Genomic DNA, 144,179 nt, shown 5'->3' with positions numbered 1-144,179 from the left:
CCTTGTCCATTGCTAATGAACAGGGTAGTGAATATTTGGAAAGTTCTTAAAACCACTGACCCTTGGGCAAGAACAGAACTCTGTAACCTGTAAGTACGCAGTAAATACTTGTTGACTAAATTTTAAAAAGGAAGTTCTTATATAAATTAGTGATCAATTAGTGATTAATGATCAATGAATGGATTTATTTAGTTGCTTCTGGGGAAAACTCCACTTGAGGCAGAGGGAAGGTAATGAATGCTTAGGTTTCTCTGCAATATTCTCCTGTCTCCTCCTTCCTAAACTCCTTCCTTACTTTCAGTCAACCTCAGATATGGGCACATAGGTAGATGATGATTAATAACGGATGAGCAAAGTGTGACTGAATGGTCCCTTTGTCCCAAGTTTCTAGAGCTTAAGTCTTAGCATCCCCATCAACAATTATTTCTTCTTATATTAATATAGAAACTATAAATCCCAGGAATGTAACATCTACTCCTTATCATATTGAGATGAGAAAGTGGCAAAAGGAAAGATACAAAAGTACCACATCAGGCTGTCAAATTGAAGTTTAGGAGGCCTCTGATGGTTTCTAATCATGGGATTCGTTTAGGGAAGCTTTTTTAAAAATCTCATGATTCTGGGGGCTGTCCTCGCCCCAAAATCTAATTAAGTGATCAGAGACCTGAGGATCTAAATTTTTTTTTTTAACAATTTCCTTTCTTGGTGTCAGCCATGTCTACAAACGATTTCTTCACATCACAACAATACAGTCCCTAAGAAGTATTCAAGCACATGTAGTATTTAGATGACAAACAAGAATACAGGAGATATGGGTATATTATAAAGCATGTATTTGGTTTCCTGTGAAGCAGAGACTTAGCCGACTAACATATTAATATTAGATTTTAGAATATATTCACTTTACGTTGATTGCTCTACAATGTCCTGAAAAACAACTGAGTTGTTTTGAAATAAGCACCTTTCTACTCTATCAAGGTCAAACCTTCTACTTGATGTACTTAACTAACCATGTAAAATATTACATCAGCAAGCCTACAAGGCACTTAGAGATATATTCACATTTGCATAATGTCCTCTGTAAGTTAGTCTTTGGTCCTTAAGGGTGTTTAGAATAACTGCATGCAAGAATATACTTAATCCAATCTCATTTTAGCTTTTGCTCTTTTAAGATTTCAAAATTAATAAATCCTCCTGATACTCCAAATTACCATGAGCTTTTATAAGCATAACTTTGTAACTTTAACCCATTTATGAACATACCCCACAGGCAAATGTACTAATGAATAAGAAATAACATTAGAAGTTTAAAAGATGGTCTCTTTATGAAGTAATGTAAGAAAATCCTGTTAGCTGGATCAAGTACAAAAGTGTGATTTCTTAAAAAATAGAAAATCCGTCACAAAATTACATGTAATTACAATAACCAAAGGATAGAAAGTAAGAATAGTTGAAGTACCATGCATTATTTAACTTAGTACATGTTATCACTTGCTTGCATATGGATGAAAGCAGGAAGAAAGGAGCCGACAAACTCTCTGCCTGTGGCTAAAGAAATTGTGGTATTTTGTACCTGACTTCCTGGTATGTGAATTCTTGACCCAAGCTATCAACACACCTGACAGGTAGGCTGCGCTTCAAGTTCCTTGTCATTACCTGCCCGTCCCCTGGCTTCTTTCACGCCCTCTTCACTGCCTACCTCATTACATGGTTACACCGCAGAGTAAAGGCAGTACCAGCAGTCTCCTTCGGAGCCCTAAGAAATGCTAAAATCAGCTTCATTAACACATCGGACCCCTCCTTTGAAAGGGCAACAAAATTACAAGCTATATATTGTCATTACAGGCATGCATGCATGTGAATTTCTACCTTCCTAACCATTTTGTAGTAATCTCATTCACTACCAAAAAATGCCATAAACACCATATTGCAAAAAGACATATTATACACACCTCCAGTTGACTGATTAGGACACTGAGACACAGAGGGGATAAAGCACTTCCCAATGTCACACAACTAGTCCCTGCCCAAGCAGAAAATATAATTTAGATTTGCTGAGATTCTAATCTTCTATGGTTCACTGAAGTGATATCCAAAAAAAGGATGAAGTGTTCCATAAAGAATTTGAAAGGAAGATTATGAAGAGCAAGAAGTGATGTTAGATAAGCCCTGAATACAGAGCAAGAGTCCAGCACAAGGACCATCAGAGCCTTAATGACAAAACAGCATACCTAGTGTATTCTGTGGCTGAGATGGCCAGGCTCGGCCTGGCCCTAGAGGAGGTGAACCAGTGGATGCGTCCAGACTGGAAAAGTGGAGGCTGACTTCTGAAGGCCATTCCTGGAACAGGCACTCTCTGATGTTGCCCAGAACCTTCCTGGAAAGCACCTTGGCAATTAAAAGTTTGTACACTTCATGTTTTAAGTAAAACTGAAATGTGGGCAAAAACTTACCTTCAAAAGTTAAGTATAGACTTATATTGTGAAAAATTAATATTAAGGAATAACTTAAATATCCAACAAATGGAGGACAGTTAGGTAAATGATGGTATAGTTATGAGACAAAATATTATGTCATGAGCAAGTGATTTTCTATAATGTGTATTGAGCCAAAACAAAATACATACACTTATCTGATAAAATGATTCCCAATGAAAGGGCATTAAAATGTTAGTGATTTTAACTCTGATTGGAAGGGTTTTGACATTTTTGATGGTTTCCAGATTCTCCTAAAAGATGATGCTGTTAAAGTGTTGCACTCAATATGCCAGCAAATTTGGAAAACTCAGCAGTGGCCACAGGACTGGAAAGGGTCAGTATTCATTCCAATACCAAAGAAGGGCAATGCCAAAGAATGTTCAAACTACTGCACAATTGCACTTATTTCACATGCTAGTAAGGTCATGCTCAAAATCCTTCAAGCTAGGTTTCAAAAGTATGTGACTGAGAACTTTCAGATGTACAAGCTGGATTTAGAAGAGGCAGAGGAACCAGAGATCAAATTGCCAACATCCATTGTATCATAGAAAAAAAGCAAGAGAATTCCAGAAAAACACCTACTTCTGCTTCATTGACTGCTAAAGCCTTTGACTGTGTGGATCACAACAAACTGTGGAAAATTCTTAAGAGATGGGAATACCAGACCACCTTACCTGTCTCCTGAGAAATTTGTATGTAGATCAAGAAGCAACAGTTAGAACCAGACATGAAACAATGGACTGATTCAAAACTGGGAAAAGAGTGTGTCAAAATTGGGAGAGTTCAAAATTTGGAAAATTGGGAAAGGCTGTATATTGTCATCCTGCTTATTTAACTTATATGCCAAGTACATCATGAGAAATGCCAGGCTGGATGAAGTACAAGCTGGAATCAAGATTGCTGGGGGAAATATCAATAACCACAGATACCCAGATGACACCACCCTTATGGCAGAAAGCAAAGAGGAACTGAAGAGCCCCTTGATGAACGTGAAAGAGGAGAGTAAAAAAGTTGGCTTAAAACTCAACATTCAAAAAACTGAGATCATGGCATCCAGTCCCATCACTTCTGGCATATAGATGGGGAAACAAGGGAAACAGTGTCAGACTTTATTTTTTTGGGCTCCAAAATCACTGCAGATGGTGACTGCAGCCATGAAATTACAAGACGCTTGCTCCTTGGAAGAAAAGCTATGACAAACCGATACAGCATGTTGAAAAGCAGAGACATTACTTTGCCTACAAAGGTCTGTCTAGTCAAAGCTATGGCTTTTTCAGTAGTCATGTATGGATGTGAGAGCTGGATCATAAAGAAGGCTGAGCACCAAAAGACTGATGCTTTTGAACTGTGGTATTGGAGAAGACTCTTGAGAGTCCCTTGGACTGCAAGGAGATTAAACCGGTCAATCCTGAAGGAAATCAGTCCTGAATATTCATTGGAAGGACTGGTGCTGAAGCTGAAGCCCAATACTTTGGCCCCTTGATGCAAAGAGCTGACTCATTGGAAAAGACGCTGATGCTGGGAAAGATAGAAGGTGCAGGAGGCAAAGGAGATGACAAAAGATGAGATGGTTGGATGGCATCACCGACTCAATGGACATGAGTTTGAGCAAGCTCTGGGAGACCGTGAAGGACAGAGAAGCCTGGCAAGCTGCAGCCCATGGGGTCGCAGAGTTGAACACGACTGAATGACTGAACAACAACAACAAAATTCTCTGCAAGGAGCATGTGTTACCTTTATAATCAAAAATACAACAAACATTTAAAAATTGCCTTACTGGATTCTTATCTTCTATTGATGAAAAGATGAATTAGCAGTGTTTAGTGTGCAGGGGTGTATGTAAGGATGTTCATTGAGAAATTATTTGCAAGAGTAAAAAATCAGAAGAAACGAAAGTCTATCAGCAGAAAATGGGCAAATAAATTAATAATAATATTAAATCACTTTTATTATTAAACAGGTAATATGTATTTATCCTTATCATGTGCTAGACACAGTTCAAAGCACTTCAAATGTCTTAACATTTTTAATCCCCACCACAACTCTTTGAAAGACATACTACTCTTATCTTCATTACAGTTGGGATTTTATATTCATATAATATTCATTATATGCAGCTTTTAAAGAATGAGATAGTTTGATGTTCTGGCATGGAAAGTTATCCATGATACAATGTTATGCAAATAAAGACATCATAGAAGAATATTTACGATGATTGGGGCTTCCCTGGTGGCTCAGATGGTACAGAATCTGCCTGCAATGCAGGAGACCTAGGTTTGATCCCTGGGGCAGGAGGATCCCCTGGAGGAGGGAATGGCAACCCACTCCCATATTCTTGTCTGGAGAATTTCATGCACAAAGGAACCTGGTGGATTACGGTCCATGGGGTCACAACAACTGAGTGACTAATACACACACATACCTTCTTTGCTTTTAAAAAAGTGAAAATGAAAGTGAAGTTGCTGAGTCGTGTCCAACTCTTTGCGACCCCATGGACTGTAGCCTACCAGGCTCCTCTGTCCATGGGATTTTCCAGGCAAGAGTACTGGAGTGGGTTGCCATTTCCTTCTCCAGGGGATCTTCCCAACTCAGGGATTGAACCCAGGTCTCCCACATTTTAGGCAGACACTTTACCATCTGAGCCACCAGGGAAGTCCGCTTTTTAAAAATGTATACATAAAAATGCATGTAAGCATTTGTACATGAAGCAGTCTGCAACAACAAACTAAACTATTGATAGGGCTTTCTCCTGGGGAATGAGAGTGGAATGATGAAGAGAGTGACATTTTCCTTCACATACTCCTAAATTTGTATTTAAAACATAAATATTTACTCTTGAAATTGAAATATGATTATAGTCTTAAAGAACAAAAAATAAAATAAAATTACTCTACTTTCATACAACTAATACTAAGGAAGACAAAATATAATAAAGCTGGAAAAAATCCACAAGTCACCTAACTAACAGAAGCTGATGGATATAAGCCAAAAGATAGTTACTATTATCTTAGCCAAGAGGGAATGCTTATGAGCAAATTACTTAACAAAGAATGATAACTACAAGTTTAGTGTGAGTCAGGAGAGCAAAGGGTTAAGCAAAGGGTATTTATCAGTAAACAGAGAAAATTAATTGATGAGGTGAGATAGTCTTATTATTTAGCATTGAATCCAGTGGGCATCAGGGTTTCCCTGGTGGCTCAGATAGCATCCAGTAACTACTTAAGTTCTACGGCAAGAAATGACGTGGTAGGCCACAGAATTTAAGAAAAATTCATCTTATAGATGATTCAGATGACTTGGCAGAAGAAAAATGCACAGGTGGCTAGAGCTATTTCAGTATCAATATACAAGACAACCCGAAGCAGGACTAAGAAATGGAGAAGACGAGACATATCAGGACAGTACCATCCTGACAGCCAGGCAAGAGAGTTGGGATCCCAAGCTTTAGAGGGCTCTATGTACCACAAAATTCAAAAAAATTAAAGTTAGTAAAAAGCACATGAATGGGTTTCCCTGGTGGTCCAGTGGTTAAGAGTCTGCCCTGTAAGGCAGGGGACACGGGTTTGATCACTGGTCCAAGAAGATCCCACATGCCTAAGGGCAACTAAGTCCGAGTGTCACAACCACCGAGCCCATTGGCCCACCTCTACTGAAGCCCAAAGGTCATAAAGCCCATGCTGCACAATAAGATAAGCCATTGCAATGAGAAGTCCACACATCACAACAAAGAGTAGCCCCCACTTGTCTCAACCAGAGGAAGCCCTTGCACAGCAACAAAGACCCAGCACATCAAAAACAACTAGATAAATAAATAAAAATTTTTTAAAAGCACATGGACAAGTCTTTCTGGACCCAATGTTCTGCAGCAGCATGGCACAACCAATAGCTCTGAACATTCACTCTGCCAGCTAACCCCTCTCAGGCCTGAGGGAGATGCTTTTCCACCTTCCTTGCCTACACCCTTAAAACAGAATGCAGTGGTGTTCAGGCACTGTGTCCAGCACCACGAAGGTGTGGGCTCCGTCGCTGCTTGCATTGGAGGCAGACACTGCGTTGGAATACACGAGGGCTTCAGCAGCAGGAGTGCTTAGATTCAAGAAAAGGTATTAATTTATAAAGCCTTCCTCCAGGCATGAATGCAATAGATTCTTGCATAAAAAATATCATTTCCTACTAGAGTTGAGCATCCACTTTCTTGCTTCTCTTTGTGTCCCAGTTAGTGGTTTCAGAGTCCTCATAAATAAGGGAATATTTAAAACAATGCACATGGAAGCTCAAGAACATTTTACTATATTAAACAATTCATTTACTGTTAAATTTGAGTATCTAAATACAACATGTACATTAAAAAAATCTTTCACTGTTGCTAATAGTTCCACTTTTGATAACAATAGTTAATGAAATTGAATTCATTTTTAAAAATTAAACTAAAAAGATTAGCTTTATCTAAATAATTCTGCTTTAAAACTTTGAAATTCATTATTATTTGTATTTTACCTTTTAAACTTTCATATGTAAACTTAAATATTTTAGAAGAAAATAACTTTTTGGAAAGCCTATTAAAATAATTTTTCATATTAATGTTTCAACACTTATTTTTACTTTATATTTTTGGTAAAAATATATTCAGAATTTGTATACTTGAATTGTTTTGTTTTTCAAGCCTTTACATCATCCCAATTAATAGAAGACAAATTATGTGAAAATCTTCATTATAAAAACATAATTGGTGATTTTGCTGAAAAGAAGACAAAAATTTTAATAATACATCCACAGTAACTTATGAAATATGTATACCTTTATTTTATCACTCATTTAAACATTGTCAGATCATCAACAATACAGCCAGACATGTGCAATTATATTTAAATTCAGTTGTTTTTGACATTTTGCCAAATTTCAGTCACATATAAACCACAGCTTCACTCACACTTTTCTATTATGTCATTATGAAGGTATTATTTGTCCAGACAAAAGAGAACATTTGGTCGGTAGTTGTGAGCTTGATTTTTTATAACTTTCAAGTATCTAGGCAGAGGGCATATAGGCCACTATTATCTCACTCTTGCTCTGGGTCCCTCAAATAACACAAGCAGTCCTGGATTCCAGAGACATCAAAAAGAAAGACACAGGTAACTTGTAGGATATAGGTTATGGGGAGCAAAGGAAATAAAGACGTTAAAGATGAAACAGATTATGAATCTGGTGGTCCCACTGACAAGAAAAGGGAAGCTGAAGAGGGTAATTTGTATCCATCTGTCCTTTCATGAAGCCTGGTGAGAATGAGTAATTGCGATCAGTCATAAATGTGCAGTTGTAAACTGAGGCACTACAAATTCAGAATCAGTAGCATCAGTCAGGATAACAGGAGCATACCCTCAGGGCATCAGCCCCATCAGGACACCTCTTGTACAGAAGCCCCTGATGGGCAATGACTAAATGAACAGTCTGTTGGGTGAAATTAGATTTAGGTATTTCTATTATGGATAATTTCAGACTAACTCTTTAATTAAAGTTCCAGAAACGTAGGCATTATGTCAGAATTTCTGAATCATACCATGGGGTTTTTAGAAGCAAATTTTACTAAATAAAACATAGATCTTTCTTGTTACTGTACTCTGAGTACAGTATAGTACTTTTTCTCTTAAGTAGCCTATGCCTTTAAGCATTGACTGACATTATGTGGGCTCCACTGCTCTCATCTTCATGTTTCTCCATCTTACACCAATCTCTTAGATTGTTTAACACTTTAGAAAAAGGAACTAACCACCCTCTACTTGGCCTCAGGTCTAGGACTGGACTGGTCATTTTTTTTTTTTCTCATAACACTCACCACCCAGGTGGTCACAGCCAATGGCTGTTCCACTCAGATTTCAGTGGAGAAAAAAAAAGGATCTCTGCAAAGAGCCACGAGGAAGACTATCCCAACCCAAACATAGAACGTAGCCTTTTCCTTCCTTTCTCCCCATCCCACCCCTAACTACCATCTCCCAGGTCTTCAGGAATCTCCCAGGATCAAAGAAGTGCTTTTGGCAGCTCTGACTCACAGAAGGCAGTCTTTCAACACTTTTAACGCTTTAATAGATTGTCCTACTCATTTATTGAGGTTAAGATGTAGCATCCCTAACCTCTACCCACATTCAATTTATGTTGTTTTATTTTTTTTAAAAATCAGTTCAAGTCAATTAATCATTTCCGGGATAAGACTTATTAATGTGAGTATTCTCAGTTTGTACCCCACTCTCCCACCCACTCACACACGTACATTCTCCCCTTACCAAATTAAAGAATGTTGTCCACACTGCATACTCCCTCATACTCTAAGCATATTAGGCATCTGCCAAACCAGTCTGGGCTCTTCTTGAGACAGAATTTGAGGAATGAGTAGACAGAAAAAGGACCCAAAAGAAAGGAAAATGGGGGGAGAATCTTGCTGGTAGGGCCACTTTAATTGCTCTCCTTTGTTGTAAAAAATCTAGGGGATGGGAAAAACAGAAAGGATTTCAGAAAAAGAATGTAAACAGTTTAATTGGTCTACACAATTAAGACCAGAGCAAAAAAGGAGGTACAGAGAAAGAAAATACTACAGGATGGGGTGTCTAGAAAATACTACAGGATGGGATGTTATTTCTGGGGTAGGGTTTATAAGAAACTGCCACAGGATATGGGAGAAGGGGAGAGTGGATTTTTTGTCACTATGAGATATGAAATATGCCTCCTAAAATGTTTTTAAGTGATTTAGGTAAGAATTAGACTTCTTTTAGTTTCTTGTGGTTGCCAGGCTTCTCAGAATATAAGCCTCACGGAGGCTAGGTCACCTGTGCCTAAGTTAACATTTAAGTTACATAATTATAAGCCTCTGGTTAGAAAGGTATTATCGACTCCTTTTTACAATCCACGGGGTGAAGGCTCTCCACACAGCAGGCAGAGAAGGGGCAAAGGCACAGAAATATGAGAAATGTTCAAGCAACAAGGAAAGTTCTAGCTGGCATGGAGATGAACTCAGCATTTCCCATTGACATACTTTCCTTTGTTTCCCCCCTTAGGAATCTTTCAAAAACCAGCCTCAAACATTTCTTTAATTATTTTCTTAGGAAGAAGAAACAGTTTAAAAATGATGGCCTTTTTCTACCTGAGAAAATTTGCTATACTCTATTCTTTGGCCTGGTGGTGGATCCACAAACGTTAATTGTGATAGGTCACTGGGCTACACATTATTTACTTTTGCAACTTTCTTACGTGTGTGTGCATTTAACAACGCAAAGGCTAAAAATTATCAAAAGTATTTCTTACTACTGTGTTGGTCACTAATAATTGCGATAACTCAAAATGCTGGGAGGAAAATGAAAGAGCACTTTGATAATCTGAGAGTTGAGGGAATTACTCCTCAATTGGGAAACACTTAGATTTTCACTTTCACTGTTCTTCTCTCACCCAGCTGAAAGCATCAGAAAAAGATGGATTCATTTTAAAACTTCTCTTCACAGGCTTCCCTGGTGGCTCAGTGGTGAAGAAGCTGCCTGCCAATGCACAGGATGTGGGTTCGATCCCTGATCCAGGAAGATACCACATGCCAGGGAGCAACTAAGCCTGTGCACCACAGCTGTTTGAGCCCGTACTCTAGAAGCCCACACATCGTAACCAGAGAGTAGCCGCCATTTGCTGCAACTGAAGAAAAGCCTGCAGCAACGAAGACAGCATAGCCAAAAACAAATAAATCAATAAAATCACACACAAAAAATCCTACTTTTTACATATTTAAAATAGAAGAAAATCCTGGAAATCCTTTACCAAAATACTACACAGTCCCATTATTGTCACTTCACTACTGGAATGCATAGATTTTTTTTTAACTTAACAAGGAGATCTAGATTTTTGCTCATAACTCTGCCATGTGTATGACTTCAAGAAGTGTGGATTTTCACCTGTCAGAGTTTGATATCGGATTCCAAAACAGGCCCAATTTCTGAACAAGAACCCATAGAAATTAAGACCCATTTCCATGAGGACATAATCCAGCTCTAGAAGCAGCCACAGTTTAAGTATGCCAGATTTGAGGATAAAATCCCTTTTGGTCTGTGAAGAGGGTTGAAATTTTAATCAACTGTTTTCTAGCTCACAGGATCCCATATGGCGTTGGGTCATTTTGAACACGGGGAGCACTTTGACACTGCACGGCACTTTGGTTCCCCCCTGCAGGAAAGCTGCAGCACCCTCCTCTATGTGAGGGGCTGCACTGGGGGGAAGCTCCTCCCAAGAGCCGGTTGCTGTGTGCTGGCAAAGCCACCAGAGCAAGTCACGCGTCAGTGGCTTCCTTGCTGATGTTTTGGCTTGCCATACTCAGGCACTGCTAAGTCTTTGTCAGGAACGGACCTGTTGTTATTAACTTTCTTTCTTGCCCTCCCCTACAGCAATCACACTCCCTTGTAAATGGGAAGAACCAATAAGGAAGCTGAAGGTTGCTGTCCTTCCTCTGGCTTGCAAGAGCAAAAGGAGAAGAGATATATAGCAAGAGAGAGGAGAGAGGAGTGTATCAAACAACCTCAAGAATGGAAGTTCACTGGTATGAATTCCTATGTCTAAAGCAGTTGTACTCTACTTTGGCTGCATATTGTAATCACTGAGGGAGACTTGAAAAAATGTCTGCACCCCTTCCCCATGATTTAATGTGTCTGGGGATAGACCTAAGTACTAGCAGTTTATTTATTTTTTTTAAGTTCATGAGATGATGTTGATGTGAAGTCAAGATTGAGATCCACTCTTCTAGACTCAGTGAGTCATCACAATGATGATTATTCTTGAACCCCTTCTATCTTCTACTCAGACTCATTGACTTGTACCTTCTCCGTCATCATGGGACCATTATGATAGAGCCATTATGTCAGAGCCACCCAGGACCTGCAAGATCAGCTAGGCATGCCCTCTTTTGAGGAAGTTATGATGTAACAGAAGAGCACTGGATCTAGGTTCAGGTGTCAGACTCTTCTGTTCATAGTTTAACTACAGAAATCTTGAAGAATAAGTCATGACATCTCTCTGCGTTTCCCTTTCCTAAGATACTGGACTCTGGGAAATCCAGTGACCATTATGAATATGCCTGACTCAGTTTCAGGCATATGGTAATGGACAGCTTGGAGAAGGAACTGGCAACCCATTCTAGTATTGCTGCCTGGGAAACCCCATGGAAGAGGAACCTGGTAAGCTGCAGTCCGTGGAGTCGCAGAGCAGTTGGACATGACTTAGCGACTGAACAACAACGATGTACAACTGCCCAGTAAATATTTTGTCTTTGTTTCTGTTTTTATACAGGAGGGCAAACTGAAGCCCAAATAGATGAAATAACTGCTCAGAGATCTTTCTATTATATCTAAGGCCATCAACAGTTTTCTTGTTTGAGTGTATTTTTTTTTTTTAATAATCAAACCAAATGAAAACGTGTCATTTAACTCAATGCACGGGTCACCCCTTACCCACTTCCTCTATCAACATACAAACACATATACTCGCAAATATGGTTCAAGAGGATCTACAGTCCAGGAGCAAACAGATATTTAAAGCTATCTCAGGATTTCTAGGGCTTGGACTGCTAACCAAATCCCAGCTCTGAAAACATTCCGCTTTGAAGTCCCAGACAATCTATCTATATCTCCTCTGCTATCTCCTCCATCTACAAAATGGAAAAATTCCACCAGAGATTAATTCTTGCCTGCATAGCACTTTAAAGATTAAAATGCACTTCATAAAAAAAGCAAAGCATTAACCATAGGGTGGAATAGGAAAATCACCAAGGGAAGAGGTAATGGCAAGTGAATCAACCAGAAGGAAAGCTATTGCTGATAGTGAGCTATGCAATTGATTTGAACTTTAATTTCCTGTCTTGATCTTTGGAGTATCTGAGGTATTCCTGTTTGAGACATAACTAAAATCACATTTCCAGGCAAAGCTTCTGTGTTTATACAAAGGGCAAGCCCATTTTTTAAATTAGAAAAAATCCAAGGTAAGTTAATTCTTAGATGAGATTTGGACACTTTTTCTCTTTTTCTCCATCTCTCTTTCTACCATGTGTTATCTTTACATTCAAACCTGTCACAGATGATGGTGTTTAAACCAACGCATTGGCACAGCTAAATATCTATCTGTAAAAAAGTCCTTTTCTCTAGTGCCAAAAGTGCTTAGAGGTCATCAAATATTTTGAAAACAGCAAGCACCATCAGGTACCAGTACAGACTCTTGTCCCTTACTATTACCTCAAAAGATCCCAAAGTTCCCCCAATATATCTCATTTGGTCAAATACATGCTAAATCAGGTACATTTTCCCCAGAAAACTGCAAACTAAGCTTAGGAGAATATTCTCTATTTGATATTGTAAAGCTTGTCTTTTCTGACATACTATATTTTACATTTCAAGAAATCTTTGCTGCTACAATATACATTGGAATAACTACTCTCCAGGTTTGTAAAATAAAAGAATAACAAAAGATTTTTAAAGACAGTAAAAGGTAAATTTGAATATGACAAAATTAATGACTGGCTGCCATTGCCTGCCAGCCCTATTCTCAAAGATGCTGGTGGATGGCAAGATAAGCAACTTGGAAGGGAAAGAGGAACCTATGCAGGTAACCCCATCAGGAAGCAGGGAAGCCAAGGGTGGTCTCCATGTCTCCAGTTTCCCTGGATTGAGCTAATGACATGGGTGCCAACTTTCCGGGAGATTCCTGGAATCGCTGCCTCTTGCCTGGAAGTCCTGTCAACCACAGGGCCCAGAATCTTTCCAGGTACATTGAAGCTGGAGTGGACCACCGCCACCAGGTGGCACCAAACTGAGGCCAGGACCGGGGCAGATTCAGATGGCAAAGACCCCTGGAACCCCCAGAAGGCTTGTTGGACAACCTCACTCTGGTCATTTCATTAATCTTGCAATATGATGCCAGGTTTTAAGCAAATGAATTTGTTGGAGCATGCTTCTCTTGTCATGAAGAGAGTTCTACTCAACTTATTATTGTACTCAATTTTATTATCCAGTTATCTTCCAGTTTGTGTATTTGAACCCCCAGGCACATCGCAAGCTCATTGAGAAAAAGAACCAAGTTTTCTATCACTCTTAAACACACCACAACATCTAGCATGGTATGGATGAGGGGTAGACACTCAACAACTGACAATTTTATTACATTGCGGAAGCTTTAGTACAGCATGAACGGCCTCCATATAGATTTCTTTCACTGCCTGGATTTAAACTTATCTACCATAGATACTCTTCCTGAAAATACGTCTCCTCACACACAAGAGCCCTGGCACTTGACTCTATCATTAGCCAGACTTTCAGGATACAAGCAGTTTATTCCTTTGTCAGGGAAGTTAACAAAGGAATGAAACATCTTTACTCAAAATATCTTTGGCTTCCATTGCTCATTTAAAAGCACAACTTTCTATTTTTTTGGCTTTGCACAGAGCTACTTATCAGATGGCTATTTATTTTTTCCTATCTATACTTAGTGATCAAGGAAAATAGAAAATATACACACACAGACACACAGAGTATCCTTCTCGGAAGGAGTCACCAGCACAAAAGTCTGGAATGTGCTTGGCTTTGCACCCATCACAGCAAGGCATTAAAAAGATTGGATTTAGTGTTGTGTGTCCACAGATATAAAATTAGGCCGACAGAAGTCTGGATCTGGGCCTCACTCCACACCACTAACTTGTAGAGCACTGGTCGCCAAAAGGGTTTGGAACGGTTGTCTCTCTACAGATGCTGCCACTCATTTCTGTGGGAACAGACCACTTACATCTAATTACAGTTTCTGCTTAAATTAACAGGACAGATATGACAGCAAAAACTTCTTCAGACTAACTGGTGGGGAGACCTTTAGCTGACACAGCTTATGAAGTAGTTGGCTTGCAGCAAAGTAATGTCAATTTTAAAAAGTAATTTAGAATTCATATGATTCCATCCAGCAATTTGCGGCAGCCCGAGAAAAATATGTGGGGTGGGGGTGGAGGGGACGGGGCAGCAGAGGAGGCAGGCAGGAGCTCACATCATTTCAGAAAGAAAAATAGATTATCTTACAGAGTCAACAATTTTAGACAGATTAGGTTATTTTACACAGCACCATTACCAACTAAATAAGTGGTGAAGCTGATGTTTGAAACCTGACCGTTGAACTTCAGAGCCCTTGTTTTTAACCTTGACTGCCTCTGATGATATCTAAAGCTCTAACTCATGTTGAAAATGCCACTAACAAACAATGAAAGGGGATTCTGTGCCTAACGCTATCTGATGACAGTTTTACTGGTCTTCTTTCTGACTAGTCAACTTTATGCTGTGGGAGTCAAGGTGAACTGACCCTTCAGGACTCTACAAATCCCTTAGAATGGGTCACTAAGTAGCCTACAGAGTTCATTCACTGTTAAAATTGGCTTCCAGCCAGCAAAAGGTACCAGGCTGCCCTTGAGAAGGGACATCTCTGTCGCAGGGTTCAGAGAATTTGCCTCCAAACTGCTTTCTTGCTTATTTGACACCATCTCTTTCATGCTCTAAATCTATGCTATCTACCTAACCTGTCAATTTCTGCCTTTGAGACCTGGGATATGATTACCATCCTCCTTTACCTTAATCAAAAACGCTGACCAACAAGTGGCTTTGGCACAGGGCAGCCTGAGAGCCACAGATTCCCACATGCTGCCCCTTGGGCAGCTCTCACCTAGAATAGAACAACCCTGGAACTACTGACAAACATATGACCGATCGGGATGCTTATTTCCCTTGGAGTCTAGAGAAGGGCCAGAAGGAACCCAAATCTTGTTCTTTGTGAAAGCAACCACTAAAAAAAAAGTTCGAAAAAGATATTGCAGAGTTTCACAGCATGCTAGATATATGTATAGATATACTGAACATGCAGTACAATATATGAATGTATATGCAAACATGCACATTTATATTTTCTCTTTTTATATTTAATTTTATGTATTTATTTATTTGGCTGTACCAGGTCTTATTAGTGGTACATGGTATCTTTAGTTATGGCATGTGGTATTTAGTTCTCTGACCAAGGATTGAACCCAAGCCCCCTGATTTGGGAGTGTGAAGTCTTAGCCACTGGACCACCAGGGAAGTCCTGCACATACATATTTTCATGGGGAATATGTCTTATTTAAAAGTTGTATTTTAAAAGGAAGCACTTAAATTCTCTTAATTGCTCACCTTAACTCCTGATAAGAGGACTGGAAATCCCTCACTTAAAGGTACAGTTCTGGAGTGTAAATCATAGGAGTCAGAATCATAAAGATTCTTGTCTACTACTAACTGATCTTTTTATTTTTTATCTGGTTTAACTGTCTACAGTTTAAAATAGCAAATTTATTCCAGGAAGCCCCCAGATCAGAGGTTAGCAAACCACAGTCCATGGGCCAAATTCTGGCCCACTACCTATTTTTGTAAATAAAGTTTTATTGGAACACAGCCACACACATTTGCTTACAAATTGTCCACATCAACTCCCACTCTGCAATGACTGAGTTAAGTGCTTGAGACAGAAATCATATGACTAAAGGAAAAACTGTTTCCCTTTTCTATTCATAACACTCTGACACTGAATGATGTATGGGTATTCCCCCCAACACCAACCAATTCTCCAACTCTCCAAACACCAACTGGGTGTCCCACAATTGAGTTCTATCCCTCACTACCCAGAGTTAGTACAGACCCCCAGATTAAGGGCACAGTCTCATGAGACTTCCCCCACTTCAGAAGCCAATCGCAAGTCTCAGGTTGCTACCTGTGCTTCTGACCAACAGGTTATAAATTAGGGGTTCCTGCAAACCCTTCCTCAAGCTCAACAACTTACTTTAATTGCTCATATGAACTCAGAGAAACACTTAGATCTACTAGTTTATATATAATAAAGATACAGATAACAGCCAGATGAAGAGGTACACAGGGTGAGGTCTGAAGGGTCTAAAGCATAGGAGCTTCTGTCCTCATGAAGTTGAGGTACACCATCCTCCCAGCATGTGGGTGTGCTTACCAACACAGAAACTCTCCAAACACTGTAGTTTAGAGATCTTTATGGAGTTTTCATCGTGTAGGCATGACTAATTCCATTTCCAGCCCCAGAGGATGGAAGGTGTGGCTGAAGTTCCAAGCTTCTAATCGGGGCTTGATCTTTCTGGTGATAACTCCCAACCTGAAGCTATCAAGAGGCCCCCAGTCACTGGCCCTCTCATTTAACATACAAAAAGACACTCACTCCCAGGAATCCACGGTTCTTGGAAGCACTGGTATCAGGAACTTGAACCAAAGACCAAATATTAGAACAAAGGCTGCTTCTAGCACCCCTATCATTCAGGAAATTAGAAAGATTTTAGGAGCTCTCTAGAAGAGAGCTGGTACAAAGATCAAATATATTTCTTATTATACCGCACCGCAAGACCTGAGATATTTACTATCTGACCCTTCACAGAAAGTTTGATGACCCCCTGACCTAGAAGAATAACTCAGGACAGCTTTTATTAATAGCTTTTGCAACAACTAAAATGAAGCCTCTTGATAGGTCTACTCTAAGACTAACAATAATATCATATCTGACGTCTGAATTCAGAACAGACTGCTCCAAAGAGCTGATTTTTAAATTCATATGCATCACACTCAAATTGCTAAAAACCCAAAAGTGAACTTAAATACCAAGACATTTTTGCCAGCTACTTTCTCCAGGGGATACTCAAGTTATAAAAATCAAATCATCATTCTTTATTCACATCATCTCAGACTAGTAAGAGTACATATTTCCCTGGTCGATTTAAATAATGAAGAATAAGTGGGGAAAAAAAAAAAGCAGTTTACAGGGTTAATACAAGATCTCCATTTCTTTGGAGGTAAAGAAAAAAGAGTTGGGGCAACAGTGATAAAACTTTATTTTTTGTTTGGGGGGGTGGGGTGGGGAATACTGCTTCCAAGTAATTTAAATAATTATTTAAGCAGCATTTGACTGCATAATGGGCTTCCCTGATAGCTCAGTTGGTAAAGAATCCTCCTGCAATGCAGGAGACCCTGGTTGGATTCCAGGGTCAGGAAGATCCCTGGAGAAGGGATAGTCTACCCACTCCAGTATTCTGACCTGGAGAATTCCATGGACTGTATAGTCTATGGGATCGCAAGAGTCGGAGGCAACTTTCACTTTGATTGCATAATAATGAGATTGATCTATATAAGTTTGTGGTTTCTGACCTTCTAAAATCTCTCCTAAACACAGAAAATAATTCTAAAACATGCACAATGAGCCAAATAAACACACTTTTACCTGTGAACTTCAGAAGGATGTGAAGGGAGCTTCCCAAGTTCACACTGCACCAGAGTCAAAGGAACAGAGCATGGGAAGTTAGGAAAGCATGCCCTGGGTTCAGGACTATGAATGAAACCATCTCTGAAAACTTGGGCATGTGTATTAAAACTGTCCTCTTTTGAGGAAAAAAAAAATTTGTCCTATTTTGAGTCTGATTCTCATTTTGTTCATTTTAGTCTCTTTTCAAAAGATGTTTCTGTTTAATTGATGCTAAACTATTGTGTGCATTGCTCTATTGGTTGAGGGGAAGGAGAACAAAGTTTGCAGTATCTTAGGTATGTAATTGCCACACTAACACATATTGCTTCAAGGGAGGCAGAAAAGGGTTTAGGCTGAATATCCAATCACTGATTTGGGTCTCAAAGCCCATTTCTGTTCAGCTGTGTGATTTTAGATCATTTTCTTTGCAATGGATTCCTATCTTCTCCTAGCTGTCATTCTCAGTTGGGGCTGGTTAAAATTCTAACCTTTTGAGGGGAGAGGGTGAGGCTTCAGGGAAAAACACTGGAAAGCTGGGAAGCAGAGACTTCACAATGCTATATCCTCCCACCCCATGTCCCACTACTGGGTAGATGCAAAGAAAGGCAATCATCTGGGAGATTTTTGGAATTGTCATTATAGTCTGTCAGTTTCAGAGAGCTATAAGACCTGGAATGATCTCCACTGATATGTAAGCCAGAGTGAAATATCGCCACACATGGTGCCAACAAAAGTTGAGAAAGGGATGGATTTGGATGGTTCGTTTTTACCCAGAACCTGGCAGCTAGTTGAGCAGGCTTGTCCTGGCCACTTTCTGGTAATATTGTGATTCACATTTCAGCCAGTTGATTTTTTTCAGCCCTCACTTGTCACCTTAGGATGAGTAATGATAACAAAAATTAGCTTACTCAAACAGGAGGGAAAGTCAAAGATCACTAGTCCTCCCGTGAAGTATTTGGTGGTAAGAATATGAGAGAATCTAGCATACTGGTTTTCATGGTAAAGTTTTGGTGAAGGGCTCATTGCCACACAGTAGAATCTTGAATGTGTGATCAACTGAAGAGGAGAGTGAGAGTGTTAATCGCTCAGTAGTGTCCAACTCTTCGCGATCCTGTGGAATGTAGCCCACAAGGCTCTTCTGTCCGTGAAATTCTTCAGGCAAGAATATTGGAGTGGATTACCATTCCCTTCTCCATGGGATCTTCCGGACCCAGGGATTGAACCTGCGTCTCCTGCATTGAGATTCTTTACCATCTGAATTATAAGAAAGCCAACTGAAGAGGGGATCTTATTTAATATGGAACCTATCTCAGTGAATCCTAGAGTTGAATAACAGTCATAAACTACCATTAAATTTGTAGGTCCTGAATAGGCCTTTTCAACTAGAACAAACTTTTAGGGCTCAAGACCCCAAAGAAGGCCAAAAAAATATTTTTTCTTTATATTTTCCTAATATTACTATTCAGATATTAATATCATAGGGGTGATCATACACAAAACAAGAACATATACAATATTGGCTATTGGTTAAAAATTTACTCAGATCTCCAGCACATTTTGAAAGTGAAAATTGACACAGAACCCTACTTAGAGAGTGAGTATGACCAACAGTCCCTCAGATAGCCACTCCAGTGGGTAAAGAAAAAGTGATAGAAATGGAAATTTTAGCCTTTAGCACACTGGTACTATCCTCCTTCAGGCCACCAATATGTGTTATGATCAAAGGAAAGGCAATTTAAATTTGTTGGGCAGAATTTTTTTTCCCCCAGCCTATGGGCAAGCCTGTTTTATTTGCTTGACCCTCTCTAGTCCTAAAACTATTTATGGTCAGATATTACCAAATGTGTGAAGAGCCACAGAACAAAATTACATTTCTTTTAACCAAGGGTAGGGGAAATAAGTTAATTTCATGCTATTTCTTGAGGTCAGATAACAAAATGCACATTTACCCAGGAAGAGAAATCATATGCTTTTCTTCCCCAAATTGTTAAGCCTAAAAGTAAAGGCAGCTGAATTCAGGAAGTTGATGAAGCAAAGCTCTGAGAGAGCAGTTAGCTGGATGGAGAACCCAATGCCAGCCAGCCAGGCTGCTTTCAGAGCACAGGCCCACTGATAATGGCTTCTTCATTGGGTGACTACAATAGAGTACCTAAGAGAAGCACCCAAGGATTGTCATTTCTACTTTCAATGAACCCAGGAGAGAACACAGGTGGTCACAGCTTCCTAAATCAGTAGTTCTCACACTTTAATAGATCAAAATCATCTGGAGGGCTTTTAATAACAGATTGTGGGGCCCCACTCCCAGAGTTTCTAATTCAGAAGCTCTGGGGTGGAGCTGATGCATTATTTACATTTTTAACAAGTTCCCTTGGTGATGCTGCTTCTGGGGAATCACACTTTGAGAACCACTGTCCTAAATCAAGACAAAGCTAGCGTAATACAGAAATGGACAAACAAGCCCCAGTGTTTCCTATTGAATCATATTTGCATAGAAGATTCTACCATACAACACTGATGAAGAATCACAAGTCCTATCAATAAAGCTCTTACTCAGAGAGTGTCTTGGGTTGATATTACGGGAAACTCACATCCCCGAGGAATTGCAGACCACAAAGGGGCCCTTTAAGGGCTTAGAGATTGGTGGACCCAAAGCTAAGATGGTGATCTTGAGAGGAAACTGTTTCTGTATCTTCAAAGTCACATGGCTCCCTCTGAGTATCACAAACTGAAGAGCCCTGGCTAAAGTCAGATCTGCCAACCCTCCCAGTCCATACAAATCTCTCTCATGTCAGATTCTGGGGCAGAGTACCCAATGAGAGATATGCTCAGAGGCTGGTAATTGTGACTCTTGAGCTATGGCTACAGGAAGGCCAGAGAATGATCAGCAGATTTGTTCTGAAATGATCCATAGACCAAGAGCAAATATATTTAAAATATCCCCAAATAATCCAGTCCCTTTCATCCTATCCTGCTGGGCCTTCCTAGTGGTTCAGATGGTACAGAATCTGGCTGCAATGCAGGAGATCCGGGTTTGATCCCCAGGTTGGGAAGATCACCTGGAGAAGGGAATTGCAACCCACTCCAGTATTCTTGCCTGGAGAATGCCATGGACAGAGGAACCTAGCGGACTATAGTCCATGGGGTCGCAAAAAGTTGGACATGACTGAGCGACTAACGCTTTCACTTTCAACACTTTCACTTTCATCCTATCCTGAAGAGCTTTAGCAGGCTTTCCCTGTGGGAAAGCCACAGAAGGGGGAAAAATCCTTTGCACAGCTTGTTACACAGTTTAGAAAGCAATTCTCACATATATTGTCATTCAATTCTCATAATTTGGCAGTGTATTAGCATCATTCCCATTTTGCAGATGAGGAAACAGAAATCAATCAGGTTTGTCCAAGGACAAAGACTTTGAGACTGAAATCCAGGAAGCACAAGCTCAGTGCATGATGCCACACTGCCTCTCAGAGGCTGTGAATCAGATGTACCACAGAAGCCCTGGAAAGTGCTCTAATCAAAAGTCAGGACAACCAACAAAACCAATTAATATTCTTCAAGCCAAGTAAAGTGATAAGTGAACAGGGCGAGGGGCAAGCTGTTTAGGCTAGCAAATGATGAAGAAGCTAACTAAAGCAAGATAAAATTGGATTGGTAGGTTGTTTTTTTTTTTAAGATATTTACACAGTGAATTCACAATAAAAATATGACTTATTTCTCTAAGGGTTCTTCAAGGTTCTTTTTTTTTTTCCATTTATTTTTATTAGTTGGAGGCTAATTACTTTACAATATTGTAGTGGTCACTTCAAGGTTCTTACAGAAACTGTCCTAAGGGATCCTTAAGCAAACCCCTCACTTACCACTACTCCTATAGACATTTTAATACTAAATTTTGCACTAATTTTTATTTTATGATTTTCCAGGAAGAATCAGTACTACAGGAATTAAAAGTGCTTTGTTAGAGGTGGTCAATTTCCAAAGCCCAGTGATGTTGAGAATGCTTGTTGAGACAGTTTTTAAATATGTATTCATGAAGATGCACTTCTCTCATAAGCTCATTCTCCTCCTCGCCTCTTATCTCTCTTATGTCCTGGGTCAGAGCCAGCCCTAGGCAAAACTGACAAATAGAAGTTTATTTTCAGCACTACCTCCTCATTCCTAATCTCCACTCTGCCCATCTTCCTTTAAAAACCCCAGGTACTTCTTCCTATCGCCCTCTGCCCAAGGATTCAGTTTTCTTTCCTTTCCAATCAAAATCTGCCCTCCAGAAAGGATATGATCAAATTTTTCACACTCTAGACCAGTGAGTCCCAACTTTGGCTGCACATTAAAATCACCTTTCATTTTTTAAAATATATACCAATGCCAAGACCCTACCCTTGACCAACTGAATCAGAATCTCCAACAATGAAGCCCTGGCTTCAGTATTTTAAAAACAAAAATCCCTCCAAGTGATTCTAACATGTAGCCAGGGCTGAGAATCACTGTAAAGACATTAATGGGAAGGCTTGTTACCCTCTATGGAAATAGTAGTTGTATTTTATATCAAATAACAAAACTGAAGTGATGAGATTTGCAGGCAGACCACAAGATTGATGCAGAGTAGAGGGAGAATCGGAAAGAGATCTCTGTGTTGAAATTGCCCCCCAGTATCCTATGGTTCCCATCTCCACTAGTGAACTTCATGGAACTGGACATTGGAGGGTCCTTTAAACACGTGCATTTGGCCTAGGATTGTTCTATCTCATGCTCTACTTCTCAGAGACACTGCCCTTTGAGTGGTGTTCATGCCTGCACTGAGACCCTCCAGTTATCTTTATTTTGTCAGATATTTTCCTTCTTAGGTCTAAGTCAAATACCTGCCCATGATTTCCAGCACTCAGCTAAGGGAGCAAGAAGCTCCAATTTATTTAACATGGTAAATCCTGTCAGATGGTCTCTGGGTCTTCCTATAAAGAGACGGATTTAAAATGAAAGAGATGTTTCTTTCCGCACAAGTCTCATGGGGTGGCAGTTTGTTACGATCATCAAAAAAGCTGGGTCTGGGTCTCGGCTTGGTGAGCTCTGCACCAATTCTATCATTGTACCTGACAGTGATCAGGCCTTCATGAGGTGGCTCGTTCACAAGCCGTAATACCAACATATTTATTTTTATTGGGATCTTTGGTTGCCAAAAGGACTATTCCTGTTGGCTGGCATACACCTTAACTTAGGAAGTTTAATTAAAGTCAAGAGCTTTCTCAGGGAGAATAAAGGTAGAACAAAATACATAACAAAAAAGTGCCTCTACAAAATGCTTCCTGAGATCCTGAAATTCTAGAAAACCACAGATTCCTGTTTTAGCCATCCTCACGGCCCCTCCTTCTCCTTGCCTTTGAAACAGAGGCCTGCTTTCTGAGATTTAGGCTTTGGGAGTGGCAGAAGGATCAAACCATGTGAATACCTTATTTTAGACATATTGTAAAGAGTCAATTATCCAATATCCGATGCAGTCTCCTCAACTAGACCAGTGATTCCCAAGCTCCTCTGCATACTAGAATTACCTGCTAGCTTTAAAAAATCCTGATACCTACATCAACCCCCAGACCAATTAGATCAGGGCCCCTACGGGGAGCGGGGGGAGTCCATGGCATCAGTATATTAGGAGTTCAAAAAATACCACAGAAATGTGTTGCCAGTGAACTCAGGTTATTTTTTGAAACTACCCCGGGGTGAGTCCAAAGAAAAGAAAACTTTGTGAACCAATGAACTATATCTGTTAATCCAATTAGCATATCCGCAGTCAGAGTCGCTTGTCCTCAGACAGGGCTGGAAATTCCTTACTCCCTTTTGTCTGCCATCCTGCTTAGGAGGGTTCAGGGTAAGGAAAGTTTATATTTTTATGACAAAGTCTTTCTGTATTTTGTTCCATCAGTTCTGGACATGGGTTGCACATCCCAATCCACAGAGCTGAGCTTCCTCAAATCACATATGCCAACCACAACTCTCCCTGGGTCTCCTTAAACAGGAACTCTGAGACTGGGTGCTAGGAAACTGAAGATTTTTAAAACTCCCCAAATGAGTTGATTCAAAAGTAGGGTTGAGAATTGTTGAGCCATGGAGATCACCTGGAACTTGTGATATCTGTTGGCACTTTTCACAATGATATCCCTCTTTATGCAGAGCCAGATTAGACAGTGGACCCAACCAGACCAATTGGTAGTACTAATATATCAGAAGTGCTAAAAATAACACAAAGTGTGTTGCAGTACATGCCTCCTAACATAAAGGGCAAAATGGAACATGGTCCCATTTCTATCGAAGTACATACACTTTTGAAGAAGGAAATGGCAACCCACTCCAGTGTTCTTGCCTGGAGAATCCCAGGGATGGGGGAGCCTGGTGGGCTGCCATCTATGGGGTCGCACAGAATCGGACACGACTGAAGCGACTTAGCAGCAGCAGCAGCACATTCACTTTTAGAAGAAAGTGAAAGGGAGAAAAGGAAGCATTCTTGCCAGTGTTGACCCCTTCCCACTAAACAAATGTTGAACAAGTATTTTTGACATTCAGGGTGTTCACACATATCAGTCTCACCCTAATTTCAAGTCAGGCTTTCATTGATGCTATTTGTGTTGTTCGCTTCCAAATAGAACAGATGATTAAATAAAGCCAGTCGCACTGCCATTGCTTACGCCTTACTATATGACTGATGATGCTAAGTCTTACTTCAGCTTCTTACTTGCTTCTTTTTTTTCCTTTTTTTTTTTCTTACTTGCTTCTTACCAAAAGTTCTCACATATAGGGAGAGTACACATTCACTTATTCATTGATTCATTCAACAAGTATTGACTACCTTCTGCAGGAAAAGGTAGTATTTGATATTTGTAAGTACACAGGCTTTGGAAAGAGACAGCATGAATTTGAGACCCCTTCCTCTGAGCTATTTGTTGTATGCCTTTCAATAAGCGATTTATTCCTTCTAAGACTCAGAGTTTCCTTCTGTGTGTATGTGTGTTAGTCACTCAGTTGTATCTGACTCTTTGCAACCCCATGGACTGTAGCCCGCCAAACTCTCTGTCCATGGAATTCTCTAGGCAAGAATACTGGACTGGGTTGCCATTCCCTTCTCCAGGGGATCTTCCCAACCCAGATATCAAACCCGGTCTCCTGCACTGCACACTGATTCTTTAGCATCTGCACCACCAGGGAAGCCCTTCAGTCTCTGTAGGATATGGTTAATAATATTACCATAAAAAAGTAATTCATTAAAGCACTGGACACAGTATCTAGTAACTATTCAGTAAGAGTCATAGCATCAGAAACCATTATCACCACGATGCATGCTAACTAACTGTGCTGCTAGGCTGGGTGCTAGACACCTTTATCATAAGAGTAAATTCACTCATCTGTTTGTTTATTCAACTATTTAGTAAGTCAGTCAGTCAACAAATCATTTTTTAATGCTGTGCTAGGCTGTGGAAGCTCACAAGTAAGGAGACAGACAGTAAATAAATGGTGGAAATGGGAGTTGATGAGAGCCGCAGAGGAGATGTGTGTGTGTGTGTGTGTGTGTGTGCAAAGAACCCTGGCGTTGTGGAGGGGGTGTGTGTGTGTGTGTGCAAAGAACCCTGGCGTTGTGGAGGGAGGTGTCAGAAACCTTGCCAGGGGCAGGAGGCAAAGGTTTCATGGCACAGGAGACAAACGAGCAGCATCTCCAAGGAAGAGTGTAGCCCGTGACGTGAGGGTGTGAGGGAGGGAGGCAAAGAGCACCCCAGGGAGAGGGAAAACCATGTGACAGGAATAGGTTTCTGGGATGATGGCCATCACTGACTGGAGAGGAAGGTCCTTGACTTTTTCTGGATTTGGCATTCTGAGGGCCTGGGATTTAATTTTTGAGCCTGTAGACTTAGGTCTACGTTCTCAGAAAATTCTCATAAAGATTTGATGAGTTAACCTATGCAATTCTTACAAATAAATTGAGCAAAGCTGTAGGCAAGTAGTGTTTTCATTTTTTGCAATCACTCAATCACTTACTGGCAAGAAACTGAAGGTCCAAAGGCAAAAAGGAAATTTGGGTTTAATAACTGTTTGCAATGGATATTCCTAATATGATTTTCATACTATTTTTCTATCACTTGGATTTATTTTATTAGCCTTTAAATATCAAACACATGATTCTGCTGCAAAAATGTGCTTTTGAAATGTTAACAGAAAGTAGTATCAACATTCACTTATTAGGTTAGAATATATTCTAAACACAAAGGTTCCCATCACTGGGGTTTCTATGAGAAGAAAGCTCTGCTACTGCAGTACAAAACACAGATCAAACCTATAGCACTTTGTGTCACTTACCCTGGCTCCAGACTGCCCGGGACCCTTTCTGAACACTTCTGCACACCCCCAGCAGCCAGAATGTGTCCTGGGAGGTATACTTTAGCCCTTAAATTTGGATTAAGGCAAGATAAGGGGAAAAAAATTGGGATTGAGGGTAATATTTATTTTGTTTATACTTTTCTGTATTTTCCAAATTTTTCTATAATGAATGTGTTTTACTTCTTACAAATTTCCCCCAAATTACATAATTAAAAACATCATAATAATGGGAATACAAGTTAAACACTAAATGATCTGGTTTCATAATAGCTTTCTTTCCCTTCTCATAAGCCCATCTTGCTTTGTTTAATGCATTGTGACAGAGACGTTAACGGTACTGATTAAACCTCAATGAAAACCACATTTGTTCTTACTATTGTCAAATTCATCTGTTAAATTTCATGTCTGTGAATTTTCTTTTCTCAGCTATACCATGTTTGAGAATTTATAACTTAATTCTATTTTAATGCTGCGTTTTAAAATCAATTTATTGTCACAAATAATAAAACAATAGGAATACAATGGCTGAACATTGATCTTTTCTTACAAAAACTTCCCTAGAAACCCTGTAATAGGAGCAGAATTGGAGGTAATTCTCTAAATTTTTCCCAAGGACTTAATAACAAATCACACGAAGCCAGTAATGAAAACATTTTAATCATCTGGAAATACCAATGGCTAATATTATATTTTAAGAATCAAATCAGGATTATAATATAACCTTATAGACTGCTTCTTTTCTCAAGAAATTAAATCATAGGGAAAAAACGTCATCTCCTGGTCATAGTCTAACACAGCAAGACACATTTTAATTGTAAATGTGTCTTTTAGAGCCTTTAAATTTCAAAAAGATGATGAGGAGGACGGATCCTGTGTACTTACTAATCTGTAAATAGAGTACCAGGCCAGGAATCAATTCTGAAATGCGGCATCAATTGCACAGGCTTCCACTTAGTTTTAGTTGAATAAAAGCCCTACTAGATACGCAAATAACATCAAACTTGCCAGATTAAAGAGAGGCCCCTCATACTCTAAATCATGATTGTCAATCATCACCCAGGATTAAGGGATATATTTTAAAAACCTAAAAGCAAGCGCTTCCTTTTAACTTCTGCCTACTGCGCATTTTGGATTATCGCCCAGAAATAGTATTACTTGAAACAAGACTGCCTCCCTCCTACCATCTATGAGAAGTGCATTGTTACCATCTGCTGTTGTCTATTTGGAATAAAACTCAGCAAGGCATGCAGCTTAATGTTCAGAGCCCTTCAGCAGACTCTGCTTGTGTTTAGAACGCAGCTTCACATTTAAATGGAGCTGATTTTTGGTTTAGTCAGTGTTTTCTCAACATTGCTATCCTCCCCACCAGAAAGAAGCAAATTAGTCTAAGGACTAAGACGACCACAACATATTCATGTTGTAAAGTGGAAACTTCCTTTAAACCCTGCAGTGGCCAGTGAAGCTTTACTTGTAAACTCTCCAGGTTTTTTCAAGTGAATAATTTTTCCCATTTTGTATTTTCTCATTAGCATTACCCTCTCCAGACATCCATATTACTTTCACTATTACAAAATATTTTCTTGTAAAAGGCATGTGTTCTTAATAAATAATACCCCAAAGATGTGATTATCAAAGGGCCTTGAATATAAATAGGGAACTTATAAAAAGAGTTACAATTGATCTAACAAAAAACAGATTTTGTGAATTTGTATGAAAGAGATGTGCAAATAATATCTCTAAAGTATACACAGGAAACTAATGACAGGTTTCTTTAGTTAGGGGTGGAGGGAGACAGAATATAAAGTAGGAAAGATTTACTTGTCTATATTATTTTATGCTTTTTATTTATAACATATAAATATATTAAATATTTTTTATAAATAACCAATAATTTTAAATTGTGAAAAATAAAGAAATACATACTGATTCTTTAAATTTAAAACAAAATCATATTTTAGAACTAACCTTATCAAGAAACAACCTCTTAATAAGGTTATTAAAACAAAGTGTTAATTTATGAAAAGTTCAGCATTCTATTAAATTGCTAACAAAACACTGAATTACAACCCAACAGGTTGCTTCATTGAATTCATTCATCCACTCCTGGCAAAGACATTCCAAATTTGAACTTAATTAATATTCCTTCTTCTGGTTTCCATAGTTTCTTTTTAAACATGAGTACCAGTAGAAACTGGCAGTAACCTCACCCATATTCTCAATAATAACCCCCTCTGGCTGTCAATATGTATGAAAAGGATATTTTTTTCCATACTCAGAAGAGCTGGCATTTTCACCTCTATTGTTTAAAAATATGCTGGTAACATTTCTGTCTCCCTCTTTTTAACTTTGTGTATGCAGTTTGACATACTTAACTCTTTCCCTGCCTGTGGTTCTCACAATGCTCAGTTGAAAAGGGAATGCTCCAGAGTAGTGTTGCCATGGAAGAAATATCAGCCTTGCATTCTACCTTCCCAGAACCTCAAAACAGCAGTGGTTGATGAACTGGGGCCTCACAAGTGTTCCGATAGAAACCAATATCATGGCTTAAAATTTACATGGGTGCAAGATTCTTTTGTTTCTCTTCTAACACCTGAATGAAGATCTCTCTTGGCCACTGTAAATTACGAGTTGGCTCCTCACCAATTCCTTTTTTTTTTTTTTGGCAGCAACTCAAAGTAGGCGGAACTTCCCCGACCTGGGATGGAACCTGCACAACCCCTGAACCACCAGGGAAATCCCTGTCCCTGATTCCTTATTGGTAAGAAAATACATCCATATGAGTAAATGACATGGGGGTCTACTAAAATGGTTCATTTGGGTACAACTAATTTGTTACATTCCACACACGGCATTTTCCTATGGCCCAGAGCAGAGAGAAGCTGTCTCAGACTGGTGGTACCTCTTCTCTCTGCCTCATTTCCTCTTGGATCTGTGTTTGTCTTGTGGGGTTGGTTGATGCCCTCTGGGAGTCAGTGTCTCCAGAAGTATGCTCCTGGGTTATAGCTGCCTACTAAAACATCTCTGTGTCCACTCAATTTTAGTCTAGAACGTTCACCTGTTTCTGCCATGATGCTGTTGCTACTTTTCAGATTTTGCTCTTCTTTTTCATCCATCTGTTTCCACCTCTGTGCATTTGCACATCCAACACTACTAGTGAAAGTATTTCTGCCGACTAAATGTGTCTGTTGACGTTTATGATAACATTTACAGACTTCTTGATCTGGAATGAGCTCCACTTTCCTTGGTTTGCACAAATCAGGCCTGGGCCACACATTCCATTGGCCCCTGTGGTCTCTGCTTGTGCGGCTCTTCACGTTCAGTCCTCAGTGGCCACTGGTGTGAGAGGTACATATGTAGACCCCACCCAAAGGCCTGCGGTCAGTCACCTCTCTGGCTACTTCTCTTTGGCCTTGCTGATAGCCACGGTTATCCCAACAAGTAACCACAGAGCAGCCTGCTTTCATGGCCAGCATGGGCTTTGTCCTATCCACTTCTACTCTGAGATTCACCGATCCCTGTGTTTTTTCCCTGAAAGGGATTATTTGTCCCATTCCAATTGGTCTGAATGAGAAGAATAAACTTGTAAGCAAAGGAAGGCCAAAAATACAACATGCCAGGGAACAAAAGACTATTTTGTTCCTAGTTGTGTGTTTTTCCAGAACTTTCTCCCTTCTCCTATGATTTTAAGTCAAAAGACAAAATGCTAATTTTTAATATGAAAAAGATGTCCCTTGCATTGAAACTGCTGTTTCCCCAGAAAACTCCTAGGCATAAATTATAATAGAATTTAAATTTAAATAAATTAGAAATGTGCTGACCCTACGTAGAAAATATCTATATAATATCACCAGAGGACATTAAAACAGATAGAAAAGCACACCATTTTCTTTAATGGGAAGAACTTAATAATCTAAAAATGCCAATTTTCCCCAAATTAATATACCAATGTAATGCAGTCTCAATTGGAATCTCAACAGACATGGCAGACATGCACATTTTGCATACAATATCTCCTCTGCTTATACACATATTCCATTGTCCCATCAAACTTCACTTAAAAAAATTAAGTGCAAAGATAAAATTATTAAGAATTTCAAGATGATGTGAACAGAACCTCAAACCTTCTGAGCCTGGGCCTTGTGTAACTGCACAGATGTCACACATACAAACCTGACCCTGCCATATTTGAAAGAGAAACTCTTCCCTACCAACTCTTCTTTCTCTTTAACTCTATTTTTTCCCCCAAAGCACTTATTACCCTCTAATGTACAGTAGAATTTACTTATTAATTGTATTGATTGGTTTCTGCTGCTAGAAGCTCAACAACATTTGGGACTTTGTTCACTGATAAATCCCATGTACCTAGACCAATGCCTAGCACATAGGTGTTCAGAAAATATTGAACTTAGTGAATGAAAAATAAACCGTTGAGTGCGGATAGAGCCTTTACCCTAGGCTAGTAAGACTCTATGAGGTAGAGCTGTGTGGTGATTCATTACTGGAAATATGTCACGTTGACTTCTGAACATTGGACATCCTTCCATGAAGACCAAAGAAGACACTGAGGCCTCTCCACTCACATCTCATATTGCTGCTCTTTTGCAGGTTTGTCAATTGGGTCAGAACCTTAAAATTAGTTCAAGTCATCTTTATCGACCATCTTTGAACCTGGAGCAGGCTTTGGGTCTGGCCTAGCCAAACACTGGATATGAACTTGGGCAAACTCCGGGAGATAGGGAGGGACAGGGAGGCCTGGCATGCTGCAGTCCATGGGATCGCAGAGTCAGACATGACTAAGTGACTGAACAACAATGACCAAAAAATATTGTAGCCTATGAATTCTTACCCACTGGCTCTAAATAACATAGGAAAGGCTCACTCCTTAAACTCTTCAGGGTTCAGGTATATTCATCCTCTGCTCATGCTCTGCTCAGGGTCACATCAATGCTTAACTTGCATATTTAAGTGTGAAAAGTATAGATTTCTTTAAGAGGAAGAACAAGTGTGAGAAGCTACCCCAGTCAAAATTCATGACATGACTACTAACAGAGTTGAGCACTGAGCAGGATTCTTAGAATTTTTCACTTTGTCAATGTTTTTTTTTGTTGTTGTCAAGATCTTGTGACATGACATGGGCTTTGGGGGTTGCTGGATAGTTTGAGTTTCTGATAGTAGATAAATCTGTTATATTCTGAGATATACCCTATGTTTGGGGAAAATTATCCAGGGTAGTCTCTCATTACAAGAAAGTTATAGTTTTTCAGATGATCTTGGAGAAACATGTGAAGTCATCAGAAGTCCAAATCCAGATGATATTATCTGAGCAGCTTATTTTCTAAGAAACGAAACACAGTGGTTAGGAGTACATGTACCAATGGCTGATGACCCATGTTCAATCCTGGTTCTACCTTCCCCTACCTGAGTGAATTTGCTTTGGGTTTCTCCACATCTCAACTCTTTTAATCCATAAGATAATAATGACAATATTAGTACCTACTTCATGGACCTTTTGTGTAGACTTAAACTCACTAAAACAACATCTGGCATAAAGTAAATGTTCCATGAGCATTAACTATTATGAGGAGTTCTGTTTAGCAACCGATGCGGTGTTGCTTGTGCTGGGCACTTGAAGCACTGGAGAGATGCTTTCCTATATGTGTATTTAGATAAGACTCTCAGTGTTCCTCTGTGGTGTTATTAAAATGAACCTACTTTGGCTTTGAGAAATCCACTCTACTGTGACTGACCATCTAGTTCCTCTGTCAATCACTTTAAAGCAGAAAAATGAACGGTCCTCGGACCAAGAGTGTGGGGATGGGGCAGAAAGAGATATCTTTGAGTCTGGATTTGGAACCTGAAAGCTCTTGGAGTTTTGTTGATGGGCGTTAAATTAGCCTCAACATCTGGGAGCCAGAGAGAAACTCCACAGGGTCCCTGATACTGAATTACAGGCACATGAACCTGAGAAAAATCACTGCCAATGGCAGAGTAAATCACTTTTGGAGCTGTTCTTTGGGTACCCCCCAAGCATGCAGTGAAGCTTTATTAACCACTACAGCCTTAGGTTTGAAGGAATTCAAGGTGTTGGATTTACATCTTCAAATTTTAGCATTTTTTAAAAATTGACCTTTTGCAATCCAAGTCAATAAAGCAAGGGTACACCACCTATATATTTCTGGTTATATTACACTGTGTATTTATGTAATGTCTGGGGTATTTGTAGTGTGTATATATTACTTTATAAAAGAGGAAAGAAAAAATATTGTATATATATGCATGTGTTTTAATCCACCTACACAGGTGGATTAAATCCATCTACTACTAGTAGTAGATTAATCTACTACTAGATGTAGCAGATTAATCCACCTACTACTCTAGTAAGTCTTATCCTGAGGTCATATAAATTATTCAACAAACAGCACAAGCAAGGAGCTGTATTATATCCAGAAAGTTCTAGAAAATGTGCCTCTAGATTTTATATTATTTTAATAGCACCATTAATGGCTGTTAATACAAAACCAGAGTAGTTCTGTTTAAATTATTTAAGTAACCTCTTAAATAGAATATAACTTAAATTCAGAAAAGTGTACACTCTGTAAATGTACTTCTCTGTGAATTATTACAAAGGGAACACACTCATGTAACTGTGCCCTGGATCCAGAAATAAAACAACCCTCTAGAACTTAAGCTCTTGAACTACCTCCTCAGATACTACCTATCCTTCCCCTCAAAGGAAACAGTGGGATTGCTGGGTATGTACATTCAGTAGAACAGAGCAAATAGCCACCCAAACAGCAATACATCTGTTCCTGCCAGAAACAAATACTAACCCCTCTTGCTTCACATTTGCCAATACTTGGAATTCTCAAGGCCTCTTAATTCGTGCTAATCTGGGGAATGCGTTAATAGTACTTCAATGTGGTTTTAATTTGCAATTTCCTGATAACCAATGAGGCTGAGTATCTTTTTATCTATCTGTTGGGCACTGAATATCTGCTTTTGTAGACTGTGATTCAAAATACTTTGCCAATTTTTCTACTGAAATATCCTTAATGATTTATAGAAGTTTATTCATGTTTTGGATACTAATCTTTTTTCAATTATGCACACTGCAAATATTTTCCTTACTCTGAGAGTTCCTAATTTAAATGCAATTAATTTAAATGTAATTTAAATGTAACATAGAGGTAATTCTTTTTGTTACCTGCAAAGATTTTTTTTTTCCTATACCACCACACAGATATTTGCCTGGTATCTTCTAGAAGATTTATTGTTTTATCTTTCACACTTGGGTGCATAAACCACCAAGAATTCCTTTTTGTGTATGGTATTAAGCAGGGAAGGATCAAAATTCATAAATATACTACTCCTCAGCACCAACTTCATCATAAATGGAAGTATCCATGTATGTATCAGTCCAATCTATTTCTGTGCCCTTTATTCTGCTCTGCTGCTCCATTTTTCAATATCACACTGTCTTAACTCCTCTAACACTTTAATGTGCTGAAAGTTTTCTGACTTTTTCTTCTCTTAGAAATTATGGCTATTGTTGGACCTTTGCACTTTCGTATGAATTTTGTTGTTCAGACGCTAGGTTGTGTGCCCAACTCTTTGTGACTCCATGAACTGCAGCACACCAGGCTTCCCTGTCCTTCATTATCTCCCAGAATTTGCTCAAACCTATGTCCATTGAATGGGTGATGTCATCGAACCATCTTATCCTCTGCCGCCCCCTTCTCCTCATGCCCTCAGTCTTTCCCAGCATCAGAGTCTTTTCCAACGAGTTGGCTGCTTGCATCAGATGGCCAAAATATTGGAGCTTCAGCTTCAGCCTCAGTTCTTCCAATGAATGTTCAGGGTTGATTTCCTTTAGGATTTATTGGTTTGATCTCCATGCTGTCCAAGGAAATCTCAAGAGTCTTTTCCAGCACCACAATTCGAAAGCATCAGTTCTTCAGTGCTTAGACTTCTTTATGGTCTAACTCTCACATCCATACATGAGCACTGGAAAAATCATAGTTTTGACTATATTGACCTTTAGCAGCAAAGTAGTCTCTGCTTTTTTTTAAGGTGGTCCCATCTCTTCAAGAATTTTCGTTTGTTGTGATTAGAGTCAGTCAATTTTTACAACAAATGAGCTGAAATTCTGATTAGGATTAAGTCTACAGATCACTTTGTGGAGGACAGATTTATAATGCTGAGTCTCCTGAGCTACAAATATGGCCTTTCACCCCCTTTAAGTTCTGTTTTACAATGTTATGCATAGAGGTCTTACGTGTCTTTCACTAGTTTCATTCTTAAATATTTGATGTTTTTGTAATTTTATCTTAAAATTGTTTATTGGTATAAAGAATAATTTCTAATTTGTAGTATAGAGTTTGTAACCTTGTTAATTTCACTTATAACTTGTTTGTAGACCTTCTATGTATGTAATCACAATACCTGCAAATAATGAGTTTTATTTCTTCCTTTTTTTTTTTTTTTTGCATTATTGTATTGGCTAGGATCTCCATTACGATATTAAACGTAAGCTGTGGTAGCAAGCATTTACTGATCTCAGGAAGAGTTTCCACTCTTACCAATACTAGCCAAGGAAGTCATCGGAGCCTAAGTTTCCTTCACAGCAAAGTCTTTAACGAAGTAACTATTTTTAATAGATACAGAATTGTTAATATTTTCTAGTTTGTATCAGCATAAAGTTTTTAAAAGTTTCTGAAGCATAACCTTTATCTATTTTTTAAAGTTTATTGGCAAAGAGTTGGCAATATTAATCTTTTGTTTACTTTTTATTGTCTGCAGAATATGTACAGAACTTCATTCTTTCCTCAGATAAATTTGTGCATTTTCACTTGATCAATCTTGCAGAGGTTTATCAGTTTCATTAGTCTTTACAAAACACCAAATTTTGTTTTTACTGATCCTTTCTTCTGTATGTTTTAATATTTTGTTATTTTCTTTCCTTCTTTCCTATGTTTAATCTGATGCTTTATTCTAACTTTTTGAAATAGATTTAAATGTTTTCTTCTTCTCTAATACATTCACACTAAAGGCTTCAAATGTTTCTCTATGCACTGCTTTAGCTGCATCCCACAAGTTTTGGTAAGCTGTATTTTTTACCACTCAGTTCAAATATTTTTTAATTTCCAGTGTAATTTTTCTGATTCCTGAATTATTCAGAAATTTTTTTTTCCAAATTGATTCTTTTATTTCTAACTTTATCCCACCATAGTCACAGAACATACTCTGAATGTCAAATTTTTGAAATTGTTAGGATATTATAGCCCTAGCAGTCAATTCTGTAAATTTCCATGTGCACTTAAAATGAATATGTATTCTGTAGTCATATGTGACTATCATTCACTTTATAATCTCCTTTACAGAAAAATCAAAATATTAAAATCTACTTTAAAAACACCTTTCTCTTTATTGTGCTTGCTTTGGCAGCACATATACTAAAAACACATTTCTCTTTACTGATGAAGTTAAATATGTATATCAAAATATTTTCTAAATTACAAAATTTTAAAGTGTATCCATAATTTTCTTAGGTAATAAAAGTACTCAATATTCTGTATATCTCTTCTGATCAAAGCCATTAATAAGCACAATAAAAATAATTTTATTTCATTGTGTTAATAAAATTGCTAAAGCAGACATAAAGGTACCTGAAGGGACTTCCCAGGCAGTCCAGTGGTTAAGACTTCACCTTGAAATGCTGAGGGGTGCAGGTTTGGTCCCTGGACAGGGAGCTAAGATCTTACATGTCTCATGGCCAAAAAACCAAAATATTAAACAGAAACAATATTGTAACAAATTCAGTCAAGACTTTAAAAATGATCATCAAAAAAAAAAAAAAAAAACACTTTAAAAAAGAAAGGCATCTGTAGTATAAGAATGACAATGTGTGGGTTTTTTTTTCTTTAAATCAAATTCAGAAATGAATTACTTCTAGAAGATTTTGCTAATCCTTTGGTTAACTAGTAGCCTGCTTCAGACAACTCAGTTATGTAAAACTTCCAAAAGATCCAAAAATATACCTTCAAAATGTGTCTGAAATCCATCAAGTACAATTAATTTGTGCTATATCCATAATTTGTATTCACGCTTTCCACATACTGTTTCTAAGGAGTATTGTTTACCTTATTGAGATAAACATGCAGTCTTTGGGATTACAGTTAATATGATGGCTGAGAACTGTTACAGATCTGAAGGGTCTTCCCAGAAGACACTTGATATCCCCCAGGTTAAAGATTAAAATTCTGGTTCAGAATTGGGAAGTTGGTCCTGAATATTCATTGGAAGGACTGATGCTAAAGCTGAAACTCCAATACTTTGGCCACCTGATGTGAAGAACCGACTCATTGGAAAAGACCCTGATGCTGGGAAAGATTGAAGGCAGGAGGAGAAGGGGATGACAGAGGATGAGATGGTTGGATGGCATCACCGACTCGATGGACATGAGTTTGAATAGGCTCCAGGGGTTGGTTATGGACAGGGAAGCCTGGGGTGCTGCAGTTCATGGGGTCACAAGTCAGACACGACAGAGTGACTGAACTGAACTTGCAGTCCAACTATAGGAAGTCATACTTCCCAACTTAAATTTTCGAGGACTGGTATCATTTGAGTCTACCAATTATATCCATATACTAAAATGCTGTGAAGTTTTTATTTTTAAAAGAACAAAAATTCAACAGCTATACATTTATCAAATATTATTCAAATTTAAAAATCATTCCTGTGTTTCAAAGCCATAAAAAAATAGATGTTTTCTTTTGCCACAATAATTTCTAGTATTTTTGAAAAAAATGATTAAAAATGCATCCTTTTCTAATGTATATAATGTAAGTCAGTAACGTTAGTCTTCAAGATTTAAGAATCTTGGGATCATTTTGATTCCTTCTTCCTTGCCCTCCATATTCAATAATCAACAATATATGTCCCATTGGTTTAATCTTCCAAGTGTTTCCTGAATCCATTGCTTCCTCTGCATTCCTGTGCTACTCCCCTAGTTCAGGCCTTCACCATCCAGATTAATGCAGTAGCCTAGCTTTAGCTCTCTTCTGCCCCCTCAGTCATGTCACATACTCCTATCAGCCATCTTTTCAGTGTTCATGTTCTTCACCTACTTAATTACTACTGGTTGGTTCTTTGTTATTTTTATGTAAAGCCCAAACAATTTGCATAGCACTTAAGATTCTTAAGAAACTAACCTTGATCCAAATATTCCAGCTTTACTTGCTTTTTTGATAGACCACACACCCTAAGATCTGCTCATAGTGAACACACCAGGGACTCATGTACCACACTTTTGCAAGTGCGAGTCACCTCTACATGCAATGCCCTCTACCTGTTCCATTTTCTTAAATACTCTGCCTTTTAAAAGCCTAGCTGAAATCTAACCTCCTTTTGTGAAATCTTTTTGGAGGTAGAGGTAATAGAACAAAGTGGTTAAAGCACTGGCTCTGGCAACCCATGGTTATAGTTTGAATTCTGACTCTGTTACTTTCTAGAAATGTAACCTCAGTCAAGTTAGCTATCTTCGCTGTGCCTCCTTTACTTCATTTGTAAAATGGGGGTAACAACAGTACTTAGCCTCCATTATATTAAGTGCAATAACAAATGAATTATTCGTAAGGTGTCTGATATGTAACAGTGAGTCACTCAGTCGTGTCCGACTCTGACTCCGTGGACTGTAGACCGCCAGATCCTCTGTCCATGGAATTCTCCAGACCAGAATATTGGAGTGGGTAGCCGTTTCCTTCTGCAGGGAATCTTCCCAACCCAGAGATCAAACCCAGGTCTCCTGGATTACAGGCAGATTCCTTACCATCTGAGCCACCAGGGAAGTCTGGCTGACACACAATAGGTGTTTAATAAAAGGCATTCTGTTAAGAGCCTATAGTGACATCAGAAATAGATTAGCTTAAGACATCATGTCTGAACCCAAATAAGGATATCTGAGAGCTAGATCCTCTTACAATACTACCAGCTTGAAGTGACCATATACCACTTTAAGAGCTAAGGCTTTTAAATCAGCCCAAGGACAGATGTGCATTGTGACTTTGTCACTATGTGACCTTTTCCAAGTGTTACAAAGTGCAGAGAAAAGATACTTGTGATTGTTTTTCATCATCTCTTCTGTCAGTTTTTTAAAGGTATTTCTAGTCTTATGTGGGATCATCTCATTCACTTATTTTTCATGTAACAAACATTTATTGAAATGCTGTCCTTTGTTCAGTACAGTGTTAGAAGTTAGGGATATTAAGTAAAAAGATCCTGCCCTCAAAAGTCTAGCCTACTGAGAAAGTTAAAGTATGCAGCCAATAATAGGCCAGTTTTAAGTGTTATAATGGCAGCATGAAACTAAGTGCTGTAGAAGTCCACAGCAAGCTGTTATTACATTTGTTAGCTGGTGGGGATGGTATGTAATTAAAACTATTAAAGTTACCTTTTATTAAATGCCTGAAATAGGTCACAAGTGTCTTTTCTCCACACTTTATAACATGTGCACAAGATCACATAATTAGTAAGTGCAAGGTCACGATGCACATCTCCCATTGGGCTGATTTAAAAGCCTTAGCTCTTAATCAAAGTGGTATATGGTCACTGCAAGCAGTAGTATTGTAGGAGGATCTAGTTCTCAGATATCCTCATTTGGTTCAGACATGACTTCTTCAGCTAATCTATTTCTGATATCACTATAGGCTCTTAACAGTATGCCTGCATTTGGAATTATAGAATTTTAGCTTGCTATAGCAGTGATCACAGAGCACTAACAAGGAAGCTCAGGGTTGAACAATTTGCCCAGATATAGACTCCTATTTCAAATGAAATTTAACATGTAGCAAATCCAGTCTAGATACAGACTTTCTCATATAAAACTGATCTTACTTAAATGTATTTTTATTTATCAGCTTCCACAATAATTTTATGATCATTTTCTTTTGAATTTTTTAGTAAAAATATCCTATTGGTAATTAGTCCTTAATGGTCAGATTTCTATTCTCAGAATTGGTTTCTCTGATGTACTTTATCATTAATTAACAACTACTCACAATAACAAGGACATGTATTACAGAAAAACATATGACATGATTTCAAGTTCAATTCCTTCAAAATAAATACAAGTCTCATGTTTTTGGCATAAACACTTTACCCTTCTCAATTCAGTGTTTCTAATTTGATCACTACAATAAAAGAAAATACACCAAAAATTTGTTGTTTCTGAATAAAGCAATTATGAGTAATTTTTATTTAGAATTTTTAAATCTTTACATGTTTTCTGTAATGACTGTTTTCATTCCCCCTACCTTGTTCTATGGCCAAAGCCTCAGAGGCTGAGTGAAGTGAGGAAGGCCCCCTTCTTGCATGGGGGAGGAAACACAGTATGGGTACTGGAGCTCAAATGAGGTAAAAAGGGTATCACATAGGAGAGTGTATGTGTATGTAAATTTAAAACATGCGTGTATACACACACACAGCCCCACAGCACCATCCATTGAGGAGTGATGGCACAGACATCTCAATTATAAGCACATCTCATGTACAAATTGTAGTTTCTAAATACCAATTTCCACTAAAAAGATGAAGAAACAGCTGGTTCAAACTATGGGGCTGGCAAATACAAGATGAGTTTGGAGAAAGCTGTGTGCCCAATCTAAGAAAGTACTTAAAAATGATGACAACATGTCAAAAGGACACAGGAGCCAACTTGATGGGGATGCCATTGACCAAATGTGAGACAATTTGAGATTCAAAATAAGCAACAGGTTATAATCCTTTGACCAGAAAACCATTAATTCAAACTGAAATTTTGATTAGGAGCAGGATATATACATAGTTTCGAACTACCTTCTCACAAAATTATTACAAAGGGAAAAAGTAACTTTACAGTAGAGAACCCTGATAGGTAGGTAGCAATGTAAGCAAGTGATTAAAATGAGTATTATCAAAAATGGTGCACTGAGATGGTGTACTACCTCACAGGCTGCAATGAGAACAGAGACTTGCTTTTGTAATATCTCTGCCAAAAAAGCACAACTGGAATCTGTTCACGAGGAAATAAATTCAAATTTAGGAACATTTTACATAACTGGCTTATAATCTACAAACGTGTCAACAGTAGCAAAAGTCAAGGAAAGACTAAGAAACCATTCCAGGGTAGAAGAAAGTAGAGACATTACAACCTAAAACACCACATGATTTTAAAGTGGATCCTTATAAATCATTATTGGGACAATCAGTGAAACTTGAAAGGGGTCTTAGGATTAGATGGGAGTAATATATCAATGTTAATTTCCTGATTTTGATAATTGTATTATGACTATATAGGAGAATTTCTTCTTGTTGTAAATACAAAAGTATTACAGGGTAACGGGGCATCATGACAGCAACTTATTCTCAAAGTGGAAAAATTTTATTTGTACAGTATTTAAAACCTTTCTGTAAGTTAGAGATTGTTTCAAAATTTTTTCCTTAAAAACCAAAAAACTAACCAATAGATTCCTATTAAAGAGTTGATAAAGGAATTCTATGAGATATGTAACCCTAAAAAACAATTTTAATTATGATGAACTCTTCTGTCCGGCTCCTGGGTCCACTGTGAACATACATGTTCTTCAAAACTGTTTTAGTTTTATGTCATTAATTCACCCAGATAATTCTTTTCACATAGGATTTTCAGAATCTTGAAGACACACACATATTCACACCCTCTTCCTGTTAGGATAGTGACATGTTCATAGGTGCTGTGAGAGAGAGAAGCTATGTGGGTTCTATTTTTTAATGGAACAAAATGTTTGTATTACTAGAAAAATAACTCCTCCCCCTTGTGGCAAAAACTGAAAATACATTCTACTGAAGAATCCTAATATAGAGGCACTTAGTATTATTCCTTATAAAGTATTTTCACATATTTTTATGTGAATCCTCTAAATAGCACACAGCATTTGCAAACAATATACTTAAGAGGTAGTGTCACAGTTTTCTTTAGTTCAGCACTGTCCAGATTCTATTTGGATAATTACTCTATAGCAAAAAGCTGAAGGTTTGATAGATTGCCACACAAAATGCCCGCGTTCAAAGAAACCAAATTTTTGTCCACAGTATAAAGGTTAAAATGACACGTAGGTCAAAGGGGTGGCCCCATTCCAAGACACCTGTCTATTTAAGACTACAGGGGAATCAAGAACGCTTCCTACCTCTCAAAATTTAATCTAAAAAATCTGAAAGTCTACTCATGAAGATTAATTCCTTGGGGTTGGTTCCATCCAATCTTCAGACTTAGTTTATTAATGTGAAGATACTCTGGGAAAAAGACATTTTCCTTCATTTAAGATTGCCAATGGTGAAAACAAAAGGAGGTAACTCATCTGAGCTATAAATAAAATTTAACTTATTTCAGATTCTTATCCCTACTCTTAATTATCTATATTTCTTCCTATTAAGTGACCAGTCACTGATAATTCTATGTTTTATTGACCTTCCAGTAATTATAAAGCAATTTAAGTGGTTTTTGAAAGTAAACTTAATTCCAGTTTCAGACTTTTAAATTAAAAGTGGCTCAGTTGGATACTGTCTCTTCAACACAGTAATATAAATATTAGTATCTCGGCTAAAATGAATTATTGACAATTTTAATACATGTTGCACAGTACATATTAATATAGAAAAATACATGTTATCAGCAGCATAATGTTGACCATGTTCTAATCCATTCCACCTGCTCAAATATTAGTGAAAATAATTATATATTTGTAATGCATCACTGCTGTCTAGCACAAATCTATGCCTTCTGAATAAATGACTTTCCTCTGAGCCTGTTTGCTGTTTGGAGTATGACTGTGATATATTCATATTTCAATTGGCTTTGTACGTACAGTGAGGCAGATAGCAACCTTCTAAACCACTTAGGAAATGAGCAAGCATGGTTAATTACTTGTCTCTCCCCTACAAAAGTGCTATTAATTATAAGAACTGAAGTTTAGCATTACCTCCCAGGTAACAATGTTCAAGTATACAGAGAAAAAAGTGTTCATTGCTTAGTCGTGTCCGACTCTTTGAGACCCCATCGACTACAACCTGTCAGGGCCCTCTGTCCATGGGATTCTCTAGGCAAGAATACTGGAGTGGGTTACCGTTTCCTTCTCCAGGGGATTTTCCCAAACCAGGGATCAAACCCAGATCTTCTACATTACAGGCAGTTTCTTCACTGTCTGAGCCACCAGGGTAAGTCCAAAAGTATACAGTGAAAGTGAAAGTTGCTCAGTCAAGTCCAACTCTTTGCAACACCACGGACTACACAGTCCATGGAATTCTCCAGGCCAGAATACTGGAGTGGGTAGTCTTTCCCTTCTCCAGGGGATATTCCCAACCCAGGGATCGAACCCAGGTCTCCCGCATTGCAGGCAGATTCTTTACCAGATGAGCCACAAAGGAAGCCCCGAAAGTATACAGGGCCTCGTTTAAAAATGTCAGTCTTGTTAAGCCCAGGGTTATCAACCTAGCTGCTTCAAATCACCAGTTAAAATTCTTATTTTCTAATGTGTCAGATTTCTCTTCTACATACACTTGAGGGTTGTTTATCCCCTTAAATTAGGAAAGAGTAAGACTGATCAGTAGTGAAAATAAAAGTTAAGAGTTAAGGCAATTTTAAAAAGATTAAATATGCAATATTTGATTGCATGAAAAAGCCTATTGCTAATACACTGAGTACAATTTTCTCTTATGTTTTCACTCCAGTATTAGCTATTCTAAAACTATCAATGCACTAAATGATCAACAGAACTGGCAAACTTATGACATTAAAATAGTTTGTTTCTGAAGGCAGAAATATTGATTTCTTCATATCTTTATAAAGGTGGAATTGCCATTCACTCCTATGTTACAAAATACAGCACAAAATATCTGAATTCTTTCTATTGCAAAACTTATAACTCAAGTAGCACTATGATTACACAAAATAATACTAAAGAACTTTCTGAAAGATTTCTAGTAGGCACAAACTTAATATTCAATTAAATTGCATGACCACTTATAAAATTTTAAAACCAAATTTAAAAAGTATGACCACACACTGGACACATTAAAAAAAAGTCTAACAATAAATTAGTTATCAGCTCTGTATCTCAACTTCATAATCTAAACACTACAATGAGAACCAAATATTGGATGAAAGGAAAGATTAAGCAAAACTATTAAGCCCATCAAACTAAAGGACCTATTTAATGTTACATAAGGATAAAAGTATATAAAGCACAAAGAGAGAGAATGACTCGGGTTTCAATCTGAGCCTTTTACTTAGCTGCAGACCTTGAGCAGATCTACTTAAAACTTTTTGGGCAATGGGTATCTTCAAATGGAGATAACAGTACTCTGCTCTTAGGGCTGCTCTGAAACTAAATGAAATAACGTATACAAAGGGCTTAGCACAGAGCACAGGACTTAAGTCAATAAATGTAGCTATAATTATCTTTATTATGCATCAAAAATATTTAAAGGCTGTTTTTACTTTATGTTGAATTACTTAAAGTAACAATATGGACTGGTTCTTTTCCTCCAAAGTACACAATGTATTTCAGGACAGACTTGCTCAAGCAAAGAGAAGTACCAGAGAACTGAATACAGCTAAACTAATCAGATGAAAGCACACAATGCTTTGTATGTCAAATTCTCCACTAGAAATTATGCTTCTAGAAAATATCTCACACTTCTGAATCAATGGGCAAATAAGGGTAATACACAGAATATCTCTGCATTAAAAAAAAAAAAAAAAAAGCTAAACTCCAAAATGTGAGTTTTTGAAGTCACTAACAAATTACACACCCAGGGAACCTGACTCTCACATGCAGTTCAAGTATGCCTTAGGCAATATATAAACATGACCATCTTAACAGGTTTTCTGGCACTTCAGGAACAAAAATCTGTTTATCTAACTAGATGTATTAAATATTCATCATCATATATGACCAAAAGGCATTTTTAAGGAAGCAGCAAATTCTCCACTTTGAATCTATCTACTAGGTGATAATTATTTTATGATGTGAAATATTTCAAGTGAAAGAGAAAAGAGATAGTCTAAACTATACCATAAATTAACTTACTTAGAAGCTCTCTTTAAAACAAGAAAGATGCTAGGGATTTGCAACAATGGTGGTACTCAAAATGAGGCTACTAATAATTGTCTTAAAATAGTCAGATAGCCAACTGTCTAAGGATGCAGCATAAGAAGTATTCATCTACTTTGGTTAGCTGTCATTTTCAATATCACCTGCATTCTGTATTTCACTTTCTGTATCATTTTATGAAAACATAATACACTCAAGCTTTTTCTTGAGTATTTCTGCATATTCTAAAAATGCAGTGTTTAAGAGCATATTTTTAACTTCAAAATATTATCTAAACATTGCATGTTAGCTCATGCGAAACTGGAAAAATTATGAAGATTCTCCTCATTCAAATGTTGGCTAAAGTTACAAACCTCCATTATCACTACCTAAAATTTTACCATATGCATATGAAGACATTTTACTTATCTATCATCTCTTTTGAGTCATATACATTTTGGGCAAAATTTCATATTGTCCACTAATATGAAAACTACTTTAAAAATAAAATATAACGAATCCAAAGAATGCACACTGTTTTATACAATAAATTTTTTTCTTAGAGAAATTTTTTGTTCCTAATTTTGATTATATAGTCAAGTATTTTTCTGCTTAAAAAGGAAGTGAGAAGACATATGCCATGAGAAATAAGGAACATCTTAAAAATTTAATAAAAATAATTTATAAAATTCAGTATGATGTCTTCAAAATGTAAAAATGGAGTGAAATAAAAAAACAACTGCAGGGAATTTGTTTATTGAGCAATAATGTTAACACTTCTAAATTAAGAATTCACTTATGAGTTTTCTTTGTTAGTGTCCTGTAAATGATCATAATGGAAAATATTGCACAGAACTCAAATATAAAAATAAAAATTAACAAAACAGCTAAGCAACAAATATATGCTTTATATTTTAAAAATTAATCCAAACAAAATAATTTGAAACACTTCTCTGATGTAGAAGTCTTATAATGTTCTCTCATGTTTTATTTGATATTGTTTCCCTTTTTTTTTTAAAAAACAAATTGACACTGTGTACAAAGAGCTCAAATGGCCAGTAAAACTACTGCTTTAAAATTGTTGGCTTTAAGTAACAGAGGTATAATTTGAATTCACATCAGAGCTTTCTAAAATGGCAATAGTACAAGCAAGCATATGACTTTCTCTAATACCCAAAACTTGTTCTGGCTTTCCTTTGGCTAAGGAATAGAAAACTAGACAGCCTTCCAAAGCTGCCACAATTTCCTAAAATGCTTTGATAAATGTTGGCATACTTTATTTCTCTTGCTTACCTTGATAACACTGGGCTAAACAGAAAATGAAGAAAATTCAGTTAAAAGTAACTTCAACAGTAGCTAGCTCACTCTGGACCTGGAAGTTTTGGTAAAGTTGAACATTCAGAAACATATTCTTAAATGTAGTTTTCCAAAATTAGGCCAAAAAGCCTACATTAGAGGAAAAAGAAAAGCCAAAAATGAGTTAAACATTGAAGTTTATCTGTTCCTGGAAGACTAAGAACAATATAAGAGAAGTCGAACCACTACATACAGCTAAGAATGTATTCTTGCAGAGAAAATTTATAGCTAATAATTTTTTAATATTTCCACTTGATAATTAAAATTTTATAAGTGATTTATTATGTCACCATATTAAGCCAATTCAATTAACTACACTCAGTAGGAATCACGTCAGAAATGCCTTGAAAAAGATAATGACAGACACTATATATTTAAAAACTACTAGTCCTTACAAAGTTCATCTCTGGACTAGAATATAATGCTGACTATCAATTCCCAATTCCTCTTAAAATAGAAGACTACCTGCATGTTTAGCCATTCCATCTTATTCCAGTTTAGCGTTAAGGATAAAAATCTTAAAGGATTGCATTGCTACTAAACACTGGCAATAATTCTCATATGCACCATTTAGACTATACCTCACTTTCTTACTCCCCTTATAATATTAAAATAACGAATAAATATGGTTCTTTAGTTAAGATCCTCTATTTTATCTTAAGTGAAATATAAAATAAGGTAGCTTTATTAATTTCTTGCTAGGATTGGCTTAAAATCTGTTTACCAAATAAGAAATTGTAAACTTTTTTTTCCTTTTACCCAGAAAGCAGATGTATTTTGATCCACTGCTAATACCTACGTAAAATGTATTTCATTTTAGTTTTCTTTATAACATTTTTTTTGGAATAGCATTACTGCTGTACCTCAGGAAAAAATTCAATCAACCAACTACAGAAATTATGCCCAATTTTTAACCTTTGAAATAGGCAAAAAATTCTCCAGGAAAACTTAAAAATAATCTAATTAACAATTACCAGTGCTAAAAGGTCACTGAAAATTGATAAATAATAAATGAATCTTGCTGTATTTTACCCATCATTAGTGCAAAACAGGATGCTGAAATTTCCCGATGGACTATGTTAAAGAACATGAACTGGAATACTTGTAACAATCTCATTTACCTTCTGACACCAACATTTTCCAGGATGAAAACAATGACATATAGCTTCACAGAGTTTGAAATTTATCTAAGTTCAGAAATGGAATTAAAATTCAACTTAAGGAAAAAAGCAAAATATTCTTGGTATTGTCCAAATTTCAAATAAATCCTCAAGGGTAAGTATGGCTGCTGTTTTTCCAAACAGTCATTTTTCAATAAAATGTTGGCTGTGTCATAAGAAACCTTCTGTGCTTTCTATCAACCAAGGCTTGCTGGAGTACAACACATTTCCCTTGTAAATTCAACCTCAGCTGAAATGTCGAGCAAGGCGGGCAGATCTATAGTCAGCACGAAGTTGTACGAAGGAGTGAAGAATGTTCTTGTCCAGATTAGCAAGTTGTTCTCCTGAGCAGACTTGCTTTAAATTATCTGGGTTTACTACCAGAAGATTGCAAAGTGCATGCAGAGTATCAAAAAGCTGTAATACCAGAGGAATCTGAGTTGAGATAAGAGAAGGAAAAAAATATTTTTAGTTTTATAATCAGTTTGTAAATTGTTCTCACTTATGTACTGTCAGGACTTAACCAGTGTTAAAGAGTTCAATGTTAGCATTTTTAAAAGCTACCAAAGTGTTAAAAACTAAAATCTTTTTGAAAAGATTCATATTGTGCCAATTTATTCAAACAGTAATAATCATTTATACTTTTGTGAAGTAGAACTAGTTATCAATAATTTACAGCTTTTTAAAATAATTTAAACATTGGATGGAAACTGATTTCCAAGAGATATACATGAAGAAAGAACATATTTTCTTGATATATGATATACAGCATTAGTTATGGGCATTAATAAGGTCATCTGGACTATGGAACTAAAATATGGCATTTTCTAAAAGCTCAAAGCAAAAATGTGTTAATACTGGAATTATGATTGGAATAACACTTTTTCATTTAGGAAATGTCAGATCTGTCTCATTACAGTATCAACTAAAGTTATAAACTTCCCACTAATGATTATGCCAGTACACATTTTTATGATCTGACTGATGTTCCTGAACTTGTTTACCAGGTTACTACTTGTGAACACATACCTTGAAGTCTTTGGCACACTTCCTGTACTCAGCTACATCACAGATTGCTAACATGCCGCCCATACAGCTGTAGGAATATTGCTGAAGATGTTCATAAATAAGTCGATGAAAACGTACTCCAAGTTCCATCAAAACTGTATCCACATTCTTCCCATCCATGGAATTTTTAATCTTCTCCACTTGTTTCCTTACGTAAGCACAGACTTTAACACAGGCCTGTAAAATTTTTTCTACACTTATTACACAGTAATATGTATCAGCTTAGCTAAGAAGAAAATACATATAATTTCTCACTAATCTCTAAGTATTAAAAAAAAAAAACTTGGAACATAATAAGATACATCAATGAAATGTTAATAAGAGTACGAATAAAGCAGATATTCTTACTAACATATTAAATCATTTTACTCACATTAGTATACTGAATCAAAACATTGTTTTCATCTTCTGGCTTAAAATCTGTTTTCTTTTGTTCTGCAGCCAAGATATGCTTCATTTGTCCAATCATACAATTTAACGTCCTAGAGAATTGAGAATACCATGTATTTGATCCATTTAATTTACTTTAATTTATATTATTTATACTAAATTAAAGTTATTTAATTTCATGTCACCATAAAACTATTTTACTATTGGTATACTTCAGATTTTAAAACAAGTAAATTCTAGATCTTGATAGCAAAGAGGTCTTAGTTTTACTAGCTTCCTGCTCAAAACACAGGGCAAAGACTCATTTGTCTATTACTTGATTTAAGAAAATCTTAAAGATCTTAGAAGACTGTCACTAATTCATTTCCTTCACCAAGTATACTTGGAGAATGCTTAGGAAGGGAGTAAGATAGAAGAACTTATAAGGAATAGCCAAAGTTTGGAAGAACAGGTAAAAAGAACCTGAATTTCATAGTCTAAGGATAAGCAGGAGGCTGAATAAGTGGTACTGAAGGCCCAGTTGAGAAATGAAGTATGAGTTTGTAACAGCATGAACAATGTCTGAGTTTTGTGACATTCTCCAACAGCAATGAGCCATCCAGTTATCAGAATAACAGAATCTGCATTAATCCAGAGTTTAGGATCTGTAAGATAGTTATGATCAAAGGAAATAAATTTTAGGGTAATTACGAGGGAGTAATTAAAGATATGGAACAAGCAATCTAAGCGTTAACAGTGAATAAAACAAAGATGGGAAAGGACAGATTGGTAAAAGGCAAAGATATTTAGAGCCAGAGTTCCTATAAGTAACTTATATTCATATATGTCTTCTTGAACGGAAGAGAAAGGAGAATTAAAGTAAAAATATGCCCAAACCTGGTAGCATGGGCTCTAGAATTTTAGTTCCAGTTCTACCAGCATTAACTGTATGATCTCTAGAAAACTACTTCATTTCTTTAAGCTTTCACTTCCTCATCTGTAAAATGGAAATGGTATTTCTTACTTAAATGAAATTATACAGGTAAAGATCCTTGTACTGTGCCAGTGAAAGAAAGTGAAAGTGATAATCACCAGTCATGTCCAACTCTGCGAACCATGGACTGCAGCTCTCCAGGCTCCTCTGTCCATGGGATTTCTCAGGCAAGAATACTGGAGTGGTTTGCCATTTCCTTCTCCAGGGGATCTTCCTAACCCAGGGATCAAACCTGGGTTTCCTGCATTGCAGGTGAATGAAATTATACAGGTAAAGATCCTTGTATTGTGCCAAGCATACAGCAAACGCCTGATAAAAGCTTGATAAATAGATGATTATCATCATCAACACATGCTCACTATCATCTCAAAAGACAGAATCCACCACTCCATACTATGAACAGGTAACTAACTAAAATAAACATCAAAAAATTTTTCAAATGTAGTTTTCACTCACTTAAAGTTACTTTTAGAAAATTGGTATATTAATTTAATGCATTTCAGATATAAGCCTGAAATCTTCCAGGTTACATACCATTTTTAAGGAGTCCAGAGAGAGGAAGAGGAAGAGGGAAAGGGAAGGGAGGAAGGCAGGGAGAGAGGGGAGAGAGAGGGAGGAGTGGGGACAGAGAGAGACAGAGTATCTATAGGAGGCAGCATTTACCAAAAAAAAAGAAAGATTTTCAAACAGAATTGGTCTAAAGTTAATCTAAACCTGCTGACTTCCATAAATAATTAATCTGGAATCCAAGAAAATAAATTATTAGGATGAAATAAATATGTAAAAATAAAATCGAACATTATAGCAGGATAGTGGAATTCAAGTAGACTTTTTTCTTGTCTGAAAATAGTTTTCATGTTGTTATAATGGTGTTTTACAAATAAAAAAATGCAAGAGAAATAGTTAAAACTAAAAACTTGCCTATCAATGCCGGTATCCAATTTCATCTCCATCTGTTCAATTATTTCTTTTTTTTTCTGAAGGCATTCAGATAACTTAGGAGAAGAGCTATTGAATGTTTAAAGGGGGAATAAAAATCATATTAGTAACCTTAGAATTCTAAAAGATTTCGTAATTCCTGCTTATTGTTACATACCTAGATACACATACACACACATACATTATTTTAATTTGCTTCCAAATCCAAGAAGCATTATAAACAGTAATTATTTAGTATTCACTACGCTCAATTCATTACAACAGTCATGCTAGGAAAAATTTATCAGTTAAAAGAGGAGGATTTAGATTTATTATTTTCATCTCTGAGGAGATATCCCTTTAGAATATAAACATGATTTTGGAATTATTTGGTTTCCTTTTTAATTAAATTTCTGGTGTAATAGTAAGAAAAATAACAGCATCTTGAAACTATAGTAAATTCTATTAATGAAAATTTGTAGACTAACACTCAATCCAGTTGTATTTAGCTTTCCTATCTTAAAAAACAAAAACCAACAACTTGGTAGTCTTATTGCCTTCTGAATATTACTTAAATGTCAAATAACATCCAAAATACTAAAGAATATGCAACCTTAATAGTTATATGTGAATTCTTCACTATGTGGCATTCGGTTCAGTTCAGTCGCTCAGGCGTGTCCGACTCTGGCGCAGCACACTAGGCCTCCCTGTCCATCACCAACTCCTGGAGTTTACTCAAACTCATGCCCATCGAGTTTTTTTCATGGGGTTCTCAAGGCAAGAATACTGAAGTGGTTTGTCATTCCCTTCTCCAGTGGACCACATTCTGTCAGACCTCTCCACCATGACCCGACCGTCTTGGGAGGCCCCACACAGCATGGCTTAGTTACAGCTCATTAAAAAGTAAATTTCCTCTCAAAATGTGATTCAGAGATCACAAGTAATCTATATCTTTGAGGTCATTTCTAGACTAATAATTTCTTGGTATGTCAATGTTTATCAAAAATGTCTAGAATTTTATCTTTTATATGAATTTTTTTCCTCTTTAATGATAGTACTACACATACAGTTTTATAAAGCATGTTCACATACACACTACTTTACTTAATTCTCATAGGCTTCAAAAGTTCACATAAATTGACAGGAAGATATAAACCAAATCTTATTTAATATCTCATCAAAACTTGTCCTGCTGCTGCTGCTGCTAAGTCACTTCAGCCATGTCCGACTCCGTGTGATCCCACAGACGGCAGCCCACCAGGCTCCCCCGTCCCTGGGATTCCCCAGGCAAGAACACTGGAGTGGGTTGCCATTTCCTTCTCTGATGTGTGAAAGTGAAGTTGCTCAGTCGTGTCCGACTCTTAGCGACCCCATGGACCGCAGCCTACCAGGCTCCTCCATCCATGGGATTTTTCCAGGCAAGAGTACTGGAGTGGGGTGCCATTGCCTTCTCCAAAAATTTGTCCTACTGATGGCATAAAATTTTACTGTACATCTTTTCACTATAACAAGTGGGAACAAGCTAGAAGTCACCTTTCATACAGATTTAGGATCATGACACAGTGTTTTCAAATAAAACAAAATTAATACCACAGAAGGAAGAGAATACAGGAAGGCAAGGAAGAAGAGTTTATGTTACTTTTTAAAAATTTTCTTTAAACTTCACATCTTTGAGATAGATACTATTATTTCAATACCAGTTACCACACTACATTATTTGCAAATGGTAAATGCTAAATACTTGATGTCAAATTTCTGCTGTGAGACAGGAAGGGGAGGGAAGAAGCAGGTTACAAATGCTTATACACATCCTGAGAGCAACTAGGTGGCTTCTTATTTCACACCCTCCTGTCCTGTTAGATGTTTCAATGAACAGCTATTACTTTTAAAATTTAACATAAAGTAGAATATTATAATATTCTTTGAAATACCAATGAAAATCAGACAACTTGACTAACCTTATTAGTGGCATAAGGTGATCATTAAACTGCTTGTCAAAAAGATGAAAAATAGTATTGGCTTGGTGCACAACATCCAAAAAATAGAGATTTGCATTCTTAGAATCTGAAGAAGGAATTCCTAAAGTTGGAAGGCATGCATATGTTAGAATCATATTAAAGAAACTCATCTAGGCAACAGAAAAAAGAATGTGTTTTATATATATATATATAAAACATGCATAAAAAGAACTGCTGTTTCAATAAGTCAGCAATAATTTTTGTGGACAAAAAGAGTAAAATTAAGCTCGTTAATAACAAAGTTTTAATGCCAAAATTTTCACCATATACTCAAGTCTTCATTGTTTGCTGAGATAAATCAAAAACTAAGCTTGTAAGCGAATCATCTTGAACTATACCTTCTCCTTCCCCACCCTTCTGTGCCTAAAGATTCACATGAACTATGAACACACTTCTATTAATACCATTTTTCTTATAACCAGGCCTCAGTAACTCTGATAACAGTTAAAATAACTTTCTTATTAGTTCAAATCTCCTTATTTTTTTATGCTATATCTTGTTGCCAGAGTAAGGTACTTAACATATTTCACCATGTTCTCTATCTACCATTTCCTAGAAAATATTCAAAGACTCCTCACTGTCAACAAAATAAATTCCTGATTTTCAGCATCGTATTCAAGCCACTTCACATTCTGACCACAAAACAGACAGCTAACCTCTTCAGATTTCAGTTTCCTCTTTAGCAAAAGAGGAATTCCATGATGCCTACTAACCACAGACATTTATGTTTCTAGCTAAAATTAAAAGGCATAAAGGGCCAGGAGAAATACTCAGAGAAAATGAGAAATTAAAAGTTTAATACCTAGAGTTCATTACAGAAGGATGATTTTTTTCCCCAAAGTTTTAAAACAAGGTGTTTTATTTTCCCACAAATGACAAAATCACCAACTGGCAAGAAAACTAAAGCCTCCAACACAAACTTACAAGAGAAAAAAGTAGTCAATACACCTGTACATATGAAATACTAATCCCGGCTACTGATGAAAGACATGAAAGACAATAGTTATGTATGTCTTTAAATTACTAAATTATTAAAGTTCTTAGAGAAAACTCAGTAAGTGTAGAAAAATGGGTATAAGCACACATGCCAGTAGCAGTATAGATTAGTGGGGAAAAAAATCCTTAGGAAAAGTTTATATGCACAGAAATTTTAAAAATTTGCAACACACTGATCTGGTAATTTTAGTTCCAGAATTTTATCCAGAGTAAATAATTCAGAAGAAGGAAAACACTTTGTAAGTTCTACAAAGTTCACTACAGCCGCATAGAAAATGCGTAGGAATAGAAGGCACATTCTCATCCTACCAGAAAATTTCCTAAGCCCTTCCAAATTATCAACACTGCTATTAAAATGAAGATGCTAGACTTCCATACTAAAGAACAAATCCTTACTACCATATGGAATCAAATTTGTTACTTTTTTATTATCTTCATATCTTTGAGGTAGATATTATCTCAATATAAATGACCAAATTAGGTTATTTGCAAATTGTTAATGTTAAATACTTGATGTCAAGTTTCTGCTATAAGGGGAAGGGTAGGCAAGCAGGCTACAAATGTTCATGCACATCCTGAGAGCAACTAGGTTAAAATAATAATAATAAAAAAAGCAGGGGAGGGGGAGAATAAACCACAAGGTTATTGAATTATGGGTAATTTCGCTTCAACCTTAGAAACTTTAAAGAAAGACGCTATACACAAACATTTTCCAGCATGTGCTATGTGCTTTCTAGTAGCTTCAGTTCAATTCAGTTCAGTTGCCCAGTCATGTCCAACTCTTTGTGACCCCGTGGACTGCAGCCCACCAGGCTTCCCTGTCCATCACCAACTCCCGGAGCTTGCTCAAACTCATGTCCATCAAGTCAGTGTTGCCATCCAACCATCTCATCCTCTGTCATCCCCTTCTCCTCCTGGCTTCAATCTTTCCCACCATCACGGACATTTTCGATGAGTCAGTTCTTTGCATCTTGTGGCCAAGTATTGGAGTTTCAGCTTCAACATCAGTCCCTCCAATGAATATTCAGAGCTGATTTCTTTTAGGATTGACTGGTTGGATCTCCTTGCAGTCCAAGGGACTCTCAAGAGTCTTCTCCAACACCACGGTTCAAAAGCATCAATTCTTCAGTGCTCAGCTTTCTTTATAGTCCAACTCTCACACTGATATATGACTACTGAAAAAACCATGGTTTTGACTAGATGGATCTTTGTCGGTAAAGCAATATCTCTGCTTTTTAATATGATGTCTAGGTTGGTCATAGCTTTTCTTCCAAGGAACAAGTGTCCTTTAATTTCATGACTGCAGTCACCATCTGCAATGATTTTGGAGCCCAAGAAAATAAAGTCTGTCACTGTTTCCATTGTTCCCCCATGTATGTGCCATGAAGTGATGGGACCAGATGCCATGATCTTAGTTTTTTGAATGTTGAGTTTTAAGCCAGCTTTTTCACTTTCATCATGAGGCTCTTTAGTTTCTCTTCGTTTTCTGCCATAAGGATGGTGTCATTTGTATATCTGAGTTTATTGAGTTTTCTCTTTGCAATCCTGATTTCAGCTTCTGTTTCATCCAGCCCATCATTTCACATAATGTACTCTATATGTAAGTTGAACCAGCAAGGTGACAATATACAGCGTTGACACACTCCTTTCCCAATTTTGAACCAGTCCATTGTTTCATGTCCAGTTCTAACTGTTGCTTCTTAACCTGCATACAGATTCCTCAGGAGGCAGGTAAGGTGGTCTGGTATTCTGATCTCTTTAAGAATTTTCCAGTTTGTTGTGATCCATACAGTCAAAGGCTTTAGTGTAGTCAATGAAGCAGATGTTTTTCTGGAATTCTCTTGCTTTTTCTATGATCCAACAGATGTTGGCAATTTGATCTCTGGTTCCTCTGCCTTTTCTAAATCCAGCTTGTACATCTGGAAGTTCTCAGTTCACGTACTGTTAACGCCTTGCTTGGAGAATTTTGAGCATTACTTTGCTAGCATGTGAGATGAGTGCAACTGTGTAGTAGTTTACATTCTTTGGCATTGCCTTTCTTCGGGATTGGGATGAAAATTGACCTTTTCCAGTCCTGTGGCCTGAATTTTCCAAATTTGCTGGCATATTGAGTACAGCACTTTAACAGCATCATCTTTTAGGATCTGAACTAGCTCAGCTGGAAATCCATCATCTCCACTAGCTTTCTAGGTGCTAGACTATAATGCAATTAAGACAAATAAGATTCCTATCTACATGAACTCATATGCTATTCTCTCTGCCTAAAATACTTTCTCCAAATATTCAATTTATTCCTTCACTTCATTCAGCTGATTCATGTCTCCTCAGGGAGGCCTTCTCTGACCATCCTTTCTAAAAAAGTCCTCTTCGCCCTGAATTCCCCATTCTACCTCCCATTACTATTCTCTATTTCTTACTCAATTTTATTTTTATCCACTGTACTTACTAGTCATTTGTCAATCTTTTCCATAAGAATGTAAGTTCCTAAGAGTAAGCACTTAAGTATATGTTCAATGAGTGAGGCAAATACAAATGGATGAAAATTTTATTGTAACAAGTGCTATGAAAAAAGTTAATTCAATGATGAAATAATGAGTAAGCAGGCTGGGAGAAGTGGGTCACTTTAGCTAGGTTCATCAGCAAAAGACTCTCTAAAAATGTGGCACCTTAGTGAAGATCAGAAGGCTGAAAAGCCAGGCATAAGAAGAGCTGAAGAAAAAAAAATGGGGGTCAGGAGGCGGGGGACACCAAGTGCAAAGAACCTGAGTGAGAAAAAAGAATAAAGGCCAGAGTGGCTAGGGTAGTGAAGGGAAATGCAGATGAGATGAGGATGAATATATAAGAGGAGAGCAGATCAAAACTATGCTTTTGTAAAGAGTTTGTTGCTGTTTTCTGCCTACGTGTAATAGAAAACCACTAAAAGGTCTTAAACAAAAAAAATTTAAGACTCTTAAATTTATAACATGACTGCTACATGGAGTCAGTTATTTGGAAAGGTAAGAGACCAGTTAGGAGCAGATGGAGATCATGATGTTTAAGTCAGGTTGGCATCGATGGAGATGGAGAAAAGTAGGCGAATTTGAGTTATGTTGGACAGTATACAGACAGGATTTGCTGACAGACTGGTGTTCAGGCTTGATGAAAAGAAGAATTATGGCAACTCCTGGGTTTGGGGCTTGAGCAAATAGTAAACAGCAATGCCTTTTAGAGACATGAGAAATAATGGGAAAGGAAGAAGTGTAGATGGAAGACAGAGAGTTTCATTTTGGATACATTAAATTTGAGATGCACACAGAACAGATGAGAGAAGTCAAGGAGGCAACTGAACTAATGGGACTAGAATTTAGGGAAGAGGTCATTATTATCTTATTAATATCAGTAAATCCAAAAGGCCAAAAACAAAAGAAAAAATATCATATGAATATATTCCTTTCCAGGCTTATTGATAAGACTCATTTTCCTTTCCAAACTTTACATTACTCAACTGTCTCAAGAAGAATTGCTGTCATTTCCATTTCTGCCCCCTTGGCATTTAGTAACTTACAGCATTGTATTACACTCTGCCATACACTGCTGTGACTTCTGTAGCTTATCCTGCCCTGCTCAATGTAAGCAACATGAGAACTGTGTCTTTGTATAGCTTTTAGCATCTGACAAATCCTTGCACTACAGGAAGTTCAAAAAGCATTTTGCTGCATTGACTGAGATGAATATATATAAAACAACAGTATGCATACAGTTTAACCAAACAGGGTCAAAGGAATTTAAGATGAAGTATAACACAAATATATATACTTACCAGCAAGTCCTGTTTCCAAGGCATAATCAATATGTTCAATACATAAAAATTCCACAAGAATGGTAAAAATTCTAAAGGCATTCCTTGGTAAATCAGAAGGATCAGAGAGCTTTAAAAAGAAAAACCAAATACATCACTCCTCAGGTTTACCTGTAAAAAAAGGCAACTTTTTTTTTTCTTTAAAGCAATCTACTTTGTATAAGACATATTGTTCTGTTTTCAAATCGTGACTTAAATCTCTTCCGCCCACCCAAAATGCATTTCTCATATACATATAGTTGCAGTGCTCCATATTTGTCTACAATTCTCCCGGCTGAAATAAGATTACTGTTTTCTGACCTGGATTGCAATCCATGTTAAACGTGACAGGAAAGAAAGAAGAGGAGAGAGATCAAATAGAAAATAAAATCTAAAGTACACATTAAAGCCAAGTATGTTTTAAAGAAATACACACAAACATAACATACATATAAGTACATATAATAAATGTACTCAACTGCCATGTAAAATGCCTTTCTTAATGTCATAGTAAAAGAAGTCTGAGAGTCACCTACTGAATAAAAGCTATTCTAGTAAAACTCAGAACCAGAAAGGATTCTTCATTTTATTGGAGGGTGGGGACAGGGAAATCAATAATAGACACTATAAAATAGGTCAGGCTCAACCTCATCTTCATCACTCCCCATTGAGTGAACCCTTGAGATGTTATTTAACCCCACCAAATCTCAATTTCTTCATCTGTAAGGTAGGAATAGTAGTAATGGTAGTAATGGTACTCATATCCTAGCGCTGAGATGAAAATACATGTAAAGTGTTTTTAGCTTAGCGTCTGGCACATAAGTTCACAATAAATGTTCATTTTGATGTTGATGTTGCTGCTGCTGATTAACTACTTAGTAAATGAATCATTAGTAGTTATGCTGAGAAAATTAAATCCCTCTTAAAATGTTGGAAAATAACCTCTCAACTTTTTGTAACTGCTGCCTACATTATTAATCAATTGATTGTTGCCTATTTGTCATCTCTATTCATGCTCCCTCTGACAGTAATGCTTGTTATCTGATATATACAGCTGGGTGTTAAAAAGCGCATAACCCACTTTAAATTCTCTAAATCTCTACTGCTTATAATAATTAATTTGGTATTACTTGATTCCCTTGCTGGTCTTAATACCACCCCGACCTTTCCCCTTTTCTACCACAACTCTCACCTCCCTTCTTTGCTCAATGATGCTTTACAAATGCCATTAGCAAGCCATTTTCCACATTCCTCCTCTCTACATCCATATATTCATGTATAACTGAAAGAAGCAGCAGACTGAAAACTTTGTAAGGATATACAAGATAAAAATAACTGTTAACCAATTGGACCTAAATGACATTCATAACAACATTAGGATATATATTTTCTTTAAGTATTCATAAAATATTTACCAAGATGGATCATATTCTGGGCTAAAAAACAAGTCTCAATAAATTTAAAATGGATTCACATCACACAAAATACATCCTAACCACAACAGAATCAAACTGAAATCATTAACAGAAAGATATCTAAAAAATTCTCTAATATCTGGAAATGATATAACATACTTCTAAGCTACTCTTCGGCCAACAGAAATCAAAAGGGAAATTTAAAAATATTTTGAACTGAATGAAAATAAGCACAAGAAATAAAAATCTGTTGTATGAAGCTAAAGCAGTATCTTAAAGGGAAAGTTATAAGATTAAATCCTTATATCAGAAAATAAGAAGGGTCTCTAATCAATGATCTCAACTTTCACCTTAAAAAACTAGATAAAGAAGGTCAAATGAAGCCCAGGTAAGCAGAAGGAAAAGAAATAATAAAGAGTGGACATCCATGAAATACAAACAGGAAAATCAATGATACTGAAGCTGATTCTCCAGGGAAACCAATAAACTGATAAACCTATATCACACACAGAAGACACAAATCATCAGAAATAAATAGGTGACATCATTATAGATTCAACAGGTTTTAAAAAGATAATAAGCTACTATATATGTAATAAATAACAAAGTCATAGTGTAAAGTACAGCAAACTATATTCAATACCTTATAATGACCTATAATGAAAAAGAATATACATATTATATATAATATTATATATATTATATATATAACTGGATCACTTTGCTATACACCAGAAATTTTTTTTTATACACCAGAAATTAACACAAAACTTTAAACAATCTTTTTCAATTAAAACACACACACACACACAAATCAACTGACCATTAAAAAAAAGGATAAGGCAATAACATGAACAACTTAATCCCAATAAATTCAACAATCTGTACGAAATATACAAATCTTAAAGGACACAAACTACCAAAGCTCACTTTAAAAGAAATAGGTAACTAAAACAGTTTCATATCTACTAAAGAAGTTGAATTTGTAGTTAAAAATACTCACAAATTAAAAAAAAAAAAAACCTCACAAATTTTAAAACTACAGGCACAAAAGACTTCACTAAGTTCTTCCAAATATTTAAGGAAGATATAACATTAATTTTACACAAATTCTTCTAGAAAATGAAAGAGGAAGGAATATTTTCCAACTCATTCTATGAGGCTAACATTACCTTGATACCAAAGCTACAAAGACATTAAGAGAAAAAAATGTGTATAAATCAATATCCTTTGTGAACAAAAACACACAAAACTTCTTAACAAAAGTTTAGTAAACCTAATCCAACAATACATAAATAGGATAATACATGATGACCAAGGCGGGGTTTACTAAAACAATGCAAGGTTAACATTTGGAAATCAACGTAATTCACAACATTAACAGAATAACAACAACAAAAAAGCATTTGACAAAGCCTAATATCATCCTTATAAAAATACCCAGAAAATTATGAATAAAAGAATTACCTTAATCTGATAAAGAGCATCTATGAAAAACAAATGGGTCTTAATCAAACAGGGTTTCTCTAGTGGCTAAGTGGTAAAGAATCTGCCTGCAATGCAAAACACGCAGGTTCCATCTCTGGTCAGGAAGACCCCCTGGAGTAGGAAATGGCAACCCACTCCAATATTCTTGCCTGGAAAATTCCATGGACAGAGAAGCCTGGTAGGCTACAGTCCATGGGACTGCAAAGAATTGGACACAACTAAGCACACGCACACACACATACGTATATGAGTGTGTCTATGTGTATATGTATGTGTGTGTACCTAGAGGTTATCATACTAAGTGAAGTAAGTCAGACAAAGACAAATATCATACAATACAGCTTATCTGTAGAATCTAAAAGAAAAAGAAGACACAAATGAACTTATTTTCAAAACAGAAAGAGACTCACAGACACAGAAAACAAACTTATGGTTACCAAAGGGAAAAAGGGGATGGGGGAGGGATAAACTATGAGGCTGGGATTAACATGTACATACAACTATGTATAAAACAGGCAACCAACAATGACCTACTGTATAGCACAGGGGGGAACTATACTCAATATTATGTAACAATCCATAAGGAAAAAATATATATACACACATAAATATATGTGCAGCTGGACTGCTATGCTGTACACCTAAAACCGAGGCTTCTCTGGTGGCTCAGACAGTAAAGCCTACCTGCAATGCAGGGGACCTGGGTTCAATCCCTGGATTGGGAAGATACCCAAGAGAAGGGAATGGCTAGCCACTCCACTATTTGTGCCTGGAAAATCCCATGGACAGAGGAGTCTGGTGGACGACAGTCCATGGGGTTACAAAGAGTCAGACGTGACAGAGCTACTAACACATACACACAGACACACACACATTCTGAAACTTACATATTATAAATCAACTATATGTCAATAAAAAAAATTTTTTGAAAAGGAAAAATCTACAGTTGGAATCATATTAATGATAAAAGGCAACACTTGAACGCAAGTTGCATGCTCTTGCCACTTATATTCAGCATTGTAGCAGAGGTTCTGACCAGTGCAACAAAGCAAGAAAACAAAATATTGAAAGGAATAAGTTAAAATTGACTTTATTGGCAGACAACATGATACTCTACACAGAAAATCCTATGGAATCTACAAGAAACATTATTAGAGTAAGTGAGTTAGGTCAGGTTGAAGGTATAAAATCCACATAATAAAAATCAACTGTATCTGAAAACTCAGTTTTGCTAAAATGTCACTTCTCCAAAATCAGAACTATAGATTCAAAGTAACTTCAGTCAAAATACCAAACTTCTTTCCCCCCAGAAACTGACAAATTGATCATGTGAATTATATGAAAACACCTCCTATGGAAATGTTAGAGGATTTTCACTACCTGATTCAAGATTTATAGTATTAAATTCACAGAAGAAAACAGAGGCAGTATGCTCTTTGACATAAGTCTTAGCAATATTTTTCAGATCTGTCTCCTAAAGCAAAAGAGAAACAAAAGCAAAAATAAAATGGCAACAATCAAAAGTTTAGCATAGCAAACGAAGCCATCAGCAAAACAAAAAGGCAACATACTGAATGGGAGAAGATATTTGCAAATGATACGCAAGGTAAGAGGTTATTAATATCCAGAAATATTAAAAAGTCATATAACTCAAGATTTTTTTAAAAAGATGATTAAAACTTGGGCAGAGAACCTGAACAGACATTTTTCCAAAGGTGACAGATGGCCAACAGGCAGATGAAAAGATCCTCAACATCACTAATCATCAGAGAAATGCAAATCAAAACACACACCTCATACAGAATGGCTATCAAGTCTACAAATAACAAGTGTAGACTAGGATGTAGAGAAAAGGGAACCCTAGCAAAATGTTAGTAGGAATGTAAATTGATGCAGCCACTATGAAAAACAGTATGGAGGTTCCTCAAACAACTGACAGTAGAATTATCATAAGACCCAACAATTCCATACCTGGGTACATAGCAAAAAAACAAAAACACTAATCCAAAAAGATACAATACATTCATCCCAATGTTCACAGCAGCATTATTTACAATTGCCAAGATAGGGAAGCAACCTAAGTGCCATTAACAGATGAATGGGTAAGAATATGTGGTGTATATATACAGAATGGAGTACTACTCAGCCATAAAAAATTGAAATTTTGCCATTTGCAGCAACATGGAAGGACCTGCACAGCACTATGCTAAGTGAAATAAATCAGAGAAAGAGAAATAGTGTATGATATCACATATGTGGAACCTAAAAAATACAACAAACTAATGAATATAACAAAAAAGCAGCAGACTCATAGATACAGAGAAAAAACTAGTGGTTACCACTGTGGGGGGATATGTGGATATGGTGTAGGAGACACAAACTATTGGGCTGGCTCAAGGTATTGTACAAGGTGGAGAATATAGCCAATATTTTGTAGTAATTGTAAACAGAGCGTAACCTTTCAAAATCATATTAAAATTTTATGTTTTTTTTTAAAAAGAAAAAAAACTTAAAGGAAACAAATACAATAAAAGAAAATATAAAAGGAAATCTTTATGACCTTAGGTTAGGCAAGGATTCCTTATATATGATACCAAAAATACCTCCCATAACAGAAAAGTGTCAAAATTAATAACTTCTTTTCTTTGAAATACTGTTTAGATATGAAAAAGACAAACCACAGACTGAAAAAAAAATCTGCAGATTAGGTATCTGATAAATGAGTTTTTCCCTGGTGGCTCAGATGGTAAAGCATCTGCCTGCAGTGCGGGAGACCCGGGTTCGACCCCTGGGTTGGGAAGATCCCCTGGAGAAGGAAATGGCCAACCACTCCAGTACTCTTGCCTGGAAAATTCCATGGATGGAAAAGCCTGGTAGGCTATATAGTCCATGGGGTCACAAAGAGTCGGACACAACTGAGCGATGTCACTTTAAAAAAAAAACTATATATACAACTGTCAAGAAATAAGAACCCAATTTTTAAAAATGTTACTAAGGAGAAATGAAAGCATATGTCTGCATAAAGATATATACAAGAATGTTCAAAGCAGCTTCATTTTTAACAGTCAAACACTGGAGCCAATCTAAACTGCCATCAATAGGTAAGTGGATAAGCAAAACTGTGAAGAATCTGCCTTTAATCAGGAGACCGCGGTTCAATCCCTGGGTCGGGAAGATCCCCAAAAGAAGAAAATGGCTACCCACTCCAGTATTCTTGCCTGGAGAATTCCATGGACAGAGAAGTCCATGGGTCACAAAGAATCGGACATGACTGAGCAACTAACACTTTCACTTCTTTTCCATGCAATAAAATACTATTCAGCAATAAAAGAACATACTAATACACACAACATGAATGAATTTCAAAACATTTATGCTGAGTTAAAGAATCCAGAAACACATGTATATACCATATTATAATCCCATTTATTAAAAATTCTAGAAAATTAATCAACTTCTTGAAAAATCCTATTTAGTTTTCAAGACTCAGTCCTGAGTCTTGACAACTTCTTTTTGACAGCTAATCTACAGTGAAGGAGGTCACAGTTGCCTGAGGACAGAAACAGAGGGAGGAGAAAAGGAAACTTTGCAGGTGACGATCTGTTCATTACTTTGATTGCACTATAGCTTCATAAATGTACACATAATTTACCGAAGTTATCAAATTGTACAGTTCAAATACATGCAGTCTACTGAATGTCAATTATATCTCGAAATTACTGTTTTTTTAAGAAAGAAAAATACACCCAAACTTCTCATTACACTACCCTGTTTTATATCCTTTAATATTTCCATCAACATCTAACAAGGTCAAGTCCAAATTTCTAAGTATGGTATACAAAGAGTTTTTGTCTACATTTTCAAATTCCTGTCTCATTACTCTCCCATATCCTTTTTCAGTTCAAGCATTTCATGCTGCATGACTGTTCTCTGTATATGTCTTTGTGCATGTAATATTCTCTTTTCCTGAAACCACCTGCCAGAATCATCCTCTTGAAGATACCCTATTTATCTTTCAAGACCCAGACCTCAAATGTCCTCTCCTTTTTGAAATCTTCCCTGAAAAATACTCATCCTCGATTCCTTAATCAGTTAGAACTGGCTGCTTCCTCTTTAGGTCTCAACAGTGTATATCTGTTGTGCTGTTCAGTCACCCAGTCCTGTTTGACTCTTTGCAACCCCATGGATTGCAGCACGCCAGGCCTCCCTGTGCCTCACCATCTCCCAAAGTTTGCCCAAGTTCATGTCCATCACATCGGTGATGCCATCCAGCCATTTCATCTCTGATGCCCTCTTTTCCTTCTGCCCTCAATCTTTTCCAGTAACAGGGACTTTTCCAATGAGTCAGCTATTCACATCAGATGATCAAAATACTGGAGCTTCAGCTTTAGCATCATTCCTTCCAACAAGTATTCAGGGTTGATTTCCCTTAAGATTGACTGGTTTGATCTCCTTACTGTCCAAGGTATTCTCAGGAGTCTTCTCCAGCACCACAGTTCGAAGGCATCAAATCTTGGTGCTCTGCCTTCTTTACAGTGCAGCTCTCCCAACGGTACATGACCACTGGGAAGACCATAGCCTTGACTATACGCACCTTTGTCAGCAGAATATATACTGGTTGGGTCTGTCACAGCTTTCCTGCCAAGCAGCAATTGTCTTCTGATTTCATGGCTGCAGTCACCATCCACAGGGATTTCAGAGCCCAAGAAGAGGAGCTCTGCCACTGTATACACAGTGAATGGTACCTGCACTAATTCTTTATACATCTACCTCTTTTCTCACTATGCAAAAGTAATGTGTATGTTTTGTACTTAGAACCCTAATACCCAACATGGCAGGTAGTACAAAATAAACACAAAATAATGTTTGTTAAATCAGACTGCAAAGAATTAAACTGATTTTCAATTTTGTCATTATTCAGACAGAAGGTCATGATTTAGATCTAGTTACTGAGTGTGACTCAAGGGCTTCCCAGGTGGTGTCAGTGGTAAAGAACTTTCCTGCCAATACCAGAGATACAAGAGACCTAGCTTCAATCCCTGGGTTGGGAAGATCCCCTGGAGAAGGGCATGGCAACCCACTCCAGTATTCTTGCCTAGAGAATCCCTTGGACAGAGGAGCCTGGCGGGCTGCACCCCACAGGGCTGCACAGAGTTGGACACGACTAAAGTGACTAAGCACACACTGTGACTCAAACCAAGGAACATGCTGACAGCTTCAGGTCTGATGATGTGACGGTGCAGAAACATTTTAACATATTTCCAGAATTCAGGAGAGTAGAGCTATTACTGTATCAAATATAGCCATCACATACCCTGAGGTGTCATGTCTTAACATTTTTCCAAATGTACTTCAGATTTTTTTTCTTCCGTGGTGGCAGAGGCAGTCCAACATTATAAAGTGCCTTAGGTATTCCTCCCAAGACAACCACTACTCTGAAACTGTTTATCACACCCATGTTGTATATGCTCCTGAACAAAATATTTTTACTTTTTAAAACTTTATATTGTGGTATAATGAATATATCTTTCCCCATCTTGCTCTTTCCACTAAACATTATATTTTTGAGATTTACTCATGCTGATACTTGTAACTCTAGTTTAGTCATTTAAATTGGTATATTAGCTTTTTAGTATATGAACACTGTCACTTTATCAATTCTTTCTACAGCACACTTAGTTTCTAATTTTTCACCATGACAAACAATGTAGCTTATGATGTTAGACATGTCCTGTGAACCTACAAATTCTCTAAGAAATTAACAAATTACCCTCCAACGTATACTGATTACTACTTCCATTGGCAGTGTATAAGAACTTCTATTACTCCACATCCTTACCAACAGTATCAACAAAATTTTTGCCAACCTATCGAGAATTAGTATTTTCCCTGCCTTAAGTTTCATGTCCCACCAGTGAGACTAAATATCTTATTGATAACTCACATTTTCTGTATTTATGTATAGCCTTTGACTTGTTTCCTATTGATTTATATTTATATATACAGTCTATATTGATCCATCAATATAAATATATAGACCACATACATCATACAAATAAAAAATTAAGACTACCTCAACTCTCAATTTCATACTTAAGAAATATGTAGCTCAGTTTCTTCCTCTGTAGAACAGATATAACAACCTCACAGAAATGTTACAATGACTAAATGAGTTAATGCATACCTAAAGTGCTTGGAATAGTGCCTGGAACATAGTATGTGCTGTACAATTACTAACAAGTATTATTTGTTTTATAAATCTTCTGCTAGTAAAACTGGTTAAAGCCTTCTTTTCACACTCTGGCTTAATTGTTTACTTTGTTAAAGTGTGTTTGTTGAAGACATTCTAAATTTTTAATGGAGACAATTTTTCCTTTCCTTTGATCTGTTCTTAAAACATCCTTCTCTCCCTAATGCTAGTGTATTTCTTTATGATCTGGTTCTAACCCTCACTTTCATATCTTGATTTAATATCTCATTGAAGAAAATTTGGTATGCTCATTTAAAATCATATTAAAACATACGTCTAAACAATTTAAAAATAATTATGTTCCCTAAACAAAAATCCTATTTTTTTATTATAATACACAGGTGTTCATAACCAGAGGGCAGAGCTACATCTTAGTATAAACAAGCAAAACTTAAAATACACAGCTATATATAAATTAAATAAATGTACAATTCTTACCCTATGACATCTTTCGAAGGCTTGTTTGGTTTCTTGCAAAAGATTAACCACCACTTCCTGGGACAGGAAAGTCTCTCCATGAGTATCGATACTTGGCCCCAGTGGTAAGTTGGTACGCTGTCTAATTCTCTCTTTCAGATCTTGAATACTAGTGCATAATAGAAACAAATGAAAAAAGAAGACTACTATACATAGATTTCAATTTCAAGTACTCTCAAACTTAGTATACATGAACTAATAAAAAGAAGAAAAATGGACCAATAGCAGGAGACCTAAAACTTCTGATTTCAATTAGTAGTTCTGTCAAGTGATGCAAGCATTAATCTCTAAATAGAAGACTGTCATATGACAAGTGAGGAGATCTGCAGTTATTATCTCTAAAGTCTCTTTTAGCTCTACAATTCTGACTCGATAGTTAGCTCTACAGTTCTGATTCAATAGCCAAAAACTCTTTGTTTGGTTTCCTTAGGAAGTAGGCTATTCGAAGTAAGTTAATATTTCAGATAATTAAATGGCCCCGCTTAAAACAAATTTTAAAATTTTAAAGCTTTTTAAATATACTAACTACCTAAGCATATTGTACATTTATTACTATTAAACATAATTTAGCTTTTCTAAATGACTAAGGGTTATTAAGAACATTTATTATAATATAGAAGGCTAGATTACTTTTGTTCCTATTAATAGAATATATAGCTCCAGACTATGAACTTTCAAAAAAAATTCTTATGGCTGTTTTTTAGCTTTTTCTTTTACTTGCTACTGCCTTTCAGATGTCACTTCTTATTCCTAATTATAATCTCCCATGATAATTATTTAATATATAACAAGCTGGGAAATAAGAAGCTGATTTAGCTGAATACATATTATATGAACCATCAACTATGATGGTTCACAAAAGTCATTTTGATTCATCCTAGAATCAACTAAATTCCATACAGGTAAGATCTAGATTACTGAGCTGCCACCAATTCTTATAGCAAATCATTTTATTTTCTTCTAGGATATGAGTAAATTCAGGTTTTAATGTATTACTTAAACAAGTTCATGTCCAAGTCCTTTAAAAAGCTCAGGGTATCAATTTGCAGGGGTTCTTGTTCTTTTTAACCATACCTGCAACAGCAGCAATAAAATAACTTACTTCCTATAATGACCTGGAATAATTAACTCAGTCTGAAAAAAGGAAAGGAGGGAGGATGGGAGGAACTCTTTATGGTACTGGTATTATGTTTCACATTTTAATAATGTTATATTAGAATATTTCAACATGTGGCTCAAAAGACAGGATTTGATGAATGGTATAAAAAAACTTAATTAAAAGAATTCTTCACAGAAAATTCTAATGACTATTAATATTTTACAAATTATTAATATCTTTAGTTTTAACTGTAACATTTAACAAAAACACTTACCCTCCTGTGCCAATGGATCTCTTTTGATGGTTTTTTGACTCATAATAGCGCTGTAGGATCGTACCACTTCTGTTTTTCAAATAGCCAGTCTCTATTTCAATGTAGCTCTCCAAATAGGAAATGAAAATGGACTTGATAAGCTTAGACAAGAAAGTCTGTTTATCAGTACCTAAGTTAAACTCCATCAACTTGCTGGAAAGATTTGTGGTTCTTTTCATGGAAAAGAGGGGAAAAAGATAAATGTATATTTTAGGTATAGTAATAATATTAAGAAATACATATTTTTACAATGTGACTTTTGAAAAACTTACATTAAACCACCATTTCTTAAACCCTGGGAAGTTACTCAGGATGCAGAGAGCAACTGTATAAGGTTATATACATATTTTAAGTAGAATGTATATTACAAATAATATCATGGTTTTGAAAACTGCCATAAACTCCTAGAGACAACTGAACAAGAGAAAACAAAGGCAACCAACCAGTCTAGAAATGGCAATGATGGCAGAATGGCTTCAAGTATGCCATTCATGACATGGTACCAAGTCAAAACACTTCCTCTGTTCATTCTCTTCTCTAGACTTGCCTCTCATTTTCTGTTTCTCACCGCTGAAGACAGACTCACAATAGTGCTGCTGTTGAAACAGACTTCCTGATTACAGTTACTTTTGAAAACCCTCTTCTCAAAATGACAATGAAGAAAAGCAACAGGATTGGAAAAAAACTCCAAAACTCCACATAAAGCTTCTACAAAGTATAACACTGCCATTTACAAAAACACAAGACAAATTTTCACATCAGACTTAAGCCTGAAACTGTCATTTGTTAAGAATTTGTCACTCCTTTTCTCAACTTCTAAAGCTTTAACTGGAAATAAATGTAATTATCACTTGTTCTTAAAAAAAAAATTAAAGAATAATGAACTAGTTTACAATTAAGACAAAAAATATAATTCTCAAGTCTTAGTTTAAACAAGGTTTTATACTTCATTAAAGTATATTAACATAAAGCATAATATCTAATAGTTAACATGCTAAGAAAGATACTCTTATACAACACTAGTCTATACAGCCAAGTAGTTAATGCTAAAAGCTATATTGCTATCTGATAAACTGTTATTTAAAAACACCTGAATACTTCCCAATTTTCTATCTGAAGGAAAGAAAATGTGAGATATTACTATTTTCTAATAATTAAAAATATACCTTGTGTATAAATCATAGAGACTTTTGAGATACTGCTCTGCTTCAGACTTCCAATATTCTTGTAACTGGTCTTTCACAAAGCTCTAAAAAGAAAAGTCAACATTCTGTTAATTAAGTAAATATTAAATTATATAGTCAATATTTTTTTCCTCTAGAGTTACTCTACATTCTTGAACTGTTCTGACTTAAAATCCAGTGGAAAAGGCAATGCAAAAGAAATAGACCAATATAAAAAAAATTAGAAAATAGTTTTTTAGTTTACTGCTTCTCATATTTACTTGTACATTTATATCAGCATTGGGATTAAGCATTAAGAATCTCAAATATCTTGTCTTTTGAAAAAAATTCCAAAAAACACTTGAAGCTATATCAATATGGTCAATTCTTTAAAGTAGCATTTCCCAAACTGTAGTCTAAGTAACACTAGTGTCTTTTGAGACACTATGAGACATTACTATGAAACTGGGAAAGGCAGTACATTACATTTCCACTTCTAGAGGATCACAGTACATATTAGTACCTTTAAAGGATATTAAAAGTCGTGTTTTTAAAACAACATTTATTTAACACTGCTGAATCCACTGGTAAACAGTTTAGGAAATGTTGCCTTAAAGTGCAGAGCTATGGAAGTAAAGGCTGTAAACAAAACGTTCAGAGTTTTTTCTTTTCATGTCAATGCCATATGATAAATTCTAGAGATCTCGTAATTCTTGTTCACATTTACTTTACTAAGGTAAAATAAGGTAAGCAATGTCAATGCTAAGTATCATTCTTAGCATTTCAAAAATGCTATCAATTGGTCGAGGTGAGAGCCCAGTGAATATTAAATTGAGGCTAATCTATCACACCTGTTACTACTACTACTGATACACACGTAATTTCAAACACATGCTCTGAAGACCGAGAGTGGCACCTTTTAATATTTTGTTTTAAAGCTTGACACTGTCACTCCTTTCCCCTATACTTAATAAGTGAATTCCTGTTCCTAAGAATACTACACAAATAAACTCAATTTTTAAAAACTTTTAAAACAGAGGGTAAAAAACACATATTGTCTTAAGAACTACTTAGTCACTGTTTAAAATTACCTGTAGTTTGATTTCAAATACATTTTGAATAAGTTTAGCCAGTACTGTTTCTGGATTGCTAAAGATATCTCCAACTTGTTTGTTCACCCGTTGACAGAGTATTGCTGCATCTTCAAATATATCGTTTCTCAAGTAAGCACCCTAAAGAGTACAGGAATTTTATATAATGAATATATAATTTAAAATGCTTTTTAAAATACAAATTAGGATAAAATAAAATCAAATGAAGTGTACTGTTACGTTACCTCCTGGCACTGCTTTATATAAACATCAACACAATGAGAATAACCCTATGAAGAAGAGAGAAATACACATCACTGTTTTGGTTAAGTTATAACAACAATAACAATGTCAATAAAAGAGGTCTTATATATAATAAAGCTATCTCTATGCCTCAATAAATGGCCAGCAGTAACAGCTACTCTCTGGTTTCTGTATTCCAACGGACACTTAAGGGCAAGCCTTCTCGCTTTTGAATTATTTCATAAAATGTTTGACTAAAAAAAACAATAAATAGAAGGGAGACAAAATGATTTTCTACATCAAACTATATAAAAATTCAGTGATAGTTTTATTATTAATAGTACTAATATTAATAATAAAAAGTATTAATAGTACTAAATATAAGATCCTAAAGACCTAGGATTTAATATCATTTCTGCAGAAACATAAAACATATACATTCAAATTATTCCAAACAATGAAAATTAACACTGTGATACACTAAAACAACAGGGCAAAATCACAGACTGTAATACACCCTGGTGGCTCAGTGGTAAAAATCTGCCTGCCAATGCAGGAGACATGGGTTCAATCCCTGGGTGGGGAAGATCCTCCAGAGAAAGAACAGCAACCCACTCTAATATTCTTGGCCTGGGAAATTCCATGGACAGAGGAGCCTGGCGGGTTATAGTCCATGGGGTCACAAAGAATCACAACTTAGTGACAAAACAACAACATACAGAATTCACATCATCTCTACATTCTTTAAGACTAATCTGCACTTTAAACTTTTTCTATGTACCTTAAAATGAAGTAAAACAGCTGCTACTTCTCTCATTCTGGAGATTTCACCTCTTCTTTGAGCACCAGTAAACTCCTGAATCAACTGGCATTCTAAATCATGGTATTTACCTAAAAACAGAAAGTCATTCAGCTACAATGAGACAAAGTACACAGGTTATTTGTAAGTATATGGTTTCTTTATAAATATAATGACTATGAATCTAGCTTTTTTTTAAAAAGAATTGTAAAAACCATGAGATTACAGGTAGTGGAGCGAAACCCTAAGGTATATAAATCTATGTTTTCAACACACACAAAAAATCTTCCCAACTGGCAAAACAGATCAGCTCTTATAGTCTGACTTCCATTTACAACTATGTGAAAAAACAGCTGGCTGGGAAAAACCTCCTGGATGTCATTTCTGAAAGCAAGAGACAGGAAGAGTAAAGAGACTTTAGAGAAAGAGTAAACATCAAACTCTTTAGATACTAGAGTTAAAATGACTTTACCGTGAACAAAGGCAGATTCAAAACCAAATTACACCTTAAGGCAACATATGGTATTTGATTTACTACATTCTTGGGGCTATTACGGTACACTTTTGGCAAAACAGGTGATTTTTGAACTTCAATGAGTTCCTGAGTAGTGACTTAGAGCCTACAAATATAGTGGCTATTCAAGAAATCTGGAATGATCTGCCTGAAATACAATCTACAGAACAAGATTCAAGCTACCATGTAAGGTACTGAAGTGGTACTGAAGTGGTCATATTAGCTTTTTTTTTTTTTTTTAAAAACAGACTGGTATGTATGGATACAAAAACAATGTCTAAGATATGTTGTTAAAAACATAAGGTATCAAGCTATTTGTATAAGATGCCACCAATTTTAAAATACATGGGGACCACAGAAAAAAATTCTACATGTTATATACATGATTTATGTCCTATGCTTATATCAAGATATCCACAGAATACTATGGAAGAATACACAAGAAACAGATAATATTTAATAGCTGTTTCAAGCAAGAGGAATCAAATTCACGGATGGGATGGGAGGATGACATTGTTCCCACTCTCTTCTTTTACGATCTTCTTTCTTTTATAAAAGTAGTTTGCTCACCTATTCAAAACAGTTAAATAAATAGAACCCCACTTACTTGCAATTTTAGATTTAACTTCTGAAAATCTGCAAGATAAAAACCAATGATGAAGTTCATTATTTGTGACAAATATACCATAGTAATGTAAGATATTAATAAAAGGGAGAATGAGGATACATAGGAACTCTCCATACTAAATGTCTTCATAAAGGAAGGGAGGGAGGGGAGGGAGGAAGGGAGGTGAGAGGGAGGGTGTGACCAAGGAAGGAGGGCAAAGACAAGGCCAGAGGGGAGAGAGTACTGACAGGAAGCATGCCATTTAACAAAACTGAAACTGGGCAATTCAGATGGAGTATCTAGTTTTCACTGAGGAAATTCACTCTGAATAACCAACTCCCTTTTAAAGAGGGAGGAATTCTGAACAAGACATTAATTAACTGAGCCAATCCCAACAACTGAGTTATTGTCCCTACTCATATTCATTGCCATTTTAAATTCACTTGATATTTGTCTCTTTTCCCTTCTGTTGGGATTTTTTCACATGAAGTTTCATTATTGTCACTTAAAAGAAAATAAACAATAAGTATATAAAATAAGCTATTTTAAACCTGGAAAAATAAAATAGAAGCCATAAAAAGGACCCTGCGTGTTAGGCGCCTAGCATTCAACCTCTGCAAATTCAGAAATTAAAATACCAGTTAAAATATACTAGAACTTTTTCAAATCATAAATATCAAGGGGGAATCACAACATGGAAAATTAACACTGAAAGATCTCACGTAATTAGTTTAAAGTGATAGGTGAGGGGATGGCAAAAAAGATGCCAAAGATAGATAAAGAGGATAATAATTCAAACAGCTATACAAAATTGATATGGGCTTCCCAGGTGGCTCAGTGGTAAAGAATCTGCCTGTCAAGCAGGAGATGTGGGTTTGAATGAACCCTGGGTTGGTAAAATCCCCTGGAGATGAAAATGGTAACTCGCTCCAGTATTTGTGCCTGGGAAATCCCATGGACAGAGGAGCGAGCCTGGCGGGCTATAGTCCTCAGGATCACAGAGAGCCAAACACAACTTAGCAACTGAGCACACAGACAACAAAACTGATATATCAAAGTAATGGTGGATCACAGAGTACAGAATACATGTTAGGTTATATTGATCTCTGTGAGAAAATTAAATTTGATTAGGATGTAAATTCAATTCTAAGGCTTGGGAGACAGGTTAAAACAAAACTATAAGAGAAGTATGTAACTGAGAAGTGGGAGAAGATGAGTATATGTCTGATGTTTGTATGGGTGGGAGAAAACTACCATGTACCCATTGTGAGCCATACATTTTATCCATTTAGGTAAATGGTTTAACTCTGAAATAAAAGCTTTTTTGTGGGTGACATTAAAAATCATTGCTTATGTTGGACAAGCATGAGAGTATCAATAATAGCTAAATGATTATTACTGCTAACTCTTTATGATGACACAAAGTTCAAAGTAAAATAAAATATATTTACGGGTAGGGAATTCACTTTCACTCTATGTTTGGGACATAATGGGCAAACTTTAAGTATAGTAATACATTTACATTCCACCTGTACCTAAGGATCTTCAAGTACCACAAAAGGAATAAGATACATTATCTGTTTTAAGAGAAGATATGTTTTTCCAGATATTTAAATGGGAGAACCACTATTAATAATATTTAATTAAAGAGTCTGACATTCCATGGACTAAAGGAAATCATGAAAGAATTTTCTTCTCACTGAAGTTTCTTTAAGGATGAGACTATTAATACCTGACTTAGCAACGGTCCTAAGGCCTGGCATATAAAACAGGACTTTGTAACCTTAAGGTCCCTAGGAAGGAGCCTTCAGATAGGTTAAATGGTCTAAAAGCCCAATAAATTGTATACAACAGTCTGTTTATCTGAACTTTTTAAAGGCAATTTCACAGCTTTTACCAGCTTTTCAGAGGTATCCAAGACTCCCAAAAGCTTAAGAACTCTCATCTAGAGGAAAAAGCAACTCAAGAAACCATGTTTAATTTTTCTCCGCCCTTCTACACTGTTATCAAAGTCCAAAAAAAAAGAAAACTCAAAATGTCACTTGTCAATTTCAAAATTCTCCATCAATTTTTTTCCAAAAGAAAAAGGACTGAGATTATTTCAACATATATCATTAAACTTAGTTGCTAAGAGACCACATTTTTTCAATCAACTATTGCATATTGTATCTTTTAAATGCAGTCCTCAGTAAGTTCTTGTTGAATTAATGAGTAAAATAATACAGGTAAAAGTACAATTTTATTCCATACATTACACACCATATAACCAAATTAACTCTTGAGAAATAAACTTGCCTATCAAAAGGTAACTCTTGGGCGATTAGGTGCAACTTCTGAATGATGTCTGCTGCCTCCTTTATCTATTAAAAAATAAAAGCAATAATTTAAAAAAAAACCTTTATATGTATCAAAAATAATTTTGTATTTAAAAATAGTAATATTCTCCTATGTATGTCCACAGACCCTCACCCAAACCATTTTCTTTTAAGATACACAACAAAATCTTGTGAGCAACAGGAATACATCTGGGGTATCACCAATAACGAGTCATTGAAATATAAGCATTTGTCATTATGGTATTTAAATCTTGTGATTTTATAATTTTAAATTTTATAATTTTAAAATTATAATTTTATAATTTTACAATTTTACAGCCCCTTCTCAATGAAGCCTGCAGTTCAAGTCTACTCTGAAAAAATTCGAATAACTGACTGCCGAAAGCGAGTTTAAGTATCTTCTGAGTTTACGAACAGAGAGACAAGATTTATGAAAATAATTTAGACCATACTGGTGCAAACACCCCACTTCAGGCGAACAAAATAACAAGATGCTTGTCATTTAATGAACATACCAAGTTTTAAAACGTGTTAAGATGAAGTCTTCTGAACAGAATACAATACAAAAATGTTTGTACTTATTCAAGCTGTGTAACTAAAGGATTTAGACAAGGGGTCTAAAATTTTTTAAATGCAGAAATTTGTGCTTATTCATACTAATGTATAGAGAGTTATATATGCTAACTTTTGAAAACAAATTTCAAATAAGCATTGAGTTTAATTTTGGCACACCTTTAGTAACTGATTTTATCATTCACTTTCTTTAACACTAAGGAAAAAAAGAAAAAAAGACAGAGACTCCCACAAACGTTGACAGAAGAGCTGAGAACCTTCAAACAGACCTTTCTAAAGTGAGTACTCATGTGAAGTCTGGCAAACAACAGTGGAAAACAAGAGCAGGGCCAAATGATACTGCTGATGCCAAACAAGAGTGAATATAGGTAGCATTTCTGCTTCAGCTACTTCTCTCCTAGTCAGCATGTCACTCCAGACGCTCACTCTAATTCTGCTGCACATGAGCACAGATTAACACTGCAAGATCACTTTTCAACATGCCATTTAGTGGTACTAGCAAGGTCCGCCATTTTCTCCTCACCAATCTCCCTTCAGAAGGAACCTGCCAGGTACATGCTTTATGTTTCCATCAGGAGTTTGTTCTTGTTAAAAGATGGAAGTCCCCATTATGCAGTGTTTGCAAACTTCACTTAATATAGGAAGAAGTACAGCAGAGTAAATAACATATGATTTTATGGAATTACCAAATTATTTTACAAAAACTATTTCACACACAAGTAGTCCTTAAAGTCATCCGTCAGTTAAAATATACTCTAGGCACAGTTTTCAAAACCACAATCTAATAATTGCATATATCTGCTACTGATGTCAGCGTGAGGTGAGAGACCACCCAATGCTAACATATTAAAGATAATCAGAGCCACCAGACATTATCTACATGGAGAACATTAAGTTGTGATTCTAAAAAGAAAAACAACTAACATACTTTGTAAAGATGGAAGTAAAAGGAAATACATACTATGGACATAAAATGTTTTTTTCCCCCCAGAGAAGAAAATTAGAAGATTCTGAAAAGCAAAGATTAAAAAAAACAAACAAACAGCAAAAATGACTATGGAGCAGGAAGAAAAAGGACTAAGATGTGTTATCTTTTCCCATTCTAATTCCTCCCACAATCACACACCGACATGGGTGATTTTCCTTTTCTTTCCACTAGGAAGGTAGCTGGTACACAGTGCAGAAACTGAAACAGTCAGAAGTTTACCTAATAATTAGCAATCTAGTACCATATATGAGGTTCCTAAGTGTACTTAACTGTGACAGTACCAGGCCAAAAATAATGACTCAACAGTAACCCAAAATCTATGGGAGACATGAGAGAAAAAGAAGACAACTGTGAAAAGAGGACTAAAGTATAAGAAAAAAAGAAACAAGATGAAAGAAAATGAGATATGGGAGACAGTGAAGCAAAGGAAAGAAAATAAGAGGAATTAGCTTAAACATTGTTAAGTCTGTACTTATTCCTCAAAAATTAGACAGCTAGTGACCAAGTGAATGAAGTAGCAAGGATATGAAGATTTGTTCATCTTTCAATAAGAATCTTAAAAATTAAGAGACAATAGTAACACCATGAACTACACAATTACTTGAGGATAACTAAAATGTTTAAAGTGTAAAGAAGATAATTTCATCATATAAAACATTATAAGCAATACAAATTGGGTTAAAATATGTGTGCAATCACTATCAACATCATCACTATTATATCAAGTTTTAGGGATCTACTCATTTGTAACCTAATATATATACATAACAAGCCTTTCATAACATGTCATAACATGTCTTGTTATGTCTAGAAAGACATAACAAGATGTCTTTCTAGAATGCCACAATATTCATCATTGAATTCAGTTGAAAGTAAACTTCTTGAAAACCAGGGCCAATGTTATTTGAGTCTGCATAGTTTTGGTGGCTCAGACAATAAAGAATCTGTCTGCAATGCACAAGACCTGAGTTCGATCCCTGGGCGGGGAAGATCCCCTGGAGAAGGGAATGGCTGCCCAGTTCAGTATTCTTGCCGGGAAAATTCATGGACAGAGGAGCCTGGTGGGCTACCGTGTATGGGATCACAAAGAGTTGGACATGACTGAGCGATTAACCCTTAGCATGATATGGAGAGTACTAAATACTCAGTGATGTTATTTAGAAATGAAAAAAATAAAAACAGATGGATGTGTGATTGATTGAAACATTCTATACTTAACTACTTTCAACTTGTGCCCCACAAGATCTTCCACACAAAGAAACAATACTTTGCAATAAATAGTAAAATCATTCTTTTTCATTAAAAAAAATATATGTGGCACTAGTGGTAAAGAATCTGCCTGCCCATGCAGGAAATGCAAGAGATGCAGATTTGATTCTTGGGGTGGGAAGATTCCCTGGAGAAGGAAAAGGAAACCCATTTTAGCAGTCTTATCTGGGAAATCCTGTGGACAGAGAAGTCTGGTGGGCTACAGTCCACAGGATAGCAGAAGAGCAGGATACAACTGAGAGCACACACACACACACACACACACACACACGTGTAATCAGTCAATTTTAAAATATTTACTTTTCTCTAGATTCTAAATGGCTGCCTTGAGCTGCATGAAATAAACAGACCAACTCGCACCAGGTAAAATATCTGCATTTTGTTTATAACAAAGCATAAATATACTCTACAATCCAACAGGTATAATCCAAGGTAACCCAAGGTATAAGACTTGAATTACACACAATTTTATATATATATAAAACAATTTTTAAAATACATATAAGTATCAATATATACTTTTATAATACATTAGAAATATGTATGTTTCATGTAGGAAACAAAACAAAAACATTCAAACAAAACAAAACTGCACCCTGAAAAAGAGTTTGGTGTTCAAGCCCTGTGTGTTTGTGTGTGTGTGTGTGTGAGAACCACATGAATGTATAAAAGTTAGATATTGCCAGTGTTTTACAAGTGTTTAGGTATGATTATGTTCTTGATGTTAATCTTATCAGCTCTACTTTACATTATAAATATAATTCCTGGAACTCATTATTTAAAATACTGTCTTTTCTATAGAGGAATTTTCTCTACACATAAGCATTTCTTTCAAAGATTTCTAAAAATTATAAATTCTATAAACCTATATATTTCCTACTCACAAAACAATGTGTTTTTTAATTCAAAGTGAACTTCAATACAACTTAGCTTTTAACATTCCACTACCTGAGATGTCCCATGGAGTAAACCTGGAAAATATTCTGGAAGATTGTATTCAACATATTAATAGACAATGTTAATACTATGTCCATATACTATCCATAAGAATGTCTATTTTTTCATGCACTTTTAAATTTTTTCCCCCTTAGGGGAAGAAAAGGAGCTGAATAACCTTCTCCCAAGATTGTAGAGTAACCAATACTATACAACCTTAGACCAGGATTAAGTGACTAGTGCTATGAAAAAGATTAACATGAATAATTAATTCAGATTTTTCAATTCTTTTTGATCTGAACTATGCTTTCATTTTTATAAAAGAACTTTATTCAAGTAACAAAAACTAGAAGCTCTGAATTCCTTGCACAGAAATATACTTCAGTTTGTAGATGATTTAGGGTTATACCACCCCCTCACCCAGGGGAATATGACTATTAAATTCTGTTAATATTAAAAGTCAATTATGAAAAAAAATACTTATTAACATAGTTAACTCAATATTTCTAAACCATACACATCTCATAAACAAAATGCCAGGCAATCCAACTAAAAATCTGAATATAAATTTTGTTGGCAAGTGTATTTTTCAGAATAAAGACTTTTAATAAGTCAACTACTCAGTGATTTGAAGTCTGACTCTGGAAAGCAGCAATTGTTGTTCGTAATTAGAGCATTGTTAGTAATGTTATTATATGCTTTTATCCTTCTGACAGTGCTCACCTTTTCAGAATTTGTAAAAACATCAGATTTCAGTTCTCCATCTAGAAACTCATTGAAGTATTTCATCAGCTTCTGAGCCTCTACTGCCCGTTGTCTGGGTGTGTTTACCCCCTCCAACTGGTCTCCAAGGTGACAGACTTTGGTTGCTACATAGCTGATGTGCTCATCAAGTTCTTGGAAATGTTGGAAGGCAACCTAGGAGAAACATGCATAAGCATAAAATACAATCAGAGAACCCAGATTAACTATTAATACTATTATTATTACCAAGGGAATTTGCATTAGAAGTATTTTGAATCTATTACTTTAACTACTTAAAAATACATTATCTTATGTAAATTACTGAGTTTATTAAATATTTTATAAATATTTAAAGTCTATATATTCTAAAATCTATAAATATTTTTTATACAGGCTTAAGGGAAGGAATCTAAACATATGAAAACTGAGTAGAAATCAGCTTGCTAATCCCTAATACTAAAGAACAACCCACCCCTACAAGGCAGCAATGCTAAACAAGCTCTTCTAACCAGACTTATAAAGGTCAATTAAGTCCCACATCAGGCCCAGAATGTGAAAGAGGTTCAGAGATTCCTGATTAAGTCTAGGGCCTAAGAAGTAAGAATGGCTAAGAAGTTTGGCCTGTGTACCCCAGAATCAGCCTAATGGTCCAGTTTTACTCCAAAATGGATTGAGGAAGAGTTCTGCATCTGCTTTTCCCAGTTACACCGGCATTCTCATTAGGGTATCTGCCTCACGACTTCTGTGAAACTTCCCAGATCAGGTTTCCTCTAGGGAAAAATCTGATCCCGGCAATAGCTGGTCTGGTATTATTATTTCGCTTTATGATTAAATGAGAATGCAAATAGATACCCAAATATCCAAGCTAATCATGACTCCCTAAAAATACTGGTCTGCTGAGGTATCATTCTTAAAAATTTGCATTGTTAAGAGAGGAAGCAAGGACCACACTGTACTGAATACCATCCCATCCTAAGAAGGGAGTACTCTGACCCCAAACCATCACTCAGTAGCAAACAAGTGCACCAAGAGTGCCTGGTAACAATCCATTAACATTTTATGACATGAGATGGGAGCAGTATAAAGAAACCTCAACAATTACTACTTGACTAAGTTGCCTCAGTTGTGTCCGACTCTGTGCGACCCCATAGACGGCAGCCTACCAGGCTCCTCCATCCATGGGATTTTCCAGGCAAGAATACTGGAGTGGGGTGCCATTGCCTTCTCCGACTATTTGACTAGACTTTTTTAAAAAAAACTTAAAACTGAAAGGATATAAATATATTAAAGTCTGTATATTCATTATTTAATTAATGGTTTACCTGATTGCTTTTCTGGAGTTCTTGTACCTTCCTGGCAAATTCCTTAGCTTCTTTCTGACACTGTTGCTCTAGTTTCTCTACTTTCCTTTGAATCCTTTCATCCATTATCTGGAGCTCCTGAATATGATTTACAAATTCTTCTAATAATCTAACAAAAGAAAATTAGAATATGTATCAATCCATCTATAATTGATCACTCGGAACTGATCAGTTCACTTATAATTGTAAATAAAGCATTAGTGAACATTCCTTGAGGTAGGGATGAACATGTTAATTTTCTCTCTAGCATCATGTTAAAGATTATCTCTGAAAGAAATGAAAGCCTCATAGGGAATCTCCAGATTAACCCCCAGAAATGAAACCAACTTTATAGAAATAGACAAAAGGGTAAAATGTACTATATAAACATAATACTGTGCATTCCGGGGTATGGTGAATTTTTGTTCCCCCCATTTACAACAATACTTAAAACAGCATACTCAACATGTTTTATTGTAGAGGTATAACCAATAATCTCTAATTTATTATTAATTGGAGAAAATATTAAATTCTCATAATGCAATAAAATCCCTTCCCCCATATCACTTAAAAGTCCTTCTCTAAAATAAAAGAAACATAAAAGGAAAAAAAAAAATCTCAAGCTTCTAATGTTTCTTCCTTTTATTGGCCAGTTGTTAACTCCCTTTTCATGAATATTGAAAGGAATTCCAACAGTCGCCTCTATTCCAGTCACAAACTTGTACTAGATTGGGTCTATGAAAAAAAAATTTTACTTCACCTTTTAGGATCAAAAGCTTCAGGTCCCCCTCTAGAGCCTCCTCCCGGGGTTCTCCATACAAGACGTTCAATATACTCATCTGCCACAAAAGGCTCCTAGTTTACAAAATAAATGTTCTTTTAAAAGTTTCACATGTCATAACTTACTACTATTTACAAAAATGAAATAGGTTATACTATGTGAGAACTGAAATTAAACTACTAATTAAATATATCTAATTATTAAAATTTACAGGCTTTTTCTATTCAAAAAGTCTTTAATAAACAAATCATTTAATGAAAATTAGGATATTAAAGAGTTTGATAAGCAGGAACAAACTAATGGAAAAGTGAGCAAAGGAAACAATTTATAGAAGAAATAAAAATGGCCAAGAACTGATTCAAATGAATTCTTTTTAATGGCTGAGTAATATAGCCCATTATACAGAGTGAAGTAAGCCAGAAAGATAAAGACCAATACAGTATACTAACACATATATATGGAATTTAGAAAGATGGTAACGATAACCCTATATGCAAAACAGAAAAAGAGGCACAGATGTACAGAACAGACTTTTGGACTCTGTGGGAGAAGGCAAGGGTGGGATGTTTCGAGAGAACAGCATCAAAACATGTATATTATCTAGGATGAAACAGATCACCAGCCCAGGTTGGATGCATGAGACAAGTGCTCGGGCCTGGTGCACTGGGAAGACCCAGAGGGATCGGGTAGAGAGGGAGGTAGGAGGGGGGATCGGGATGGGGAATACATGTAAATCCATGGCTGATTCATGTCAATGTATGACAAAAACCACTACAATATTGTAAAGTAATTAGCCTCCAACTAATAAAAAATAAATGGGAAAAACAATGGCCAAGAAACATGAAACATAAAGCTTCAATAGTAATCAAATGAGGTCAAGTTATTACTTTTTTTTTTTTTTGGCCTCACACTGGCAACGTTTTTTCTTTTTCCTTAATTACAATATTTAAATACAATATTTCCTTAATTACAATATGCAATGCAGGAGCAGGTAAGCTGAAATTCACACTCTCACTATTGTTAGAAAAGTTAAAATGTACAATATTTTTGGAGGGCAAGAAGCAACATTTTGGTAACATCAACAGGTCCAGAAATGCTCACACCTGTTTAACCCAGTAATTCTATTTTTAAAATTCTAAGGGAAAAAGAAGATATGAACGCAAAATTTCTGTATTATGTATAATGCTGAAAAGTTACTTACATAAATATAAACAGAATCATTGAAAAGTTATAGTCAATTTATAGGATAAAAATTATGTTCCTATTAAAATCATGTTGTAAAAAATTTAATGAAATGAGAAAAAATGCTCACATATAATATCTAATATTAAAATAGCAAAACAAAATTTTCTAAACTTTATAGAAAAAAAGAATTAAAAAAAAAGAATATCAGAATAGAAGTCCCAATTAAGAAAATTATCATTCAAATGTTCACCATCAGCTGATAATATGTTTTTTAGACACATAATATTAACACATGAATTTACATATTTTCCATATTACCCTATTTCATATAAATAGGTATCATATATATTGCCTCACATTTAGCATATAACTTAAACTGATAGCATTTGTTGGTGATTTCAGTTTGAATTCTTGTATCTGTAAAACTTTCCATTCTTAATCATACTTTAAAAACATATTTTCACTGATGAACATTCACTGAACAGTAAAATTTCCACGGCCAAGCAGTCTGTTAGGCTTTGGAATAAAAAGATGTATATAACACAAATGGCACCCTTCAGAAACTTACAGCATGAACAGGGAAAAAGTATAAAGAATACAGTAATAGTATGTGACAAGTAAAATTTAAAATGTGTGCACAAGCTTCAGTACTAACATTGCTGAGGGAGTTGTTAACTCAATAGGTAGTTGAGTGATGGAAACAGGATATTTCTTAATTCAGCAAACGTTTAGTAAACAACTACTCTTGTGTTGAGCACTGTGGCAGGTACTAAGAATACAGATGTGAATTCAATACAGAAGTCTCTGCAAGTTCTCACAGAAATGATCTTCTACTAAGGATATAAACCTTAAACAGTAATTACAGAAATAACTAATCACAATTGTGATAAATGTGGGGGAAAGAAATTCCTGAATGCTCTAAAAACAGCAACAGAGATGAAGGGAAGATGGAAATGAAAGAATACTGGTAAAAAGTGAGTATTGCCAACAGTCTTACTTTCTGAGAGCATGACACTTTAGCTGAGTACAGAGGAAAGAAGAAAAGTCAGCCAGAAAACAATGGAAGTTTTCCAGACCATTAGGGAAAGAGAAGATAGAGCTTAACCCATCAGAGGAAAATGGACTAGATCACAAATACCACATATGGAAGGATGTAGAGAGAAATGACAATTAAAACCCATAGATGATAACCTGTCCTTTTATCATCATCATCATCACATTAGAATTTGAGAGAATGGCTGACGAGTCTGATGTGAGAGGAGGACTGAGAGAATAAGCTTCAGTCAGAACAATAACCATCGGAAAAAGAGGAGGAACACCAACAAGAACAGCTCACATAATCATTTAACATTCACTGTGTGCAGTTAAGACCAGAGGTCCTATTTTATCCCCAGTTTATAATGAAGAAGCTGAGATTTAGAGAGGATACTTACTTGCCCAAGATAACACAAGCTGTATATGGCAGAGCTGAGATTTAAACTGCTATTTCCACTGCTATATAACACTTAATAGTAACTTTGGGAAACTACAAATAGCTCCTTGTGCCTGAAGTTTAGGTGGTGAGAATAAGAGGTGAAGCTAAAAAGGTGAAAACATGCACATCACTGGTTCCGTCTTTTAAAATTTCTCCTTATATTCATATGGCATCAAAAATACAAGCCAATAATTTTATCAAACAATTGATAAACTGTCGCATGCCTTGTGTACATAAAATCCATGATCAACTTTCAAAATGTACATATTTTAGAAGAAAACCGTATCATTTTTTTATTGTTAATATCAGCTATTGCTAAAAAATAAACATCAAGTAGCAACAACACATAACAATATAAATAGGTTTTTAAAAAAATTTAAAGACTCTTTTTAAAAGATTCTTTTATAGTGGTCAAAATAACTGAAAAATAGCAGCCATCATAATACAGCTCTAGGAAATATAAACATCCAATATGATCAAGGCATGAAAAGCAAACAAGACAGCTAGCTACTTTTAAGAAATTCAGTTCAAACCAGATTTAAAAATGGGCAGAAGAAATGAACAGACATTTTTCCAAAGAAGACATATAAATGGCCAAAAGGCACATGAAAAGATGCTCAACATGGCTAATTTATCATCAAAAAGAACACAAGTAACAAATGATGGCCAGGATGTGAGAAAGGGAACCCTTGTACACTGTTGGTGGGAATAAAAATTGGTGCAGCCACTGTGGAAAACAGTATGGAGATCTCCCAAAAAACAAAAAATAGAACTACCATGTATGTTAGTTGCTCAGTCATGTCCAACTCTTTGCCATCCCATGGACTGTAGCCCACCAGGCTCCCCTGTCCATGGAATTCTCCAGGCAGGAATACTGGAGTGGGTTGCCTTTTCCTTCTCCAGGGGAACTTCCTGACCCAGGGATCGAACCCAGGTCTCCTGCACTGCAGGTAGATTCTTTACCATCTGAGCCACCAGGGAAGCCCAGGACTACCATATGACCCAGAAATTCCATACCTGGGTATATATCTGAAAAAACAACAACAGTAATTTGTGAAGATACATGCACCTCAATGTTGATAGTAGCATTATTTACAATTGCCAAGATATGAAAGCAACATAAGTGTCCATCAAGAGGTGAATTGATAAAGAAGGTGAAGTATATAGATACAATGAAACACTACTGAGCACATAAGAAAGGATGAAATTTTGCCATTTGCAGCCACACAGATGGACTTGAAGGGCATTATGCTGAAAGTGAAATATATCAGACAGAGAAAGACAAATACTGTACAAAATCATTTATAATGGGAATCTAAAAAATACAACAAATTAGTGAATATAACAGAAAAGCAGCAGACTCACAGGTATAGAGAACAAACTAGTCGTTACCAATGGTAGGGAAGAGGACAGTATCAGGGTGGGGTAACGGGAAGTACAAACTATTGGATGTAAGATATGCTACAAGAATGTATTACACAACATGGGGGATATGCCAATATTTTGGAATAACTGCAAATAAGTAAATAAATTCAGTTTACCCAGGTGCTGACATGATTGATGATTAAATCATAAGGATGAGTTAGATAGTCTGCAAAGTAAATATTCTGACCCTCTAAAATACAATTTACTCATTTAGCAAACATATTTATATAATCATACCTGAGACTACCTCACTTAAGACAAGAGTTGACATGTGTAACAAATCTTAATTTAAAAGCACAAACTGAGAAACAATGACTCAAAGGAATTTATGCTTAGAGCTACAGAGAACTTTAGAAAGTCTGACAAACACATGAAAGACTTCTAAATAAGACGGTAATGACAGCTAGTTTTTAAAAGTGTTTACTACGTGCCAAATATGTGCCTAGCACTTACAATCTTATTTAATACATACTTAACAAGTCTATGAGGTAGGTTCTATTAATATAGACTAGTTGTATGCCTGAGAAATTGTGATACATGGGGTATATTTAACCCAAGGCCACACTGGTGAGCTACAATCCATGGGGTCACAAGATTTCGTTGGAGGTCTGGGTTCCAACAGACTCAACAAATCATGATGTCAAGCAGATCCAAGAACTATTTATCGTAAGATGGAAGTAGTAACCCCAGGATCAAACATGAACAGAATCAGAAAGCAAACTGCATAAGCAGGTAGCCCATGTTTTTCACTACTATTGCACTAGCATGCTTCCCTTAATTCATATGTATGGCCTTATAGGAATCACTTAAAACCAGATGATAGAAAAGGAAAAAGCATAAGCTTGCTTCATGAAGAGGTGGCTAAGCATGTTGGTGTCAAATAAAAATGAACAGCAACTGCAATCCCAACTTCCCTCAGCAGTGGCCTTAAAACTCGGTGACAGGAAAAATATCCTCCCAAAAGGCAAAGAATGGTCATCCTCATGAGTGGTCAGAAAACTGACCTAGTTAGAATATACATGGACTCATGGATAGTGGCCAAGGACCTAGCTATCAGAGGAAAAAGGACTGGAAAAAAGACAACAGGGAAATCTGGGGTTGACGCACATGAATGGACACATGAGACTGGGCATGAAGTATGAAGATCTTAGTATCACATGTTAACATCCACAGGGAGACATTTACTATGGAAGAAGAATAAATAGGTAGACAAGATGACTCTGCCACTCATCCCACTTCTGATTTTCCTCCAGGGTAAGAATCCTAAATGGAGTGCTAGAGGAGCTACCTGCCTCCTCCCCCCGCCAATGTATATGAAAACATGGAGCTTAGTGGCACAGGAGTGTTCTGCAGTGAACACAGATGTGTAGTCCAGATATCCCGTCAAGAAGGGTCTTGCTCTAGCCGCTAGCAGTGCTGTCAGCAGAGCATTCACCTGGCAGTATGTTCAGGGATCCTTCAGCTGCACAGAGCTGCTTCACTCAATGTCATACTTTCCCCAATGTTGTCTGTGTGTGCTCAGTTGTGTCCAACTCTTTGTGACCCCATGGACTGTCTCCTCTGTCCAAGGAATTTCCCAGGCAAGAATACTGGGACAGATTGTCATTTCCCACTCCAGGGGATCTTTCCAACAAAGGGATCATACATGGGTCTCTTGTGTCTCTTGCAGTGGCAGGCAGATTCTTTACCACTGTACCACCTGGGAAAGCCAATGTGGTCTCTATCTAATTACTAATTAAGATGGGGATATAAACACCTGACCACTTCAGCAAATATCAGGGCAACTCTTGAGAGGTAATTTTAGTTTCAGAACTTCCCATAGCAACCATCACCACTGTCGCTGGGTCAGCACTGTACTGCTATTTCTCCTAAGACCCACTTTTGCTTATCTACCCTGTCCTTTCACATATACTCACCCCAAGGGTGGACACAGAACAACAGACGGGTTCCAAATAGGAAAAGGAGTAAGTCAAGGCTATATGTTGTCACCCTGCTTTTTTAACTTATATGCAGAATACATCATGAGAAACGCTGGGCTGGAAGAAGCACAAGCTCGAATCAAGATTGCCGGGAGAAATATCAATAACCTCAGATAGGCAGATGACACCACCCTTATGGCAGAAAGTGAAGAGGAACTAAAAAGCCTCTTGATGAAAGTGAAAGAGGAGAGTGAAAAAGTTGGCTTAAAGCTCAACATTCAGAAAACTAAGATCATGGCATCTGGTCCTATCATTTCATGGCAAAAAGATGGGGAAACAGTGGAAACAGTGTCAGACTTTATTTTTGGGGGCTCCAAAATCACTGCAGATGGTGACTGCAGCCATGTAATTAAAAGATGCTTACTCCTTGGAAGGAAAGTTATGAACAACCCAGACAGCATATTAAAAAGCAGAGACATTCCTCTGCCAACAAAGGTCTGTCTACTTCAAGGCTGTGGTTTTTCCAGTGGTCATGTATGGATGTGAGAGTTGGGACTACGAAGAAAGCTGAGAGCCAAAAAATTGATGCTTTTGAACTGTGGTGTTGGAGAAGCATCGAGAGTCCCTTGGACTGCAAGGAGATCCAACCAGTCCATCCTAAAGGAGATCAGTCCTGGGTGTTCATTGGAAGGACTGACGCTGAAGCTGAAACTCCAATACTTTGGCCACCTCATGCGAAGAGTTGACTCATTGGAAAAGACCCTGATGCTGGGAGGGATTGAGGGCAGGAGAAGAAGGGGATGACAGAGGATGAGATGGCTGGATGGCATCACTGACTCGATGCACATGAGTCTGAGCAAAGTCCGGGAGTTGGTGATAGACAGGGAGGCCTGGTGTGCTGCGATTCATGGGGTTGCAAAGAGTCGGACACGACTGAGCAACTGAACTGAACTGAAGAGTACTTTCTAATAAATATTCTGCACACTAAACTGTCTTAAAGTCAGCTTCTCTGAGAAAACCTGCAACACTGCAGTAGTCTAGTCAAGAGATGCTAATGACTCAAATCAAAGTAGCAATGTAAGGGATACTGTCATATTGCCAGGTTCATGACCTTTTAAAGGATCTGTTCATATGGATGTGACAGTTGGACTATAAAGAAAGCTGAGCACCAAAGAATTGATGCTTTTGAACTGTGGTATTGGAGAAGACTCTTGAGAGTTCCTTGGACTGCAAGGAGATCAAACCAGTCTATACTACAGCAAATCAGTCCTGAATATTCACTGGAAGGACTGATTCTGAAGCTGAAACTCCAATACTTTGGCCACCTGATGCAAATAACTAACTCAGTGGAAAAGACCCTGATGCTGGGAAAGATGGAAGGCAGGAGGAGAAGGAGACAACAGAGGATGAGATGGTTAGACGGCATCACCGACTCGACGGATGTGAGTTTGAGCAAGCTCCAGGAGTTGGTGACGGACAGGGAAGCCTGGTGTGCTGCAGTCCATGGGGTTGCAAAGAGTCGGACACAACTGAGTGACTGAACTGAACTGATACAGTGAGTGAACTGAATGCTAATAAACTGGCTGTGGGAAGAAATTTTAAAAGGGAATCATGATGACTCATAGAGGTTGCAACCAGAACAACTGTATGAACAGTGAGTGGTACCATTTACTGAGACTGGGAAGGAGATGGAAAAGGGAGTGGGGAAATAAGAGCTCTATTCTGCATATTATATGCTGAAGATGCCAATGTGAAATACAAGTGAAAATGTAAAGCACATAGTCAGAAAAATAAGCTGTATTACAGGGAAGAAACTGGTGCTAGATATAATTTTAAAATTATTTAAAACCTCAGAACTGGATTAGGTCACCCAGGAAGAAGGGCATGCCAACATGTGGAAATAGGAAGAGGAAAGGAAACCATCAAGAGACAAAATAAGAGGGACCAGTAAAGGAGAAGGAACTATTAGAAGAGAACAGTATCCTTGAAGTGAAGTACAGGTTTTATCTTCAAAGGCAAATTATCACAAGAGTTAAAGATAAATCAGTTGCTGATTTCAAAAAAAAATGGAAGTTTTGGGGAAAAAAAAATCTTTTCTGCTTATAAAACTAAATAAATCCCAGTAACTTATTAATACTTAGCACTGCAAAGGCATTTACAATGAGAAAAAGACAGGCAAATTAACAAATTCCTCAAGACCTCTAAATGACCAACTCCTCCTAAGAGGATTCTCAAAGATACCTGTAAACAATTCCCCCCAAAATCTTCTAGAATATCATGAATCGAACAAAGGTATATCTTAATCTCTATTTTTCTATAGTAATTAAAAGCAAAATCAGCCAAAACGATCTAAGTATGTACTACAAAGCTACTATCATGTCAAATTCAACTTTGCATGCATGCTCAGTCACTTAAATTGTGACTGATTCTTTACTACCCTATACATTGTAGCTCCCCAGGCTCCTGTCCATGGGATTTCCCAGGGAAGAAAAAAGGAGTGGGTTGCCATTTCCTCTCCACAGGACCTTCAGATCCAGGGATCAAACCAGCATTTCCTGCACTGGCAGGTGGGTTCTTTACCACTAAGCCACCAGGGAAGACAAACTTTACATAATTTATTACTGTGTTTATCTGTTAAACTGATTTCATATCCTTGTAAGTTTCATATTCTTTATTACCAACTGTAATAAAAACATGGAGTTTGTGGTCATTTCTATTAAAAATTAAGACCTCAAGCCCTTGAACAGGAACATAAACTTCCTAGTTTAACACTTTCCCCTTGAGAAAATCCAACTAAATTGTCTCAAAAAGATTCAATAAAATATGTTACAGCCACCTACATACTCAAAGAACCTATAATATTTTCACTTACCTAGGTAAAAAAAAAATAAGGCTCAGAGGATTTCAGGAAGAAGTATTTCTGGGTCCTATTAAAGCAACTAACAAGTAGCTTCAGGTACTTCCTGTAGAAAGTACTTTTCTTAAATTCACTATCAAATGTGAGTCTATTAGTAGACCTGTCAAACTAATCTTTAAAACACTATTCACTTTTAGTCAGAAACTTCCCTATGCAATTTCAAAACTATGATGTTCACCCTCTTAAATCTACCCTTTTAAGTTCTTATTTTACACTACCTAACCAAATTTATTTGTACCCCAAAATGAACAGGCACACTACCACGAGCATACACTAGTCTTCTCTTCAAACTCATGTTACTTCTGCTTCCTTACCTGTGACCAAGTTACTCAATCCACAAAGATACTTGTGGGGAAAGGGTTCTTTCCCTAGATTATCTCAACTGATTTCTTCACTCTTAAACAATCCCCATGAAGCTGAAAGGGCTCCCCTTGTGGCCCACTTTGTAAAGAATCTGCCTGCAATGCAGGCGACCAGGGTTCAATTCCTGGGTCAGGAAGATCTCCTGTAGAAGGAAATGGCAATGCACTCCAGTATTCTTGCCTGGAAACTCCCATGGACCAAAGAGCCTGGCAGGGTACAGTCCATGGGGTTGCAAAGAGTTGGATCTAAGCACACAACACACGTGCACATGAGGCTTAAAAATTCAAATCCCCACACAGAATAATATTTAATGCCAGTTAACACTTCCATTTTGTCATTTATTACTTTATACTAACATCTGTGGGAGAAGGCAATGGCAACCCACTCCAGCACTCTTGCCTGGAAAATCCCATGGATGGAGGAGCCTGGTAGGCTGCAGTCCATGGGGTTGCAAAGAGTCAGACACAACTGAGCGACTTCACTTTCACTTTCCACTTTCACGCGTTGGAGAGGAAATGGCAACCCACTCCAGTGTTCTTGCCTGGAGAATCCCAGGGATAGGGGAGCCCGGTGGGCTGCCATGTGTTGGGTTGCAGAGTCGGACACGACTGAAGCGACTTAGCAGCAGCAGCAGCAGTAACATCTCTAAGTTTCTCTCTTCTTACACTTAAGTTGAAAGCAAGGGCAGGTTTTGTCATCCATTTCTCTTACTTTCCAGCTGTGGTCAACAGAACAATGTTGAGCACATCACAAATGCACAATAAATCAAAACACTTGCTTGCCCATAGCCAAATCCCCTGCTGTTGCTAAGTTGCTTCAGTGGTGTCCAACTCTGTGTGACCCCACAGGTGGAAGCCCACCAGGCTCCCCCGTCCCTGGGATTCTCCAGGCAAGAACACTGGAGTGGGTTGCCATTTCCTTCTCCAGTGCATGAAAGTGAAAAGTGAAAGTGAAGTCGCTCAGTAGTGTGTGACTCTTAGCGACTCCTTGGACTGAAGCCTACCAGGCTCTTCCATCCATGGGATTTTCCAGGCAAGAGTACTGGAGTGGGTTGCCATTGCCTTCTCCGAATCCCCTGCTGAGGACCTTGAGAATCAAGATTTGCCCCTTATATCCAAAACCAAAAAAGGCAGGAGCACCATGCTCCACTCCAGAAATAAAAAATAGGCATTCTACGGTGCTGTAAATCTAAGACTCTACTAGAAATCAAACATGAGCTTTATGCAATTCCAGCACTGAAACTAAATGAATTTTACCCATTTGGCTTCTCCTTTTAACCACATTTGATTTTATTTTCATGAGACTACGTGTTTTGTGGTGGATTTAAATGAATTACATTTATTGAACACTGATTCTTTTGAAAAGCACTACAAATGTTTTGTTCCAGGTTAGCAAAATGGGATTCATCCTATTCAAGGAAAGGCGGAAAGAAAGCACACACAAGACAACGAAGAGGCTAAGTGATAAGCGTGCCAGGAGAGCTTTTGTTCCAGTGGTCTTTGATCCTGGTTCCTGACACAGCCCTCCTAAAATCTCGTAATCTGCTGAGTGATGAAGTTGATAGGAGTGGTTCACACAGAACTCCTAAATCTCTTGAAATCTCCTGGGAGCACCTTTGGCTCTACTGAAGCAACTCTTGGTGGGTTCCTGGGTGGGGGCTGGTCACCAGAAAAATAAAGCATGACTAGAAGCCCAGAACTTTCAGCCTCATCCTCTATACTCTGTGAAGAGGAGAAGGGTTAGAGATTGAATGAATAATTGATTCTCTACATGATGAAATCTCCATAAAAATCCCTGAAGTGTGGGGTCCAGAGAAATTCCTGGTTGTGGAGCACATCAAGTTGCTAGAAGGGTGGTACACCCAAGGAGAGAATGACAGTGCAGTACTCCTCCATATTCTGCCTCATGCACCTCTTCCCTCTGGTTGTTCCTGAGCTTTTTAATAAACCAGTAATCTAGTTACTAAATTGTTCTCCTGAGTTCTGTGAGCCGTTCTAGCAAACTACTGAACCCAAAGAGGAGGTCATGAGAACCTCCAATTTATGGCTGGTCAATCAGAAATAGAGATGACAACACTGGTATCTAAAGTGGGGGCATTTTTGTGAGACTGAGCCCTTAACTTCCAGCCCTCTGTGGGACTTAAGCTAACTCCAGGTAAACAGTATCAGAATTAGAATGAATTGCAGAAAACCCAGTCAGTGTCTGTTGCAAAACTGAATTGTGGGAAAAAAATCCCCATCCCCATACATCTGGTGTCAGAAGTGAAGCAATATTGAGAGTACTGGTAAAGTGTTGAGAGAAGAAAGGTGGTGTTTTTGTTTTTTTTTTTTTCTTTCACTCCCTCAACTTGATTTTTAACTCAAACCATTTTTTAATTCCAGTACCTGGAAGGATTTCTGGCCTAGGGGTAGGTAAGGTAAGGAAAGCTAAATGTTTACTGAATGAATCCATTTTCTCATATACATGATACTATAATCGGTGGCCAAGTTCCATAAATATGTATTTAATAGCTAATATGGCTAAAACAAGTAGCATATCAACATCTTGAAAGTAAAGGAGTGGTCCTTACTTGTATATTTCATGTTCATTACTAACTAGTTAATTGAACAACAGAATAAGTCTTTTTGAATAAGTCTTCAGTCTGTGTAACTTAATTTGTAAATCTAAGAGACACAAATATGTTTTTATACAAATGTGTTCTTCACTATTCAAATTCTAATCTGGAAGTCAAAGAGCCATTGTCACCACAGTCAAATTACCTGACTTCAAACACTATCATTAACACATCCACATTTACAAAAAAGAAAAAAAAAATCAAATTCCTAATCCTGGTATTTAGAACCTCGACAATTAAAAGCTCCAATTACCTTACATACCACTCCTCTTCATGCATACTATACTTCATCAACTAAGATGATCTCTTCCCTTGTTTTGGGGGTCTACACTTATATGGTCTGCTTTATTGGAATGTCCTTCCACCCAGTTCCACAAACTCAAATTTAATTTATCCTTTGTATTTCATTCAAATGCCACCTTCTAATCCTTTCCCACTTCTAGAGGTAATCTTCCTATCCTTTCAACTTCTATAGCACTTTACCTAGACCTCTGACACCATTTACAACTTTATTTCAAGAGTATGTAGCTATATATCTATCTTCTCTCCCCCTATTTAACATTAAGGGCAAGTTCTATAATAAATTCAACATTTTCCAATGTTCCATGGAATTCACAAAATTAACAGTAGAAAATAAAACATTCTCATAGTCAAAGAAGTTTGGGAAATGAACTTCTTAAAATATTTAACATACCAAGGAATATTGTAAATCTCTAAGGAAACGAAGCATGCCCATATCCAAAACTTCTTCGGGCTCTGAACCAGTTGTGTTTTTTGCTTCACATCTCATAGGATTAATATGTCTATAGCAAATTCTTTGAGACATGAAGCCTCATTAACTTAGTAGGTACTCAACAGACTCTGCTTAACAAAGAATCCTCCCATAAAAGCAACTTGCCCAAGCAGAAGGGAAAACTCCAGAACAATGACAGGAGAGAAAAATACTAAGTGAGAAGGGAGTACAAAGTACTCAGCAGTGCAGTGAAAAGAGGAGAATACTTATGACAACAGAGAAAAAATTTACTATCCCAGCCACTTTTTATGTGTAGAGGACATAACACAAACCACATATGAACTCTTTTTAGAATGTCCATCCTGAGGTGATCATTTAGAAATACTGCAGACAGAACTTTTAAATCATTTCTGTCAACTGAGGAAATATCTTGTAGTTCGCTTTTGTTATATGAAGGTGTTTATGTTAAAAAGGAAGTTTCGCAGGATCAATAAGACTTTAAAAGAAACAGGGTTAACACTTAAGACATTTCACAGATTAAAAGCATAATTTTGCTTTAACTTCTTTTTCAGTGTGAAAAAATTAAGGCACAATTCAATTTACTGGTGCATGAAAGCCAGGATGCATAAAAACTAAATACCCTTGACTACATCCTAACCTGTTTTCCCTAGTTCTCCAGCTGTGACTAAGGAAGGAAAATAAGAGAAAAAAAGGCACTCCCTGACTTGTCCTACAACCTATGTTTTAAAGGCAATAGCAACAGGAAATGGCAGCAATAACTACAGTTTGGTTCTTGTTTTCTTTTTTTCCTTCTCCCTGTAAAGCAGAGAGACCAACTTTTCACTTGGTGGTGAAAACTTATTCAAGGGCAGAATCCACTATAGGGCTGAAAAGATAAATATATTTATCATCCCTATTAACATTTAATTGTAACTATTAATGTAATATGCTTTTAATTTTGATGAAGCAACAAGCTACACATGGTCAGCAAAGAGAAAGTCGCATGTGTTAAGACCCACAAGCATGTTCAATCAACAGCACTCTATAAACCCCATGGACATAGGACTAGCTGTCTGTATCATCACTGTTAAGTATTACCTGCTCTCATAACTGAAGTCATTGCATTAACTCAGACCCTAATTTAGTTTAACTACCTTACTAAATGGCAAGACATTAGAAAGCAAAATAAACTACACATATTTCTCTACTTCCTCTCCTTCCCCCATGTGGAACAAAAATCTAATACCTTTTCAAGGAAGTATATGTGGACTCATACAATCAAACATTTAAATAAAAAAAGACAACTAGGAATTCAAAGGTTAATATCTTATGAACGGTATGACAAAGTTAACAGTTTTCTGTATATTAACAGCTAGCTGGTTCCCTATTTCATTAAAGATTTCAACTTCATAAATTAGTATCTGGCTCAGGAACACACAGTAAAAGCTTTTAGCAAAAAGAATGTCTCCCTGCTCTTGTCAATCAATAAACAAATGGCACAATTTTGGAGTTAGAGAAATTAATGCAATAAATATATGTCCCTACACTTAAATCTGAGGAAATATAATTAGTATTTCCCAATTCTTTCTAATAATTATACTCTTTCACGCACAAATTACTATTTTATTACAATTTATTATAACAATAGCATATACTATTCCTCAACAAATGCATTATCTATACAAAAGCTGACAGAAATCCAAAATATAGTTATATTAACACAAATGAAAAGTTCCCAGTTGTTACAAAAGCTGTGGCATTCAAATTTTAAGCCAAAAAAAAAAAAAAAACCACAAACAAACCCAAAATAACAAAACAAAGCCTGCAGAATCTTACACAGAAAAAAGAATCCAATTGTCACCTATGGAGAAATTATCTATTGTCAACTTAATTATTGACTTAAATATAGTCTTCTTAATTATTACCTACACTTTTGTTACTCAGTATGAAACAAGCACACACAAAAAGGGTCCATCCTTCTCTTTCCTTCACATCTCAGCTTTCATTTCTTTCACAAAAGGAGATACCCTGTTGTTAGGTGGTCCAATTAGAATTTTCCTCTTCTATTATCTCAAGCATCACAGCTTCTCACACTGGATTCCCCTTAGCTCAATTTTAAGTTTTAGAGACTGAAAACGGTCCAGAAAACACATTAGAATGTCAATGTCTCACGCGTTAAGGATTCTCTAACTAGCAGTTGAGGGGGGTTAGGTTACACTTCAACTCCTCAAGACCCGAACACAAACGTTAGTTTTAGTTTTGCCTTTCTTCAGTGGGAAAGGTTTAGTAGGCCTCTATTGTCCTAAAAAAAAGACTACAGCCTTCTCAAACGAAAGGGTAAACTGGTAAAGTGCCGCTTCCAACACTGACTAACCGAGTCATCACTCAATCACGAGAAGCCCCCTGTCGTCCCAATCTCAAACCCCCACCCCCCCTACCCCCCCGAATATCATGCGGGGATCCAGGCGACAAGACGGAACTCGCCAGACGGGTCAGTTTCCTCTTTCCGCGCCCTAAGTCAGCCCGTCCCATCCCGAGCTCATCTTCCAAAGCCCAAACCCCGAGGCTCCCTTCCAGCCGACGCTGCTCTGCTAGGACTACTGGCTCGCACCCCTGCGCACCTCCCCACCCGGGGCCCCAAGCCACCCCTCCCCCCTCTCACGCTCCGCCTGCGCCGACACCCGAGCCACCACCCCACTCCGTCGCCTTCGCACCTTCCTTCCGTTCGGCTGCTCCCGGGCAGCGGCGAACGCCCACTCCTCTGCCCACCCACCTCGCTGCCTGCACCCCGGGCCTGCCCCTCCCTGAAGAGCCGTGGGAACCCACCTCGAAGAGCTCGGCCGTCGTGGCCATCCCGGCCGGCTGAGAGGCTCGCCTCGCACTAGATGCCGTCTCCGCTTCACATGCTGCGCCTCAGCGGCGCGGTACACAGGTCCCCGCTCGGCTCGCCAGCTCCGGCTCCCGGCCGCTGCGGGCCGCCCCGCTCCCCACAGAGCCCAGGCGGGGCGGGAGAACGGCCATGAAGCGAAGCCGCAGACGCCTGTCAGCTGCCTCCCGGCGCCGCCCGCGCCGCTCCCATTGTCACCGCCTCGTACGCCGGAAGTGGAGCTGCGCGCACCCGGGTGGCTGTTGGGAGGGGCCGGCGAGGAGGCGAGCAGCGGGCGAACTGCAGAAAGGCTCCCCGCGCGAGCGAGTGAGGAATCATGATCCTTGCGGGCCACCGTCCCGGAAGTGGGCTCGGGAGAAAGAAGGTAGTTGGTCTGATGGAGATAAGTTTATGAGGAATTGAAGTGCGGATTCACAGAACTTTTTGTGGCGTGTGTTGTCCCGGACAGACTCGAAGGTTTTAGTCACTTCACCTGAAGGAGTTAGCTTCTCTGCTGAGCCCAGTCTGTTTGCAGTGGAGCAGAAGGTGGCTCTGAAGACGCCTGAGAAAGCCCGTCTGCGCTCTGCCTCGGTGGCAACCTTAGTGATAAGCTGATGCCTTAGTGGCTTATCATGGCCCAGCGGGCAGTGTGGCTTATAAGCCACGAACCAGGAACTCCACTTTGTGGCATTGTCAAATTCTCCAGGTAAATGCAAATCTGTATCCTTAGGTGTGATAGATAGGATGGATGGATAGTGTAGCATAGTTTTGTGATGCTGTGCATCCCTGGTCCAACACCTGGGCAAATTACTTAACCCTTATAACATGTGTTATTAATAAGTGGAGACTGTGATACTACCTCATAGTGTTGTGAGAATTAAATGAGTTGATGCCTGGCACATTTTCTCCTGAGTAAAGTGAAGTGAAAATCGCTCAGTCGTGTCCGAGTCTTTGCGACCCCATGGACTGTAGCCCGCCAGGCCCCACTATCCATGGGATTCTCCAGGCAGGAATACTGGAGTGGGTAGCCCGTTCCCTTGTCCAGGGGATCTTCCCAACCCAGGAGTCGAACCCAGGTCTCCCGCCTTGCGGGCGGATTCTTTACCAGCTGAGCTACCAGCGAAGCTCTGCCATCTTACCAGCCTTACCACCTGCGTAAGATTGGTACAGGGGTGACCGAAGGAAAGGAAACTTTCTGAGCAGTAAATGTTTCAGATTTTTCTACTTTTGTTAATAAAAATCGTGCAAGGACATTTTAATTCATTCTTCAGGAAAGTCCTTGCTGGGCGATATCAGACTGTTACTTTCAGCTTCTTATGTTTAATTCCTAGAAATTCTATTTACTTCTAAACTTCCTAATTGTTGAAAATTGAAAAAATACAAAAATATTAAACTGAATTCACTTTTTTTAAAATGGTGTAAGCTGATCTAGTGCCACTTATATAAAATTCGCCACGTTTTATCAAAATAACTGTGAAGAGAGTTATACATACAGTAACTCATTGTAAAATATGGACGGCATTTGAGTAACTTGTTTCACCTTTTATTCTCCGTGGTGGGCAGTTTTTGTAAACATTCATTCTTCCCTGAGAAAAGCTCTATAGTGAAGTATTAATAGCTAGCTCTGAATCTAGATTGAGGCTGATAAAGATGAGTGTATTTTAAGTGAAAAGTGGTAGGCAATGTGAATATGAATAATTCCCTCTTTCCTACCTACACTATTTCTGTTACTGGAGACATAGAGACTTGGAGTTTACCATTTTCTCAGGGATACTTGGCTTACATTTGTTGTTGTTGTAGTATCTCAGGAGGTTATTTATAATCTTTAATATGGTTCATCAACCTTTTTGGTCCATCCTTTCCAGATACTCCTGCTTAATTATATATTCCCTTTGGTATCTTTATGTCTGCCATTTGTCTACCTCATATGATTGGTGTTATGCTTTTGTGTGTTCATATATATTTAAATTATATAATTTAACAATACAGATGTCATTTCCATTTCTTAACATTTGTCAGATTTCTCAGGATAATTTTTTTTTTGGCTGCACTGGGTCTTCCTTGCTATGTGGGCTTTCTTTAGTCACAGTGAGTGGTAACTACTCTCTAGTTATGGTGCGCAGGCTTCTCGTTGTGGTAGCTTCTCTTGTTACGGAATATAGGCTTTAGTAGTTGCGACTTGCAGGTTCTAGGGCACAGTAGTTGTGGCACAAGGGCTTACTTGCTCCACAGCATGTGGGATCTTCCCAGACCAGGGATCAAACCTGTGTCCCCTGCATTGGCAGGCAGATTCTTAACCACTGGACCAGCAGGGAAGTCCTCTTGGCCCTATTTTTAAGAAATATCCAGGTTACTTTGTGTTCATCTTGGGCATCACTGTCCACCACTTCAGTGATGGAAATGGGAAAGTTCTAAATCTATAAGATTTAATCTAAATGTCTAAATTGTAGCCACTGGCCACATGTAGTTGTTGAATTTTTGAAATGTAGTTATTGTAACTAAGGAACTCAGTTTTTAATTTTGTTTCATTTTAAGTTTAAAAAGCCATGTGAGACTGGCAGCTACTATATTGGATAGTGCAGATCTAGGCCATTGTTTCTACTTGCTCTGAAGTACTCCAGGGTTTCCATCTGCCACATTTTACATATCCCCTTCTCCTGCTGATGATCTCCCAAATTGCCTCCAACTTAGCTATCAAAACCATGCTGCAGTAGATAACCTCAGTTACTTGAGACATAACTATACTGATTTTGACTACTACCAAATAATTAGCTCCTCAGAATACTTTGACCAGTCTACACTCTCACCATCACTATCTCTATTCTTTTCTAACACTTACTGCACTTTTTGCCAGTATTGGTGTAAAGAATATCTTACTTTCATTTGCATTTCTCTATGGCAGCAATGATGTTAGCCCTTGGGCTTTCCTTTTCTGTGAATTGCCTATACATATTCTTTGTTTTTTCTTTGAGATTTGCTGGCTTTTTCCTGGTAACTTGTGGGAGTTTGTTCTGTAATCTTGATATTAGTCCTATGTCGTTTTTTGCTATTACAGATACTTGATCTTAACTTATTATCATGGTCAATGAACTTTTCATTATTTTGGTTAAGCAGAAACCCTTAGTTTTGTTACATAGTAGTTAGCCCTTTAGGGGATTTGTTGTAGTCTTTCCCTACCCTTATAGCCCAAGATGTCTTCCTACATTATTTTCTCTTGACTTTGTCATTTTACTTATTATATTTAGGCCTTTAATCCATCTATGGTCTGTCTTTGGATGTGACATTAAGTAGGAATCTTACTTTGTTTTTCTCTGTACTATGGGCCAGTTTTTCTGAATCATCTTCCGAACAGTATGTATTTTCTTCATTGATATGTGGGCTGTTTTGATAGTTTGTTATGTCTTCCATTGGTTTGTCTCAGTTCTATTTGTTCTTCTGCCAGCACTATACTGTTTTTATATCTGTGGCTTTGTAGCTTATTTTTATATCTTATAGAGGTAAGATTTTTGTACTGCATACAATAACTAGTTTCTTGAAGAAGTTGTGCTTGTTTCAGAGTTTTTTCCCACCATTCTCAGAATATTTTGGAACAAAACTGAAGATATGTTTGGGTGGACTTTTCAGCATCTCTATGAAGGCAGCAAGTTGGGTTCAGATAATTCATCTGTCACTTGTTTATCTTGTATCATTGAACAAATTAATTAGTTTTTTTTGTTTGTTTGTTTTCTGACCTCTTGGGGCTAGAGTGAAATGGGTATGTGTATTATCCACATATTTGCCAAAGGATAAAGGCCATCACTTAAGATTTGAGAATCCAAGTGATCTTTTCTCTAACTACTTTTTTCCCCACAACAAAACTTGACTTAGATTCTGGTTTAGAGATTTGCTGTCTGGATAGACAGTAACAGCACCACTCAAGTCTAGCTTAAGTGAAGTCTCTCAGTCGTATCCGACTCTTTGCGACCCCATGGACTGTAGCCTACCAGGCTCCTCAATCCATGGAATTTTCCAGGCAAGAGTACTGGAGTGGGTTGCCATTTCCTTCTCCAGGGGAATCTTCCTAACCCAGGGATCGAACCCTGGTCACCCCCATTGCAGGCAGACACTTTACCATCTGAGCCAGCAGGGAAGCCTCAAGTCTAGCTTAGGTTGGTATTTTTCCCTATAGTTGTGGGGCCATTTAAAGTTCAAGTCCTACTTTACAAAAGGCCTAGAATAAATCTGAAAAGACAGATTGAGTCATCCAACAAAGTATTTATTGAGCACATATTGAGGTATCATAAAAGGACCCAGGGGGCTTCCCAGGAAGCACTACGGGTGAAAGAACCCACCTGCCAATGCAGGAGACTTGGGTTCGGTCCCTGGGTGGGGAAGATCCCCTGGAAGAGGGTATGGCAGTCCACTCCAGGATTCTTGCCTTGAGAATCCCATGGACAAAGGAACCTGGCGGGCTGCAGTCCGTAGGGTTGCAAAGAGTTGGACACAACTGAAGCGATTTAGCACCACACATAAGGTCCCAGACTGACTTATTTTTACAATTTCAGTCATGAAATTCTTGCACTTAGAATTTTAAGAGAACACTTAAGAGCTTAATTTTCCCTTTCCTCAATCAAGAAAACACATCAAAATGTAAATGAGTGAGGTTCACTATTACATGAATAACTGAATACATTCTCATTTTTCTTTTTTAAAATTATTTAAACACCAATTTGTCTCAGTTCTATTACTTTATCTGTTCTTGTGCCAACACCATATTTATTTATATCTGTGGCTTTGTAGCTTATTTTAACATCTTGTAGAGGTAAGGTTTTTATACTGTGTACAATTGTTTCTTGAAGAAGTTGTTCTTGTTTTCAGAGTTTTTTCCTGCCATGCTCAGAATATTTCAAAACAAAACTTCAGATATGTTTGGGTGGACATTTCAACATCTCTATGAAGGCTATAAGTTGGGTTCAGATAATTCATCTGTCACTTATTTATCCTATACTAATAAAATATTAGTAGCATTAGAGAATTAGTAGAAAAACATTTTGGCTAGGTGTGTTCTTTGCTTGTATGTTCTTTAGCCATACTTTATTTTACAAATAAGGAAATAGACTTTGGGAAGTTAGGCAGTTTATACAAAAGCTTTGCTGTGCTTAGTCTCTCCGTCGTGTCTGACTCTGCGACCCCACGGACTGTAGCCTGCCAGGCTTCTCTATCCATGGGGATTCTCCAGGCAAGAACACTTGAATGGGTTGCCATGCCTCCTCCAGGGGATCTTTGCAACTCAGGGACTGAATGAACCAGGTCTCTCACATTGCAGTCAGATTCTTGACCGTCTAAGCCACCAAGGAAACCCTATACAGAAACCAATAGCAAATAATTGATTTTGTTGTGGACTTCGGAGTGGAGAAATAAGGAATGGGGGAAAGTACTTTTATTTTTTTATTAAGAAAATGTGATCTAACATTTTTGTAAATGAGCAAAAAGTATCTCCTGTTTCTCCCAAACAGGGATGAATTAGTAACTTACTGTTCAGCATAGAGCTTGCAAACCATAAAAAGTTCTTCTTATTTTATTCTTTTTGTTACCTCATAGTATCTTCCAAGGCCATATAGATAAACCACTATTACTAAAATGCCCTTACATATTTTTGTAGGGGTTGGCAAGAAGACTCAGGGTTCTAATGAATGCCTAATGTGGAGGATTAAATTGAACCACTTTTTTCTATCCTGCTCTACTAAGATAGAATCAGAAAAAATATCCTGTGGTGGGGTGGGAAAAATTTATGAAGGGAATCAAAAGGTACAAACATGGCTATAAAATAAGTAAGTCATAGGGTTGTAATGTACAGCGTGGTGACTATAGTTGAATTATACTGCATTGTATATTTGGAAGTTGCTAAGACAGGAAGTCTTAAAAGTTTTCATTATAAGAAAAAAAAATGTGTAACTATATAAGGTGACAGATGTTAACTAGACTTACTGTAGTGATCGTTTTGCAACATATACAAATATCAAATCATTATGTTGCTTCCCTGAAACTAATACAATGTTATATGTAAATTATACTTCAATTGGAAAGAGAAGGAGGGAGGAAGGAAAGAGAAAGGGAAGGAAAAACAAGAAAATCTTTGCAGTCTTACCTGTAATAACAAAAGTGATGTTTCTACCAATGGGAATCCAGATAGATCATACTTCCTTAACCCAACAGAATACTGTACAGCTGTAGCTTCATGTATATTAACTTGGAAAAAAGTGGGTTTCACTGCAAAATGTATCATTGTTTTTTGAAAATGACAGTGTGTTTATGTTTTAAACATATACATGCCTTGCTTACCAAGTGGGAATCTGAATACCCAAGAGACTAGGATTTTGAATTAGAAATATTTCTATTTAAAAAATGAACTAAATTCAATTTTTAAAAATAAAAGAAAATAGTACTTTATCATTTGAGATATATCAAGTACATAAGAGTTTAACATTAATATAATATTTTTTGGTTGTGATTTTCATGTGTCAGTGTATGTATTTGTTTGTTGTTGTGTGTTTTGTTAGTATTTGCCTTGTATTGGTTTTGGACTTCCAGTTTTTGCAGGAATTAACTATGTTTTTATTTCCATCGATGCAGACGGTATCCAACTGTTGAAAAAAGAGCTAAAGTCTTCAATGGAGCAAGTTATGTGCCTGTTCCTGAAGATGGTCCCTTCCTGAAAGCCCTGCTTTTTGAACTGAGATTGTTGGATGACGAGAAGGACTTTTTGGAGAGTCGTGATAGCTGCTCACACATCAATAAAACATCCATTTATGGACTCCCAGTAGGAAGTGAAGAACTCTGGCCAGTTGTTGCTTTTCTAAAGAATGGCATGATATATGCTTGTGTTCCACTGGTTGAACAAATGTTGTCCCCTCGTCCACCATTAATTAGCATTAGTGGAATTTCACAAGGCTTTGAACTTCTTTTTGGGGTACAGGATTTTCTTTCCTCAGGTCAAAAAAATGACACTGAGCTAAATACCAAATTGAGCCAGTTGTCTGACTTGCTTTTACAAACTTGTCCCTTTGGCACTTTGTTAGATGCCAACTTACAGAATTCGTTGGACAATATTAATTTTGCTTCTGTTACTCACCCACAAAAACAGCCAGCCTGGAAAACTGGAACATACAAAGGAAAACCACAAGTTTCTATTTCTATCACTGAAAAGGTAAACTCCATGCAATATGATAAACAAGAAATAGCAGATACATGGCAGGTCGTTGGAGTTGTCACTTGCAAGGTGAGATTTTCTCTAATACTTGTTTTATCATACCACTTAATATTTATGGAGAAAAGTAAATTTTGCTGACTTTATTTTACATCATAATGTAGCATTCTTGATTCTTACCATAAATAGCAGTCATTAGATGTTATATTCAAGTGAAATTTTATAATGTTATCTTTTTGCATGCTTTACTAAATATACTAGCTGTATGCAGTTGACCCTTGAACAGCATGAGATTGAACTGCATGGATCCACTTATATACAGATTTTTTTTTTCATTGAATATGTACTATATTCAGTCCCATACTATCTGCTATTGGCTGAATATACAGTTAAATCCATAGATGCAGAACATGGGATACAGACTGCTGACTGTAAAGTTATACATGGATTTTTGACTGCACAGAGGGTGAGCTGCATTGCTGTGTAATGAATTAACCTGTCATCACAACCAATAAACATCTACAATACTTGTAGTTTTTGTAGGTCAGGACTTTAGGATCAACTAAGCTGGGAACTCCTAGTGTGGATGTCTGTCACAGTCAAGATTTCAGCTGGGGCTGTAGTCACCTGAAGGTTTGAGTGGGACTGGAAGTTCTACTTGCAAGGTGACTCAGTCACATGGCTAGCAAGTTGGCACTGATTATTGGTAGGAGACCGCAGTTCACTTCCACATGGACTTCTCAACAGTCTGCTTAAGAACATTCTCACAACTTAGTGACTTCCCTTTGATCAAACAGGCAATTGAACACGCAGCCAGCCAGCCACCTGAGGCACAAGTGAAAGCTATTCTTCTTATCACCTAGACTGAAAGGTCACATAGCATCACTTCTACCACTTTCTGTTCACCAGAAGCAGATCACTTTGTCAGTCCACATTAAAGGGAAGTGGAATAGGCTCCATCTTTTGAAACAGTAATATCAAAGAACTTGTGAAAATATTTTATATTCACCCTACTTATTTTCCATTTTTTCTAGAGAGGGTGAAATTGACAAATCTTTGACTTAATATCTGAAATCATTTTCAAGGACTCATGTTTTATTTAAACAAGTCACTAGGTTAATATAGGGTTCTCTGGTTTGAGGTTAAATAATAGGAAAAGACAATGAAAATAACAATACAGTTAGCAGTGATAAGTGCCACATTCAATAATGATCAAAAATAGAAACCCTCCAAAAAAGAAGGCTTATACATGTGTATTAATATTCTGAGGTGTCTTTTTCTGTTTTCTTCCTTTATTTTCTGAACTAATAAGCTTTTCATATATCATGTTAATGTTGAGTGAGTGAAAGTCACTCAGTCGAATCTAACTGTGATGCCATGGACTATACAGTCCATGAAATTTTCCAGGCCAGAATACTGGAGTGGGTAACCTTTTCCTTCTCCAGGGGATCTTCCCAACCCAGGGATTGAACCCAGGTCTTCTGCATTGCAGGCGGATTCTTTACCAGCTGAACCACAAGGGAAGCCCAAGAATACTGGAGTGGGTAGCCTATCCCTTCTCCAGTGGATCTTCCCAACCCTTCCCAGTCCCCGAACCGGGGACTCCTGCATTGCAGGCAGATTCTCTACCAACTGAACTATACGGGAAGCCCGTATTAATGTTGAGTAGCTATGTAAAAATCTAATAGATAAAAAGTAGATTTCAAGAACAGAGAATTAAAACCGGCCTGGCAGACAAATTGAGTCTGTATTTTTCTTTTTAACCTTGTGTGCGAGCAAAGTCACTTCAGTTGTGTCCAACTCTGACTCTTTGAGATCTTATGGACCATAGCCCACCTGGCTCCTCTGTCCATGGGATTCTCCAAACAAGAATACTGGGATGGGTTTCCATGCCCTCTTTCAGGGGATCTTCCTGACCCAGGGGTTGTACCTGTATCTCTTACTTTCCCTGCATTGACAAATGAGTTCTTTACCACTAGCACCATGTTGGAAGTCCCTTTTAACCTTAAAGTGACCTAAAAATGTATGTGTTTGCCTTACACTCTCTTCTATTATGGTCAAAAATACATTCCAGTTATTAATTTTAATTGAAATAATTATCGTAAATGTCTCCAACTTAAGGTGTTTGCAGATTATGTCATTCACACCTCTTAAATTTGTTGAATGCACTTCTCTCTTAAGTTCTGTAAAATAAAAGTAGGGAAATTCACTATGTGTTTTTTCATTCTGTGGTAATGAACAGGGAATATGTTATATATAATTTAATACTAATTCATATCATGGTATTTAAATAACTCTTTAGTAGACTGACCCAAGTTTTATGCTTCTGGGAATTTTGAATTGGCTCCTATTCTTGGTCTAATACAGATAGATGATCATGATGTTTAGTATAGGAATGACGGTTTGTTTACTCAAGTATAAGAGGAGCTGAGAGAGTAAGTCTCTGATCCTCTGACAGTCACTAATGACTCCAGCCTAGAGACGAGGATAGACAGAGAAGCCAGAGTTCACGGGAAAGCAGCCACATCTGTGTTACAGCCCCAAAGCAGCAGTTCATGGAAAAGTCTGTGAAAGTGCGGTGTCTGGCCACCACTGCCTTCAAGCAGAGCTGAGTGAGGTCTGTGAAGCTATCATATCTGGTTTCCATGACTTTCCTACTATAATGACTTCCCTTTCCCTTCTATCTCCTAAATCTCTCATGAGTACCTCTCATTGGCAAACTAACCCAGACCACATAGGGAAGAAGGTCCTGGGCTTCTCTGCATAACAAAGGTAGGCCAAGGAGGTGACAATACAGAATATAAGGCTTCACACAACGCATGTAATGAATTGACTTTTTAAGAAGAAAAGAGCATTGTTGCTGGAGGGAATAGCACATACAAAAGCGTAGATACAAGATATGATTTATTCAGGTAAATTCAAGAACCCAGTAAGACTAGAGCATTACTTGTGGGGTAGAAAATGGTTAAAGAAATAGGTGGGAACCAAATAGCAAAAGGCTTTAAAAGTAATATAAAACTGAGGGGCAACTATTGAGAGGTTTTGACATGGGTACAATAGAATTAGAATTATCTTATTAAGATAGCTCTGGTATTGATGGAGAATCTATTGATTAGAGGAAAGTGAGTCTAGATAGACTTAGAGGGCTGTGACAGAAATATTTTTTGTAACATGAATAGAGAAAAGTAGTTTTTTAAGGATTTTAAATGGAAGCAGAGGGTTCTAGGAAAGCTCTCCTGGTCTCTGGCTTGGGTGTCTGAGAGCATAATAGAATCATTATCCAGAACACAAAAAGCAATGAGAATAATTCCTTGAAAGAAAAGTGAGTTAAGTTGTGAAAAGTGCCTCAGATAAACTAAGAAAAGCCTCATCCAGAAGATGACTTCTTCAAAGCTCTCGGTGATACCTGTTTGTGTTGCAGTGTGATCTAGAGGGAAGCATGCCAAATGTTACCATTAGCTTGAGTCTCCCTACCAATGGATCTCCACTTCAGGATATTCTGGTTCATCCTTGTGTGACGTCTCTTGACTCTGCCATTCTGACTTCTAGTAGCATTGATGCAATGGATGATTCTGCATTTAGTGGACCGTACAAATTTCCGCTCACTCCACCATTAGAGTCATTCAACTTATGCTACTACACTTCCCAGGTAAGCAACCTTGGAAAAGTTGGCACTTTGGTTATCTTTATATCTATGAATTGTGTTGCTAGGAAATCACCATACTTTTGGTCCAGACAAAACCTTTTCATGAATTGCTTACCAGAAGATTCAGATTGTTTCCCCTTAATCAGCTTTTTCATGACCAATTTAAGTAACTGCTGACCTGGGAGGGTGAGGGAGTGAAGATACAAGCAGGGCAGCAGGAACTGTGGGCAGGTGTCAGGGGTCAGTATGTCTAGTGCATGTTCTGTCTTGTACGTCATAGAACACCCGGAGGAGGAGAATCTGGACAAGCAAGAGTAGGAAAAAGAATGTATCACACACCTTTGTAAGGTACCTTTCTGGAAATGTAAAGAGATGGAAGAATCCCTGTCCTTAGAAGGAATGTAGCTCCATCATCTATTGTCAGAATGACTTAGAGTAACCTATTAGTCATTAAAGGCGTATGTGTATATAATGACTATATGACTATATTACTGCACAGCTCTTTCCTCAGTCACCATTGGCATTTTAGACCCATTAACTTGAGAATCATGTAAAAAATGTGTTTGTTTTGTTTCCAGGTCCCTGTTCCACCAATTTTGGGTTTTTATCAAGTGAAAGAGGAAGAAGTACAACTAAAGATAGCAGTTAATTTGAAACTTCATGAAAGTGTGAAAAATAGTTTTGAATTCTGTGAAGCTCATATACCTTTTTACAACAGGTAGGAATAAAATTACATGATGCCATCATTTCTGCCTTCCTCAGTACATTTGCACTGCCCTGTAATAAAGTTGTCTTAGTTTTTACCTTATTTTTAAGATCTAAAAATTTTGTGTTATTCAAATATATGTTGATTCTGAACCAAAACATAGTCGTAAAAATAATCTCTTTGTTTTTAAATGTCACCATTTTTCTGGTTAAATTTGCTAGTAAATTATAAGCTTCAGCCAGTATAGCTTCCTCGGGGATTATTTTTCTACTGGCTTTATTTCTAGCAATTTCTCTGCACTGTACCTATATTAATAAGTTAAGCCAATGATAAAACCTGGTGAATTAAGTCAATTACAAGATTTTTCCTTACCAGTTCTACTTTTAAATTTGTTCTACAGCATAGTTCTTTTCAAAGGCTATATACTATATAGTAAAAATTCATAGTTTTAATGTTATGTCAATTCATGTGCCTGTATTAATACATTCTGTATGACTTTGTAGTCATCTTTAGAATTAATAATGAAATATATAGCATCACCAAAAAGGTTCATTGTGTTTCTCTGTTTTTTGAGATATGATACTCATTATTTATTCTGCTCTATTCTGCAAACTTAAATGCAGATCTGCTTTATGTTGTCCTTGTAATAAGTGACAGTAGCAAGATTTGACATATATCTCTTCAAACTTAAATCTGTGATTTTTTTTTTTCCCCATTATCTCCATTTCTTTTTTAAAGAGGTCCCATCACACATGTGGAATACAAAGCTAGTTTTGGCCAGCTTGAAGTATTTCGAGAGAAAAGCTTATTGGTCTGGATTATTGGTAAACTAGGTTTTGTGTTTTTTTTTTCTTTCATTCATTTGCTGTAGAACCTATTTAATTTATAATAGTTGATTGGTGTATTTCTGTTTTTTAGGACAGAAGTTTCCCAAATCAATGGAAATTAGTCTTTCTGGAACTATAACTTTTGGAGCCAAGAACCATGAAAAGCAGCCATTTGACCAGATTTGCATTGGAGGTACAGCATATTTAAAGGTAAATATATTTATATGGCTCACTACATTAGAGATCTTTCCTTTGTTTCTGAAGTGCATGTATCTAATTGACTTTTAATGTTTTCTAATCCTTTTGGGGGTAGGAATTCTTTTTGTCTAAGTCCTCTTCTAGATTTTAGTAAAATTCTATTTATTAATCACTTTCTATTTCACGTAATACTTAAATATTTTAAGGTGAAAGAATTATATAAAATTTAAAACACTTCAATTTTTCTACCCAGCTCTTAAGATACCACATTTGAGATTTGTATACAAAGAATGTAAGATACAGTCTTTGCGCTCTATGGATTTTTCAGTGATGCTTGTCAGTAATTAATCAGGACTGCCTACTTTTGGACTTTCAAAAAAAGACTAAGCTCTTCCAACCAAAGTGGTCATGGAAAGCTTTGTAGTAGCAATGAACTTTAAGGAAAACTCTGAGGCCCAGATAAGCATGACTATGAAGCGTTGAAGATGGACTAACATTTGTATAGGTAAAGACATGGTTTAATCATGAGAATGAAGGATAACTAGGCATATTTAGGAACCCGTGCTAGAAACAGTAGTCACACAGAAGGCTGGAGAAGTGATTTATGTCTGGACTGTGGAAGGTTTGAATCTGGCTTTCACTGCTTGTTAGAAAATGTTATACTTTTTTTTGAGTATGGGAGTGGTCCCTTCAGAAAGTGGTGCTTTATGAGGATCAGCCTGAGATGGATGTGAAGAAGATGAGAGAGGAAAAAAGCTAGAGACAAACTTTTTTAGTATTTCAGTTGGAAGTTGACAAATAAATGATGCTGAGCTAGTTTAATGTCACAGAAAGAGAAAGAAAGGGAAAAAAAAGAACAGAGCTGTGATAAGGGTAAATCCTTTAATCTCACTAATTAAGTAGAAAGATAAGAAATAGTTTTAAGTCAAAGACGGTGTCATTAAAAAAAATTATGACTTAAACCAGGGGCTTCCCAAGTGGCTCAATGGTAAAGGATCTGTCTGGCTAGTGCAGGAGACACAAGAGACATGTGTTTGATCCCTGGGTCGAGAAGCACTCCTGGAGGAGGAAATGGCAACATACTCCAGTATTCTTGCCTGGGAAATCCCATGGACAAAAGAGCCTGGCAGGCTACAGTCTGTGAGGTCACAAAAGAGTCAGACACAACTGAGTGACTAAACAACAACAAACCAGACTTGAAGCTCCCGGAGAGCAGAGACCATGTGAATCTCATTCATTCATTATTCTATTCTGAGCATCTAGTTCAGTACCTCACACATAAATATTTGATGAATGGATAAACATACTTCGAAGAAAGTTCTATTTCTTAGAAGAAATATAGAGAAAGTTGAGAGGGAGTGGGCTTCATATCACATTGTTGCAGGTAATAGCAACTTATACCAAGGTGGGTGTCTAGTAGGGGCTAAAAAATCTAAAGTTGATTCTTAAGAGAAAGCTCAGCTGTTCTTAGGATCTAGGAGTTATCCACGGAAAAGAAATAGTTGAGGCAGTTGAAATGAATAAGGTCAGAAAAAGATAAGAGAAAATAGGAAGATTCAGGAGAATCAGTGAAGGAAAGTGAAAAGGTGGTCAGAAAGGTAGCAGGAAAATCTAAATAGAATAGTATCAAAGAAATCAAAGAAGATAGATTTCAATCTATACATAAAAGTGACTAGGGGAAATAGTTGTGAAATCAGAAGTACACTGATGGTATTTCTTCTGTATTGACTTCAACTGTGTCCAGGAGGTTTGTTTCAATGATGATTAAAAAAAATTCCCACTTCTGTATGTTTTTCAGAAAAAAAAAAGTGGGATGTTAACTATGTTATATGTTTTTTCAAAGATACGGACTATAACTTTTCTATTCATTTTTATCACCTAACCCGTTACATAAAAAGTAACAGTGTCGTAGAAAGCATGTAATAGATATTTGTGTTCACCGAATAAATTTATTTTTACAATATCTAGTTTTGTGGAAATCTGCCTTGTCATAACTTCCAGCATCCAGAATTATGCCAAACAAGGAAGCCAGAGCCCTTTACTGTTAGATAATTTGAGTGGCAATAGGGGAAAAAATTGCTGAGGAGACCTGAAAATTATATCTGTGCATGTGATCAGTTAGTTTGACAATCAAAAGAAGAAAGATAGGAAATGAGAGAAATATTCAGGGAAAGAAAAAAGAAAAAAGTATAGGAAAACTATCAGGTTATTGCAAATTCAAAAGCTTTTAGCAGCAAAGGTAAGGAGAATCACAACAAAAGAAGGCTGGTCTGTGATAGACCTTTCATAGTTTATGTGGCTATCACTGTGCCTTCAGAGAAGGTACTATGGCCCTCTCTGTTATAGCACAATATATTAACTGGCACTTATACTAATGACACTACATGATCAATTAAATTCAGGAACTTACATTCATTGATTACATTTTAGAAAAGTTAGTTCTCCATAAGTTAAATTTTAGTTTTCTGAAAAATTAAGTAGAGCATTTTATTCCCTCCAAAACCAGATAAACTGGTGTTCCCTTTTTAGTAATTACATGCTTGTGTTTTGCTAAAAGGTGTGTAAAAGTACTATGATCTGAACTATATCACAGTCACCTAGTCTTAGAGATAGAAGAGAACATATAGAACAACAGACACCACTGGGAAGGGCCAGCAACATTTGCAGTCAGTCAGTTCTGAGTTCAGACTGCCAGTTTTACTACCTAAGTATTTCCATCTCTGAACCTTGGTTCCCTTGTTTGTGGAATACAGATAACTTGCAGTGTAGATTAGACTGTATATTAGTGATGGGCCTGGTATGTGTTAAGCACTTCATAATGGCAGCCTTACAAAGAAATGACTCTAATGCAAAAGGAAAGATTAGTGTATATGTGTCCATATATACACTTGTGTACATATGCACACATAAACAATATTATTTGTGATTTTTATTTTGTGAATTGTGTGAAATAAGTTCCTAAAATTGTGTCAAGGGAAAAAAATGTGACCATCATTTTTACCAAATAATCACCTTAACTTGGTACATTTCTCTTCTTGTTCTAGCTTCATTTTAGGATCTTAGATTACACACTCACTGGATGTTATGTTGATCAGCATTCGGTTCAAGTTTTTGCATCAGGGAAACCAAAAATAAGTACACGTAAGTTGTACAGATTCAAGCCAACTTGGGGGAATTAAAGTGGTGTTATGTTATTATTAACTAAGATAAAATTAAAATGTGAAAGAAAAGGATCAGAAAATAATCCCAATTTATAAAAATTCTGACCTAATCCATCCTGTGTTAATAGGTTATGTACATTGTCCTCTGCCTTCTATTTATAAAGTGGTCTGAATGAGCAAGGATTGACATAGAGGGCTCTAGTCTAAAGTTGAACTTGCTTTGCTCAGTTTATAATATACTCTTTGACTCTTGGGCAAGTTAGTAAACTTCTTAAAGTTTTCATTTCCTCATGTATAAATTGGAATTAGTAGTAGTATTTCTCTCAGGATTGTTATGAGGTTTAAATAAAATTTATATTGATCAAGCACTCAACATAATATTTAGCATGTAGCATGGATTCAATAAATATTAAGTATGAGTGTTAAAATTTGAAATATTTTTAGCCAGTGTCATAGTCAGTGACCATTACTTAGTACCCTGCTTTACCAGAAGGAGAGCAATAGAAAGTTTCCTGCCTTTAGTGAGTTTGTTAGTTTTTATATATATATATGTGTTTCATATATATATAGTGTTTCATATATATATAAACACATACATGAAAATATAGGTAGAGGAAACAGCAATTTAATTAAAATTATTGAATTAAAACTTTAATTTGGGTCAAATACAGACATATGGCATAAAGCAAACAAGTAGTTAGAATGAGGGTAGAGTTAGCGGAACGTAAGTAGAAACCTTTTTGCCTCATATGTTAAGAATAAAACTGTCATATTTAGATAAGTATATCTAAATCATCAGGGCTTCTCTGGTGATTCAGTGGTAAAGAATCTACCTGCCAATGCAGGAGATGCGGGTTCAATCCCTGGTTGCAAAAGATACCCTGGAGAAGGAAATGGCATCCCACTGTAGTATTCTTGTCTGGAAAACCACATGGACAGAGGAACCTGGTGGGCTACAGTCCATGGGGTCACAAAGAGTTGGATCCAACTTAGCAGCTGAAAAACAACAATCTTAAACTAAGGGTTAGGGTCCTTAAAGTAGGAAGGATAGGACAAGACTTTGTAATTTGAAAGTTTCAAAAGATTATAAAACTCCGAACTACTGAATTCTAGGCAATTACTTGTGAATGGCAGTAATAATTCTATGAGGTCTAACCAGAATAAGCCATATTCTTCACTGCCATAGGTTTTCCCTGTGCTTTCTCCTGTATCACTTTTTGTTTTGTTTTGTTTTTTAAGAAATTCATACATATGAAAGAATCTTCATAATGCTTTTTAAAAAATTTTTTATGAAGGCACAGTATAGTTGTCATTTTGGACAAACCAGAAGTATTGTCTAAATGTAAATAGACCAGTGTTTCTATGGGAAATAGTTGTCTCTTTAGATAAAATCTAAAATATTTTAAGCAATAACTATATTGTTAATATTACTAAACATAGTAATTTTCAGAGAGCATAATACAGAATGGAATGTTTCAGTAATATACCTGCTTCTTAATATATGAATGAAAGAGGTTATTTTAAATGGATAATTATAACCAATCTTTTATTTCCTTCTTTTAGTTTCAAAATATAGCTATCACTTTGTGCAGCTATGTGAGAAACTTTATTTTGCCATCATCTTGACAAGAAAATCTATATTCATAGTATACAACTTAGTTCTGATAATAGTTTAATAATGCTAATGATGGTAATTTAAATAATAATAACTAATCTGTATTGCTTACTATGTGCCAGGCTAGTTCTGAGTACGGGCTAGCTCATTAATCCTTAGAAAGCCCTCTGTAAGTGTTATCTCCGTTTGATGGATGAGGCTGCTGACGGAACCGAGAGATTAGGATCACATAGCTAGTAAGTGGTGAAACGAACTCCAATCCAAGCAGTTAGTCATAGAGCCTGACCACCTAACCAACATGCTGTTGCCTCTCAGTGTTACTAGATTCTCAAACTGAAGTAACAATGAGAAAAGGCAACAAGGTAATGTATCATTGTTGTTTTTCAGTCACCCAGTGGTGTCCAACTCTTTGTGACCCCATGGACAGTAGCAGCCAGTATCCTACACTTATCCTTTTCATTATGAAGAAGATGCATGAAGAGGTATTGTAGAAAAGGCAGGATTGGATGAATAGAGATGTATAGAATAAGAATTCACATGTGTCTAGCTCCAAACGTGGAGAAGGCAATGGCAACCCACTCCAGTACTCTTGCCTGGAAAATCCCATGGACGGAGGGACCTGGTAGGCTTCAGTCCATGGGGTCGCTAGGAGTCGGACACGACTGAACGACTTCACTTTCACTTTTCACTTTCATGCATTGGAGAAGGAAATGGCAACCCACTCCAGTGTTCTTGCCTGGAGAATCCCAGGGACGGGGGAGTCTGGTGGGCTGCCATCTATGTAGTCGCACAGAGTCGGACACGACTGAAGCGACGCAGCAGCAGCAGCAGCTCCAAACAAGCATTATCATCTCAGCTTTACGTGTCAAAAACCTTTAATTCAAAGAAGTTGTCATTTGTTCAAAACTATTAAAACAGAAACCTTAAATCTGATCAGAACTATAAGAAACCACTAAAGCAACCTTTGTAAAACATTACTAGAAAGTTGAGAATGTATTTCTGTCTATGAAACTTTGAATGCATAAAGAATAGCAAGAACAGACTCAGGACTGTGATGGAGAGGTTACAGAAGGAAACCAATAAAAATATTTTTAATGTTTTTGTAGCTGAAGTAATGGTCTATAAGAAACAGAATTTAGGGAAGATGTGAGAAAAAAATTAGGTTTAGCATGAGGGATATCAGCATAAATTTGGCATATATAGGCTAAAAGATGGATTATTCATGTATTTAATAAACCCATACTTTTAAAGTGGTAAAAGTTATAATAATGCCTTGATAAAAACTGAATTGAAATGACTGTCTCCAAGAATTTCCTTCCTTGAAATAATTGTGTTCCAAAATTTTAAATACCATGACTTTGCTTTCTCATTGAATTTTTGTTAATATAATCTTATCTTTTTTTTTAGACCGGAAGCTAATTTCTTCTGACTATTACATCTGGAATTCTAAAGCTCCTGCTCCAGTAACATATGGATCATTATTACTGTAATTGTCTCATGTTTAAATGGGATTTATACACTAGTAACAAGTTAAATCATAGTCTTTTATTTTTAATGCATATGCACATAACCTGTAATTGAAAATCATTTACTTAATTATAAATTTTTCTTGTTCAATGTTTTTAGTCTGATTTAGTTTGAAAGAACATTTTAAAAACTAATATATCCAGTTTTTTTTCCCCTTGATTTTACTTAAGTATGATTCAGAGCATAAAATCTAGTGATTCACTTTGATCTCATTTTAGACTAGTCTTGACTTTCCTTGCCATATGTGCTTCTTCCTGCCCCTGTGACAGACATAGCTAATCAATCACAGCCCTCTTTCTCCATTGGGCATTCCTGGATTTGGAATCAGGCTCCTTCTCAGTACAGAGCTGCAGGCTGCCACTGCCAATGAATTGTAGATGACGTGTAAGATAAAAAAAAACTATTTGCTCTTGCAAACCTGAGTACTAAGTGCTAGTACAATGCTTTGTAACAGAATACCAGAGAACACATTAGAAACAACTGTAAATCTCTTGAGAAAATAGCCAATGAAAATGAAGGAAAATCATTTAAATAGTAACCTGTTTTTAATAAGAACTATCCTACTGACTAATAAAGAATCTGCATAATTCTATTTACAGTGCTTATCTCTGTTCTGGAGTTACTTTTCAGGCAAACTTATTAAGCTGCAACAGTAACATCTTGTTTAGGATGTCAGTAAGCATATTAAGAGGTGTGGGATACCTTCTGAAGATGAGCATAGTGTTTTGTGATTACTGAATATCTGCAGCCAAATTTTTAAAGATAAATTTAGATATAGTACTGGTTTTTCTCTGTTTTATTATAATTCATTAATGAATGAATTCAGGTTAAAATTCAAAAGCTATTTTATGGGTGTAGAGTACCACTTAATCTTATTTCAGTTTCATGTAGCACATTGTCTTTACATCTGTCACTCTTGTTTCCTTATTGGCATGCTCTGGGTTTCTTTAGGAACCATCCAGTCATACTCTATCCTCTACCTGTTTTTACAATTATATATCACCTTCTGTTTTCATAGTAGCTTATTGTCAAGTTGGACTTTAAAGGAAAGATGAAATGCAAGAAAAGATGAAATCTCAAGATCCTCAAAACTTACTCCATGTCAAGTTTCTTTTTACAGAACAGAAGAGTTATAAAAAATATGCATCACAAATTAATCAGTTAAATTGTATCTTAGTTTCTTTTTTATGAGTCTCTTAAGGAAAAGCTTAGAAAAAGCTGCAAACTTCGTGAAAGCTATGATACTTTGAAATGAGATTGCATATTAATTTAGGGTTTGAAATATGATTTTTAAAATTAAGGTCAAAAATAAATAAATAAAATTGAGGTCAGTCCTACTCACTATAAATTCCTTTTCTGCAAAGCATTATGGCATAATGTTCTATGTTCAGAATTATCCCAAGTAATGAAAATAGAGTAAATTCCAGCCCAGGACTTTAGCTTGTTATTCTAGGCTAATCACAGATAATCAGTAGTGAAAAACTTTCCTTTTGAAAGAAGAAATCATTTCCCTTAAGTTTTTTTTAATCTGTTAAACTCAAGCAAAGTTTAACATTTCACTTATATTAATGGAGCTATTTGTACATCTTGATTGTATAAATGTTTATCCAAGTATAAAACAGGGAAGAGGCATTTCTCTAGTGAGTGGGCTGAGATTCCATATAATAAACCACTAGGTAAAACTTTATAAGCAATTGGAAAAACCAGTGAATCTTTGCTCTGACATTTCTAGAAACCTGAGGAAAATCTAAGAAGTACTGGAGAAGTATAGGGACGATGGGGAACCTGATGCCATCTGTTGCCATTCCATTCTAACATACCGCTACAGAACTTAAACTAACTCATGTTTTCATCCTGTTGAGATCAGCTGGGCACACTGTGATGCTTTTGATTTTGTCTAGAAACCTGTCACACTTCAGGATAATTTCTGAAGACAAAGTCTGTTTCCCGTTTGGTAGGTGACCTGTTTAATGTTTTCTCTGTGTCTGGGAACTCCTTAGTGTAATTAGCGACCTTTGAACTCCACAACTAATCCTGAGCTATTTTGTATTCCTTACTCATCTTTAAGGCTGGACCTTTCTTTTCTTCAGAGTCCGCTGCCACAATTAAAGAAGAAACAGCTGCATTTCAAAGGGATTCCGATTCCAGAAGCTTAATCGTGATTGACATGTTCTTATTCTAAGCTATAAGACACTCTAAGAGTCCTTTCTTGGGTTAAAACTTCAATCATTTTCTAAAAAATTATCCCACTATGGATTTTATTCATTTTCTTTGATAACTATTCTTTGCATTTTTTAACTTGAAAGATGCTGTGCATTTGCACTGAATATGAGCACCTACTTCCAGTTGAAGATTTGGATGGTGTCAGACCTACTCCAGAGGCAGAATTGCTAAATTCCCTTTTAGTGCCAAAATATGATTATGAAATCTGATGTCTATCATATGGGTGATTATTCTTCAGTGGACCCAAAATATACAAAAAGTGTTAAATTTCTGAAAATGTACTCCAGAAAAGATAGTTCATGATTTTGATAAAACTCTTCATTTCTTTATTTTTTACAAACAGTATTTTTTAAACTTTTTAAAGTCAGCAGTACCCTTACAGTGTAAGTTAGTCCCCTCACAGTGGTGGGCAATTTTTACCATTTACTTTTTAAATAATTAATTCAAATGTCAGGTTTGAAGTAAATAACCTGCCAGGAATTCTTAAATTATTTGTTTAAAAAATTTTTAATTAATCATTAGTCTTATAAAGTTAATTTATTCACACTAACTCTATTTCTAGTGAGTTAAAACTGTAGTTTTATACATCATATGGTTTAAGGTGTTTCAAAGCACAATTTTATACATAGAACAACTGCTAGTATTTTTCTTCTAGTTTTTATTGTCGTATTTCAGAATTCTTTATAGACATTCATGGACTCCTGCACCACCCCTGGGAGGTAGGTAGGTCGAGTTATCATCTAGAGTCTCTGCTGGGACAGCTGCCACAGCACAATGGTTGTTTCTAAGACAAAGGTCAGAAAAGGGATGTTAATAAACAGTCCTCAGGTTTAAGGGACTTTTTTAGGATTACATCTTAAATTCCAACAAATCAGATTTAGGAGTTACTGAAAGTGAAATTGATCCATCCCTCATCCAAACTTTGCAATACTTTCCTGTTCTGACATCATTTAGATAGTTAGCTGTATTATCAGATTAGAAACCATTGTACCAGCCTGCTGAAAGGAAAAGGAGGCAAAAAGCTAAACATGGGATGAATTCTGAACCTTTTAACCTGGCTGAAGTACGTTGGTCCCTGTTATGCAAATACCTTCAATCCTCTGCTAAGTTCAGTGGAAATAATTTTCTTGAATGACAGGTTTATTCAGCAAGGATTCAGCTGGTGATTAATCCCCCTTTGATCTAGGGTATTTCACTTAACTACCAGTTACCTCGTTCTGACAAAGTGCAACTGAGATTAGGGAGATCACTAGAACACTACCAGGGTGTGCATTTATTCTCCATAACCTTTTAAAGCAAGGGCCAAGAATGCAATTTATTTTCAGTATTTGAAGATGTAAAAGTCCTGCCTGCTAAGTTAGAAAGTCAATTGAATACCAAATGAAGTTTATTTCTTACGTAATAGAACAAACATTTCTTTTTACTTTGCCCAACAATGATTTTAGGAAACTTAGGCTTTGAAGTAACAAAGACTACATTCTAAGTATATCTTCTACTTTTGTTTCATATATTAGAGTGTATATACATCGGCCCTGCGATAACCCAAAAATCAAAGCTGCAGCTTAGGCTAAGAGAAGTGCTTCTATTTTATGAAACTGCACAGTTTCTCCCCATCCGCCCCCATTAAAAACTGTCATGGAATGTGGTAAATCCAATTGGGGAAAACACGTCACGATACACAATTACTCATCTTAAGACTTCTGATTTCAGAGCTTTAATTAACTTCATCCTTTCTTGAGGAAAAAGCTTATGTTCCCATCATGAATCAGATCTTTTTCATAAAGAAAGATACCATTACAAAAATACTTCAAACTCATTATTTTAAATTTATCAAAATAACTATTTTCCACAGTATTGCTTACTGTTTTACTAATTTTTCTGCCTTGTTCTTGCTTAACTGGGTATCCTTCTTCCATAACTCTCACCTTTGAAATATTCTATGAAAATATGTACAATATTTGAAGGATAAACTTGTAAGATGTTTCATGCTAGATTTCTCAAAAAATTCACTTTGTAAAACTGTTACCAATATCGGTGTCAGTGTTTACCTTGCCAGATGTCAAATTTGGAGATTTATCTCTCGAGTATATTTTGAGAACCTTAAAAGTAGAAACAATGATGAATAACAAAATTTGTTTTTAAATAGTAAATTCTTAATGACTAGTGTTATTATTATAGACAAAGCTTTTTTAAACACTTTATAGTTGTTCATTATTCTAGTATCAATTTGTAGGTTATACATTTGTATAATTTTCTTATACATCTTTTTGGCTCAGACTTTTATATTCCAATTTCTAAATAGAAACAGTGACTCAAATAAAGGCATATCTAACTTACGCTGGTGCCAAATGAGCATCTCTAATTTGAATTTGATAACTAAACTTTCTGAATATCTTTTAATAGCAAGTTACTTAATCATGGTAAAACTGAGGATCATAAAAAATATAAGATAGAAGGCAGGATCCCTGACCATGTTGCTAAGAAACTACAATAGTATTTTTAATAATTATACAGTAAATTTTTAGTTAACATTGCAATATATTTTGAAATATGCTATCAGAGAAAGAATATATATAAAACATAGATGTTTATGTGCATGTGTTTATATAATTAGATGTTAGCGTGTCCAACTTGGAAGGTTTCCCTATGAAATAATTCATTAACGTGTCAGGAAGAAGAATATTCGAAGCCAAATATTCAAATATCTTCCATCTCACCACACTTAGTAGTAATGAAGAGAAGCATAAAATGAGTATTGCCAAAGAACTCTTGAGGTTACTCTTATAAAATGGTTAAAACTAGTATGAGTTGAAAGTTTCTCAACTATTATTATCAACAGCTGTTTTATGGATATGATAACATTATTGTCCATAAATAGGTTGGAGCAGTGGAATGCCTTACCTGTATTACTAGTTTACTGCTTTGAAAGCAGATTATTCTGAGGTCCAGATTGACTTCTCTCAGGCCTTGGCCAATCTGTGTAATTGATGGCAGTGTAGTGTTTAATATTTGATGCACAGCATTTACAGATGGACAGATGTCCTGGAATGGAAACCACCTGCTAAATTGTTTTTCCAGTAGGACATGTGAAAATTTGTATATCTTAATATTCCATTAAACATTTAAAATGAAGCTATGTTTTGTTTAAATGTCTTCTTTTTAAATGATGGTTTCTATAGAAGAAAAACAGACTGTTTAGTTAACACACTACTAATAAATAAAAATGAAAACCTCTTAAATTTTTTACTTTTTCTTTCAAGGGACTTGAGTGCCCTCTACAGGTTATGGAGATAACCAATGACTGTAATTTTAAAAAAAAAAAACAAAACAAGCTCCAACCAGTTTTATTAAAAAGAAAAACTACACGATTTACTTTTCACCAGTTTGTTCCAGTCTTCTAATGATATCAGAATCACCTAGAAAATAAAACACAATAATTTTTCAATTCATTTAATGGTAACTGGTTATCATCAAACTAGCAATGGTTGTCTTCAAAAGTTATCACACTAGCTGTGCTGCCATTTCTCAAGGTTGATCAGATACCTAGAGTCACAGACATGTCTCACATAAGATGCAACATATAAATTGGACTTGGTTTATCACCAGCATTTATAAAACCAGACCTAGGTAAAGAACTAGGTCTGGGAACACATGCACAGTCTTAACATAGTGAACATTTGACCTGCCCTAATTATTACAAAATCAGAACAGTGAGAATATTCGCAGTGACTGTATTTTTAAACTCTGTGGGTTTTCCCTTTTAGAACCAAAGCGTGATGTGATCTATTTTATTCATATTGTTAACTTTGTTAATTTGCCAGTGATAGAAGTAAGAGTTTTTTTTGGGGGGGGGGCTTGCCAGTTTTATAGTTTAGTGTAAAGAATATCATGTTAATACCATTGAATTTTCCAAATCACTTAGCTGGCTTTTTTTTTTTTTTTGGTGGAACTCTTTAAATGTTAGAACTATAATAATACACATTCTCTTACAGAAAGCAGATTGGGAAAATATTCAGCTATTTTGAAATTTATTGAAAATGTGGAGAAACACTTGATTATTTCCAGTTACATTTTTAGAATATTATACATTGAAATAAATAAGCCTTTTCGAATCTGCATCATGTAAGTTTATTAAATTATATAAGTTTTATTTCTTTATCTTGGTGAGTGGTGATTGGGTTCAAGCTCAAAACATAAGGCCAATTAGAATTTATTTATTTAAACAAAGTTAAGATTGAACAGATAATGCTTTGGTATTATTGTTGCATAGATCTACTAACTAGAAAGAGTATTTGTACTTAAAATGCAGAGGTTTCATATCTGAGTCACTCATTTCAAAGTACCCATACTTTCTCAACAAGTGTAACAGATTTATTTCGAAAGGATATAGGAATTCTTTTTTTATATGAAACTATAGAACTGGAGCACTGGTGGCACTTCTGATTCACTTAAAACTGCCAGGGAAACTAAATATGACGAGAGCTAGAGGAATGACTGGATCAAGTTAATAGAAATAGATCCTTTTGCAAGCTACATAATGATCCTGATCATCAACCTTGAAAAGTAAATTAGAACAAGCAAATTGCTGTTGAAAAATTCTTTCAGCACTGTGCTGTTGCTACTCAGCTAGTCATGGTTCAGCCAGAGGCAAGGAAAAAATGCACTCGGTTTTGCATTAACAAAGGAAACATTATTAAAGTGAATGTTTACATTCTGTTTATTGAAGTGTTCAAAGAATGTTTGTTGCATCTTCAAGCAACCTGCTATTGTCTGACTATTACAGTGCATGAGTGATAATAAAAATGAATCATTTGTACATTTTAGAAAAATAAGTAACATTTAACTTAAGTGTTCCTGAGCCATCTTACTTCAAAATATTCAAGTATCAAAAAAAATAAGTATCAATACTTTCTCTTTTAAAGATTTTTTGTCGCTAGGAAAAGTATCCTATTAAAAAAAAATTCATTCACTGGAATACACATTCAAATTATTTCCAAATGCTTTATATAACTTTCCTCCCAGACTCTGCAATGCATGAGACATAATAAAATAATTTTTAAATAAAAACAGTTATGAAATTACTTAAGTGAGTGTTACTGGATATATGTGTATTAGAGAAAAAGTTTGATAATTATAAGAGCTTTTTTGAACTACCTCATAAAGACTAAGTTGAGAATTAAACAAGACATCAGTGAAAAGCAGGAATGCCAATCTCACATTTAAAAATTTAGTATTATATGTGTTGGTAAAATTGAGGAAAGCAATAATTAAAAATTCAAAATTTTAGCTTTCATTTATGGGAAATGAATAATGTGAAACACTTTTAGAAGCAGAAGTGTAGTATTTAATAGGGATCTAAGTATCATACTTTACTTGGTATCTTAGCAGATGTTACGGAATACAATTCAGTATTCTGTAATCTGATGGATTGACTCGTTTTTGAGGAACAATTTTCTTAGATTCACCAAAATAACAAGTTGTCAGTCTTCTGTATTTCAGCCTGAAAATCTTTCTGTTATACTTAGCAAAGATTATTAAACCGTGCTGTAGGCTCTTGAGAACCTCTTTGTCAGATATTTTATTATTTACCATTTCCTATGGTATTTGCCGAGCAGCATATATTTTTTAAAGTCTAGAAATGATTAAAATTACTTGAGTTAAACAATATTTTATATTTAAAATATCCTAAATATTTAAAATATCCTACGGAACTTCAATCTTCGTCCATAATCTTAAAAAAAAAAAAAAGTTTGAATCTAAAATAAAGCAAATGCCAAGCTTCCAACTCTGCTTTTGCTAAAGAAATCACCAGGAGAAGTGGTTAGTAAACGCTTTCTTAGCTGGTTTCTTAACTGGTAGCAGCAAGAGGACTTTTTAATATAAGTGGCTTTAGGCCCATAATTAACATATTTCCCTTATACTTTAGTCATATAATTTAATGTCACATTCTATAAACATTAAATTTTATAATTTAATGTTAAAGGCCTAAACCAAAAAAAAAAAAAAGTTGCTGAGTGGGCTTCCCTGTTAGTCTAGTGGTTAAGAATTCTCCTGCCAGTGCAGGGGACATGAATACAATCTCTGGTCTGGGAAGATCCCACACGATGTAGAGCAACTAAGCCCGTGTGCTACAACTATTGAGCCCGCACGCCCTATTACTCCGGATCTACAAGAGAAGCCACTGCAAGTGGAGAGTAGCCCCTGCTCACCACAACTAGAGAAGGCCCATGCACAGCAACAAAGACCTAGCACCGCCAAAAGTAAAATAGATCTTAAAAACTGCTGAGTAATCCGGCTGAAATTGAGACATTAGTCAAGGAAAATGCATAATTAATATTATACTTTTACTGTGCTCCTATTATATGCCACTCCAGAACTAGACAAAAAGACAACAAATAGTACCTGATTTTGAATGGTACATAACTCCTGCAATGTATTAGCACTGTAATATGGAAGACTATACATTGTACAGAAGTTGTCCAAAGGGGTGTGATGGTTGAAGTTCACCAGGCATACAAAGGAAAGAGGACATCCCAGAGACAACGTCATAAACCTGGATGTCTAGTTCTCTGAAAAGAGCATCCCAGAAACCTGAGCGTCTAATATAGTAAGTATGTACATGTGCATACAAGGGAATATTTTTTCCTTCCAGATGTTCAATATTTGGATATTTAGATAGATATAAATTTCTAAGGAAAGCAATTACTATATTTAATTTCCACCTGAATGTGCAGGCATGTGAAAACATTCCTAAAGACAGATAAACACTTCCACACTTTGTCTCCCCTTGCTGCCTTCCTTCCTTGCTAATAATTAAATGCATGTTCACATGTGTTCATATGAGACTTAGCTCTGCATTATCAATGAAGAAAATAAATGTATAAATAGGACTATACAGAAAATACATGTGAAGAACTGTTATATAATCTGTTGATACATTAATATACAGCATACTCAGTCAATTGATAAGCTAAATTTTTTAGTTCACATCCCATAGAACTACCATGGAACACTTTCTTAACCATGTTTCATTTGGGTATATACACATACATATACACACGAATGTGCATATGTGTGTAAGTAAAACAAAACTGCCTGCTCCAGAGCACTGCTCTTATATACTAGTTTGCAAATTTTACCCCACCTCTCATGCTAATATTTTGAACTTCTTGAGGACAATGACATTCATCTCTTCACATCTTTGTATTCCAAGTGACACTAGAAACACAAAACAAGCTTAATCTTGATTCATTAAGTGAAATGTTAAAAAATGAAGTAAAGCAGGTTGTTCTCTCACTTCACACAAATCAGTGATGTCTAGTGATTATGGTTTTATGCAAACTGTGATTCCATCCACATTCAGCACAGGTGATTTCTGCCCTGTGATTGTCATCTCTAACACTATTTGGAGGATTTATTGCTGTCGGTGACACTACCCTTCAGACACACTCTGCAGAGTTTTGGCTCAACCTGTTAAACTAGCAACAGCTGAGGTCTGCATTTACTGCCCATCCTAGGACACATTCTTTGCAATTATGCTTCAGTGAACCCTAAAGCATTTGGCACTCTCATCTTAGGAATTCCCTTCTGGAGCTCACTCTCCAATGGCTTTGTGAGCTCCCCACTATTTACCAGAGTTGATCCTGATTTTGTTCAGTATAATATGACCTGATATGCTATGATTCCCCTCACCCCATAAAGCCACAGCTTACAGTGAGTCCCATGTACTGATGAAATAGAGTTGCCTGTATTCAAGAATTCCAAGTGATTATTTTGAAAATTTCCATTTATCATAAAGGCAGAATGGTAGGAAATATACAGTCTTTGAAGTCATACGGGCCTGATTTCAAATCCCAGGCTCTGCCATTTACAAGCTGGGTGGTCTTGGATAAATTAACGTCTGAGGTCTTCACTTTTATCCAAGCTTCATAGGGTTATTGAATGATGCAAATTTCTAACTACATATGTATTCAATTAGTGTTCATTCCCTTCCATGTCAAAGATTTAAAATGGCCTTTTCATACAACTAGTTATTAGATAGTTATGCCTTCAGACTATCAAAATTTTATGTATTGTCCATTTGCCGTTGGTTTTAAATGTTCAGCTGTATATTGCATTGCAGGAATGCCTACTCCATTGCTTGAATGGGTATTTGGGATTTAATAAAATGGCTATAGAACTGAGTAGGTGTAAGTGTTTAAGTTTGCTAAAGTTTAACAATTTATCATTATTCATGGAAAGACATTTACTCAAAATTCACATATTAAAGATGACTGAACAGCCATATTCTGCCAAAAGTGGGATTGAACAAAAATAAAATTAATCCACAGGAACATTGAACAAATGCAGTACTAACCCACAAAATATTAATGGAGCTCAATTAACTTCTGGAAGGCTTTTCTTTATGTTGTCCAAGATACAGTCTGTACCATTCATAACTAATTACTACATGTAGAAGTCATTTCTTAAAATTTTCTTGAAATTTTTTTCCTAAAAGTAGAAAAGTTATTTGACAGTATAATAATTTTTTTAAATGTCAGATTGATTGGTTTATTGATTTAATGAAGCATTTAAATTGTCAAATTTAGCTTCCTAGAAATCTGAAGTTTTAGATCATGGCACTTAAATCTTAGTAATGCTAAAAAGAGTTGAAAATAATTTGTTCTCTTCTCACAGGATAGTAACATTTTGCTTTGTGTTATTGCACTAGCCCTTTCGCCCAAATTAGCTTTATGAATAACGTACTCTGAGTTGCAGCTGCAGATTTCTAATACCAGTGGGCATACTCCTTCATCTTCCCTAGGCCTGAGTCTCTACCACCACGCCACGGTCTCTTGATGTCTGAACGTAGAAAAGTGAGTGATGTGTTAACATCCTCCAGGCCTGGAGGTGAGCCCCAGGAAACTCCTGCTGAAGACCACTGCCCACAGCCAAGGGGGGAGGAGCTTCCTAACTCCCTAGTCCTGCAAGGAGGCCACCCTTTGGATTCTCTGCCGGCAGTGCCTGAGAGCTTCCTGCTGCTGCTGCTAAGTCACTTCAGTGTCCGGCTCTTGTGCGACCCCATAGATAGCAGCCCACCAGGCTCCGCCATTCCTGGGATTCTCCAGGAAAGAACACTGGAGTGGGTTGCCATTTCCTTCTCCAATGCATGAATGTGAAAAGTGAAAGTGAAGTCGTTCAGTCGTGTCTGACTCTGCGACCTCATGGACTGCAGCCTACCAGGCTCCTCCATCCATGGGATTTTCCAGGCAAGAGTACTGGAGTGGTTTGCCATTGCTTTCTCCTGAGAGCTTCCTAGAGGCATCTAAACTCACATCTCTTAATAGTTATTTCTCTGTGTTTTTATCTCTAGCAAACATACTGGTTTTACATTTTTAATGGTAATATAAAGTTTCTTCCTTAAAGCTAAATTTAAAATGAATATGTATAAAGAAAAATATTGTGTAAATAAGAGTTCAGGTGTTAAATGACAGGTTGAAACTCGAATGCACAAAAGTTATCTGGGTTGGGGGGGGGGCTTTTTGAAAATGAAAGATTGGATGCTCAGGGAATCTGAAACTAGGAGGACTCTTCATTGTGCTACTGAAAATGAAGAAAAAAAGTGAAAGTGTTAGTTGTTCAGTCCTGTCTCTTTGCGACCCCCTGAACTGTAGCCCACCAGGCTACTCTGTCCATGGAATTCTCCAGGCAAGAATACTAGTGTGTGTGTTCTTAGTTACTCAGTCCTGTCCGACTCTGCAACCCAATGGACTGTAGCCCGCCAGGCTCCTTTGTCCATGGGGATTCTCCAGGCAAGAATATTGAAGTGGGTTGCCATGCCTTCCTCCAGGGGATCTTCCCAACCCAGGGATCGAACCCAGGTCTTCTGCATTGTAGGTGGATTCTTTACCATCTGAACCACCAGTGGGTAGCTATTCCCTTCTCCAGGGGATCTTCCCAACCCAGGGATGGAACCCAGGTCTCCTACATTGCAGGCAGATTCTTTACCATCTGAGCCATCAGCATAGTTTCCTAGGAAAGCCCTGGGAGGGGTTAGTAAACAGCGTGGTCAGTGGAGTATATAGTGTGGCTTTCAGGTTAGGCAGACACAGTTCAAAAGCCATCTCTTTTTTAAGGAAACCTTGGCCCCAGCGTCCTCATTTGTGAAATAGGAATCTTCATAAGAATTGTATATCAATAAAATGACACAGCTCGTATAAAGTGAACGGTACATAGGTGATGGCATACATACCCTTGACTCTCCCTCCAATAAAGATATCAACTGTGTTAACCAAGGACTTAGGAACTGGAAGTAGGTCACTATTATTTATAACCCAAGTATTTTTTTTTTGTAATGTAATAGCACAATAGGAAAAAGTAAAATATTAAATTCCTATAGTAAATTTACATTTACTATAGGACGGAGAAATTTAAAGTTTGTGTTAATAGCAAAGTTAGCTTTAGATTTCCATGTAGTTAGATAACCAACCCCACTGCTTCTTCTTAAACACACACAAACACATGGGATCAGGGAGAGGAGGAAGTGGGGAGTGAGAGAATGAATTCATACACACACATATATATTATTGTTCCTGTAACAGATCATTTTCCTCTCTGGTAACTAGGAAGCTGAGAGCTGAAATCTTGACCTTTTTTTAAAGAGGTGCAGAATTTTTCATATATATTTTTGTCATCTTTGTATTGAATCATTTTACTATTCTAACTTTACTTTCCCTTTGCCTCAATTTCTCTATCATTTTATCCTACTATATCATATTGTACTACCCTAGCGTTTATATGGGTCTTTACTAATATACTGTTATATCCTTTACTTTTAATTTCTTCAAATCATTTTTGGAATGAGGCTGAGAATAATTATATATGCAAAAGGGTGTCATTGATCCACCACTGATAATGTTCCTGGCAAAATTTAAGAGAAAAGGATTGGAGAAAATTTAATGTGATTCTGAAACTGATTATGTCAGACAGTTTCCTGGTGACTTCTAACATGAAGTATTTCACTTGCTCAAACACAGCTAACTTAGTTATGCCACCTGTCATTGTTTTACATCAAAAGCCATTAGAATCCATTTGGCTATCTTTTAAAAATGGGACTTGCATCATCAATAACACACCAGTTCCAAGTATTCAAATATATACATATTGTCTTTTAGATTAGTCTTCTCTATAGGTGATTCTAATGAAGCTATCAGAAAGAGAAAAATATTTGGAGGAATTTCTTTGCAAAAGCCTTCAAAGCTAATTTAAAAGCGGCAGACGGAAAATGGACCTTATGATTGTTGCTTTGTATTAAATACAAAAATCATTTTATCTGGCTTAATCAATCAGCTTATAGTCATGGGGCTTAAATTTAAGAAATCAAATATTTGGAAGAACATGCCACATGGTTTAAAGGCTATTCACGAAAAAAAAGGAATTCTCAGGAAAATCTGGCACAAAGACAGAATCATGGAGTAAGTGTATAGTTAACCAAAGACTACTTTGAAGCTCAATGGCAAATTCTAGTGTGTTTGTTTTTAAACGAGTCTCAGTAATAAGCACACCCTGTACAGCGTAATCCTGTCTACTTCTAGCAAGCCAAAATATTTTCACTATCAGGGTTTATTTGGGTTCTGTTTGTATAAAGCATAAAGATAAATTTTTAAAATAAAAATAATAATTTGGGGGTCTTTCATAGCAAAGTTCTATTTTGACAGGAAAATTACAGTAATTGTACCTGTAGTATAAAGGACTGGGACTGCTTAAAATGAAAGAAAAATAAAAAAGAGTATTTGTGCATGTGTTTTCATGTTCTAATGTGGCTACTCTATCAAGAGAAACTAAAAATTATGTTTGATAGGTCATTCTCATTTTTTATGACAAGCTTTTGACTACTTGTATTTAAGGTTAAATATTTCCTGACATTTTTACTTCAATTATTTTTAGCTATTCACCCACAAATGCAGGAAGGCTGACATAATTACCCCCTTTTAATTCACAAAAGACGTGTATTTACCTATTTGCTATAAGGCTTTTCAAGCTAGCATGCTGTTACTGTGACAAGACTACTTTGAACACACAGTAGGTAAAATCATATCGTATATTGCACAGCAACCCCAATAGCTGAATGTTAATTTAACCAGTAAAGACAAAGTAATTACAATAATAAGAATTCTTATCTTTTGATGGTGTTGAAAATGGAACTCAAATTGTTATATAGCCCATTGGCTTAGTAATCACTAGAAAAATTAACCAAAGGACAAAGTATTACTTGCAAAGTTACTATTTGTTACTAGAGATGCTAGTAGAAGATCTCAGTGTAACGTCAGGTGTGAATATTTGTGGCATATCTGGAATATTTAAAAATGGAGTGGATCATTTTTTAACACTTCTCACAAATGACAAATTTATTTTCTGCAAGATCAAAGGGACAAGAATGATGGCCAAAAAAAGGGTGCAGATAGTAAAAATTGTCTCTCATTGAATATATATGTACATATGTGTGTATCTCATATATGTATCTATATGCCATGTATATATTAATAATCATAAAATACAAAATGAAATATTTATTACAGAATAGATTAAAATGTCCTTACTTTTAAATTTCATTAATGTATTTTTAAAGGGGGTCGAATTTATACCTACTTACCAGTCTGATACACAAATAATAACATTACAGTAATTGATAAGTGAATTTTAATTATTTATAATTTTAATATAAAACCAAAATATATTTAAAAAGGTACAGTTGAGACAACTAAATCTTACCACTGATGTAACATTCTATTTTCTCAGTATTCTTATTTTAAAACAAATATTAACATGAAAATATTATTCTAATTAGTAGAAGATTTGATGTTTGAAACAAAATTTACGCTTCTCAAACATGATGCCATTCCTCAGAGTTAGCATGCTGTCCTACTATTGTAATAGAAGCTGCCCAGAAAGACTGAATCGAAGCAACTAAGGTTCTATTTCTTCATCTTTCTAGTCACTGTGCGAAACTATTAATTTCAAAAAAATTACTGCTTAAACACAGGATTATGTAGTGCTGCAAAGCTTAGACAGAGAACTGCTTTTGAAGGAAGCTTCAGCAATCCTCAATTGTTACTACTCTGGAAAAGGAATGGCCGCAGCCAGCTCCACATGTGGGGCCAACAGTGTAATCAAGAATTGTCCAAATTAATTTACATGCAGGGTACAATGTTTATTAAAAGATAAGTTATCAAAATGTGCTCATTTAAAACTTCAATATAGTCTATTTCAACTCAACAATAACCACAGCAAGTTTTTGGTTTGAATTGACTAATTCAGCCTTCACCTGAGAATGTCAAAGCAGCCCACCTGAGGACCTTTAAGACGTGCCCTGGGTCCTGCCACACTCTCTCTGCCCACACCCTGACTCGACTTCTCCTCATGGACCCTTCCCGTGGGTCATGTACCTCCCCCAGGACCTGTGAGTAATAAGCTTCTCTATTTCACTGGTGGTTTTCACTGAACCCCTCATGGCTCACCATCTGACACCCCAGGCCCCTGCTTAACAAATGTTAGCTAAGTCATAACAATAGGTAAATATGGAGTCTGTTAATAGCGATAAATTCTTCAAAATTAAAACAAGGGGGTAGGAGGACTTCTCTGGTGGTCTAGTGGCTAAGACTTTGCACTCCCATTGCAGAGGGCCTGGGTTCAAGCCCTGGTCAGGGGCCTATATCCTTCATGCTGCAACTTAAGAGTTCATATGCCACAACTGAAGATGCCCCAACGAAGATCAAAGATCCCTGAGTGCTGCAACTAAGACCCAGTGCATTCAAAGAAATTAATTAAAATAAATAATTTTTTTTTTAAAAAAAGGGAAGGAAGAAGGATGCAGAGGTCCAGGGCTATAATGTTTACAACATAATGCACAATGGCCACAGAAACTGAGGGTGCTGGTGGCAGGGACAAGAGTGAGCCTTCTGGTAATTGGGAAAAGAGCAGCAAGTATTGTGAAAAGCAGCAGCCACACAATTCAGGAAAGGAAGTCATCACGCTGGTCACAAGGGCTGCTCAAGGTGTCATTGAGAAGTACTTTTTCTCAAACTCAGTACCTTGATACAAACTAAATGATTTGAAAACAATTGTGATAATGTCACCAAACACCTTAAGCCTAATTGCAGTCACAAACTAACTTCTGAAATAGGAGCAAAGTCCACAGACACAAAAGATAGTGATGCTTGAAACACCCTCCTAGGCAGTATTATTTTTCAATAAGGTACAGTCTGCTACAGGACTCGCCCTATTTCTTTTCAACTTTCTCTCAATAACTATTATTGAAAGTCAGAGTTTGGAAATTTGTAATCCAGGAGGCCACTCTGAGGGTATTTCTAGGGTTTAAACTGAGAAGTTGCCCAATTCCTGGATGTGTCAAATCCAGGCAAGGGTGGGGAGAAAGGGTTATGGGTTGAACCAGTCCTGACCCAGAGTTGCTGAGGCTGACCAGTACACTGCAGGACTCAGGGTGTAAATCAGAAATAGGCATACCCTGGTCAAAGCCAGCTTCAAGGAAGAGGAGTTAGCCTTCGTCTAAGATGGGCTTTGTCCTACTCAGAGATGCCTCTTTGCAACACAGATGTGTGGACATTTTTCAACAGCGACTCTGTGGGGCAGTAAGAAGCACAGCAGCTGTGGACCGGTGTGATCAAGGTCAGTATTCTGCTTCTTTGGGTAGAGCGGGTGGACCATGCAAAAGTCCCTTGTATTCTGAATAATCAGGTTTTGTGGGGGGAGGCATTATTTGCCTCTATTTATCCATGTCTTTTGGGGCTTCCCAGGTGGCACAGTGGTAAAGAATCCACCTGCCAATGCAGGAGACACAGGTTTAATCCCTGGGTCTGGAAGATCCCCTGGAGCAGGAAATGGAAACCCACTCCCGTGTTCTTGCCTGAAAAATTCCATGGACAGAGAGGTACATGGGGTTGCAAAGAGTTGGACACAACTGAAGACATTCATATTTTTATGAATAGCTTATAGAGCAGTTCAGTCACAACTCCAGATTGCAAAAATATCCTTTTCTTCTCCTTAAATTGAGATGAAACCAAGTGAACTGTTCACTCTCTACCACCCAAGTTATGTTTAACTTTTTGTCTCTAGTAGGAAATTTTCAGTATTTATTACCACACAAATATTTACTCTTACCATCCCCAAATGCATAATGTTTAGGCTGATTTTGAACATGTGTGTGTGTGTGTTAGTCACTCAGTCATGTCCAACTCTCTGTGACCCCATGGACTGCAGCCCGCCAGGCTCCCCAGTCCATGGAATTCTCCAGGCAGAAACATTGGAGTGGGTTGCCATTTCCTTCTCCAATGTGAATTTTAGTAGTAGTAGTTTAGTCGCTAAGTCGTGTCTGACTCTTGCGACCCCACAGACCGTACCCTGCCAGGTTCCTCTGTCCATGGGATTCTCCAGGCAAGAATACTGGAGAGGGTTGCCATTTCCTTCTCCAGATTTTGAACATAGATAATAACAAATAACATTTGTTAAGCACTTGAAAGAAAGTGCATATTGCTCAGTCGTATCCAACTCTTTGGGACCCCATGTACTATACAGTCCATGGAATTCTCCAGGCCACAAACTGGAGTGGGTAGCCTTTCCATTACCCTGGGGATCTTCTCAACCCAGGGATTGAACCCAGGTCTCCCGCATTGCAGGGTGATTCTTTACCAGCTAAGTCACAAGGGAAGCCCAAGAATACTGGAGTGGGTAGCCTATCCCTTCTCTAGGGGACCTTCCTGACCCAGGAATCAAACCCAGGTCTCCTGCATTGCAGGCAGATTCTTTACCAATTGAGCTATCAGGGAAGCCTCTGTTAAGCACTTACCGTTGATTAATTCCTAGGCATTTTCTCTTTTAATCCTCCCAATAACCTATAGAGGTTTGGTAGCTCCATCTTGCAGAGCAGGGAAACTGGTGAGGTTAAGTGTGGACCAGTCAGAGCATAGCGCAGCCAGTCTTGGAAGCACTCTCTCTCTCATACAATGCCTTCCAGGAGGCAGATCTGATTTCTTTGGCAGTTGTAATCAAAAACCTCATATCTCTCCCCCCCTCACCCCCACCCTTATGGTCTTCTTAGCAGAGATAACAAGAGAGCTAAATTATTCGCAGTGAATCAATCCATCTTTTCTCTAATTTGGGTTGGTGTGAATGAATGTTTCCCTGCTCGGATCTCTCCTAACCTTCCCTTTTACAAAGGACACCTTTCAGTTGATGTGCATTCTCCAGCAAGCCTGCCAATAATACTTGGTAGTCATCTCTGAACTAAACTTTCATCCTGACTCCCTCTGTTTCCACAAGCAAAATGACTCACTCAGATTTCATAGGCAAGAGGTAAGAAAACTGTAAATATGATTCTTTAAATATCTCCTTTGGGTTCAGGAAATGCACTTTGTCGGGGCTAATTGTCAGAAAGTTTAATTGTTACCCTGCATCTCCAGCGTCCCTCGTGGAGCACCACAGGTGCTAATAGTGAGAAAATTTGACTGTGCCTCTGCTGTGCTCTCTTCATTAAGCTAATGGAACATTTTCCTCCCATTTTCTCCCTAGGGAAGCTGTAGGAGTACAACCTTATAATTGTTGCTCTTAACTGTAATTGGGGGTAGTAGGAGTATATATAATCATATTGTCTTTCCTATGTGGTGGTAGTTTATTTATGACCTATTGATAATAGGTCCTAGCCAGCAGCAGAAAACTGTATTACATTAGCATTCCCTCCTAGGAGAGTGACTGCTAAATAAAGACTATTATTAACCAGAAAGAGCACATGCTAGGGATGGTCCATCATACCAAATATAAACTTCATTACTGCAAAGATTGGCTCCTCTGAATGTCACGGGTGTTTTTTTTTTTGTTTTTTTTTTTACTAAAATTAGTGGAGAGCTCACTTTACTTCTTTTTAGATATGTGACTAAGCTTCATTAGTCTTTTGGAGAGGTTCCCAAAGGCTACTGCCTACCTTCTTCAAAGTGATGGGGAGTTTTGTTTGGTCACTAAAGTCCTTGGAGCATAATGCACCTGGAGAAAAACTCAACATTTAGCAACTGCCAACCCAATACAGTATTCTTGCCTGGAGAATCCCACGGACAGAGGAGCCTGGTGGGGTCGCAAAGAGCCAGACACAACTGAAGTGACTTAGCATGCACCCACCCACCCCGATTCAGTAGTGCACTGCACTAGTCTGGGGCCAGCAGGACCCTCCCCGAAAGAGGGATGCCAAAATGCCTTGGGAACTTGTTGACCCAAATACAAATGAGGAGTTCTGCTGAGGCACCAACTCTGTATTGCTACATCGTGACCTCTTACAACATACTTTGATGAAATAGCCTTTTGACTATTTTTTACAAGTTGTAGCATTCCTCAGGACATTGAACATTCTCCACAATCTGTGTGCTGCATTTGGTCTTCCTTAAAGAGTAACTAAAGAGAACTTGCATGCTTACCATTTGCTGTTTAAAATAGTTCCATTCAAGGACTGCCCTTTACTTTTGAATAGAAAGTATTTTCTAAGGTCAGTACACAGAGCTCATAAATGTATAAAATTAGGTGGCGTCCATGAGAACATAGCATTGTGTATTCTGCCTCTACAAAGATACCAAACATCTAAGAATTTATTGCTGGACAGAATACATAGTCAAATAGCTGAATTATTAAAATTTACAAACGGCCAGTAGGCATTGGTCAAATATCTGTTATGTGGAAACACAATGCTAAGAATCATCACAGATATTGTTTCATTCTATACAGCTATAGCAGGCAGAATTGTTACCTCCAAAGATGTCTTTATTCTAATCCCTGAATTCTGTAGTGTGTTACCTTCTATGGCAAAAGTGAAAGAAGTGTTAGTCGCTCAGTCATGTCTGACTCTTTTCAATCCTATTGACAGTAGTCTGCTAGGCCCCTCTGTCCATGGAATTCTCTAGGCAAGAATCCTGGAGTGGGTAGTTGTTCCCTTCTTCAGGGGATCTTCTTGACCCAGGAATCGAATCTGGGTCTCCTGCATTGCAGGCAGATTCTTTATTTACCATCTGAGACACCAGAGAAGCCTTATATGGCAAAAGGGAACTTATAGATGTGATTGAGTTAAGGATCATGATACGGGAAGATTATCCTGGATTATCCAGTGGGCCACTGTAATCACAAAGATCATTGTAAGAGGGAGGCAGGAGGTCAGCATCAGAAAAGAAAATATGAGCACAGAAGCAGAAGCTAGAGGGATGTAGCCATGAGCTAAGGAATGTGGGTAGCCTGTAGAAGCTAGAAAAAGCAGGAAAATGGATTATCCCTCTAGAGACTCCAGAAAGAATACAGCCCTGTTGACTCATTTTGGACTCTGACTGCCAGAACTGTAGATAATAAGTTTTTGTTGTTTTAAGCCACTAGGTTGGTAGTAATTTGTTATAGCAGCAATAGGGCACAAATACAACCCCCAATAGCTTTGCAAAACAAACTAATCTCCATTTTACAGATGAGCAAACTCACATTTAAAGGACTTCAAGAGGCTTAGTTCACCCTGCTTCCTCTCACAATGCAGAGTGTGTAGCTATTTTTAAGTATAGCAGCTTTCTCTCTTAAAGCAATGAACTCTCCTAATGAGCTGCGAAAGCTGCAAGATGCATGAGTCAGGTAACTCACTCACTGAACACCCACACTTTTGTCATCAACCATGAGGTTAGATGATTTCTTAATGAGCTTAGCTGAGTTTTTTATTCTCTAAAATTATGGCAGTTATGAAGATTAATTCAGCAGTTATGGAGTCAGAGCTTCTTGCATTACTCCTTCCTTTGGCAAACATCTTCCTTTGTCTCATCATTTAAGTTTGGACTTGGAAAACTATTTATATCAGGAATGAATCAATAGCAAGTGAGGGGAAGGGACCTGTTGTGTTTTCTAGTTTTGTTAGAGCACCTTTAATCAGGTAGGGTCTTAGAGAAGGATATCATGTTACAGTTTAAAGTTTATAACCTGCAGAAACAGCAAACTTTTATATGATTAATTGTCATTTTCCAAGTCCCTAGCATCTTGCGGATCCCTAAGTTCTGCAGTAAGTCTAGATAGGAAGGCTTGAGCCACAGGGATTTGGATTTATTTTGGTGCTAAGCGTATTTGGCTCTTTAGTAAAGAATTTATCTACAATGCAAAAGACACAGGAGACATAGTTCGAATCCTGGGTCAGGAAGATCTCCTGGAGAAGGAAATGGCAACCCACTCCAGTATTCTTGCTTGAAAAATCCCCAGGACAGAGGCACCTGGCAGGCTTCAGTCCAAAGGATTGCAAAATCCTTTGCAATCAGACACAACTGAGCATACACACACTCTGGCTTTGCCCATTATCACAACATTGGGTGAATATTCCTCCCCTTCCTATGTGGTACAAGTGAGAGCATCCTCACCTTCCCATGTGACCTGGGCCTGGGCAGTTGGAGTATTCTATATCCTGACCACAAGGACTGGTTCAGGGATCAAGAAGGATATGTAACCAAGATGTTCTAGACTTCTCTGTCAGAGAAGGAAAGATGTTTTCTCTTCTTCTTTGGCAAGCTCTCAGAATAATATAAGCCTATGACTCATGCATCTTGTGGCCATTTTTCCTTAACCTTGAGGGTCAGACATCTATTGCAAGGGAGAATACAGCCAACACCCAGGAGCTGAGAACTGAAAGAGAACAAAAACAAGAAAGTTCTGATTCCTCCAGCCATGTCTTACCCTTGTCCTTGGACTCTTCCAGTACATGAACTGACAAGACACATTTTTTAAAACTTAAGTTAGTAGAATATGGATTTCTGATTAAAATACAATATATTTTAAATTTCACTTGTCAGAAAGGTGATAGTCTACCTGAAGAAAAAGGTATATAACAAAAGCCTCCTTTTCAGACTGTCCCATCTGCCCAGTTTCCACTCTATACGTTCACAGTTGTTTTTAATTTTTTATGTAACCTTACAGATTTACTTCATGCTTATACAAGCAACTATAAAATATATCTCTGTTTTTCTCTATTTTAACACAAAAAGTATTATATTAGATATTGTTCTCTACTTTGCATTTCACCTAACAATGTATCTTGTCAGTCTTTTCCTATCAAAGGTGAGGGACTTTCTCCATTCCTTTATGAGGCTAGCTACTACTATAGGATCCATTTTGATCAGAAGGACCTTGGAAAAGCAGGTTGGTTTTGAGGAATGGGGTCAACTCTATATGAGAAAATAGTGTAGCTCCTTGGCAAGGAGTGTACAGGATTTTAAGTCCATTTTTCCTATCTTCTCTTTTTCACATCTTAACAAGCTTACTATTCCCCAAAAATTAACATCAAATTTCAGGGTTACCCTGGTGGCTCAGCTGGTAAAGAATCCGCCCACAATGCGGGAGACCTGGGTTCAATCCCTGGGTTGGAAAGATCCCCTGGAGAAGGGAACGGCTGCCCACTCCAGTATTCTGGCCTGGAGAATTCCTGTATCGTCCACGGGGTCGCAGAGAGACGGACACGACTGAGTGACTTTCACTCAGGTTTACAGTTGCCATGAGAATTTTGAATGATCCTATATAATCTTGAAAAATGAACCCAAAGCAAATAGAAGACTGCAACTCAATTTGGCTCACAAATATATTTTCTTTGAACAGTATTTCAAAAAGATTTTTAACTGCCTAGTAATATTTAAAAGTTTTTAATCGTGCTATCTCATAGTAATATTTTAGCATTTCATTTTTTATATTTCATTGTTCAATGTGAATTTATGACTATTTTACACTGTGGGTCATACATCTAATACTACCTTATTTATTTGGCTGCCCACATTGTTCCAGGTTTGTCTGATAGTAAGTTTTTCCAGGTTGGCTTTTATTTCTCTTTAACTTGCCTCATTTTTTTTTTGTTTCTTTCTTTTTGTATTTTGAGCACTTCCTCACTAGCTGGCACTACAGGATACTCCTGGTTCATCTTGAATATTTTTTGCCTCAGTCCTATAATTAGCCATTTCCCCAAGGAACCTGGTTCCTTTTACTAGAGAATGTCACATACCCCTAATTTATTGCTGTTCTCCACCCCACTGTCAACTTAAGAGCTATTTGAATACCAGGGAAAGAGAAAGATACTGATAATTTTCCTCAGGATTAATGTAAACTTTACTTTAACATCTGACTCTAGCTTCTTACAAGATGAAGACTGTATTAGTTGTCCCTTATCTTAGAAAAACAGTACTAGAAATTGGAATTTTCAGTCTTAACCTTGTACCCTTAGAAGTATTACTTAACTAACACTTTACAATCCATCTGAAGAATGCTAAACAGGTATTCCAAGAATTAGATCCAGTGATATTAAGTATTTTAAGAGCAGGAGGCCCACAAGTATATAAGATAGTTAACATTCTTAGTCTTTGCATTTTTATTAGGAATAGCTAACAGATTTTATAAATCCCATACTCTGAGTTATTCAGTGTGTGCATAGGTAGTGTCATTTTTTCCAACTTAGGGGGAAAAAAAGATGTTTTTACCCTACACATAAAATGAATAACCAACACTACAACTTAAAAAATTACTTCAGAAAGGGGCAGTTAAATTAGTCTGAAACCTATACTATGTAAATGTAAATGCAAAGTTAATTATATTTTTTTCCAAACAACTACATTTGTACTTACAGATACAAGGCTCAACTCAACTGTCTGTGTCAAATGACATAATCTGGTTATTAGACTTATGATGGGATTTAAACATTTTAATGAAAGGGGAAAAAATATTCTTTTGTTTAAGTTAAATTTTACAATTCAAAGGATTTGTTCCTTTGGGTCTCAAAGTTCCTCTTTTCAACATTAGAGAGCCTTGAAGGTAGTATCTTGGCTTCAAAGGCTTTTGCTTTTGAATCTAACTTTTACTTTGAAACTAACCAAAAAGAAACTAAGTATATCAGAGCCATACTTAATCCCCTAGGAGTCAGCATTGCATCAAGTTTATTAAAATTAAAGACTTTTTTTTTTTCTCCTCCTGAAATAGGCATCTGGTAATAAAAGGCAAATCAGCTGGGTTAGGATAAAACGGGCAATGTTTTTCCTTCACTAGTTCATTTGGAAAAGTCGCTTTGCTAATTGAGAAAAAGTTAATGAATTTTACTTGAATTAAAATAGAGGTGATTGCTTCATGGCAACAGTGTGCTCATTTGAGAAAGTCATTACATTTATGTATTGTGTTTTCATGTAAATACTTTTGCCAAAATGTATTAGCAAGGAATATAATATTATGGTTCATGGTTCATGTAGTATCTGAAAAGAATAATTGTATAACTAATCAGTGAAAACAAAGTAAATGTTCCTCTTGGGTTTGTATAATAAAAATGGAATTAAAATTATTCAGGCTCAAAAATGCAAATATAATGCATCTCTACTAGCAGGGAAATAAAAATTTAAAGGCAAAACCTGTATGTTAAGACCAGTGTTTCCATTTCTCTGAAAGTCTTAGTTTGATTCTAGAACTGATCTCATCAAAATTCACTTTATGCATTCTATAAAGTAATCAAATACTTCACTGTTTTAAAAACAATAAAATTATCATTCCTTCTCCTGAACAAGCTCACTGATATTCAGAACACATTCTGGGGAAAATTAATGCTAATCAGTGCAGTGGCAGCAACCAAAATACCACTTTAATGTATTAAACAGTAATATAAGATTAAATTCACACTAAACTCAAGAGCAAATAACCAATATCAATTTAAACAGATTAAATCCTGGGAAAGGGCAAAGGTGAGCAATGATTTGAAGAGATAACCAAATTCTGTTGAGAACAATAGGTCTTGTATTAGACAACAGCAACCCCTACCGGAAGCTTGAGGCTGCCTGGGCAGGCATTCATCGGGGCTATAAGAGACCATGTGCAAGTAGAATGGATTTGTGAAGATGCTCAGACCTCTACTGGCAGGTGGAGCCGCCATGAAATTCATGTGCATTAGTCCTCAGATCAATTATTTCTTTCTAATATTGTGTAATCATAATCGTAATTTCATCACCTAGAATTTATAATGAGGAAGAAATTGACTCAGAATGTTTTACTTTAAAGTACCTTTTTTTTTTTTAAAGAAATCTAAATTTCTGTGATAAATACTCTACATGAAAAATCAATATCTGCTTAGGCAAAGATTTTTAATTAGGTTTTCTTGGAATTCCCCCGCTGTGCTCAGAATTGTTCCAGCCCTTAGTAGAGAATTTTTAGAGGGTGCTTTGATTTGACACCCTAACAAGCATGCACTGTGTATATATCTGTATACAAAATATACATACACACTCTCACACACACATACTCTCTCTTACACACACACACACCCATATATACCAACAGTGTGTTATTTATGGTTCAAAGTGGAACTGAGAGAAGCCCGGCTAAGATGGAAAGTCTGATGGAAAGTCTTCACCATCAACTTGACCTCTTTGGTTCAGGTTTATGACTTTTTTATGCTAATCTCTAGGTGAGTAAGCATTCTTAACAATCACTTACAAGAAGGAATATGGGACTTCTCTGGTGGTCTAGGAGTTAGGAATCCGCCTGCCAACACAGTGGACATAGGTTCGATCCCTAGTCCGGGAAGATCCCACATGCTGTGGAGCAGCTAAGCCTATGCCCCACAGCTACTGAGCCCACGCTCTAGAGCCTGTGAGCTGCAACTACTGAAGCCCATGAGCCTACTGTCTGTGCTCTGCAATGAGAGAAGCCATCCCAATGAGAAGCCCATGCACTGCAAGGAAAAAATAGCCCTTCTCGCAGCAACTAGAGAAAGCCTGTGCAGAGCAGCGTAGCCAAAAATAAAAACAAAAAGAAATTTTTAAAAAGAATATGAAAAGTTTTGAGAAATGGTACAAAGCAATAATTTGACAAACAGATTAGCCATCTATAAAGCATACTCTTTAAAATTGCTGCAAAATGCCCAACAGTATTTTGAATTCAGCAATTCCAATAAATCAAAAGTTTAAATTGGGTTTTGTCATATAATTGAAAGAAATCTCCTCCAGGCTGACTTGCTAAACATGTTTAACTATCACAAGCAGTAAGTACAGTTATCAGAGAAATAAGCTGAAGAAAAAGCAAGAGTGATCATTTTAACAGATGAGGGCAGAGTCAGAGGGAGGATGAAAGAAAGAAGGAAGCAGAAGCAAGCGCTGAAACTAGGCCTGACTTGAAAAGAAGCCTGAATTACTGTGGAAAATGAGCAGAGAAACAAAGCTTTGCTTGACTTTCTGGACACCCATCTCACCACGTCCAGCACCAGCTGCTTTAGTTTCATGAGAGAACAAAAAAGAAAGTGAAGTCACTCAGTCACGTCCGACTCTTTGCAACCCCATGGAATGTAGCCTACCAGGCTCCTCCGTCCATGGGATTTTCCAGGCAAGAATACTGGAGTGGGTTACCGTTTCCTTCTTCAGGAGATCTTTCCGACTGAGGGATTGAACCAGGGTCTCCTGCATTATAGGCAGACGCTTTACCATCTGAGCCACCAGGGAAGTTTCATAACTAATTTACAAATGGTTTTTATGAAAACCTACCAGGGAGGCCCAATACCCAACCAAGAAGATCCTATCCCAGAGTCCATGTTCATGTTCCCGGTCAGAGAGGAGAAGCTGATTTTATTTCCTTCGAAAAAGATTTTTGGGGACCATGCCACAAGGTATGTGGGATCTAGGGATTAGACCCACGACCCCTGCATAGCAAGCATGGAGTCTTAACCACTGGACCATCAGGGAAGTTCCCCCTTCCTGGAATTTTTGAAGTACTTGGAGGAGACTGGGGGTAGCCGAGTTGGAAAGCACTTTGTTTAACCCTCCTGCCTGAAATACAGAGTAATGTGATTTAAGAAAGGAGCCAGATAATTTCTGGGAGTTGTCTGTAGGTGAGAGTGTTGATTTCCTGAGGCTAGAAGCACTCAACACATTCCTGTCAGAAACAAAATTGGAAGTATTTGAGATTACAGGTGCTTGAGGGAGGCAGCTTAGTAGTTGGAAGAGCACCCTGGGTCAGGACAGAAAAGCTCAAGATCCTGCACCAGCTGTGTGCCTTTGAGTGTCCAAACCTCTCTGTGCCTTATTTTCCTCATCTTTAAAATTAAAGACATTGACTATTTTTCCAGCTTTGGTAGCAAAAGAAATTTTAATGAGGATACAGGATTCAGACAAAACATGATCTAGCAGAGCTTCACAAAACCATCATTGTTCAAGAAAAGAAGGTGTCCACAGAATCCACGAACTAAAGTTAATGATGCATCTTCCCTGGATTCACTCATTTATTTATTCTTTAATAGTTTTTTTTAAGGATCTAGTATGTGTCAGACTCCAAAGAGGAAATAGAATATAAATTTGCGTATAATTAAGTCTCTTCCCTCAAAGAACTTGCAACTCAGTGGGGAAGGAAGACAAATTTGTTTTCACAACACAGAACAGTGAGTCCTCTGCTAGCCTATGCCACAACTTTAAGAGTGTTTGGAAGATCTCAATCAAGGAGCCAAGGGTGAAAATGATGGTCACAAAGAAAAGGTCACAAAGGATGCCCGGAGCCGCAACACCCAAATTCCCCCTTAAGCCCTGAACAGAAGTTAGCCACGAAGGAAAAAAGAGGGGTGCCTTTTAGGCAAAGTGAACAGCCTTTGAACTCAAGGCTGGAGCAAGGAGAAAACGCAGGAGGTTCAGCGAATCACAAGCAGGGATGTGGCCAGAGAAGGGGCTGCAGAGAGAGAAGGAGTGTGCTGGAGGAAAAAGCTTCTTCTACCCAAGGTGAGAACAGGGGTGGGAATACGACAGTATAGATTGGGGTTTTTTAAGACTGGTGGCAAGAAGACCAGTTAAGAGCTTGTGATAAAGTTCTGTACTAAGGCCTTAGCAGTGGAACAAGAGAGAAGGGGAAAAAATTGCAAATGTTTATAAGGTAGAGTTAGCAGGTTTTGGGGATTGACTGTTCTTGAGGGTGAAGGGAGCAGATGTCTAGCTTGGATGGCTGGTGTCACTGACAGCAATGGAGCATGGAGATCAGTTTGGGTGGGGACATGAGGAATCTTGTCTGGGCCTTGGGTTAATGAGGCATTCAGATGGAGATATCTCTAGGGGTTCTAGAGGAATAGAGCCAGAGGTATTGATTTGGGAGTCATCTGGACTGTTGTTCCAGAATCATATCCTCACAGCTCAGTGCCCAGTGGAACTCTATTTTCCTGTCTACTACCTACTTCACCAACCAAGTA

At 36.9% G+C, this 144,179-nt stretch overlaps 2 protein-coding genes and 1 non-coding gene across 3 annotated transcripts; 1 reads left to right on the top strand and 2 right to left on the bottom strand.

Moving 5' to 3' along the window:
* Window positions 1-43,595: 43,595 nt before the first annotated feature.
* EXOC5 (exocyst complex component 5) lies at window positions 43,596-96,972 on the bottom strand. Its single transcript, XM_043918942.1, has 18 exons — window positions 96,833-96,972; window positions 81,356-81,450; window positions 80,578-80,725; window positions 79,235-79,429; window positions 74,705-74,769; window positions 72,410-72,438; window positions 71,271-71,380; window positions 70,492-70,536; window positions 70,247-70,387; window positions 69,159-69,241; window positions 67,954-68,163; window positions 66,542-66,689; window positions 56,933-57,041; window positions 52,078-52,198; window positions 50,123-50,209; window positions 48,212-48,320; window positions 47,800-48,015; window positions 43,596-47,205 (listed from the first exon to the last, which is right to left on the bottom strand). Exons 1-18 carry the CDS (start codon window positions 96,857-96,859, stop codon window positions 47,017-47,019), a joined length of 2,127 nt encoding a protein of 708 aa, XP_043774877.1. The 5' UTR covers window positions 96,860-96,972; the 3' UTR covers window positions 43,596-47,016.
* A 150-nt stretch (window positions 96,973-97,122) lies between these two features.
* On the top strand, window positions 97,123-121,097 carry AP5M1 (adaptor related protein complex 5 subunit mu 1). Its single transcript, XM_043918943.1, has 8 exons — window positions 97,123-97,578; window positions 103,485-104,130; window positions 107,480-107,707; window positions 108,283-108,422; window positions 109,149-109,234; window positions 109,329-109,447; window positions 112,480-112,576; window positions 115,619-121,097. Exons 1-8 carry the CDS (start codon window positions 97,505-97,507, stop codon window positions 115,699-115,701), a joined length of 1,473 nt encoding a protein of 490 aa, XP_043774878.1. The 5' UTR covers window positions 97,123-97,504; the 3' UTR covers window positions 115,702-121,097.
* A 458-nt stretch (window positions 121,098-121,555) lies between these two features.
* Window positions 121,556-121,687, bottom strand: LOC122706025. Its single transcript, XR_006344282.1, has one exon. It is a non-coding gene; the product is annotated as a small nucleolar RNA SNORA72 (small nucleolar RNA).
* Window positions 121,688-144,179: the final 22,492 nt, after the last annotated feature.

Source organism: Cervus elaphus, chromosome 12 (assembly GCF_910594005.1).
Source record: "Cervus elaphus chromosome 12, mCerEla1.1, whole genome shotgun sequence".
Lineage (NCBI taxonomy): Eukaryota > Metazoa > Chordata > Mammalia > Artiodactyla > Cervidae > Cervus > Cervus elaphus.
Note: the sequence above shows the minus strand (reverse complement) of the source record. Positions and strands in the feature narration are given on the sequence as shown.

What these genes read in the sequence shown, in the direction of transcription:
- EXOC5 (XM_043918942.1), bottom strand. Translation starts at nt 96,859, where the DNA reads ATGGCCACGACGGCCGAGCTCTTCGAG. An exon ending in CTGTTTTACTTCATTTTAAG is followed by an intron (nt 70,537 to 71,270) that starts GTACATAGAAAA and finishes TCTTCTTCATAG; the next exon opens with GGTTATTCTCATTGTGTTGA. An exon ending in CTCTATGATTTATACACAAG is followed by an intron (nt 68,164 to 69,158) that starts GTATATTTTTAA and finishes TTCCATGAAAAG; the next exon opens with AACCACAAATCTTTCCAGCA.
- AP5M1 (XM_043918943.1), top strand. Translation starts at nt 97,505, where the DNA reads ATGGCCCAGCGGGCAGTGTGGCTTATAAGCCACGAACCAGGAACTCCA. An exon ending in CATATACCTTTTTACAACAG is followed by an intron (nt 108,423 to 109,148) that starts GTAGGAATAAAA and finishes TCTTTTTTAAAG; the next exon opens with AGGTCCCATCACACATGTGG. An exon ending in GAGGTACAGCATATTTAAAG is followed by an intron (nt 109,448 to 112,479) that starts GTAAATATATTT and finishes TTCTTGTTCTAG; the next exon opens with CTTCATTTTAGGATCTTAGA.